The sequence below is a fragment of the Arvicola amphibius genome, chromosome 10, assembly GCF_903992535.2.
Source record: "Arvicola amphibius chromosome 10, mArvAmp1.2, whole genome shotgun sequence".
NCBI lineage: Eukaryota > Metazoa > Chordata > Mammalia > Rodentia > Cricetidae > Arvicola > Arvicola amphibius.
Window position 1 is genome coordinate 110,695,207 of NC_052056.1, and position 144,179 is coordinate 110,839,385.

General features: G+C 38.8%; 2 protein-coding genes across 4 annotated transcripts; both read right to left on the reverse strand.

The window, feature by feature from the left end:
• Nucleotides 1-5,396: 5,396 nt before the first annotated feature.
• LOC119825299 (replication factor C subunit 3-like) lies at nucleotides 5,397-58,051 on the reverse strand. 3 transcript variants are annotated; one of them, XM_038346095.1, is made up of 13 exons: nucleotides 57,924-58,051; nucleotides 56,647-56,784; nucleotides 49,739-49,806; nucleotides 48,308-48,405; nucleotides 45,640-45,821; nucleotides 44,975-45,111; nucleotides 44,800-44,898; nucleotides 42,629-42,698; nucleotides 38,035-38,163; nucleotides 20,419-20,545; nucleotides 19,827-19,922; nucleotides 10,311-10,393; nucleotides 5,397-6,682 (listed from the first exon to the last, which is right to left on the reverse strand). In XM_038346095.1, exons 1-13 carry the CDS (start codon nucleotides 58,008-58,010, stop codon nucleotides 6,044-6,046), a joined length of 1,953 nt encoding a protein of 650 aa, XP_038202023.1. In that variant the 5' UTR covers nucleotides 58,011-58,051; the 3' UTR covers nucleotides 5,397-6,043. The 3 variants fall into 3 exon arrangements, with proteins under 3 accessions (XP_038202023.1, XP_038202024.1, XP_038202025.1); XM_038346096.1 differs by lacking the exons at nucleotides 5,397-6,682; nucleotides 10,311-10,393; nucleotides 19,827-19,922 and adding an exon at nucleotides 37,751-37,806 and having other exon boundaries at nucleotides 20,463-20,545; XM_038346097.1 differs by lacking the exons at nucleotides 5,397-6,682; nucleotides 10,311-10,393; nucleotides 19,827-19,922; nucleotides 20,419-20,545; nucleotides 38,035-38,163 and adding an exon at nucleotides 40,754-40,837.
• A 36,345-nt stretch (nucleotides 58,052-94,396) lies between these two features.
• Nucleotides 94,397-140,754, reverse strand: LOC119824399 (vomeronasal type-2 receptor 116-like). The gene is made up of 6 exons (XM_038344517.1): nucleotides 140,534-140,754; nucleotides 126,296-126,587; nucleotides 124,224-125,036; nucleotides 122,003-122,230; nucleotides 113,203-113,326; nucleotides 94,397-95,316 (listed from the first exon to the last, which is right to left on the reverse strand). The coding sequence occupies exons 1-6, from the start codon at nucleotides 140,752-140,754 to the stop codon at nucleotides 94,397-94,399; spliced, it is 2,598 nt and encodes an 865-aa protein (XP_038200445.1).
• Nucleotides 140,755-144,179: the final 3,425 nt, after the last annotated feature.

A 144,179-nucleotide genomic window follows, 5' to 3' on the forward strand; every position in this document is an offset into this window, starting at 1 on the left:
CAGGTCTTGTACTGTTTCCCTTAGCTGTTTGATTGCTTTTTCTTGTTTTCCTTATTTTTCTTGGGTATCTTTGAGAGATTTATTTATTTCGTCTACCTTTTTGTTTGTCATCTCCATTTCTTTATGGCAGTTTTTACTTGCTGTTTAAGGTCCTCTATTATTTTCATAAAGTACTGTTTAAGATCAATTTCTTCTATTTCTTCTGGAGTACGGTGTTCAATTCTTACTGTTTTGGGATGCCTGGATTCTGGTGATGTCATGTTGCCTTTCAGGTTGTTGGAGGAGTTCTTACATTGGCGCCTGCCCATCTCTTCCTTCAAATGGAGCTAGGAGAGAATTTGTGTCATGGTCCAATCCTTGCTGTGACTGAATCTGGGTGGATCTCCTCAGTGCCGGAGCAGGAGCTATTGCATGCAGCACAATCTGAAGGAACCAGTACTCCCTTGCTGGAATCCTCAGACCTGCCTGGAGGGCAGCCTCTTACCCCAGTGGGTGGATGGCCTTGGTACAGCAGCAGGACACTTGAATGCACTAAGGAAGGCTTGGGAGAGGCAGGGACATGTGTACCAAAGACATCCCTGCACCAGGCGCTGGGGGAGGGGGGCTGTGCTCTCTTCCAGGGTAGGTCGCCCCAGGATAGCACACACTCACCCGTCCAGATGGAACTCCACAGCACTGAATCAGGGATTCCTGATCGCCAAGGGACTCCGCAGGGACAGAAGGGCAAAGGTGGGGGCAGGGTAGGATGGAGCATCACACAGCGAACCTTGCAGCACAATATGAAGGAGCCCACACTCCCTTGCTGGAATCCTCAGACCTGCCTTTAGGGCAGCCTCTCACCCCTTTCCCTTTGCTGGTTCTTCTGTTTCAGGCTAATGGCTCCTTGCTGGGCTGGTATCTCAGACAAAAGGCCCAGCTTGCCACTGGAAAGCTGAGTGAAACTAAGGATCTCCCGCCCTTCACCACCAGCTCCCAGCCCCAATACCGGCCGAGCAGGGCGGTTTTGTGGCCCCTAAGGAGTGGAGAGGTGCCTTAGGGACGCTGGGATGGAGTAGGAAGAGAAGGGCAGAAGGCGCGGGGAGAAACCCCTGCAGAATGACCCTGTTATTATTGTTAATATTTTCTACAGAGAAAATATTTTCCAGCTTCAGATAATTCTGGAATTTGAAAAATACGTTTTTATGTTCAGAATGTCTGTGTATTGTTTCTCCTACAGTTGGACATAAACTTTTTAACCTTCAGATGACTCACTGTATAAAGTACTGCATTGTGCCATAAGAAAGATAATGCTTTATAAAAAAATAAACTTTTACAAGTATAACAAATTTGCGTTTAAGATAAATGAAGTTGTTTCCTGTACCATAATATGTGAAAATGATAAAGACCTCTGTAGGACTGCAGTTGAATGGAGGTACACATATATTTTCTATGCCCATAACATCATAAACCAAATATAATGGCCTAGAAATTCAGTCTTAGACATGTGCCTACCACAGAAGGGTTGTGGTTCTCATAAGTCAAAGGTAGTAATTATGTGACTTTACAAACAGTATGCAATTCTAATGGAAATCCCGATATCACCGGACAACTGGATCCTGTGGCTTTTCTGCCTGTGATATTCTAATTTAAATATTTCAGAATTCTGAGTAAGCTTGCATTTTAAGGATAAATTATATTCACGAATGTTTATCTTCTTGAATCTACATGCTTTACAGGCCATTTCCTTTATTGTTGTCCATGCAACTGTATCTTCTAAGGCCTCTGTGTGCCTTAATTTCATATTACAAACCTAAAATATCCTTCACCATTCCCTGAATCTTGGCTGACCATGGCTTTATCTGCTGTTGTCTCCATTCTAGAAAAACAGTAGCAGGGAAATTGTATTGAAACACTGAAGAAGTGGAAGCCTGGATTTCAGCCCTCCTTCAAACCCTAAACAGCTTCCAAGTTCTGTTTTCCATATGTCTCTTTCTAGACAGAAGAGATTGATTTAATGATGTTAGGAATCACACAGTTGCATTTTACTTATTATACCTGAGCAGTCCAAGAATAAGAATATAGAAATGTAGGTTCTAGAAATAAGAATGTAGAAATAAAAAAAAAATATAAAATTGTAAGGCTGGAAGAATGAGAGCAAACTGTCAGCAGCTTTTGGATTAACTATTAACAGTGGGTTTTTGCTTTACAATCCATAGCTCTGTCTGAAAGGCTGAAGCGGCCCTCTGCAGACTGAGGGTCCTTCTGCAAAATAATGGTGAGGTTTTGGATAATCCTCTGGCCATTCATGACCAACAACAACTGAGGTGATCTGAGGTATCCTTTAAATGATGGGATGTATGTGACTTTTTGATTGTGCATGGTTCCATACCCTTCCCAGCTATGCAAAACAGGCAGTATCAAAGGAGTGCAGAGCTTTGGTAAACAGCATCAGAAAGAACTAGAGAGAAACAATGGGATAATACAAACACAAGTTTACCTGAAAGTCACTGTTAATGGAAATTGGGGGGAAAAAAGCAATTTTTATTTGAGTCATACCACAAGATTGTAATAATTTGTTTGTTCAGGCCGAATGCTTGCTCCTTGCTATAAAAAGGGAGGCTCAGAAACTGCCCATTTTCACAGCTATAAAAGCCCATCTCTGACTGTGGTCACAGCTATTGTTAAGTTTTTTTTGTATCCCATGGAGTTTTTCTTTTTCTGGAAATAACAGACTTGATGGACTGTCCCTCCATCATCTGCACATCCCTCCCAGACCCAACAGTACTGAGGAAAAGTGGTAAAGTGATGGAGGAGTGTCTATGTGTTAATTTCATTGGTTAATAAAGAAACTGCCTCGGCCCTTTAATAGGACAGAAAATTAGGTAGGCGAGTAAACAGAACAGAATGCTGGGCAGACGCTTCAGGCAGTCACCATATGCAGTCGCCATGCCTCTCTTCTCCAAGACGGACGCAGGTTAGGATCTCTCCTGGTAAGCCACCCCTCATGGTGCTACACAGATTACTAAATATGGGTTAAAACAAGATGTAAGAATTAGACAATACGAGGCTGAAACTAATGGGCCAAGCAGTGTTTAAAAGAATACAGTTTCCATGTAATTACTTCGGTTGTAAAGCTAGCCGGGTGGCGGCGGGACTATGTCCTGCCGCTCCATCTACAGTAAAGATCATCAGAAATCTTGTTCAATATCTCATGTGGATGTTAGACCACGTTAGAACATGACTTAGTGCAGACAGTCTGTCTGCGTGCAGGACAGTGTGTAATCTAAAGTACAATTCAGAGTTTGTTATTCTTGGCAGTTGGTGTCCTTTCAGCAAGATGGCCTTGTTTCTCTGCTCTTTTTAACGTTTTTAGAATGATTTGTTCCTACCCTGAGTTTTTTCTTTGTTTTTTTCCCTTTAATTTCTATCTCCATGGTCATCTGGTTTCCTTGCAGCTTTCTATGTAGTAGCTTTCTGTGAAGTGTTCCCTCAATCATTTTCTATTTTCTTTTTTATCTTCTAAGAAAAAGGAGATTCACTTTTAATTTTTATACCTTATGATTTGTTAATGTACACTATATACTATACAATTATAAAATAGACAGTAGAAAGTATAATGTAAAATTTAGTAATTTGTTTTGCTGTTTGATGATGGTTAGTGATTTGGATTCTCAAGAACTTAGGTTTGCCTACTAGCTATTTACTGATAAACAGGAAAAGGCCTTCAGTGTACTATTGGGGCTCAATAATTTTAGGTAGGGAAAAGTAATCTTTATACAAGGAATCCTATATGATGTTAGAGACTATGTAATCATTTGCTGGAAGATATAACAAGTAAGATATGTTTATTGTAAGTCAACACTGTAATCAATACTATTTTTAAAAAGTTGGTTCATGTTTTTCTCCTACTCTACTCTAGACAAAAGCAAATTGGTTTCACTTCTTTTAACACTTTGAATATTAAATATGTCCAGTGTTGCTTCTAGGAGCTTGGTATGACCTGGTTATAGAATTAGCACAAGGATAATATATATGGCTATTATCCACCACCAGCCCCACTGTCAGAGTAGGAAACAGAGCATACATATTTTCACTGAATTAACAACACTATGTGTTTAACATTTCTGGTTTTCCCAGTTCTATCTGTGAGTACATAATCCCTTGTACTCCCTATAAATTACAGCATTTTGTACCTTTAATTTCCTACCTCCAACTCTCTTATATACCACACATCTCTGTTCTCCTTCATGTTTCTTTTTTCATGCATTGGAATTTTTATACATGAATTTGTATATACATATATTCCTAAATACAAGGAGACCAACCCATACAATGTTACTTGATGTGGGAGAATTATCTGTATTCTGTCAATCATGTATTTTAATAAAACGCTGATTGGCCAGGCAGGAAGTATAGGCGGGTTAACCAGACAGGAAGTAGAGGTGGGGCAATAAGAACAAGAGAATTCAAGGAAGGAGGAAGCCCATTCCTCCAGTCCAGCCCAGACCACCAAAGAGGCAACATGTGACCTGCCCGGCTGAGAAAGGTATGGAGCCCTGTGGCTAACATAGATAAGAATAATGGGTTAATATAAGCTACAAGAGCTAATAAGTACCCTGAGCTAATGGGCCAATCAGTTTATAATTTTATGGAGATTTCTGTGTAATTTTCTTTGGGGCTTGCCGGCTGTGGGGTACCGGGCAGGACAGAAACCCCAACAAGCAGGCCCTCATGTTACAGTTACTATTCTATATCTTTTCAGTGCTGTCCAATGATTACTGGACAGTTTCTGTGTTCTTCTCTGGGGAGAAGTCTAAATGACTAGAGTTCTTTGTTTGATGTTGGTGCCTTGTAGCTTTTCCTTGGCCAGCTTTGCATGCCCAGTGGTATCACCTCACAGTGATTTGAACCAATTATACAAAGTTTAAAGTAATCTATGTAGTGTGTCATTCTCTGTCCTACCAGCTCCCAAATAGTGACAGGGAGACTACTTATGAACGCTTGGCCTTAATGTAGGTTTGTTTCCAATTAGGTCTAATAATGTAAATTAACCCATGTTTTTTAGTCACATCCTGCCACATATCTCACAAGCTCCTTCCTCCCTGTCTATCAGCAACTCACCTGCATGACTCACTTCCTCCTTCTACTTCCTCTCTACCCAGAAGTCCTGTCTTTGCCTCATGCCTAAATATTGTCCATTCAATCTTCATATTACACCAATCACACCAATCTATCTTTACACAGTGTGCACATATCCCACGACAAATCTACATCTATTTTATGACATGTTTTCATTGTTGTTGTCATTCTTGGAAGAGTTCACACTTACAATACCTGCCATTAGAGAATAGACTATCAGAACAAAAAAAACCAATAAAAATTGGTCAAAATGTTTAACAGTTTTATTGCACAGACACAGAATGAGAAGACCTGAATTTTAAACAAGCTGATACTTATTTAATATCACAAAAATCATAGGAAAATAATGCTTATATAGAGTATAATCTCATTACATAAGCAAGCAAATGCCAAGAAAGTAAATATGCATCAAAATCTGAAATAGTATGACACTGGATGTTTTTAACACATTATCTTAACATACAGTCAAGAAATGTTATTGCTTAATTTACTCCTAGTAGAAATATTTACTTATTCATAAGAGTTAATGCTTGAATAGTATGTTAATAACAATGATGCATAAATTCGGTTTACAGCAAATGCTTGATGACAATAAAGTTCAAATCTGGATACAATATTTCTAAATTCATAAGAACTGTAAAGCTGTCTATGTATTGACTAAGCTTTGAAAATTCATTGAATGATGTCTCTATAATAACTTGGTTAAGTATGAAGAACTGTACAACAAATTAATGTTGTAAAACAAAAAAATTTATGAAATGTACATCACACATGAATTTTTGATGCTTTCTAAGACTTGAGTTTGTATTAAAGGATTTGCCACATTCTTTACATTTGTAAGGTTTGTCACCAGTATGGAGTCTGTGGTGAGTATGAAGAGCTGAGATCAGGGTAAAGGACTTGTCACTTTTGACATCTGGTAAGGTTACTCACCAGAATGAATTCTGTGATGATTATGAAGTGTTGAGACATGGGCAAAAGACTTGCCACATGCTTGACATGTGTAAGGTTTCTCACCAGTATGGATTCTGTGATGACTGTGAAGATTTGAGACCTGGGTAAAGGACTTGCCACATGCTTGACATGTGTAAGGTTTCTCACCAGTATGGATTCTGTGATGAGTATAAAGAGTTGAGGCCCTGGTAAAGGACTTTCCACATTCTTGACATCTGAAAGGTTTCTCTCCAGTATGGATTCTGTGATGATTATGTAGAGTTGAGACATGGGCAAAAGACTTGCCACATTCTTGACATGTGTAAGGTTTTTCACCAGTATGGACTCTGTAATGTCTGTGAAGATCTGACACCTGGGTAAAGGACTTGAGACATGCTTGACATGTGTAAGGTTTCTCACCAGTATGGATTCTCTGGTGAGCTTGGAGATTTGCATAATGGGCAAATGATTTGCCACAATCTTTACATTTATATGCCTTCTCTTTGGGATTAATTCTCTTATACATAGCAAGGCATGCACATCTGTTTAAGCACCTTCCACATTCCATATAGTGGTTTTGACTTTCTTCATTTTGATTGCTTATATAATGCTTCTCTTGTTTCTGGTCATGCTGGAACAAAAATAAAGGTATGTGTTATGATAAAAAAAATCTCCTTATAATTCACATATGTATTGGCTCTTAGGAAAAACAGACTTTTATGTATTTAAATAATGAGTAAGCCATACTGTGATTTAATGTTTTGGGAATTTGTTCCTTCAAGATGAGGATTCTGGTAAATAGTCTTCCTTCCTAGAGTTCCTAGTAAAGGTTTTAATAACATCATTAAATGTGTAAGACTTCTCACAACTTGAGAAGCTATGATTTATTTTCAGTCTCATTTAATTGAGAAAAATCTTCTCATGTATATGTCAACTGAATAGCTTGTCACAAAATGATGGATGGTCATCTATGTGTTACTTTCATTGGTTAATAAAGAAACTGCCTTGGCCCTTTAATAGGACAAAACTAGGTAGACGGAGTAGACAGAACAGAATTGTGGGAGAAAGAAAGCAGAATCAGGCAGATGTTTCAGGCAGTTGCCATGCCTCTCCTCTCTGAGTTGGACACAGGTTAAGATCTCTCCTGGTAAGCTACCACCTCGTGGTGCTACAAAGATTACTAAATATGGGTTAGTTAAGATGTGAGAATTAGCCAATAAGAGGCTAAACTAATGGGCCAAGCAGTGTTTAAATGAATACAGTTTCCATGTAATTATTTCGGGTGTAAAGCTAGCTGGGTGGCGGGACGCAGCCCCACCGCTCCATCCACAGATTGGTGCACAACGTGGTGAATAAATCCACTTAAAAACCTGAGAGGGATTTAAAAAAAGGGAGAGAGAGTTTAACACAGCTTTTTGCTGTTTGTTAGGACGTGCCCTTGGGAGAGATTTCCTGTTTTAGCAATAGTGGCAGAAAAAAAGCTGAGTCATTTTAAAATGCAGCGGCTTCCTGGGCCCTGCCGCCGGTGCAAACTCCGGCTATGGAGCATTTCTGGGCCCATTTGGGGTCGGGAACAAAGTAGCTGAGACATGCCTGTGGCTCAGCTCTTCCTGCCTGGGTAGGCCGCAGGATCAGGTCTAAAAAGTGGCGGTTTTGAAATACCAGTTTCTAGGCTGTGCTGCCATCGCGATCTCTGTCTGGCTACTGTGGGAGACAGAACTTTTGAATGGAGCATCTGGAGTAAAGTTCTATGATTTGTTTGATGGCAACTAGACTCACTGTGTGCCTAAAAGGGGGTCATTGTGTGCTGCGGCTCAGAGGCACAAGCAGCTCCACCATGCTAGCAGTGCAATGTGCAAGGCTGAGAGACACGAGCGGTTCCGCCATGTTGGACTGGGTGGAGCAAACCTGCAGTACCTGTTTTGACCTAGGAATGTCACAGCTTAGATTCTTAAGTGCTTAGTGATTTAAAACTGCAAAACAAAAATGCTCCTGGATAGTAAAAAAAATTACAGATTCACAATAAGAAAGATTCAGACATAGAAGACCTTTAAATGGGTCACAACGTTGGATGAATGTACGTAGTCTTGGGAGAGAAAAAAACATATAAAAAAATAAAGTTAATGCCTAAAAAAAAAAAAGTCAAAGACTTTAAAGAGACAGAGTACAAATAGTTATAGTTTAAAAGAAATAAAGAAAAATAAGCCACATAAAAATGGAAAATTCACAGAGGGTCTGGATTCTATGTATTATTGTGTTTTCTTTAAATTTGTTGACTGTAAAGGAGCTAAGTACAGAGAGACATTTCATTACATGGGCTGCCAGGCTAGACCAGAATGGATATCATAAGGGTATGACTTCAGAATTTGGATCTAAGAACATGAGCTTGGGAAAAGAGGGTCTTCTTTTGTTTTCACAGAGGATGAGACCCTATGAATTGCTTCTATCCCAATATGGTATGATAGACCATGCCCTCCTGAAAGGTTGCTGTGAACACCCTCAAAAAATTACCGACTGAGATGACCCTGGCACACAGGTTACACCATAAAAGATCTGATTAACAGTGCTCCCATTCAGCAGGAAGCAGTTTGGAAAGAAATAACTGCATCTATATTCCCAAATATTGTTTATAAATGCTCTCTTACATGTAAAGGGGGATATGATATAGATATGAATAATTTGCATTGATATGGATTTTGCTTTAGTGATTTAAATTAAAGGTCAATTTTATTATATGTATATGTATTTCTGCTCTTGATTAAGGTATTGTGATTGTGTAGTTCATTTTAAAATGTAATGTATAATTGGAAAATGTAAGTTGTTAATGGATTCATCAATAATAGTCAAGCTTGTAGTCATGTTAGTTAGATTTTCTAGACATAGAGAGATATATTTCAGTTAGACAGGCATTCTTCATATCTTTCAAAAACTACAGAATATGGCATTTTAATGTTTTAATAACTTAAGGCTTTTCACGACAACGAGACACGTCTGCTCCTGGCAGCACAAGCTATTTCAAGAGGAAGATGGGCATCGAAGAGGCTCCTTATGGAGTTGGTTAGCCATTTGGGCAAGAAACTGCTCTTGCCTGGACTGATGCATGAACTGGACACAAGAACCCGTAGAAAGAGGACTGCTGAACTTGCCTAAAGGTGAGATGAACTTTCGGGGTTCCTGATTCGTGAAAGAGTCTGTGAGACATTCTGCAGGACACAGCGGAAAGTGACTGAACTGTCTTTAGAATTTCCTGCTTCATGGAAATGTCTGCTGGACACTATGGGCCTGAAGGCTGAAGATGGATGTCCCAATGGTACAGAGGAACTTTTGGTGACTGTCTAGGCAGCAAGATGTCTCTGTCATTTCTAGAGTTTTGAAAGTTGCTTATTTCTTGTTTACTTAGGTATTTTTATATCCTTCTGGAGTCTTTGATAAAGTTAAAGAATGGATAGATAGTTATAGTATTCCTTAGTTATGATAAAATAGATATAAATATTGTAACTGTAATTCTTGCTTGATAACTTTTCTTATATGTAACTTTACTATGTTAAAGTTAAAGCCTTTCTTCTTTGTTTAAACAGAAAAAGGGGAAATGATAAAGGATGGTCATCTGTCTATGTGTTACTTTCATTGGTTAATAAAGAAACTGCCTTGGCCCTTTAATAGGACAAAATTAGGTAGACGGAGTAGACAGAACAGAATTGTGGGAGAAAGAAAGCAGAATCAGGCAGATGTTTCAGGCAGTTGCCATGCCTCTCCTCTCTGAGTCGGACACAGGTTAAGATCTCTCTTGGTAAGCTACCACCTCGTGGTGCTACAAAGATTACTAAATATGGGTTAGTCAAGATGTGAGAATTAGCCAATAAGAGGCTGAAACTAATGGGCCAAGCAGTGTTTAAATGAATACAGTTTCCATGTAATTATTTCGGGTGTAAAGCTAGCTGGGTGGCGGGATGCAGCCCCACCGCTCCATCTACAACAAAATATAATTATTAATTAAGAGAATTAAATGTTTAATAGCATATGTGTCATTCAGTTTCAGGTTTTTCAAAATTATTTGTAGAATATAAACGTTTTAAAACTTTTTTTTCTGAGAAACTGCTTCTGAAAATTATGTGACATCTTTCAAGATAAGGCAGAGATTACTGAAATTTTTTGGCAGGGCTACCCAGTGTGGTTGGTGAATATAGATTATTTCAATCATGACAAAATCCATTCTCTTTTCTCTCTTCATCCTGAAAGATTTTTAAGTCACTACTTACAGCTATTCCTGATATTAATTTCTGGATAGAATCTTGTCTATTCTCCTGTGAAAATAGGCCTTGTGTGTGATGAAAATAGAAAACTGGAAGAAAGAAAAATATAAAATTATCTCCATTAGTACACTTATGTAAAACATTTTCAGATATACAAGTAATGCAGTTTTATAAATATGTAGACCCATATTCAAGGTGGCATATTACAAAAAATAAACTTCAAATCATTCTAATAAAACCATCTTTTTGAGGCAAATGGACAGATCTTTTATAACATACATTAATAAACTATAAAAATGGAAGGATCGAAGTTATGTTACCTTAGAGATTCCAATCATAATTTTGAGAATTAAGACTATAATAGGTTGAGTGATATCTGACTACATGGTCTGAAGTTGGTGGATACTTATTGTTAGGATAAAGAGGTATCAACTTACTGGAACACATATGTCCCTGGAGACTGGCTTTGAGAATTTTAATGCCTTCAATTGCCAAAAGTGACCTCTCTGCTTCCTGTTGTGGTTCTAGATAGGACCTCTTACTATTGCTCTAGTCCCTTGTCAACTGCTACCTCTGATTCATTATGATAGATCTTTCTTCTGTATTTTGCCTTCATCTTGGAGTTTTATCACAGCAATTGAAAAGAAACTATGTACAAAGCCTATAACCCAACTACAAAAAGACTCCACTCATTATATCTTAATGGATATAACTCATCTCCACAATCTTTTCAACTGAACGAATTAAATAATATTAGTAAAGAATACAGAATATTTATTAGTAAAGAAAGAAGGAAATGAAGAACAGAAAACAGTTATTACTAATTGTTCCACAGGGTATCATGTATGCCACAAGGAAGTGGTCCATAAATTTTCACGGAAATTCATTAGGACTGATCTTATCAGAGATACATTTTCATAAAATATATTGATTATGACTTTTAATCCTTCAAAAGCCCTGAGATCATCCCCATATTAACTAATGTCTGAATTTACCCACTTTCTGTCACATCTTAGAAAAAAATAGGCATCTAAAGAATGAGAATAAAATAATATAATCAGAGAAAATGAAATCAGACAGGATAAGAGAAGGCAAGGAGACAAAGAAAAAACACAGTAAACATGTATAGAGAAAGGCACAGAGTTGTCCACACAAAAACTGCATTTTAAAGCAAAACAAGGCAAAACTCTCGAAGTTATAATGTACAAAAAGATACCATAAGGTCAAAAAATGAAAACAAACAAATTCCCGAACTAAACATTATGGGGAAAAAGAATGTAAAAATATTCCATTGAGTGGTGTTTTTGTTATCCATCAAGTGCTGGGTATGGGGCCTTCCTGTAACAGTGAGTCTTATCCCAGTTCATACTCTCTTGAAGAAACTAAATTTTTGAGGACTTGTGGTCTACTGGAAATAGCTTAGGTAAGATTAGAATTAAAAGCCATCTTTTTGTTAAATGTATTTTTCTAGATTCCTTTACAAAATAAGTTTTCATAGATGAGTAAACTTATGTTTGTATCTACAATTTGATTTTATTAATCAATATATCAGTTTTCAACCATACAATTAGAATACAAATGGTGATTATATAACTGCAGAATAATTTAAAATTGTGGATGAGCTTTTTTTTTTTTTTTTTTTTTTTTTTTTTTGTCTGCAAGGTCCTTGGAATCCCCAACACAGTCTGCTTCAGGGCTGAGGGGACCAGAGATGCAGTGGGGGGGGGGGGGTGGAGAGGGTGTTGTTTCCTGCCCCCAAGCCCGCCTTTTAGTCTGCAACCCTGGAACTCTGCAAGAGACCCTCCCCCCCATGCTGAGGGGAACTGGAGAGGAGAGTAAGTAGCCATGCAGCCAGAGGACCCTGAAGTGCAACTCTCTGGGACAGTCCCAGGGAACTGAATCCAGACCCCCACCAATTCCCTAAGCTTTTATGGCCATCATGTGGGGTGTGTTTCTGCTGCTGGCTCTCTTTACCCCATTCCACCCTGCCCCCAAGCCCGCCTTTTAGTCTGCAAGATCCTTGGATTCCACAAAACAGCCTGTTTCGGGGGGAGGGGGATCTGAGAGCCTGCTCCAGTGCTGAGGGGACATAAGAGAGGGCAGACTAAGAAAAACTCCCAAATACACAGTCTGCCACACCAAAGATGGGACCAAGACACCAAGACTCTGCTGGTCTCATCTGAAGGAAGAAATGGGTAGGCGCCAATGCAAGAATTCCTCAAACATCCTGAAAAGCAACATGGTAACACAAGAATCCAGCGAACACATAACAGGAAGACTTGAATATCCTAACCCAGAAGAAAAAGAAAAAATCGACTTTAAACGTAATTTTAAAAAAATGATGGAGACCTTTAAACAGGAAGTGAAAAACTCACTTAAAGATATGGAATAAAAGGCAAAAAAAAGTTAGAAGAAATTAATAAATCCCTCAAAGATACCTAAGAAAACCAAGAAAAAGCAAGCAAACAGGTAAACAGTTCAAGACTTGAAGACTGAAATGGAGGTAATAAAAAAACACAAACTGAGGGATGGCTGGATATGGAAAATCTGGGTAAACGAACAGGAACTACAGAGACAAGTATAACCAACAGAATAAAAGAGAAAAAACGTGAGATGTTGAAGATACTATAAAGGAAATAGACTCATTAATTAAAGAAAATATCAAATCCAACAAATTCTTAACTCAAAACATCCTGGAAATCTGGGACACCATGAAAAGACCAAACCTAAGAATAACAGGGGTAGAAGAAGGAGAAGAACTCCTGCTCAAAGGCCCAGAAAATATATTCAACAAAATTATAGAAGAAAACTTTCCCAACCTAAAGAAGTATATCTCTATGAAGGTACAAGAAGCTTACAGATCACCAGATAGACTGGATCAAAAAAAAAAAAGAAAACATACCCTCATCATATAATAATGAGAAAACACAAACACACAGAATAAAAAAAAATATTAAGAGCTGCAAAGGGAAAAGGTCAAGTAACAAATAAAGGTAAACCTATCAGAATTACACCTGACTTCTCACTGGAAACCATGAAAGCCAGAAGGTCTTTGATAGATATGCTATAGACACTAAGAGAACATGAATGCAAACTCAGACTACTATACCCAGCAAAGCTTTCTTTCACCATTAATGGAGAAAACAAGATATTCCATGACAAAACAGATTTAAACAATATGAATCCACAAACCCAGCCTTTACAGAAAGTACTAGGAGGAAAACCTCAGCCCAACGAAGCCACCAACACCCATAATAGCACGGACATTTGGTCACCCTCTACCAACTAAACTCAAAGAAGGGAAACACACAAACACTACCAACAAAAAATAACTGGAGTTAACAACCACTGGTCATTAATATCGCTTAATATCAACAGACTCAATTCACTAAAGTATTGACTACAAAAATTTTCTCTATAAGTAAAAGGCAAAGCTGGCCCATTGCGGGGAGGGGAAGGCACACGTTAAGAAAATGGATACTAAAACAGGATCCAGAATTCTGCTGTTTACAAGAAACATACCTCAACCTCAAAGACAGACACTACCTCAGAGTAAAGGGTTGGGAAAAGGTTTTCAAATCAAACCAACCTAAGAAACAAGCGGGTGTGGCGATCCTAATATCTAACAAGATTGATTTCAAACTAAATCAGAAGAGATGGAGAAGGACACTTTATCCTCATAACAGGAACATCAAAATGAAGTCCCAATCGTGAATATCTATTCTCCTAATATAAAAGCACCCACATATGTAAAAGAAACATTACTAAAACTCAAATCACACATCAAACCTGACACACTAATAGTAGGAGATTTCAACACTCCTCTCTAACCTATGGACAGGTCAGACAGAAACTTAACAGAGAAATAAGAGAACTAACAGATGTAAAGAATCAAATGGCTTTAACAGTCATCTATAGAAGATTCCACCTAAACAGGAAAGAATATACCTTCTCAGCACATCATGGAACCTTCTCGAAAATTGACCACATAGTAACAAAACATCCACAGATACAAAAAAATTAAAGAACCACCTGTGTCTTATTGGATCACCATGGAGTAAAGACAGAATTTAACAATACCACCCCCGGAAAGCAATACAAACTCATGAAAACTGAACAGTCAACTACTGAACCACCCCTGTCAAGGAAGAAATAAAGAAATTAAAGGCTTCCTTGATTTAGAATAATGAAGACACCAACATACCCAAACCTATGAGACACTATGAAAGCAGTGCTAAGAGGAAAGTTCATAGCACTAAGTGCCCACATAGAGAAAACAGAGAAAGCTCACATTGGAGACTTAAGAGCACACCTGAATGCTCTAGAAGAAAAAGAAGCAGACCCACCCAGGAGGAGTAGAAGACTGGAAATAATCGAACTGAGGGCTGAAATCAACAAATAGAAACACGGGAAACAATCCAAAGAATCAATGAAACAAAGAGCGGGTTCTTTGGGAAAATCAACAAGATTGACAAACCCCTTTCCATACTAATCAAACGGCAGAGAGAGAACACACAAATCAACAAGATCAGAAATGAAAAGGGGACATAACCACAGACACTGAGGAAATTCAGAGAGTCATTACGTCTTACTACAAAATCCTGTAATCCACAAAATTGGAAAATGTAAAAGAAAAGGACAATTTTTTAGATAAATACCATCTACCAAAATTACATCAAGACCAGGTGAACAATTTAAATAGACCCAGAAGTCATGAGAAATTAGAAGCTGTCATCAAAAACCTCCCAACCAAAAAGAGCCCAAGGCCAGACAGTTTTAGTGCAGAATTCTACCAGAACTTCTAAGAAGAGCTAATACCTATACTCCATCATGTGTTCCACATTATAGAAACTGAAGAGTTACTACCAAACACTCTTTATGAAGCAACAATTACCCTGATACCAAAACCACACAAAGACTCAACCAAGAAAGAGAACTACAGACCAATCTCACTCATGAACATTGATGTAAAAATTCTCAATAAAATACTGGCAAACTGAATCTAAGAACACATCAAAAAAAATCATCCAGTATGATCAAGTAGGCTTTATCCCAGAGATTCCGGGCTGGATCAACATACGAAATCTATCAAAGTAATCCATCATATAAATAAACTGAAAGAAAAAACCATATGATCATTTCATTAGATGCCAAAAAAGTATTTGACAAAATTACACCCCTTTTTGATAAAGGTCTTGGACAGATTAGAGATACAAGGAGCATATCTAAATATAATAAAAGCAATATACAGCAAACTGACAGCTAACATCAAATTAAATGGAGAAAAACTCAACGTGATTCCAATAAAATCAGGAAGAAGACAGGCTGTCCACTCTCTCCATATCTCTCCAACATAGTGCTTGAAGTTCTAGCAATAGCAATAAGAAAACATAAGGGGATTCGAATTGGAAAGGAAGAAGTCAAACTTTCGTTATTTGCAGATGATATGCTAGTGTTCATAAGTGACCCCAAATACTGTACCAGAGAACTCTTACAGCTTATAAATACCTTCAGTGATGTGGCAGTATACAAGATCAACTCCAAAAAATCAGTAGCCCTCCTATACACAAAGGATAAAGAAGCTGAGAAGGAAATCAGAGAAACATCACCTTTCACAATAGCCCCAAATAGCATAAAGTATCTTGGGGTAACACTAACCAAGGAAATGAAAGATCTATTTGACAAGAACTTTAAGTCCTTGAAGAAAGAAATTGAAGAGGATACCAGAAAATGGAAAAATCACCCATGCTCTTGGATTGGTAGGATCAACATAGTAAAACTGGCAATCCTACCAAAGGCAATCTATAGATTCAATGCAATCCCCATCAAAATCCCAACAAAATTCTTCACAGACCTTGAGAGAACAATAATCCACTTTATATGGAAAAACAGAACAAAAAACAGTAAGCTGAAACAATCCTGTACTATAAAGGAACTTCTGGAGGCATTACCATCCCTGACATTAAACTGTATTACAGAGCTACAGTAATGAAAACAGCTTAGTACTGGCATAAAAACCAAGATGTTGACCAAGGAAATCGAATTGAAGACATGGATATTAATCCACAAAGCTATGAACACCTGATCTTTGATAAAGAAGCTAAAATTATACAATGGACAAAATAAAGCATCTTCAACAAATGGTGCTGGCATAATTGGATGTCAACCAGTTATGTATAAAGGGAAATACATCCATATCTATCACCATGCAAAAAACTCAAGTCCAAATGGATTAAAGACCTCAATATAAATCTGACAACACTGAATATAGAAAAGAAAACACTATCCCAAGTGAGATAACTCAGACCCAAAAATATGAACATAGTATGTACTCACTCATTAGTGGATTATAGCCATAAACAAAGGACACTGAGCCTATAGTTCATGATCCTAGAGAAGGAAAGTAATAAGATGAACCCAAAGAAAAACATATATAGATCCTCCTGGAAATTGGAAGCAGACAAAATTGCCAGGCAAAAGTTTGGAACATTGGGGTGGGGGAAGGTTAGGGGGAAGGAGAGAGTGGGAGAGAGAAAGGAGAAGAGGGGTTGGGGAGTGCTTGGGGGAGTGAGATGGTTGAGATGGAGGAAGGATGGATATGGGAGAGCAGGGAAGAAGATATCTTAATTAAATCTTAATTAAGGAAGCCATTTTGGGGCTGGCAAGAGGCTTGGCTCTAGAGGGGTTCCAGGTGTCCACGGGGATGTCCCCAGTTAGGACCCTGGGCAGTGGAGGAGAAGATACCTGAACTGGCCTTGTCCTGTAGTCAGACTGATGACTATCTTGAATATAACCATAGAACGATGGATGGAGATAGAGACAGAGACCCACACTGGAGCACTGGACTGAGCTCCCAAGGTCCAGTTGAAGAGCAGAAGGGAGAAGATGAGCAAGGAAGTCAGGACCACAAGGGGTTGGTTCACCTACTGAGACAGTGCCTGAGCTAATGGGAGCATTCCAAATCCAGGTGGACTGGGACTGAAGGAGCATGGGATCAAACTGGACCCTCTGAATGTGGGTAACAACTGGCGCAGAATGAGGGGTCAATGATAATGGCACTGGTATTTGTCTCTACTGCATGTACTAGGATACTTTTTGGTATCCTAGTCTATTTGGATGCACACCTTCCTAAGCCTGGATGGACAGGGGAGCCCACAGGGCAGGGTACCTTGTCCTCTCTTAGGACTGAAGAGGAATGGGGGGAAAGGTGTGTGGGAGAGCGGGAAGGAAGTGGGAGGAAGTGGAAATTTTGATTGGTATTATTTATAAGATAAAATAAATAAAATTGTGGATGATAATACCCCACATATATAGTTTTATTTTTCATAATTGTTTAAACTTTTAAGTTTTTTGTTTGTTTGTATCCATATGTTGCTGAAGACTGTCCTTTTGCAATCTTTAAGAACTGTGTTAGAATTTAATGATGGGATTTTTCACTGAATCAATATATTACTTTCAATAAGATGTTCATTTTTACCACATTAATTGACCAATCCTTGAGCACAGGAATTTTTTTCTATCTTCTGATACATTTCTATAAGGGTCTTTAACTTTCTTTGTTCGAATCACCCCAAACTATTTTCTGAGGCTATTGTAAAAGACATCGTTTCCCGTATTTCCATTTAAATCTTTTCTCATTTTTATAGGAGGGCTATTGCTTTTGTTAGTTAATTTTGCACCCCTTAAGTTTGATTAAAGTTTATCTCACTTGTAGGAGATTCTTGGTGGAGTTCTTAGAGTCTGTAAACCTAAATTCATAGGTTTACAGTTACTTTGATCTCTTCCTTTACTATTCATAACTTTTTGATCTTAATTTATGTTACTGTTCTAGTTAAGATTCCAAGTGCTGTACTAAATACATATGGAGAGAGTGAGTATCAATTAAATGGCCCTATTTTAGTGGAAAGGCTTTGAATATCTCTCGATTTAGTTTGGTGTGAGATACAGGCTTGCTGCAAATTGTGTCTTTCATTTGGAGGTATGTTCTTTGCATCCCTAATCTCCCCAGGACTTTTATCAAAAATGGGGTGTTAATTTTGTCAAAGGCTTTTCTGCATCTAATGAGATAAACATCTGGAATTTGACTTTCAGTTTGTATAAGTGGTAGATTACATTTATTGGTTTTGAATTGTTGATCTAGTCCTACACGTCTTGAGATAAGCCTATGTAGATCACCTTTTTGATATACTATTGGATTCAGGATGCAAATATTTTATTGAGGACTTTTGTATGTATGCTCATAATGAAACACAGTTGCATCTCTAGGCCTTCATTCCCATTGCTTCTGGTGGAATTTGCCAACTAAAAAGAGACTCACAGGTGGACATGGTATAAACAATAAGAAAATATTCAGTTTTAACTAGTATGCTTCTTATATCAAAACCATTCTATGGTCTATTCAGAGCTCATTCAGGACAGAGTGATAATACATAGTAAGGCAGGAAGTCATGAATGACTATAAGAAAATAGTACTTTTTGTACACAATATGACAGTTGCCCATAAGAACTCAAGTGATTAGGATAGCATGCATCAGACCTGAGCAAGCTCAAAACAGATTAATATTCTAGGAAGAAAGGCTGATGAGATTTGGAGCCGCAAGCCTTGCTGAGAGGTTCCTATCATCTTAAAGATGATTGGAGAAAGAGCATTACGTTTATTTTAAAAATGTGTAACTCCTGATAATTCAACCATATGCAGGCCATTCTCAACACCCAGAATTGTATGGGAATTACAGATTGAACTCTGAGTATAAATAAAGATGGGAAAAAAAAATCAAAAATATCTGGAGGAGGCAGGACATGGAAAGAGTTGGGGAGTTGAATATGATCAAAAGTCATTGTGAGGCATTCAAAATAATAAAAGCATATATGAATAATAAAAAGTATATACAAATTTTCTTCTCCAAGCAAACTCAAATTTAGACAGATATAAAAACACATAAAAAACACCTTTATGTGAAACAACATAAATTTTGATATTCAGAGATTTTCAGATATTAAAATAGACCAATAACATGTATGAATAAACAACTCTTAGTTTCTAATGAATATTTTGCAGAAATAGAAAAGTTATCTTTAAATTCTGAAGATTCTAACGCAAAGAACAAATTCAATAATCTTCCAATGAGTCCAACTATAAAATTTATATTTTCTGATTTTATGTGATTCTAACAGTGAAAATCACGTAATAAGTGTAAACAAACAGACATGAACGTGTACAGAGAGATATTCTTTAAAACACTGTGAAAAGTTTCTTAATGCTAATTTTCATTTCAATATTGTTCATTTCAGGGCCTGGTGGCAATAAAGCATCTTCTGCTTTATACCATAATTAAAGTTAACTATTCAATGTGAATTTTTAGGTCACTTTATGTGAATGAGACTTATAAAGAAATTTAGAATAATTATTCAATGTGAATTTTTATACCATTTCAGGTAAAGATCTTTGCAAACCCCACTTCAGGACAGAATTCCTCCATGCCCTATGTTTCCCCACATGTGCTAATACTTCCTGTAGCTTACCTTTTTCATTGCCTTCTTTCTCTCCTGTGTTCACATTCCACGGCTCTTTGCTTTGTTCAAGAGAGCTGATCAGGTCTGGTTTTGACACTGAAATACCTGAATATTGGAACAGATATATGGGTATAACTTGGGATAATAGTAAAAACATGGATTTCTAATAAACCACCATACTCACTATATAAAATGGCATATAACATAAAATTCTAAATATAATTACCTCATTGCTATCTCCCAATATTTTAAAACACTCAACAGCATTTTTTTAGTATTCTGTACTGAGTTTCTTTGTAAATTACTATTGAATCTAAATGCAAATATGTAATGAATCATTACGTTAGAAATCAATATATAATCTATGATGTGTCTGAAAAGTAAAATGTATTATAAATGTTTGAATGATGAATGCCATCTCCAGGAGTCAGAAGTATATTGACAAGATAAAGTTACACAAATCATTGTATTCTAAATGATGAACTCTAAGATTTTTATTAAATTAACATGTGAAAGTGAGGCAGACAATTCAGACATAGATGTAAAACATACTTGTAGGAAACAATTATGATAAAGAAGGAATCATGAAAAAAAGTCTCACCCACAGAGACCATGTTACTGTAGTTCTCCAACATGACTTCCCTGTACAAGGCTCTCTGTGCAAAGTCGAGGCAGTCCCACTCATCTGGAGAGAAATCAATTGCCACATCCTGGAATGTCAAGATTCCCTGTCATGAAAGGAAAGAGTTTATCAAGAGCCCACGTAACAATTTCCTTACTTAGACTAAGGATACAAGAGTTCATCACAAAACTTGATGTGTTCTTGCTTAGCATTATTCTAAAAGACATACTCCAAAATACAGTCTATACTAAAAATCCATGTTCTGGAAATAAACCAAGAAGGATAAACTTAATCTGTAGATGTACAGGCAGAAAAGGGGTATGTGAATGGGAGCCAGACTATCTTCATGTGAAGTTCCAGACTTCACCATTTAAGGGCATCTATTCTTATGGCAAACTGTTTCTTTAGGAGCCACAGGTTAAAGAACCATGAGCTGTAAAGTTGCAACCATGCCTGCACGCACAGCTGTGAAATGAAAATATGCTAAAAGTAAGATGTGTAGCGAGGGACAGAACTGCCAGATCCAAGAATGAAGCAGAAATTCTTACTGCAAATTATTTCAATGACAACAGTGGGAAAGACCATGAAAGAGATGACACCTGTGTGTGGCAAGCTGGGAAGAGACTGACTTCTAATGCATTAATAAGTAGTGGGAACACTGTGGGCAGATTTAGAAAATAAAACTGAGGTGGTAGATTGCATAGCTGATCCATGGCATGGATCTGCTGACATCCAAAGCTGACTCTCCCCTGAAGCTTCAGGGTTCCATCATTGCTTCAAGAACACAAGATGAGGGCTGGAGAGATGGCTCAGTGGTTAAGAGCACTGTCTGTTCTTCCAAAGGTCCTGAGATCAATTCCCAGCAACCACATGGTGGCTCACAACCATCTGTAATGAGGTCTGGTGCCCTCTTCTGGCATGCAGGCATACATGCAGACAGAATATTGTATACATAATAAATATTTTAAAAAAAGAAAAAAATTTAAAAAAATACACAAGATGAGTATGAGAACTAAATTGCAATAAGTTACTCATAAAGATTTACTAAGAAATCAATAAAAACACCAACAAAAATGTTGATTAAACTACTCTGGGAACAGCAGTCCCATAAACTTGATTTTCTAGATTAGAGCTAACATTACAAACTGCAACTTGCCCTTCATATATTTTTCTACAAAAATCTTCATGGGGAAGATAGGAAGAACAGGACAAACCACAAAGGACATGCCCTGTTTGACAGTGTAGTTATATTATTCATTGTACATTTCATTGTCTTTCTCACATTCTAGTTCTTGAACATATCCAATCTCAGTTAACTACATCTTAATCATTTTCTTTTATGTTTCATACTATTGTATTGTTTTACTGGGTTTTATGTTTTTTCTATATGTTTCTGTAGTAAACAGTTTTCTTCCATTATTCCAGTTAAAATCTGTGTAATTTACTCTCATTCCTAAATTATTTTTTCTGCCTCCTTCCAACCTTCTCCTCTCACATTATTACTGCAGTCCTTCATAGTTTCACTGATTTTTAAACACTGTGGATACTATAATACCGCTATAGTTTTCATCAATGTGCATTTTTTCTTTATTTATCATTAGTTGGTTTAATACTGATTTCTATTCTCAACTAAATGATATTAGTTCCTAATATTAGCAGTAAGTTTAATAAAGACATGATCTATTATCATTTTTTAATCAATTCACAGTATCAGAAACTACAACTTTGACTGCAAGTGTTCAATGTAAAGAGTCACTTGACTGGTTGAAGGCGTTTGGTTTGTTCTATACTATGCATGCTAAGCCCTCAGTGTGATTCTTCTTGTATATCCTGATGTTGCCATGTGTTGTAGAGATCTTGCTTTAAAAGGATACACAGGTATTTTCACAGCGGGTATATTCAGCATTTGGGGTTGTTCTAAAACTTATTAATCTACACTTACATTATCTTGAAAAAAAAAAAAAAAAACCCGTGCCACAGAGTAAGTGATTTTGGAAAGAGATCTGGAAAGCTCATACCTATGTGAGACACCTATATTACTCCAAAGATGAGGGAACATTGCAAGAGAGATATGGGAAAGCATAAAAGAGCAAGAGGAGCCAGGCGGTGGTGGCGCACGCCTTTAATCCCAGCACTCGGGAGGCAGAGGCAGGCGGATCTCTGTGAGTTCGAGACCAGCCTGGTCTACAAGAGCTAGTTCCAGGACAGGCTCCAAAGCCACAGAGAAACCCTGTCTCGAAAAACAAAACAAACAAACAAACAAAAAAAAAAAAACAAAGAACAAACAAACAAAAAAAAGAGCAAGAGGATTTGGAGGAGTAAATGTAAATGTTGTGTTCTGGATATGACAGTCAATAAAATATGAACTTTAAACCAACAGCCACAAAATACCTGTAGAAAACTGAAGTTTTAAATATTCCCTTCTGGATAGAAGAGGGGCTTATGAGGATTTCTACTTTACTGAGAAGCAACTGAGTTCAGATGGTTGCATGTAGAGATGTCATTTTCTTCAGTAAAGTAGTCACTGGTAAATTTGCCATGCTCCAGTAAAAAAGTGCACTGACAATTTTCATTCAACAATCTTTTAAAATTTAGGGGGTACTAAATGAACTTGAGCACGTGAGAAGTACTAGTTGCACAAAAGTTTATCAACTGGATTTTTAAGAAAACAGGAAAAGACAACACAGATAAATATTATCACAATAAATTATATACATGAGTGAATGATCAAAAGAATACAACGCTATGAATTTAATAATTAAGGAAATAAAAACAAAAAGAACAATGTAGTAATTAAGAGTTACAAAGAGAACTGAAACTCTTTCTCCTGGCCATGACATAAGAGATAGACATCAATTAACAGCAGGAATGGTTGCCTAGGGTTATGTAAGATGGTGTAAGTCAAAATTCCAATGTGGTCCAGGAGGTACCTCCTAAGGTCCCTCTCAATAGCTGAGGAACTACTACTGGAAGCTGATTGCCACTATGAGAATGAGGGACATTTTTGGGTGGCGGGGAAATATAGCCAAGAGTGTCTTACCCATGTCACAGTGGATGGAGCCATAAATATTTGCACATGTATTGTACTACCTAGATTCACTGGGTTATTGGTAACTATAAAAATCGCCATAATAAATAGGACCAAAAGTAGGCATAAAAAGAAAATGAGCAATCATGGGGTTAATTCATGAGAGGGAGAGTACTGTATATAAGATTGAAATACATTGGATAAAGGTATGGCAATTTCAAAGCATGAATAGAACCATCATTTCCATAAGATCCAATTTGCTGATATAACATCAAACCTATTTTCACAGCCAGTTTTCCAACATTTTTCTTCATGCTCTAGCTCACTGAGTGTTTCTGAACCTCCCCAGCACATAACCTTCCCTATCCCCAGATCAGTTTCAGTATGTATTACAATGTAAACATAGAATTACTCCAGGGTGCACCCTACCTAAATCTGAAACTCACAGACATCTCACACTAAAATGCCAAATTCTCCACCCAGTCAGCCATCCTTCTAAAAACCAAATAGGACAAGGAACCATAGCCTACACATCACTGAAATACCTTTAGTGCACCCGATTTCACACCACTAAGTCATTTCCATTCTCGAGAACTTACATGCCCACATAGCCTCCCCTCTGCACCAAACTGCTCTATCCATATCAAGCATAAATAATACCAAAAGTCACATGCCCATATCTCATTGCAAAAATACAAACATTGTGAAAGGAACAAGTCAGTATCTCCTCTCCAAAACATACTAATAAAAAAGAAATGTTTGACAATGAGAATGACTTTGATGAAACACAGGAAAGAGAATTTAAATGAACAATCAAAATTTCATGAAAGATTTCCAAGAGAAAACTGACAATGAAGAGAAAGAAATAGCTCAATGAAATTAGTAGAAAATGAAATTCAATAGATGAAATTAAGTTTTCCTCACGATGAAAAAGAATACACAAAAAAGCTCAAGAAATTTACAAAAAAACCCCAAAATATAAATCTGAGAATTTGTTTCAATAATAATATACAAACACTGTACGCCTTTAATCCCAGCACTCGGGAGGCAGAGGCAGGCGGATCTCTGTGAGTTCGAGACCAGCCTGGTCTACAAGAGCTAGTTCCAGGACAGGCTCCAAAGCTACAGAGAAACCCTGTCTCGAAAAACCAAAAAAAAATAATAATAATAATAATAATAATAATAATAATAATAATAATAATATACAAACACTGAACAAAAGTCAACTGAAATTAATTTGGAATAAAAATATTCATTAGGATCTAGAGAAGTGTCTCTGAGATAAAGAGCACTGCTGCTCTTCAAGAGGTCCTGAATTTAATTCCTAGGAACCACATGGTGACTCACAATCATCTATAGTAAGAACTGATCCCTTTTTCTTGCATAAAGCTGTACATGCGGATAATCAGATACATACAATAAATGAATAAAATCTTCTCAAGAAAAGAAATAGTCACTGTACCAATTAGAAAATTCAAAGGAAAGACATAAAAAAGTATCGGGGACCAAAATGAGATGACACTTAGAACAAATAATAAAGAATTATGATTACTCTTAAAAAACAGGAAAATACTATAAAGGAAATGATAGATAGCATGAAAAATCCAAACCTTTAAGTTATAACCATAGGTGAGGGTGAAAATCCCAAGTAAATGACACATACTACATCTGCAAGATTATGGAAGAAAACTTTCCAAAAACTACAAAAATACTCATCCATATATCTACAAGAAGCACACAGAACATCGAAATGATCAAATCACAATAGACAATCCCAATGGTATTTTTGGCATCTAATTAGAAGATGATGCATTTTTAACTTGGTTTTCTAGTGAACTACATTATTGATTTTCATATGTTGAACAATCTGTACATCTCAGGGATAAAGCCTACTTGATCATGGTGAATGATGTCTTTGCTTTGTTCTTGGATTCAATTTATAAGTACTCTGCTGAGTATTTTAGCATCTATTTTCATTAGCAAAATTTGTCTGTAGTTCTCTTCTTTGTTGAATCTTTGTGTGGTTTGAAAATCAGAGTTAATGTGCTCTTATCAAATGAATTTAGTATTGTTCCTTTAATTTCAGTTTGTGGAACAATTTTAAGAGCATATGGTCTTCTTTGAATATCTCAGAGAGACATCTGTCCTAAAATCATCTGATCCTGGAATTTTTTGGAGATGCGGGATGTTTTTAATGACTGGTTTTATTTCTTTAGTGTTGATAAGTCTACTTAAGTTGTTCATATGGTCTTGATTGAATACTGGTTAGAAGTATCATTGAAAAAAAATCCACTAATTTTAAAATTTCTTATTTTGTGGAGTACAAGTTTTGAGCTAATCATTATCATTTAATAATATCCCACTTTTCATTTCTTATTTTTTTCTTAGTTTGGATATTTTCTCTGTATTTTAGTTAGTTTAGACAATCTTGTTGATTTTTTTAAGTAAGCCATTGAAAAAAATCCAACCCCCCTTCAAGATAAAATTGTTGGAGAGAATATTGATAGTCATATACCCAAACATAATAAATAAAATTTACAGCAAGACTATAGACAACATCAAATTAAACAGAGAAAATCTCAAAGACATTCTAAAAAAGATAGGAAGACAAGGTTGTCTAGTATCTCTACACCTAGGTAATACACTACTTGAAATTTTAGGTAGAGCAAAAGACAACTGAAGGAGATCAAGGAAATATGAATTGGAAAAGAAAATAAAAAGTTAAATTATTTTCAAACAATATGTTTTTATAGATAAGTGATGACATTTGGAAAGAGAAGTCCTATCGAAGCTGATTAACACCATCAACAATGTCTGAATAAAAGATTAACTATAAAAAGTCAGAGGCCGACAGGCCCTAAAGCCACAGAGAAACCCTGTCTCGAAAAACCAAAAAAAAAAAAAAAAAAAAAAAAAAAAAAAAAAAAAAAAGTCAGAGGCCTTCTAAGTTTAAAGACAAATAGAGTGAGAAAGAAATCAGGGAAAAACAACATTGACAATAGCCACAAAAATATCCAATATCTTGAAGTTCCTTAACCAAGCAAGTGAAAGACTTATATGACCAAAATTTCAATATGTTGAAAAAGAAATTTAAGAAGCTATCAGAAGAAAGGTCCCCCATGCTCATGGATCAGTAGGATTAACAAAGTAAAAACAGAAATCCTAGCAAAAGAAATCTACAGATTTAACTTAACACCCATCAAAATGCCAACACTTTTCTTTACATACCTTGAAAAGATATGACTCAATACAATGTGAAAAGCTAAAAATCCCATGATATCTAAAACAATCCTCAACAATAAAAAATGAAGATATGACCTCTGATTTCAAACTGTACAATAGATAGATAATAATAAAAACTACATGGTATTTGCATCAATACAGAAATGTTGGTGAACAGAATTGAATCAAAGACCCAGGCATATAGCCGCACACATATAGACACCTGATTTTTGAAGAAACAATAAACAAACAATGAGGAAAAAAATCCTCAATAAATGGTAATGGTAAAAACACATGTTGGCACGTAGAGTTAATTGAATAGATTATCACCTGGTACAATCTCAAGCCCAAGTGGGTCAAAGACCTAATCATAGAACCAGATACTCTGAACCTATTAGAGGAGAAATTAGAGAATAGCTTTTAAAACATTGGCATTTGAGATGGTTTTCTAAACAGAATACCATGAACAAAGTCACTTTGACAATTAATAAATGTCACCTCATGAAACTGAAAAGTTTCTGTAAGATTGACTTGGTCAGCCAGCCACCAGTCAGCACCAGGGTATGTGATAAAATCGATGAATGCAGTGATAGTTTAAAAAAAGTTCTTGACTCTGTCCCAAACCATCCTATCCTCTGCCACTTCAGAGTAACTCTGAAGCACAGGCTGCAAATACACAGACAGGACCAAGTGGTGAGTGACCACCCACAGATCAGGACACCTCACTTTCTAGGCCCTCCCTACCAGGCAAACCCTGGGTCCCTCCCCCACCTGTGTCAGCTTCTCTAGCCAACTAGCAGGCATATACTAATAGGAGGGCAATTCAACACCCCATAAACTAATACAAGGACAATTCAACACTCCACTCTCCCCAATAGACAGGTTAACCAGACAGAAACTTTTTTTAATATTTATTTATTTATTATGTATACAATATTCTGTCTGTGTGTATGCCTGCAGGCCAGAAGAGGGCACCAGACTCCATTACAGATGGTTGTGAGCCACCATGTGGTTGCTGGGAATTGAACTCAGGACCTTTGGATGAACAGACAATGCTCTTAACCTCTGAGCCATCTCTCCAGCCCCACCAGACAGAAACTTAACAGAGAAATAAGAGAACTAATAGATGTCATGACACAAATGGACTTAACAGATATCTACAGAACATTTCACCGAAACACAAAAGGATATACCTTTTTCTAAGCACCTCATGGAATCTTCTCTAAAATTTACCAAATGCTCAGTAACAAAGCACACCTCAACAGATACAAAAAATAGGAATAACCACTGTATCTCATTAGATCACCATGGTATAAAGTTAGAATTAACAATACTAATTGCAGAAAGCCTACAAACTTATAGATATTGAACAATGCTCAATGGAACCACCCTTGGGTCAAAAAAGACATTAAAGACTTCCTAGAATTCAATGAAAATGAAGGAACAACGTACCCAAAACTATGGAACACTATGAAAGCTGTGCTAAGACAAAGTTCACAGCACTAAATGTCTACAAAGAGAAAGTGGAAAAAGCTCACACTAGTGACTTAAGAGCACACCTGAAAGGTCTAGAACAAAAAGAAGCAGACTTACCCAAGAAAACAATACCAAGAATCAATGAAACAAAGAGCTAGTTCTTTGAGAAAATCAACAAGATAGAAAAACCCTTATCCAAATTAATCAAAAAGCAGAGAAAGAATATCCAAATTAACAGAATCAGAAATGAAGATGGGAACATTACAACTGACACTGAGGAAATCCAGAGAATCATTAGGTCATATGACAAAAATCTATACTCCACAGAATTGGAAAATGTAAATGAAATGGTCACTTTTCTGGATAAGTGTCACATACCAAAATGAAATCATATCAGAGGAACAATTTAAATAATCTATAACATACAAAGAAACAGAAGCTTTCATCAAAAGCCTCCAATCCTTCCCCCCCAAAAAACCAGAGTCTGATGATTTTAGTGCAACATTTAACCAGAACGTTAAAGATGATAAGATAACCTATATAAGAGCCCAGTGTTGACTGAGGTTTCTGTCCTGCCAGGTTCCCTCAATTGTTAAATCCCAAAGAAATCACACAGAGGTCTACATTAGTTATAAACTGATTGGCTCATTAGCTCAGGCTTCTTATTAACTCTTATAACTTATATTAGCTCATTATTCTTATCTGTGTTAGCCACATGGTTCAGTACCTTATTCAGCAAGGCAGTCATATCTTGCTTCTTCTGTGGCTGGGCCAGGACTGCTAAAAAGGACTTCTTTCTTCCTAGAATTCTCCTGTTCTCACTGACCCTCCTCTATTTCCTGTCTGGTTGTCCCACCTATACTTCCTGCCTGATTACTGGCCAATCAGCTTTTATTTAAAATATAATTGACAGAATACAGACCACTGTCCCACACCACTTCCCCTCTTCTTAAAAAACAAACAAACAAAAAAAAAAGACCCAAGAACTCTGAATCTAGTATCTTTTGTTTAGTTTTTCTCCCGACCATTAGCCATAACAACTTGTAACCAACATTCTAAAAAAAGGAAAATATCCATAGCCCAGTTTTGGGAATGCGGGTATAGTTTTCAGGCTACATCTTGCTAGTTGGGGACACTGATAATCTTAGGGCAGCCTAAAGAAAATTTAGAATTATGATCAAGTCCTGACTGGAGTATTCTGTGAGACTTAATCATCTCAGGCAGCATCTTGAATCTGTTCTAAGATGTAGAACTCAGACATCTGAGCCATCCACTCCTACTGGGGTTTTCTCAGGTGATCTTCCTTGATCAAACCTGATTTTTCTTAACTCAGAATGAATCCATAGCCTCACATTTTCTGTGGAAACAAAACCAAAACCTCTTCTGCAAAGTTACATATCTTTTGACTTCAATTTTGAAGTCAAGGTAAATTCAAAATACCTATCTTGGATTAGTTCAGCAGCATTTATACCTATCTTAGATTAGTTCAGCAGCATTTATAAGCAAATATCTTTTAGCTGTTGCTCCTTCCTCAGCATTCAAACAATTCAAAGAGAGCATAATAACATACAGTATCCAGACTCTCTGTGTATTTCTCATCTTTACATGGCTTCATTTTAACCTCTATTTCCTTTATTTTTAATTTTTAGCTTTTTGAGACAGGGTTTCTCTATGTATCTTTGTCTTGGAACTCACTCTGTAGACCAGGCTGACCTTGAATTCAGAGATCTGCTTGCTTCTGCTTCCCAAGTGCTGGGATTAAAGGTGTATGCCACCACACCTAACCTCCCTCCCTCCCCCCCCTCCTCTGGACTTTAACCCTTTTCTTTTCTCTCCCAAGCCTGCATATATTTTTAACACACTGTAAAGCATTTAAGGTGTTTTTTTTTTGTTTTTTTTTTGTTTTTTGTTTTTTGGTCTTTGAATCACTCTTTACTGTGTATCTCTCTTTTTTTGACCACATGAGTCTTTAATTTGCTAAGCAATATGGAGAGGATTAAAGCCGTGGATCCAGCCCATTCCTTAGCTTTCTGAGGTTCCAGCCTCATGGCATAGGTACTGGCTCTAGCCATTTTTATTGCCACAACTCTATGGCGTTTCAAGGTCCCTGCCAGCAAGCAAGCTGCAGCAGTCTGCTCACAAACCACACTCAACTGCTCTGAAGCCAGACCTCCTGCCTGAAAGAGTCAGAATGTGCACTGGCAGGATGGCCCAGAAAGCCAGCATTTAAAAACCGCACGGCTTTTTTCCTGCTATGGCTGAAAACCAAAAAGCATGTGGTCAGCTTTTCATTAACACCATTTAAGTGTTTTGTGGCAGGACCTCTTAAAAGTGCTGCAAGGTTTTGCAGCTAAAGCTGACTCAGGAAGCCTCTCTTAAATGAGAGTGCTTGCCTCTAGTAAGCAGAGCCCACCCGAGAGAGTGCTGCTATTAATAAGCCGTGCTTAATTCTATTATTTTATGTCTAGAATTACTTCCCAAGTTCTCTCAGGCTTTATGTGGATGCAGTTGTCCACGTGGGTGCCATTTGTTGACTGAGTTTTCTGTCCTGCCGGTTACCCCAATCATTAAGTCCCAAATAAATCACACAGAGGTCTACATTAGTTATAAACTGATTGACCCATTAGCTCAGGCTTCTTATTAACTCTTATAACTTATATTAGCCCATTAGTCTTATTTGTGATAGCCACTTAGCTAAGTAACTTATTCAGTGGGACAGTCGCATCTTGCTTCTTCTGTGGCTGGGCCAGGACTGCTAAAAAGGACGTCCTTCTTTTCAGAATTCTCCTGTTCTCATTGATCCACCTCTACTTCCTGTCTGGATGTCCTGCCTATACTTCTTGCCTGGCTACTGGCCAATCAGCATTTACTTAAAATATAATTGACCGAATACAGACCATTGTCCCACACCACAAGAATTCTACCAGGGAACTCTTACAGCTGATAAACACTTTTGGTAATGTGGCAGGATACAAATCAACTCAAAGAAATCAGTAGCCCTCCTATGTACAAATAATAAAGGACCTGAGAAAGAAATCAGGGAAATGTCACCATTCACAATAGTTACAAATGACATAAATTATCTTGGAGTACCACTAACCAAAGAAGTGAAAGACCTCTTCAAAAAGAATATTAAGTCTTTGAAGAAAGAAACTGAAGATACCAGAGAATGAAGAACTTTCCCATGCTCTTGGATAGGAAGGATGAATATAATAAAATGGCAATCCTTCCAAAAGTCATCTACAGATTCACTGCAATCCCCATCAAAATCCCAACACAATTCTTCACAGACCTCAAAAGAACAATACTCAAGCTCATATGGAAAAACTAAAAATTCAGGCTAGCCAAAACAATCATGTACAATGAAGGAACCTCTGGAGGCATCACCATCCCTGACATCAAGCTCTATTTTAGAGTTACAGTACTGAAAACAGCTTGGTATTGGCATAAAAACAGACAGGTTGCCCAATGGAGTCAAATCAAAGATTCAGATATCAATCCACACACCTATGATCACCTGATTTTAACAAAGAACTTAAAATTATTCAATGGAAAAAAAGAAAGCATCTTCAACAAATGGTCCTGGCATAATTAGATGTCAGCATGTAGAAGAATGCAAATAGATTCATACCTACCACCATGCACAAAATTCAAGTCCAAACGGATTAAAGACCTCAATATAAATCCAACCACACTGAACCTGACAGAATAGAAAGTGGGAATTAACCTTCAATACATGGGTACACCAGATCACTTCCTAAATATAAATATAACATCACTAGCACAGATACTGAGATAATAAATAAATAAATGGGACCTCCTGAAGCTGAGAAACTTCTGTAAAGCAAAGGAGAGAGTCAATAAGACAAAAGGCCACCCTACTGAATGGTGGAAGATCTTCATCATCCTAACATCGGACATAGTACTGATCTCCAAAATATATAAAGAACTCAAGAAATTAGACAGTAAAATTCTAAATAACCCAATTAAAAAATGGGGTACTAAACTGAACAGAGAATTCTCAACAGAACAATCTCAAACGGCTGAAAGACACTTAAGGAAAATTTCAATATCCTTAGCCATCAGGGAAACACAAATCAAAACCATCTTACACCGGTCAGAATGGCTAAGATCGAAAACACCAATAATTGCTTATGCTGGAGAGGATGCAGAGTAAGGGAAATACTTGTCCATTTCAGCTGGGAATGTAAACTTGTACAACCACTCTGGAAATTAGTATGGTGGTTTCTCAGAAAACTGGGAATCAACCTACAACAAGACTCAGCAACACCACTCTTGGGCATATACCCAAATAATGCTCAACCATACTACAAGGACATTTGTTAAACTATGTTCATAGCAGCATTATTTGTAATAGGCAAAACCTGGAAATAACCTACATGCTCCTCAATTGAAATATGGATAAAGAAAATGTGGTACATTTACATAATGAAATACTACTCAGCCATAAAAAACAATGTCATCTTGAAATTTCCATTTTAATGGATGGAACTAGAAAATTAATAGTGAGTTAACCCAGACCCAGAAAAATCAGCATGGTATGTACCCACTCACAGGTGAATATTAGCTATATATCAAAGTATTAGGAGCCTATAGTCCACAACCCAGAGCATTGGGCTGACTTCCCAAAGTCCAGTTGAAGAGAGGGAAGAGTGAGAATATAAGCTAAGTGGTCAATGCCATAATGGAGTTACCCACAAAACAGCTTACCTGAGATAATGGAAGCCTTCCAATTCTGGTCTGACAGCAAAGGAACCAGCATAGGACCAAAGCTATGCCCTCTGAATGTAGGTGACAATTGTATGGCTGGGGCAGACTGTGGGGCCACTGGCAGGAAGACAAGGATTTATTCCTACTGCTTGTTCTTTCTGGCTTTTTGGAACCTATTCTCTTTGGAGGGATACCCTTCTCAGCCTAGATATAGTGGGGAAGACCTTGGTCCTGCCTCAAAGCAATGTGCTAGTTTTTGTTGAATCCCCATGGGAAAATGCCTTACCCTCTGTGAGGAGTGGATGAGGGGTGAGATAGGGAGATAGGAGGGAGGAAGGTGGAGGGAGCAGCAGGAGAGGAGGGAGTGGAAAATGGATTTGGCATATTAAATGAGAAAAGATTTTTTTTAAGATAAATTTTAAAAATTAATTTTAAGCAGAAAAACATATCATGCAAATATTATCATACTTTCTTAAGACACATAGTTCAGTCTGTTTTCAAACTTCACATGTAGTTTAGTCTGGCCTTGAATTCCCGATCCTCCTTTCTCTACCTCCCAAGGTCTGAGAATACAGTCATATGTCACTATACTTAGCCCAAAAAAGTAAACTGCATAATTAAAGACTCAATAGGGGTTCGCCACATGTTACCATTTAAAAATAAAACAATTTGTATTTGTTAAGTATTTCTCTTATACTGTTTAAAGCTTTTATTTCAGACATAAGGAATGTATGGGTGTGTGTACATTTGACTGTATGGATTATACTTAAGAACAGTCATTTGAGATACAGCGATGGGAAATGATTTTAAGGAAATATGCCTTTGGTGTGGTTCAGTGGGTAAGGGCCCTTGCCACCAAGCCTGTGGACCTAAATTCATACCCCAGGCCCCACATGCTGGTGAGAACTGACATTCTCATGTTAACCTTTGACCTCCACACATGCACCATGACAAAAATCCACACAGGCACACAATCACACATTAATGCATGCATACATATTCCCTAAATAAATAAATGACTAGAGAAACATGTAAAAAGATACAGTCAGTCCAAACAACTTTGAGATATCATCTTACACCTGTCAGAATGGCTAAAATCAAAACCACCAATGATAGCCTTTGCTGAAGAGGATGTGTTATCCTCCTGAATATTGGAAGTAGACAAGATTGCCAGGCAAAAACTGGGAACTTGGGGGTGGGTGTGAGGTGGGGGTAAGGGGAAAGGGGGAGAGAGAAGGAAGAAGGGGAGGGGGAGAGCTTTGGGGAATGGGATGGTTGGGATGGAAGAAGGGTGCATATGGGAGCAGGGAAGTAAATATCTTAATTAAGAGAGCCATTTTAGGGTTGGCAAGAGACTGGACTCTAGAGGGGTTCCCAGGTGTCCAGGGAGATATCCCCAGCTTGTTCCTTGGGCAGCTGAGGAGAGAGCGTCTCAACTGGCCCTATCCTATAGCCACACTGATCAATATCTTGCATATCACCATAGAACCTTCATCTGGCAATGGATGGAGATAGAGACAGAGCCCCACATTGGAGCACTGGACTGAGCTCCCAATGTCCAAATGAGCAGAAGGAGGAAGAACATGAGCAAGGAAGTCAGGACTCCGAGGGGTGCGCCCACCCACTGAGACGGTGGGGCTGATCTAATGGGAGCTCACCAAGGCCAGCTGGACTGGGACTGATGGAGCATGTGATCAAACCAGACTCTATGAATGTGGCTCACAATGAGGGCTGACCGAGAAGCCAAGGACAATGGCACTGGGTTTTGATTCTACTGCATGTACTGGCTTTGTGGGAGCCTAGTCTGTTTAGATGCTCACCTTCCTAGACCTGGATGGAGGGGGGAGGACCTTGGACTTCCCACAGGGCAGGGAACCCTGACTGCTCTTTGGACAGGAGAGAGGGGGGGAGGGGGAGTGAGGAGGAGGGAGAGGGAAATGGGAGGAGGTGGAAATTTTTAATAAAAATAAAAAAAAAATAAGATCAACAGAACAACATTCTGTTCTTTTGTCATATTTGTTTTCTCTATGCTTGTTCAGTGTCCTTGGCTATATATACCAATAAAAGCATGTTAACTTATAAAAAAAAATACAGTCAGTTGGAACACAGGGTTTTTTTCTTATGGGATCAATTAATTTAGGTAGATTATTGGAATGGCCTGAGTATTATTAGCTCATTCTACGGGATATGGGTATGAGAGAGTTTTCAGAAGCCTGCAATTTAACAGCAGGTTTGGTTTACTTGAAAAAGAATCAAAACATCTATGGAAGATGGATATTCATCACAACTCAATGATCTTCAGCTCTTCCTTTTCAGTCATTCACATCTATGCCTTGCATAATATTGACTGCTTTTAATTTCTTGAGCATGTCAACCATAAATACTGTGTGATTTTGATGACACATTACTCAAAGGCCTATAATGTCAGATTGGAAACTGTGCTGATCTGGCATGCTGTGTAAGAAATTCTTGCCCCTCTACTCTTATCAAAACCCTGACAAGCTTTTAAATAATTGTTAGAATTGACTATGAGTTGCTTTAGTATACACATTGCCTTTACAATTTAGAATCTACTTACCATGCTGAAAGATTGGTTTCAGGTAGGTGTTAGCTTGTCTGGCTGGGGAAAATGTTGTCATTCTGTTTTATGGAATACAGCAAGATTCCACCAGACACATTTAGTTAAAATGAAGTAAAAACTGCAGTGTTTGAGAATGGTAATGCCTTGTGTTATCTGGATTTTGATCAAAACAAAATCAGTGTTCCATTTAAAAAAAAAAAAACTCACTGATCACAGAGAAATGGAGCTGGTGTCTATATAGAGTCTTTATCACTACCCGAGTCTTTGGTACAGTAAGGTAGTCTACATACTACTGAGAACAAACATAAGCATCAAGCCCAAATACAAACCATTTGATCTACATTGGTATCCTGCCCTTAAGATTTGTTAGTATAATTGTGGCACAAATCTTGTGGGAATAATAATTCAAAACCTGATTTGACTTAAGGCTAACTCCACGAGATGAAACCCATACCTCACACTGCTTTGGTGACCAAAAACCAGAAACTAGACAGCCCAAAGACCTGACGTAAAACCCAACATTACGGTTCTAAAAAATAAAAATAAAATTGCTCCAAATGACATTCTACTATACAGGATGTACTAATAGATCAAAGCCTTGCTCAACCAAAAAGAGGCTATTCCTTATGTAAAACGTGGGGAGAAAACAGAGAGAGGCTCACAGCCAAAACATACACAGAGACTGGGAGCCCTTGAAACACTGCTCAATGGGAGGTCTCCTTCTAATACCTCCCCTCGGGGATCACAGGACCATGTCTAAAAGGAGGAAGATAACCACATGCCCCTCCCCACACAAACATACACAGCCCTCTACCTCCACTGGATTGAAGCCCATATTAACGAGCAGAAACTGAGGCAGCATATACAGGTCATGCACAGTTCTGCATCAAATTTAGTACTGGAACTGAAGTAAGAGGTGGATGCATGCCCAGATACCTAGCCCAGAAACAGTCTCTGACTAATAGCCCCTTGCAAATGAAAATTTGGTTTGCTTCAAGGAATTGTCCTTGGGATAAGAAACTACTCTCAAAGATAGGCTGCATACTGAGCCTCAATAAACTCAACAGCATCTTTGGAGGTTCCTTGTGTCATAATGTCATCTCAGAACTTTTCAACTTTTCTTTCCCTTATAATTTATTTTATTTATATATTTTCTTATCACTTTTTACCCTAAATGATATTATAGTTTCACTTTAGTGTTTTAGGGAATTCATGACCTTGAAGTCTAAAATCTCTGCATTTATATCTGTTTCTTGTGACTTTTCTTGGACTACTTTTCAACTGACTGTTTGGTTTTTCCTCTTCTGTGTTAGTTCTGTTTTATCTTACTACATCATATTATATTTTGTGTCATTATTCTACCTTAGAAACTAGTTTGTTTTCTATTGAGAGAGAGAAAGGGGGATGATCTGGATGGAAAAAGGTATGGAGATTAATTGGGAGTAGTAGAGGGAGAGAAAACCATAATCATGGAATTATGTGAGGAAAAATATCTGTTTTCAATAGAAGCAAAATTAAAAATAACAAACCTATAAATATATACCTATTTTTCTGAAATCTAGACATGAAAACAATCATGTTCATGGGAGGAAATGTGAGGAGATGCCATGCAAGGGAGCCTCCAATGCAAGGGAACAAATCAAAATAATTAGGGAAAGGATCCATTTTGGCATAAAATTTGATATTTATGTTCATCAATTGGCAATGCTCCAAAATAATTATTGCTGATAACGTGAATCCAATGCATCCTGGCTGCAGAATGAAACACTATATACAACACCAGAAACACAAAAGCTAAACTAATGATCTCTGAAGTGACAGACATTGTCACAGAGAACCAAATAGAGGTGAATGAAGTCAACATCAATACATTAAGATAAACTGAAGACAGCTTTTCACACACAGAGTCACATCATTATTGCTGGGATAGTGATTGCCCACGAAAGAAAGCATGGAACCTGTAGTGTGAATACAACAGCACCAGTTTTGTGCTAAGTATAAGCTACAAGTATCTGCCACATCCTAGATTCTCAAGTGAATGCTGTATATTTAGTTTTGTTTTCCATGAGAATATGACATTTCTAATTCTACAATCTCATAACTGAAAGAGTTATGCTAAACAATGCATTCCGGATGATTTAATATGCATTTTTCTAAGTCAGTAACATGAGCCCTAAGATGTAAGCCATGCCATACATTTGCATTTTCTGTCTTTATCTGAGGATACGAGAGAGTCTATGGAAAAATGGTCATCAGAAAGTTATAATATTCACCTGTCACTATGGAATTCACAGTGATAAACATCAGCAATTCACTGAGGATATATGTCCTGAAAAATGAGAGGGCAAGAACAAAATGGAGGTACATCCACACTGGGTAAACAATATAAATTTAAAGACTCAATCATAACTCTCATAAGAAGTACAAGAAAGCAAATGTCAGTCAAAATAAACTCTGTAGGCTGGACAATGAGAAACAGAGAAGTAAAGATGTGCAACATAAACATAGAGCCTTTGCAGAAGAATTGAGCGTAGTCTCTGAGCAGAGACATACTTACTGTAGAATCAGCCCTTTCTTCTGTTTCAGGGAAAACGATGTGCCCTTGTAGCTCCTGGATTCTTTCTTGAGGAACTTGCTTTAAAATTATCAACAGACACCATTCACCTGCTACACGCACACTCACCATCTGCAGAAACACAGAAATCAAGAGAGTTATTTGCTCCTGGCTTGGTTCCACAGATACTCATGAAAACCAGAGAGATTAAAATGAGTTTCTCCCTTGCTGAGTTCAAGTGGTCTGCTCAGCAGTGAAGTTATATATGTTGTGCTCAACAAAGGTAAAGCAAAAATGTGGTAAGGAAAGCTGAACTCAAATGTAGATCAGAATCCTATAAAGCTAATCATGAACTTCACTGTTTTCACTGGCCAGGTTCACAAAGATGGAGCTGCTACTCAGATGGAAGCTGTGGAATGGGATGACACACAATTGAAAGCAATTTCAAGTCAGCATGCAGTTATTCATGACTGAAATTCTGAGAGAACTACACCTATTTTTGGATTCTTGTACTTGTTAGCTAGTGATCAATTTAGGGCAGTATCATGTAAGAGGTTAACTGTTACCAGTAGTTTCTTTTGTTTAATTTTCATAATTGCATGTATACACACTTTCACAATATATCCGTGTGTGTGTGTGTGTGTGTGTGTGTGTGTGTGTGTGTGTGTGTGCAATATCCATAAGAAGATTTTGTAAAATTCACCCCCAATTTCTGGCTTACACTTTCTTTTCGACCACTCTTCTATAAAGATATGAATACTCTGTTACAAGTATTCATCAGTTCCTTTAGCATTCCTCACACAGTACAACAAAATACCTAACTTTAAACATATTAATATACTCACTGTTACCTATAAAGCATTGGTGCACTATGGAGAGAAATCAGTAAATCCCTTCCCCTTTGTGTCATGTGACCAGGAGCATCTCCAGATTTAAACTAATTCACTCATCAGGTGTCATCCATTTTTATCCTGTCCTATGTGTGAGTCTGAATCTGTGCCTTCCTGTAGGCTGTCTTAACAATTTGTTACTGAGCCGGGCGGTGGTGGCGCACGCCTTTAATCCCAGCACTCGGGAGGCAGAGGCAGGCGGATCTCTGAGTTTGAGGCCAGCCTGGTCTACAAGAGCTAGTTCCAGGACAGGCTCTAGAAACTACAGGGAAACCCTGTCTCAAAAAAACCGAAAAAAACAAACAAACAATTTGTTATTGTAGCTTATTATATATCTGTCCATGTCAAGGGCTTTATTCTCTTTCTCTCATTGAACAGCAAAAGGAGCATCACAAGAGGAAGGGTTGAGGGATACTGTGCAGAAATCTTTAAAATGATTTCAAAAGGATTAGTCACTGACTCTATTTGACCCCATCTGATACCAATAACAGACAGTGCTACAAACACCATTGTTTATCAAGACTTAATCTCTATACTGTTTTTAGCATTTATTGTGGAAGAAAATAATTTAAGGTTTCACCTGTGCATTAACTTATTATGTGGAAAATCCAAGGGAAGTTAGGTTGGTTGTTACAGCATTCTCTTATAAAGATAGATTAAACAAATACTTCATAGTAGGCAAAGGGAAGAGTTTTTGAAGAGAATCCCTGGAGCAAAGTATTTAAGACCATGTAGTGACTAATGAGACATTGGAAAACTAAATGCCTTCCATAGATAGGAGACTACTACCATTTTAAACGAGAGACAGTGGAAAGATTAGGAAAATACCATTACTAGCTAAATATCATACAGAAATTCTAGACCACTCCTAGAAGAAAAAAGCTAAACACCAAAACAAAGAAACAAACAAGAACAAATAATAGCCACTGGCATTAAACTGTGTCATAAGCATGAACAGAAATCTCAAGAGAATCATGAGGCTATACTAGAAAAACCTGTACTCTACAAAATTGGAAAATGTAAAAGAAACAGACAATTTTCTACACAGATACCATATACCAAAATTAAATCAAGACCAGGTGAGCAATTTAAATAGACCTATAAACTGCAATGAAACAGAAGCTGTCATCAAAAAGCTCCCAACCAAAAAAAGCCCAGGGCTTATGTGAACTCTGTACAGCAACCTCTGGGTATTTCCCTGTAAAGCAGCACAGGAATCTGGAAATTTCAATGTCCAACCTCTATATTTATACCCTTCAAAAAACAAAATTAAAAAAAAAAAAACAGGATCAGCTATCTCACAGCATGCCACAACACTAAGGGCAAGATCATAGAGGCTTTGCAAGTCTTTTATAGTTCAGAGGCTGGAGAAAAAGCTTAGTGGCCAGGAGTCACTTGTTCTTGCAGAGGACGTTCAATACCCAGCACCCATACAGCAGCCCACAGACATCTGTAACTCCAGTCCCAGGGGCTCCAGCACCCTCTTCTGGCAGCAACTATGAACATGGTACACAAGCATACACACTCAAGCATGCAAAACATCCTTACATATAAAAATAATGAATAAAAATGATTAATAGTTCATTTAAAAACAACAAAAACCCACAATAAAAATAAACAAACTAAATTTATTTAGTAAATAAAGTAGTTTATTGTACCCACAGCCCCAGAACAAATCTGCATGAACACAACTTCTGAGGCACTTAGAGGAGCCGCTGGCTGCATCAGAAAACCATGCCTTCCAGTCCGTCCTCCATGAACTTCTTATAAAGGGCCATAAACTTGGCAGCAAACGCCTCCAAGTGATAAATGGCTTTGCTGCCCAGCTGCAGTCAATGTTCATAACAGGCTGCCATCTGTGCCACCTCCCCTTTCAGCTGCCCATCGCAGTTACGTAGGAGCTCTGAGAGCAGGCCCTACAGAAGGAAGGGAGACTTAAGAAGCCAAACATGCTTAAGCCTCTCCCTCATAAAGGTAAAGCTTTAATACAGTTTTTATGTCTGTATGCAGACATATATACTTATATATGTAAGTATATATGTATACACCTGTTACTTTTTTGTATGAATCAGCAGTTTTCACCAAAGCCAAAAACACCATGTATACAATAAAACCTGGTGCTTATCCAATGTCTTCCAAATTCCAAACACAGAAAGTCGCTTGCCACAGTCTGAATAAAAGGATCAATTTTTGTTTTGCTTTGTTTCCTTTATTGATGATGCAGAAGACAGATGCAGAAGAAAGTGTATTTTGTAAGAACTGACATTCTAGAGACTGAGCAAGTTGTACATATGTATTTAGGAATACACACACGCACACACAGAAATATGTGTCTGTGTATATGTGTGTGTGTGTGTGTGTAAATAATGAAAATGAAGCCATGAATTTTAAAGAGAGCAAGAAGAAAAGAGAAGAAGTGTATGGGGAGGGATTGGAATAAGGAAAAAGAAAAGGGGTAATTATAATCTCAAAAAATAAAAGAAACAGTTAAAAATAAATTGTATCTTAGATTTTGATCTTTTTGGGGGCTAGACATATGCAGTATTCTCTTAAGATCGTGGCACCATGTAGGGAATCATCCCAGTCAGTCACATGATCCTCATGGCAACAGTCAATAATATACAGCACATTATCACTGACCTGTGCTGTCTGATGGGTAAGAAAGATGAACTAAATGCTCTTCTGTTCTTTGAGACGAGGTCTCACTGTTGCCCAGGCTGATGTGCTCAAGAGATCCTTCTCCTCATCCAAGTGGCCACCAGATCTGGCTATGTCATTTACATGACATGTTCAACTTATTACGGGTTTATCAGAAAAATAAAAGCCCTCATAAGTTGAGAGCAGCTGCGTGCAGTTGCACAAGAGTGCAAGGACCTAAGTACCAAGGCATTTATTGTCATATTCATTACATTAATAATACAGGCAATCCAAAGTTGCACCAGTGAAAGCCATCTTTAAAAAACTGACATGGTCATCTAGCCTATACTGTAGAATGAAGACTCAGTAGAGTGAACAGACTACACACACACACACACACACACACACACACACACACGGATATACACGGCACTTGTTACTAGGTGAAAAGAACAGAAGTCTATTCAAAGCATTAACACTGTCTATAGAAGATGACATTGTTCTTTTGTGAATTTCGTATCATGTGAGTTTGTTCACATTACTGTGCAATTTCAATAGAATCAAACTGCAAATTCCCTAATACCTGAAATCAGTAAATTTAGCTAAGCGGCCAGCAGAGTGATCCTATAAAGCCTAGACTGTACCTACATCCTCAGCCTCGTTTATCCACATTCACCACGTCTTTCCTGGACACCTGTTTCCCACCCACTTATATAGTTCCATCCTTAGTGCTGAGTGTCATCTGGAAAAAACCTTTCCCTGAGCAGCCGACCATGGCTGTGCATAACTCGGCTCTGTTATTATTACTATTTCACCTTCCTTCCTTTAAAGCCTCAAATCATTATGAAATATTCTTCACTTGTCTCCCGTGTCACTCCCATGAACACAGCATCACAACTGAGGTCTTCCCTCCCGTCTTCTGTGGTGCCCTAAGGGTGCCTGGCACACAGGAAGAATGCATCTGTAGAATTACTGAAATGCTAAAACTGCTGCTGCTGATGATGTACCTTAGCTGTGATCACAGGACTGGCGTCAGGTTATAGCTAGGAATGTCAAACAGGGCCACTTACCTTCATTATCATCTCAGGAGGAATACAGTGAGTGAGAAGCTCATAGAGCCTCCCGCGGATTTCAAGGAGCCTACAAAAGACAAAGAAATTGCCACTTTGTGATAAAATAGGAACAATTTTAATAACCCAGCTGGTACAGGTGCAGCTTTGTACTAGATTTATCACCCAGCTGTAGACAGAAGCGGCCTGACTTGTGCTGTACCCATGAGAGACAGCCCCAGCACACCCACTTCAGTGTCTTCTCAAATAGTCTCCTTCTGTAGCCACCTGGCCTGGGCCTCATGTAGCTCATGCTGGCTTTGAATTGGTCACACTCTTTCTGCCTCAGCTTCCTAGGATAATCCACCAGGGCCAAGGACCAGTTCAGTTTTTGAAAATTTTTTTTCATACTTTTTAATAGTAGGTATTTATAATAAGGGCTCCTTATTGTATCACTCACAATAGTACTGAAGAGAAATCAAGACTTCCGGGGCCTAAGAGATGGTTTGATGGGTAATTAGGTTTTGCAAACCTAATAACCTGAGTCTGATCACCCAGAACCCATGGTGAAGGGCCAAAATGACTCCCAAAAGCCATCCTCTGATCTCTACAGAGACATTCATAGCTGTTTGCGCTTATGAGCGAGCACACACAAACACACACACACACACACACACAAAGAAACAGAGTAATAAAAATTAAGAAAAAACAAAAATCAAGAACTTGAAATGTGGAACTTGAGCTCATTCACACCAGAAACTAAATACACTCACTTTACTGATGAATCAAGTACTCTGTTTATGCAGCTTAGAATTTTATGCTTAAAGTATCTACGGAGAGAATGTGAAAAAACTGGCCTGTCTCCCGTCGATCACACAAGAGATGAGGCAATGTCAGCATGCAGCATGAACTTAGTCTATAAACAACACAGCAGGGACACAAAGCCGACCTTCACAGAAGAGACAGGCAGAGCTCCCGGATAACCACAACCAGGATGAGCCAGTACGAGTGCAAACCCGAGTCCCTAACTCAGGATTCTCTCATGGCATTTTCAGGAGAGTGGGACGGAAATGCACATACTGCATGTCAGAACAAGAATAAATAACAATATTCCCTAAACTCAGAAAACAACTGTCTTTGTCTTTCTACAATACATTACCAAGAAAAGACAACTGCCCAGGGTTCTGAATAAGCTACTGCAGATGCTCCACCGCAGGTAAACAAGAGAGGGATTTAGAAGTTCTCTCTTAAAGGCACAGGTTCAAACTCCTGTCCACTACTGTGTAACAAACCCACAGATGTGAATGGAAACAACTTTGGAGTGTGGCACAACGATGCTTTATAAGTACTTCATATTTCTCACCACAGATCCTGTCCTAGGGCAAGAGCAGTGTCTAGCAGTTTCTGGACCCATATCGTACAATCTCTTTGATCTCTGCACCAAAGCACAAGTGCCCTTGGCAGGACAACAAACAGTATCTCCATGAGAGAAACATTTGGCTAAGTTAGCTCTCAAGCTGGAAGATCAGTGTCTTTCTAGCATATTCCGCATCCATTACAAAGCAATTACAGCAATGACAACTGTTCTTTCAGCCTGAGCACACTAGGCACTTTATGCTGTGCAATAAAACTAAGCTACTTTCTGGGGGGGGGGGGCAAGAGATGAATAAAGTTCAATTTTACATGTTAACAGATTGAAGAAAAGCATAAACTATACACACTAACTACTTAGGATCACTATATTTCAGGTCTTACATGCAATTTTTCCCCTTTCAAATGAGGCTCTGTTGCCAGGTCGCTAGTTAGTTCCCTGCCGCTTAGCCCCGAAATAATCACACAGAAGATGCATTAATCAAATCACTGCTTGGCCCATTAGCTCTAGCTTCTTATTGGCTAACTCTTACATATTAATTTAACCCATTTCTATTAATCTGTGTATCGCCTCAAGGCTGTGACTTACCGGGAAAAGTTCCATCTGGCTCCAGAGGCTACATGGCTTCTCTCCAATCTGCCCTTCTTTCTCCCAGCATTCCATTTAGTTTTTCCCCACCTAGTTCTCCTCTGTCCTATCAGGCCAAGCCAGTTTCTTTATTCATTAACCAATAAAAGCAACATATAGACAGAAGGACCTCCCACACTAAGGCTCGGGAATTATTGCAAAATATCATGTGCCTCCCTCACGCTGCTGTTACCTCTGTGGAGTCTGCTGACTGACGATAGCATTTGCAGTCTCCCTAAGATACACCTCCCAGTCTGTCTCGGGGATTTCTTGGTCTTCAGTAAAAGGGTATCTATGACACAAAGAGAAAATAAATTAACAACACACCGCCATGCTCCAGATGCTCCCTGGGTAACGGCCCCACTCACTGCTGCACTCTGCAAGCTTCACCCATCAGTAAGGCTTTCCTGAGGTTCCTGCAGGACTTCTCTGCCAGCCTGTGAGCCAGCTTCGAAGGCAGAGCCAGACCCTCCTTCTTGCAGACACTGGATAACACACTGCAAATCTGGAAGACAAATCAACAAGGGGGAAAGCACATGAGCCAATGTCTAACTCCTGTCAGCATCGCTGTGGAGCCCTTTCCCAGGGCTGCTGCGTCCTACAGGACGCCACGTGCTGCTGCTGTACACAGTCTCCACTGTCTATTATGAGTGAGAGCTGTCTACTGCTCTCAGTTAAGATGAAAGGGAAAACAGTGTACTGACTCCCACAAAGGAACCAGGGATTCTCCTGTTCTCTATGTCCCCTATGCTCCCATTTCCCCAATGACAAACTAAATCAGCTTAAGGCAGAAGACATTAAATACTTCATAAGTCCTTATGTACTGAATTCATGACACTTATTTGTTAAAAGATAGATGCAAGAGAACATGTTTTATATTTGTATTTACCAATAAACACATCACTCTGTACGCCTACTAATGGTTGACCTTTGGGTCTGTCTGTAGCTGCCCTTAAATGGCTGATATGCTTCACCTTGTTTTAGAAAACAAAATTTGAGCTAAGATATTTCTGGAAAGTTTAACGTGACTTACGTCATCAATGCTGGGAGGAGGCACATGAACTGCCAGACACCTATGGCAGATCAGGGGGATCACCTTAGATGTGGAATTGCAACACAAGATCAGCCTGCAGGTGGACATGTACTTCTCCATGGTTCTGCGCAAGGCATGCTGACCATCCTTTGTGAGTTTGTCCACCTCTCTCAATAATACCACTGGGTCAAAAAGAAACAAACCAGCTTCAACTGGAGGCCACTCAAGCGTTAAGTTACCATCTGCCTTTACTGTGTCCACATTAATAGGTGTGACATCCTAAGTAGATGCCTGATATCCTACTTTCACCTTTGCAAAGGGCAAAATCATATTTTTTTAAAATGTTATAATCAAACAAGACTAAGAAACCCTGGTCAAAATGAAGTTAAATTAGAATTTCTCACTTCATCCCAGCTTTTATCATAACAAAGTTGCAAGACAAGGATGTGCTGATCTACACTATAAATTCTAAGGAACTTGTTAATACTTTGGAAATCTCTGATGCAAGAGTCATAGCCAATGGGTACAGTCAACAGGAGAATCTGGAAAGACGTACAGGAAAATTGCATCTGGCTGCAATCGAGGACCAGTCAGCCCTAAGTGGTTCAGGAACTGTGAGTGAGAGTGAGTAGGCAGGCGGGCGAGGGGGGGTGAATCCAAGCTTTGCGTGGTTTTTTTTTATTATTATTATTTTAACAAGCTGTTTCCAAAGGACAGCAATAGCAGCAGGATTCTATTTAAATGTGTACACAGACAAAATGACCTCAATGTGTAAGTCAAACTACGTTCCCATTTGCATAAAGGGAACAATGACAAAGACACACGGCATCACGCTTGAGTGGGAGTGAAAAGAGGAATCCACAACACTTGTCCCAGCTGTGAGAATGTGAAACCACAGACTGCCCACAGGACACACTGGGCATCACAGCCAGTATGAATGCAGAAGCCATAAGCAGGAGCAGGCCCCACAGTGCCCAATCTGTGGCTGAGAACATGGGACCCTGACACAGTGGGGTCTTGACACAGTGAGAACTGAGCAAGTGGGTGGCTCTGAAACAAAGGCGCTTCCTGCTAAGAGGGCGCTCCACGCAGAGCCCAGCAGTGGGAGCAGAGTGAGCAGAGTAGGAGAGAAAAGGACAAGGATGTAGAGTGGTAGGAAATATGGGTCACGACTTTCTGAAGATAAAACACAGAAACACCTAAGCCCCAACCTAGAAAAACCCTCTCTGGCCTCCTACTTTCAACGACTACAAAAAAACCTATTATTTTATTTTTCGTGTTTTGTAAAAGATGGTCAACAGAAAATAATCATATTGAATTCATAGTTCTAAGAAAATAATTACTTTTCACATAACCATACATGTAATGGACAAACATGCTACTCTAACTTTGGAAGCATGAAGACCTGAGTTCAGCTCTAGAAACCATGTAAAAAGATGGCCATTAAACTCAGAGCTGGAGAAACCGAGGCAGCTGCATCCCTGGAATTCACAGGCTTGTCAGTAGAGCCAAAATCAATGTATCCAGGTTCAGTGAGAGACCCAACCTCAAGGCTAAACTGAACAGTGAGCCAGGAAGACTCTGGCCTTCATGTGCACTTGCACATGTGTGCAGTGTACATCACACCATGGTGCCACATATCACACACATACATTCAAAAGAAATAGACTAAAAGTAACTATGAATGATTCAAATGATAAATATATATACAAATGAAAAAATGACTTTTTTCCTCCAAAATGACAAAGATAAAAAATAACAACATGCAGATTAGATAACTGCTTTGGAGAAATACAAATTTCCATTGTCCCGCAGATGAAGAATTTGACAACATACATGAAACACATCAAATGCTGACATTTTTGTCATCACAAAGTCTTTTATGTAAGCATTCTATGCATGTAAGAAACACTGGCAGGCAAAAGTCGCCATCAGTCATGTCTGTCCAGGAGATGGGGTTACAGCAGCTTTTCATTTTCTTTGTTCACAGTTGACGACAGGAAGTTTTGGTCACAAACCAGTTATTTTGAAATCATGTTGTTTCTTTGAAGCATGGCGGTTGAGCGGAGATTGGAAATAACCAAAAATAGCCTTTTTCGAATGAATCAGTTTTAATAAAGGGAGCAAGTGGGGTACACTTACAGAGCCAAGGTTCCAGCGAAGAGCAGAGAACCAAGTGGAAGAAGGGGCAGCCTACCCAAACCTGGTTCTTTTAATGGTATGTTTTTCCCCTGGAGCGGCCACGCCCCTCAGGCAAGGGATTGGTCAGCCGCCCCAACATTTCTTATTTTAAATGATGTGTGTTCCCAGTACTTTTTCTGAAATGTCAAACAGGCACTGCAGACAGAGAACTGTAAACACTATGAGCAGAGGCTGGGGCTCGCATTCATTTGTCTGTCCGTCCTTCTTTCCTTCCTTCCTTCCTTCCTTCCTTCCTTCCTTCCTTCCTTCCTTCCTTCCTTCCTTCCTTCCTCTCAAGACCAGTCTCTTTATGGAGCCCGGCTGCTCTGGAGCTCACTATGTAGACCACACTGGCCTTGAACTACAGAGATCCTCCTGCCTCTGCCTCCCAAATGCCACTGTACCTAGCACACATTCATTTTTAACTCCAATAAGAAGGAGCACTGGTGCACAGCGACCTCACAGGAGGCTAACCTCCTCCACTCACTTTTGAAGTCTCTTTGTGAGCTGGTTTCAAGCTGTTGTGACTGAGCCACTGTCTTCAGCATCTCCTGAATTACAACCTGGTCGTTGTTTCCAGCATCACTATACAACAGGAGAAGGACGATTACACGGCTGTAAATACTTACCAAGTATTACACCCTTACTCTTAAGCTGTTAGTACATGAAAAATTTCAGGAAGTTTGTCTTCCTTTGTTTTGTTTTTAAGACAGAGATTTTTGATATGTGGTCCATGTTGGTTTTCAATTTTCAATTCATCAACATCTTGAGTATACCACCATGCTTGCCTACAACTATACAATCTTGGGGTTAAAATTTTTGTTGAAACTTAGTAATATGTAGTTACTATTATAAACCATTATTAAAATTGGGATATTTTAGGCTGGTTAACAAACTTCAATTGTATTAGCACTGAAAGCGTTCAGTGTGCTCTCACAGTAATATTATTACTCAAGGAGAAAACTAACAGTTTAACAAATACCCTGCTACTACCTTACTCACTACAGAAAGACCTAATTACATCTCATTTGTCAATTTGACTTTACAATTACCCACACAGCATTAAGTTTTCCTCTCTTTGTCTTAGCTGGACCAGAACATCTGGACTCTGGTGACCATTTTCCTGGGCATGAAGTTGGAATATTCCCCAAGTAGCCTACAGAGTAAACACTCTTAGTTTTATAACTTGATCCATTCCCCATCTTTCCCATGATGAACTGTGTAAGAGTTACTCTACGGACTGAAGGAGACAGTTGGTGTAGAGCATACATAGTGCCTGCCACCAAATCCACACAAGCATGAGCTTAAGACTCCTTCCACTCCCTCCATTCCACTTTCTTTTCAGAGAAACTCACCTCAGTGACATGGTCCATGGTGGTTGCTGCCCTAAGGACACTTTTCCAACTGATACTGTAACATGGGTCCCCAGTGTCCCCCCAACCCCCATAGCAGGACTTGGACCTTCTATCTCAGTAGGCATCCAGGCAATAGCTATTTCCTAACATAATCCTCTAATAGAGACAACAAAACACAAAATATACCAAAGAAGCATGGTGGCCCACATTCGGTATCTGAAATACTTATTCCAGACAGGATTGACTTTTCAGACAGCTTTGTTTATGCTCCCCAACACTGAAAGAGTCAGGATAGCGTAACAGAGCTCATGCACGGAACTGCAAACTGTGAGCTCTGCAGAGCGGGCGGACTTCAGTGAGAGCACACCAGGGCACACCAGGCTGTGGGTCAAGCAACCAGCTTTGCTTTAATAAACTGCTCTGTGTGCCAAGCTTCCAAATGTACAGCAATATTTCAAAAAATAACTCTAAGCTGGAGGACAATGACTGTAAATTTTTTTTTGTTGTTTTTGCTAAAATTGTAATTCCTACTACTTTTCTAAAAATGTTTAGTAGCAGTTTACCTGGGGTTAACTTCAAGGTGGTAGTTACTGGCAATGGTGCTGATTTCAATTTTTTTTTTAGATGGAGTCTGTGAATGAAACAAGAATCTGCTCAACATTACTTACTGGCTATTTTCTTTTTCTCGTGTATCACCAATCACCACTGCTAACTACCTGAACAGTCTTCCATGTTAACACAGAAATAAAGGAAAAATATGTTCATGTTCCACGGCAAATAACAGCATAGAAAGAGGGAATCTCATGCACACCTGTTTTACTCTTCCCAGTTAAAAATGTCTTTGCAATCCCTCTCAGACAACTAGTGTGATGATGACCATGTATCAACTTAAAGCATGCATGTTCTACAGCTAATTACTATAGACAACATTTGAATGTCTGTTTCAACTGATGGATGCATACTACACACACACACACACACACACACACACACACATTTAAGTCATAGGCAGCCACTGGTGGGGAGGGGTGTATACATGACTAGGATTGAAATTCCTTGCTAGGGACACCTGAGGCAGCAAACTTCACAGGAACAGGACTGAGCCAGTGACCTGGCCTGGAGTAGGCCTGAGGCAAAGAACTCCACAGTAGCAGGACTGAGCCAGTGACCTGGGTCAGAGTGGGCCTGGAATGACGAACTCCACAGGAACAGGAGCAGATCCATACCAGAGGTATTTGCAGAAGCAGGACTGTGCCAGTGACCTAGGCTGGAACAGGCCTGGGACAGTAAACTCCATGGGAGCAAGAGTGGATCCAGACCAGGGAAATTTGCGGAAGCAGGACTGGGCCAGCGACCTAAGCCGGAGCAGGCCAGAGGCAGTGAGCTCCACGGGAATGGGACTAAGTCAGTGACCTAAGTCAGAACAGGCTACAGACGGCAAGCTTTGCAGGATCGGGAGCGGATCCAGACCAGGGACATTTACAGGAACAGGACTGAGCCAGAAACCTAGGCTGGAGCAGACTTGTGACAGCAAACTGCACAGGAGTAGGTTCAGCGTAACAATTGCTGGGGGAGTGGGCAGAACCAGAGACCTCTGTGGGTCCTAGCATGAGTCTGGCACCTATGAGGGTATAGGCAGGAATCAGTGTCCTCCGCAGGCCTCTGCATGAGTCTGGGACCTTTGAGGGAGTAGACCTAAGCCAGGACTCCTGCAGGTCCAGGTGTGAGTCTGGGACCTCCCAGGAACTAGGCCTGAGCCAGAACCTCTGATGGTCCTGGAGTGAGTCTGGGACCTTAGAGTGACTGAGCAGGAACCAGAGACCTCTGTAGGTCCGGGCATGAGTCTGGGACCTCTGAGGAAGTAGGCGAGGTCCTCTGTGGGACCAACCCCAAGCCAGGGACCTTGGCAGGAGCAAATTTAGACAAGGGACATTTACAGAAACAATTTTGAACCGGCACCCTAAAACAGAGTAAGCCTAATACAGCAAACTCCACAGTAGCAGAACAAACCATAGGAGTGCTGAGCAAGCTCCTGGGACACGGAGTGACTAACGGGGAGACTGAAACCGTGACTGCACTACAAAGATCAACCACCTGAGCCTTGGATCTACTGGCACCTGGAAGATTGATTACCAGAGCCACAGACAGCCCAGCTACACCAATGAGAGGAAAAGATGGGTAGACAAGGAAAGAGCAGGAACATAAAACCAGTAAAATCTAGTGACACTACAACAGCAAGACCTGAACAACCAAATATAGATGAAGCAGAAGAAAATGACCTAAAAATACCTTTAGGAGAATGTTTGAGGCCCTTAAAGAGGAAATGAAAAGTTCCCTCAAAGAAATAGAGGAAAAGACAAACAAAAATTTGGAAGACATCAACAAACCCCTTAAAGAAAACCAAGAAAAAGCAATCAAACATATGAAAGAAATTACTCAAGACTTGAAAACTGAAATAGACAATCAAGAAAACACAAGATGAGGGAATTATAGAAACAGGAATCATGAGAAAATGATCAGGAACCACAAATGCAAGCATAAACAGCAGAATACAAGAGATGGAAGAGAAAATTACAAGCACTGATATACAATAGAGGAAATAGACTCATCAGTCAAAGAAAACATCAAATCTAACAAAAGCTTAACACAAAATATCCAAGCAATATGGGACACCATGAAAAGGCCAAGCCTAAGAATAATAGGTATAGAAGAAGGAGAATTTCAACTCAAAAGCACAGAAAATATATTTTACAAAATCATAGAAGAAAACTTTCCCAACCTAAAGAAAGAGATGCCTATGAAGATACAAGAAGCTTACAGAACACCAAATAGACTGGATCAAAAAAAAAAGTTCCCTTACCACATAATAATCAAAACACTAAACATACAGAATGAAGAAAAGAATATTAAGGGCTGCGCAGGAAAAAGGCCAAAGTGACATAAAAAGGCAGACCTATCAGAATTACATCTGACTTCTCAATGGAGACAATGAAAGCTAGAAAGTCAATGGTGAAGCGTTGCGCTATGCAGACACTAAGAGACCATGGACGCCAGCCCAGACTACCACACCCAGAAAAACTTTCAATCACCATAGAAGGACAAAACAAGATATTCCATGACAAAGCCACACTTAACCAATACCAAGCCACAAACCCAGCCTTACACAAAGTACTAGAAGAAAAACTCTTACCCAAGGAAGTTGGCTGCATCAACAAAAACACAAACAACTGGTGATCGCACAGCAGCAAATCCCATAGAAGGGAAAAACACACAAATTATCATAACCAACAACAAAAACTAAATTAACAGGAGATAGCAATCACTGGTCATTAATATCCCTTATATAAACGAACTCAACTCACCTATAAAAGACACAGGCTAACAGACTGAATATGAAAACAGAATCCATCCTTCTGCTACAACAAGAAACACACCTCAACCTTAAAGACAGACATTGCCCCAGAGTAAAATGTTGAGAAAAACATTTTCCAATTAAATGAACCAAAAAACAATCTGATATAGCTATCCTAATATCTAACACAATAGACTTCAAACTAAAATCAAAAGAGACAAAAAAAAGGATACTTCATATTAGTCACAGGAAAAATCCATCAAGAGGAAATCTCACTACTAAACATCGATGCCCCAAATACAAGGGCACTCTCATATGAAAAAAAAGCACTCCTAAATGTTAAATCACACATTAAACTCCACACACTAATAGTGGAAGACTTCAACACTCCACTCTCACCACGGTACAGGTCTATCAGACAAAAAATTAACAGAAAAACAAGGGAACTAACAGATTTATGGATCAAATGGACTTAACAAACATCTATAGAACATTCCATCCAAACATAAAAGAATATACCTTCTTCTCAGCACCCCATGGAACCTTCTCAAAAATTGACCACATAATAGCAAAACAAACCTCAACATATATTAAAAAATTGCAATAACCCCATGTATCTTATTGGATTGCCATGGCTTAAAATCAGAATTTAAAAGCAACACTAATTTCAGAAAGCCCACAAACACGTGGAAATTCAACAATAATCACCTGAATCATCAATGAGTCAAGGAAGAAATAAAGGAAGAAATTAAAGACTTCCTAAAATACAATGAAAATGACCATCCAACATACGTAAATTTATGGGACACAATGAAAGCAGTGTTAAGAGGAAAGTTCATAGCACTAAATGCCTACAGAAAGAAGCTGAAAAAATCCCACACTAGTGAATTAACAGAACATTTGAAAACTTTAGAACAAGAAAAGCAAACTAACCCAAGAGAACTAGATGGCCGGAAATAATCAAATTGAGAGCTAAAATCAACAAAATAGAAACAAAGAAAACAATACAAAGAATTAATGAGACAAGGAGTTGGTTCTTTGAGAAAAAAAATCAACAAAATGGACAAACCTTTATCCAAAATAACCAAATGGCAGAGAGAGAATATCCAAATTAACAAAATCAGAAATGAAAATGGGGGACATGACAACACACATGGAGGAAATACAGAGAATCATCAGGTAATATTTTGAAAACCTGTACTCCACAAAAATGGAAAAACTTAAAGGAAATGGATAACTTACTGGATAAATATCACTTACCAAAATTAAATTAAGACCAGATAAGCAAATTAAATAGACCTATAACTGCTAAAGAAATAAAAACAGGCATCAAAAATCTCCCAACCAAAAAAAGCCCAGGACCAAATGATTTCAGCTTAGAATTCTACAGGATTTTCGAAGAAGAACTAATACCAATACTCCTCAAATTATTTCACACAACAGAAACATAAGCAACATTGCCAAACTCTTTCATGAGGCTACAATTAATTACCCTGATACCCAAACCACAGAAAGACATGACTAAGAAAATTACAGACCAATCTCACTCATGAACATTGATGCAAAAATACTCAATAAAATACTGGCAAATCGAATCCAAGAACACATCAGTACCATCATCCACCATGACTAAGTCGGCTTCATCCCAGAAATGCAGGGATGGTTCAACATATGAAAATCTATCAATGTAATCCACCATATAAACAAACTAAAAAATAAACACCACATGATCATCTCATTAGATACTTAAAAAGATCTCGACAAAATACAACATCCCTTCATGATAAAGGTCTTGAAAAGAGCAGGGATACAAAGAACATACCTAACCATAACAATGGCAAAATACAGGAAGTCAACAGCCAACATCAAACTAAATGAAGAGAAACTCCCAGTGATTCCAATGAATTCAGGAACAAGAGAAGGTTGTCCACTCTCTCCATATCTATTCAATACAGTTCTTGAGGTCCTAGCTAGAGCAATAAGACAACAAAAGGAGATCAAGGGGATACACATCAGAAAAGAATAAGTCAAACTCTCATTACTTGCTGATGATATGACAGTTTACATAAGCAACCCAAAAATTCTACCAAGGAACTTCTACATAAACACTTTCAGTAATGTAGCAGGATCCCAGATTAACTAAAAACAAAAAACAAAAACAAAACAACAACAACAACAAAAACAGTAGCCCTCCTTTACACAGAAGATAAATGGGCTGAAAAAGAATCAGAGAAACATCACCCTTTACAATAGCCACAAATAGCATAAAATATCTCAGAGTAACTCTAACCAAACAATTGGAAGATTTGTATGACAAGAACTTTAAATCTTTGAAGTAAGAACTTGAAGAAGACACCAAAAAGTGGAAAGATCTCCCATGCTCTTGAGGAGGTAGAATTAACATAGTAAAAAATGGCAATCTTACCAAAAGCAGTCTACAGATTCAACACAATGCCCATCTAAATCCCAGCAAAATTATTCATAAACCTCATAAAAACAGTACTCAACTACATATAGAAAAGCAAAAAACCCAGGATAGGCAAAACAATTCTGTACAATAAAAGAACTTCTGGAGGCATCACAATCCTTGACTTCAAACTCTAGCACAGAGCTACAGTACTGAAAACAGCCTTGTATATGCATAAAAACAGACAGAAGGACCAATGGAACCAAATCAAAGACCCAGATATTAATCTACACGATTAATATCTGATCTACGAACACCTGATTTTTGACTAAGAAGCAAAATATATCAAACGGAAAAAAGAAAGCATACTTAACAAAAGGTGCTGGCGTAACTGGATATCAACATGTAGAAGAATAAAAATAGACCCATATCTATCACCATGCACAAAATCAAGTCCAAATGGATCAAAGACCTCAACATAAAGCCAGCCACACTCAATCTTATAAAACAGAAAGTGGGAAGTACACTTGAACGCATTGGCACAGAAGACCACTCCCTAAATACCAGTAGTATAGACACTGATTGAAACAATTAATAAATGAGACCTCCTGAAACTGAAAAGCTGTAAAGCAAAGGACATGGTCAACAAGACAAAACGACAGCCTACAGAATGGGAAAAGATCTTCACTAACCCCAAATCAGACAGAGGTCTGATCTCCAAAATATACAAAGAACTCAAGAAACTGGTCATCAAAGGAAAAATAATCCAATAAAAAAATGTAGTACAAACCTAAACAGAAAACTCTCAACAGAAGAATCTAAAATGGTTGAAATACACTTAAGGAAATGGTCAACAACCTCAGACATCAGAGGAATGCAAATCAAAACAACTCTGAGATTCCATCTTACACCTGTAAGAATGGCCAAGATCAAGAACACTGATGACAACTTATGCTGGAGAGGTTGTGGGGGAAAAGTTGTGGGGGAGATGTTGCTGGTGGGAATGCAAGCTGGTACAGCACCTTTGGATGTCAGTGTGGCAATTTCTCAAAAAATTAGGAAACAACCTTCCGCAAGAGCTAGTAATACCACTTTTGGGTATATATCCAAAGGATGCTCAATTGTGCCACAAGGACAGGTGCTCAACTATGTTCATAGCAGCATTGTTTGTCATAGCCAGAACCTGGGAACAACCTAAATGCCCCTCGACCGAAGAATGGATAAGAAAATGTGGTGTATTTACACAATGGAGTACTACACAGAAGAAAAAAAACAACAACATCTTGAAATTCACAGGCAAATCGATGGATCTAGAAAACATGATATTGATTGAGGTAACCCAGGCCCAGAAAGAGAAATATTGTATGTACTCACTCATAAGTGGCTTTGAGACATAAAGAAAAAAACAGTCTACAATTCACAATCCTAGAAAACCTAGACAACAATGAGGACCCCAAGAGAGACATACATTGATCTAATCTACATGGGAGGTTGAAAAAGACAAGATCTCCTGAGTAAATTGGGAGCATGGAAACCATGGGAAAGAGGTGAAGGGGAGGGAAGAGGCAGGAAGGGGAGCAGAGAAAAATGTGTATTATAGCTCAATTAATATATATATATATATATATATATATATATATATATATATATATATAAAAGAAAAGAAAATCCTTGCCAGAAACATCTACTGAGCACTGACAAGAGAGGCTTACTGTGATAGCTTGATGCTCAATTCTCAATTTTTTCACCCCGACACCATAAAGTTCTCGTAGGAAACACATAATTCTTGTCTTTTTTCCAGCACCTGATGGCCCATATACTAGGAGGTGAGGAAAGTCACCACACTGCACCTAGGGAAGAAGGAACAAGGCATTTTACTTCGTCAAACCCAGGTGCTCCAGGTTAAACAAACTACTTCTAAAGTACTAAGGTATTTTGTTTACTATCCAACGCCAATAGAAAATTTATCAAACTCTCACGTTTCCTTTCCCTGGGCACTAATTTAATCTAACTTGCATGCACAACACAGAGCATGCAAGGCACAACACTAAAAGCTTAAAGCCAGGAACTCCCTCAGCAAGCTCTCTGAAGGGCACTTTCAAAAACGAGGGCTGATGGGAATGTGGAACAGATCTCTATAACTGTCTTGCCTGGGTTCCCAAAATAATTTTCTTGCTAAGAAGGGGGTACACTGGTTCCCTTGCAAGTTCATTTGGGTGGGTGGGGGGGGGAGGGTACAGGAAGACTGCACATAAGGGATGCTACGGGGAAAAGTGTGTTATCAAACCGCAGGAAGAGAATAGCATCAAGCTAAAGGGCACTATGGGCATGGGGGCTTGATCCGATGAGATGTAGACTGTTTAAAAGTAAATTAACGTGTAGGAAAAGTATATTAAACCCCTGCCCTAATTAAACAAGTAGCCACAGGAATCCAAAAAAAAAAAAAAAATGTGTCCATCCTATGGGTAGAAAACTTAACGTTAAAGCCACTGTAAAAACCGGTATGCATACACAAGAAGTATAATGCTCAATTTTTACATTATTGCACACATTATAACAACAACAACAAAAAAGACAACTAAAACATATCTTCCACTTCCCTCCCGATTCTTCCAAAACCTCTCATACGGAGGACAGAGGCAGTTGGTAAAATAAGTCCTCGTTTTCAGAAAGGACTTAGCTGTGATTCCGAAGAAGCTAGTAACTACGAACAGGGTGCAGGGCACTGTCCCCCTCCATCAGCCTGCCATCTAGCTACCTGTAGCAGGAGAGCCTGTCGGCCCCAGCCCCTCCTACAACCGGGGTTTGCAGCCTCCGCCAGGTGCGCACCCCAAGCTCACGGGACCCCGGGCAGCAGAAGCAGCACTCCGGGAACTTGTCACTTTGGGTCCCCGCTAGCCCTGGAGCGCCCGCCTTCTCACTCCCTGCTCCGCGGGCTTTTTCAGGAAGCGGCGGAACGTGCCGGCCTCCCCGCTCCCGGTCTGCTCACCAGGTCGCGCAGCTGCGCCGCCTGTTCCTTGTGATAGTCCAGCCGGGCGAGGGAGCACGGCCGGTATTTGTCCACCCAGAGGCTCATGGCAGCTGGAGTCCCACCGGTGCGCCAGCCAGCTAGACGAGTTTCCCGCGAGCTCCGAGCCCCGCGTCACTTCCGGCAGCGGACGACTTCCGGATCTGGGACTACGGTATCTGAATGGAGCCTGAAATAGTCACATGCGTAGCGCGCAGCATCCTCTCCACCCCAGTTCCCATGTCCCCGTCCAGCACAGGTAATTCATGGTGTGTTCTCACCCCTTGTGACACTTTAGAAAACATTCGACGGAATTAAAGACACATCAATGACAGTTTGGGTATCCAATCTGAGTGCTTAAGAAAAGGAAGTTTCCCCCATTTCATTCATTCATTCATTCATTCATTCATTCATAAATTCAATCAAATTTATGCCACAGAAATTTATCTTTGTCTTTTCTCTTCATTTTTTTCAATTCCAAAGAGCAGTTGCCTACATGCATCTGTGAACTATGTGTTCTTGGTGCCCTTATAGGTCAGAAAAGGACCTCAGATCCCCTGCCACTAGGGTTACAGCTGGGTGTGAACTGCCATGGGAGTGCTGGGAACTGAACCCAGGTCCTCTAGAAGAGCAGCCGTCTCTGCTGCTCTAGAACTGTTCCTGTCAACTGCAGTTAATCCATCTCTAGGTTCTCTCACAGGTAGGTGCCCAGTAGAGATTATTGAATAAATATTGGAAGGAAGAAAGATTTTAACTTCGTTTTATTTTTTTATTTCCATTACACAAAATTCTTAATTAGAAAAAAAAGGAATTAAAGTAACATGAAAGATGACAGAAAACCTGTAGGGAAGAACACATGGGGTTAACATGCTATTTTGTACTGAGCACATTTGAAAGTCTAGGTAAAAGACAAAGTGTGAAACACTTGGAAAAATACTCTGCATATCAAGGCCGCACAATCATGGTGTCACTTAGATGCACATCTTAAAATGTGCTTTTCTAGTTGTAATGCTGATTGCATTTAAAAGGAGATATATGTTCGTGTGTGTGTGTGTGTGTGTGTGTGTGTGTGTGTGCACCCATGGAGGCTAAAAGAGGGCCTCCATGAGTTGAAGTTACAATTGGTTATGAGTTTCCTGGCATGGGCGCTGGGAACTGAACACAGGCTGTCTGCAATAGCAGCAAGGGCTCGTAACCACTGAGCCTTCTCTCCAGCTCCTTGATTCCTTAATGTGTGCTTTTATTTTGTGCCTCGTTCAGAATCCTGTCTTCTGATTAGAAATTCTTTCGGGACTGGAACTGATTTCCACATACATTTAGAAGCCTTTTGCTCAATGTACTAAACACAAATTGATGGTGCTTTCCTGGAGTCCTCATGCTGAGTGCGGCAGACAAAATATTGTTAAGGAAAAATCAATAACACTCCCAACTATTAGATCTAGTTCCTGATTCCAAGAAACTTTCTGAAACAAACCTGGAACCTACTGCCTCAGGACACTTGCATTTACAATGGTGAGGAGCAAATGCACCTTCTAGATAGCTTTTATTCAGTGTCCACAGAACAGGGCCCATTCTATACTTGGGGATACATCTTTTATTATTATTATTTTATTTTATTACTTAAAAAAAACCAACCCTGTCTCGAAAAAACCAAAAAAAAAAAAAAACCAATCCAAATTCCCACTTCCTCCCCTCTTCCCACTTCCCTTCCACTCCCTTCACAGCTCCCCCCAACCTCCTTCCAGTCTTAAGAGAGGGCAAGGCACCCTACCTTGTAGGAAGTCCAAAAACCCTCCCCACCATATCCACATTAAGCAAGGTATACATCCAAAGAGAATAGGATCCCAAAAAGCCAGTACATGTAGTAGAGACATCCCAGTGCCGTTGTCATTGGCCCCTCAGTCTGCCCCAACTGTTAACCACATTCAGAGGGACTAGTTTGATCCCATGCTTGTTCATTCACAGTCCAGTTGGAGTTTGTGAGCTTCCATTAGCTCAGACATTGTCTCAGTGGGTGAATCCGTCATGATCTTGACTTCCTTGCTCATACTCTCTTGGGTATACATCTTTCATTGTTCTAGTATTGCAAAAGAAAACCCTCTACATTCTCTATTGTTGAATTGGAATGAAGAAGCAGGTTCTGAAATAATAAAGTGAAGGAAAACAGAAGCAAAGGTATTGAAGGGCCAAGTCTATAGATACTGGGACTGTGATCATAGAAAGACTTACGGAGATGAGGGGCTATGTCTACAGACACTGGGAACAGACACTCGGATTGCAACCATAGAAAAACTCATGGAGATGAGGGGCCATGTCTACAGACACTGGGATTGTGACCATAGAAAGACTCATGGAGATTACAAGTGTGAGGTAGGTACTACAATAGGCTGTGATTTGGCAGTAGTGCCCAAAAGCATGCCAGCTTTGATAAGGACAGATAATTCATGGTGGATCTGCAGGTATTGCTTTAGTGATTTGTTCCAGGAGATTGAAATAGTGTGAAGAAAACAAAGCCAAAAAATAGTTCACCTAGGTTTACTTGAGTTCACAACCATGAAACACAGGTGCTTCCACTCAACTAAATTTCGGGTGACAGTTTAGTGTATGCCCCAGGAAAATTTGCAGTGAAATTAATTTTTATATGAAATTGAATTTTAATTAGGTGCCTTGAATTTTTATCTTACACTCCTACTCAGAAATTTTCAATTTAGGAGACCTGGGAAATGGCTAGAAAGGGAGGAGAGAATCTCATATCATAGGCAGTAGACCAAGGCCAGACACAGCCCTGCTCTGCCTCCTGCAGCAGCTTGGGGAGCATTTCCAGATACATAAAAGCATGTTGTGATGATTAATCTGGCTTGTCAGTTTGACGGGACTTGGAATCACTATGGAAACAAATCTCTGGGTGTGTTTGTGACGGCTTCTCTGATTGGGTTAACTGAGGTGGGAAATCCACCCTCAATCCAGGCAGAACTGGTATAGAAGTTGCTCTCTGAAGGTAGTAAGGGGAGAGGGCCCATGGCGTGGATTGCAATTTGCTCTCAGATGTTGCTATGAGAACAGATACTGGGTTGAAAATGAGAAGAGTCTGGGGCATTGAGAAAATGGATAACATGGTTTGTTCTCGGTATGAGAAAGTCAAAGTAAGCAGGTAAGAAGGACAAGGCTCTGTGCCAGCACAGCTGGCCTCCTAAGGTCCTGAAAAAAACATAAGCAATTATTCCTTGTATACATCCTTTCTCCTGATGCTGCTGATTTCAAAAGACTAAATTATAGGTCAATATGGCTTCTATCAAGAGGCTTCCACTTACCGACAAGCTCACTCTGTTGACATGAATCTGAATGTGAGGTAACTGAGAAAGTCTGTGGCTACCTCTTGGTGGCTGGGACAGAGTTTATTCTCCTCATGGTAGAGCTACAAGCCAGTCATGCAAATGTAAGAACAAAGAGAGCTTACTGCAGAGACAACACTTGAGATACCTATGAGGTTGGAGGTAACAACTCCACACAGGGACTAACAGATCAGCAGTCAATAAAACAAAAGTTGGAGATGGGGAAAGAGGACTTCAAATTTCCCTGACTTCAGTGGCAGGGGGCATTACACAGGCTTCTCCATGGCTGGGCTAGGTGAGTGTTAACAAAGCACATGAGCTTTCCATTGCATCAACACATGACCACCTAAAAAATTAACCAAATCTGTAGAGGTTACCGCAGCTTTAGATCAGTTCCTGCCTTGTACTAAAACAGTGGTTCTCAACCTGTGGGTGGAAACCCTTAGGGGTAGAATATCAGATATCCTGCATGTCAGATATTTGAATTGAGATTCATAACAGTAGAAAAATTACATTTATGAAGTATCAATAAAATAATTTTATGGTTGGGGTCACCACAAAATGAAGAACTGTATTAAAGGGTCACAGCATTAGACGGTTGAGAACCACTACCTATAACATCTTTAGACATTGGATTTGAGACACTTTTTGCTCTCTTGGGAACCCCTCCCTCTCTGAAGAGTTTCTCTATTAATGTTCTTTCATTTCTCCTTTTCTTACTTTTCCATAAAAATTCTCAGCGTCTTCTTTTCTTTAACAACTCTAAATGAAGAGTATCTCTGCTTTGCCTACTCCCATGCCCACAACTTATATTTTCATGGGTATAAGAGCAAAATCAGGGCCACTGGTCCTGGGTCATCTCTCTTTTATGTCTGTGAGCATCAGATACTTGTGTCTGCACAACTGGTCCGTGAAATATTCCTGGATGTCAACTTTGTCACATCTAGAATGAAGTACAATCTAGAAATGGAGAGCTTGCCTATGATTACTTGCTTAGCTTAGTTTGAAGTGGGTGAATTTACTTCTAGTCCAGCCCTTTGAGGTCAGAAGACAAACACCTTTGATCCAGACCTTGAGGCAGGAAGATACGTCTTTCAAAGGATTCTAGATGTGGGAAGACATGGAAGAAGGAAGCTTTTGTTCTTTGCTTGCCCTTGCCTTGCTAGTACATCAATTCATTCGCTAATATTAGAGTTTACTTCTTCAGGATTCCAGAGTCTACTGAAGACCAGCTGAGACATCCAGCCTCATTGGCCCAGACATAATTATTTATTATTTTCTGTTTTCTTTTTATTTACTTTTCTATCACACAAGACGTCTTGACTACAGCCTCCAATCCCACCATTCTTAGTCTTTCCCCATCTCCCCTCAACCAGATATACTGTTTCTCCATTTCTGTTTACATAAGAACAGGCTTTCCAAGGATAGGGCCAAACACAGCATATCAAGATGCAACAAGATAAGGCACAAGCTATCATGTTAAGCATAGGAGAGACAAGTTGGAGCAAAAGAGTCCCAAGAGCAGGCAAAAAAGTCAGCAATACAGCCACTGCCACTTCTAGGAATCCTACAAATATCCAATCTAAACAACCATGACATATATGCATGCTGAAAACTTAGTGCCAATCCACGGCAGGATCAATGATTGCCACTTTGTTTTCTGTGAGTCCCTATGGACCCTGCTCATTTGGTTCTCTGTGTAATGTTCTTCTGGTGCCATTGAACCATCCAGATCCTACAATATGATAATAATGCCTTTAGATATCAATAAGCTCAATTCTCTGATCAAAAAAAGAGTCTTCCTGCCGGGCGGTGGTGGCGCACACCTTTAATCCCAGCACTCGGGAGGCAGAGGCAGGCGGATCTCTGAGTTCGAGGCCAGCCTGGTCTACAAGAGCTAGCTCCAGCACAGGCTCTAGAAACTACAGGGAAACCCTGTCTCAAAAAACCAAAAAAAAAAAAAGAGTCTTCCTGAGTGAATCAAGTAATACCAGTCACTTTTCTAAAAGTAACATATGTTGACTTTAATGGTAGCCATTACCTTTGAGCAAAATGATGGATAGAATAATCCAACAGAAACAACAGGAAGAAGACAGAAGTTCCTATGTGCTAACTCCAAAGCTAGGCGGGGTATAGCCTAGCAGGGATTGGTGCCAAGCCAGTGGGAATTCGTCCACATTTGTTAATATCTGACTTGTTACATTCACAGGCTATATTATTTTCACTTAAACCTTTAAGGTTCAGTGAAAAGGATGCAGCTGGTACTGAAGGTGTGAAGGAGGAGAGGGACCTGTACAAAGCAAGGGTTCTGTTGTCTGCATACTCTGTAGTACTGCAGACATGGGTTCACAGATATACCTTTATACACAAATGAAATATACTACTTTTTAATACACTTTAGTCTAGAGTAGGAGAAAAATATCAACCAACATACTTAACTTAGTGTTGATTACAATAAACATAATTTAGTTGTTGTATCTTCCAGCAAATTATTACATGACTTTTAACATCACAAAAGTGCCATGTGTAAAAGATATTACTCTTCCTTACCTAAAAATAGAGGAAACAGCAGACAGAGCAATGGTCAGTCAAGATCCAGGGAATGCTGAAATATATTTTCAGATCATAATATGAAATTTAGGCACAAAGAGGCCTCAGAAGAAATGTAAACATGGAGAACTATAGACGAAGAAGCCTGAGAAAAAAGCATATAGATAAAAGAAGATAAATATCAGAACATAATGAAGCACAGCCTGCTGCTACAAAGAGGGGACCAAGAGGTGAGTGACCAACCAGCTGGCAGGACATCCCCTCTCTAGGCCCTCGATACTGGGGCAAAACCCTGGGCCCCTCCCACACCTGCCTCTGCTTCATTAGCCAGTCAACAGGAGAGGTTCCTGCAAGTAGGCTTCTCCATTATCTCCACCCCGACCATCAGACCCTGTAAGCCACAAATCCCACCCTGCCAGCAAACTGCCATATCTCCCCTGCAACCTCAGTGGAAAGGTGAAGCACAGCCTGCTACCATAAAGAAGCAAATAGGTGAGTGACCAGCCACCAAGAAGGACACCAAACTATTTAGGCTCTCCAAACCAGGGCAAATCCCCGGAAGCCTCTCCTACCTGCCTCAGCTTTTCTTGCCAGCCAGCAGGACAGTTTCCGACAGGTAGGCTGCACCAAAACCCCCACAACACAGACAGTGACAGTACAGAACAAAGAACAGTTTCCAAGACACAAACAGCCACTGCAAGAGTTAGACCACTATGCAAAGACAATAACGGCATCAATTGAAGGAAGAGATGGGTAGGTGCCAATGCAAGAATTCATCCAACAGCCAAAAAGTCAACATGGTAACTAACACCAGAACCCAGCAGCCATACATCAGGAAGACTAAGATCAACCTACCCCAGAAGAAGCAAAATAAAATGATTTTAAACATATCTAAACACAATAAAAGCAATAGACAACAAGCAGATGGTCAACATCAAATTAATGGAGAGAAACTCAAAGCGATTCCACTAAAATCAGAAACAAGACAAGGCTGTCCACTCTCTTCATAACTATTCAACATAGTTCTTGAAGTTCTGGCTAGAGAAATAATTCAACAACAACAGCAAAAAAAAAAAAAGAACAAGGGGATTCAAACTTGGAAGGAAGAAGTCAAACTTTTGTTATTTGCAGATGATATAATAGTTTACATAAGTGGCTCCAAAAACTTTACTAGGGAACTTCTACAGCTGATAAATACATTCAGTTAATGTGGCAGGATACAAGATCAACTCAGAAAAATAGTAGCCCTCCTATATACAAATAATAAAGAAGCTGAGAAAGAAACCAGAGAAACATCACCCTTCATAATAGCCACAAATAACATAAAGTATCTTGGGGGTATCCCTAAACAAAGAAGTGAAAGACCTATTTGAGTAAGTCTTTGAAGAAATAAATTGAAGAAAATACCAGAAAATGGGAAGATTTCCCATGCTCTTGGATAGTTACGATCAACATAATAAAAATGGTAATCTTACCAAAAGCCATCTATAGATTCAATGCAATCCCTATCAAAGTCCCAACACAGTTGAAGTGCTCTCCAGCTCAGTTTCCCTGCTACAGTAACGAGTCAGATGACAGCTCAGATACAGAGATGACTTCTAGCTCTAATAATACTCAAGGTTTTACATTTTGTATATGACCTACTGGAAAAGACAGAAAATATGTTGTGGGATCCTGTATAAGGGCCGAATTGGGGAAGTCCTCAATGATACATATCTCTTCAAGTCTTGCTGCAGCAGTAGAAAGCAGCTCATAAGAAGCCTCTCCCATCTCCACTCAGGAGTGGTGACTGAGCATCATGTAGAAGGGGACAAAGGGAAAATTTAAACTTTGAAAAGATGACAAAATAACAAACTGACCTTTCTATTTTTAACTTAGATACCTGATATGGGAGGGCCTTCTGTTTTAATAAAGAAACTGCCTTGGCCAGCCCTTAGGTGGGTGGAGTAGACAGAACAGGAAGAAGGAAGTGAGGTAGATGGCTCAGTTAGATGCCACGCCTCTCCTAAGTTAGGCAGACTGCCGTGCCTCTCCTCAGGGAGAGAGACGCAATGAAGCCAGCCGCCAGGTCAGACATGCTGAATCTTTCCCAATAAGACACCATTCGTGGTGCTACACAGATTAATAGATATGGGTTAGTCAAGATGTGAGTAAGAGGCTGAAACTAATGAGCCAGGCAGTATTTAAAAGAATACAATTTGTGTGTTGTTATTTCGGGGCATAAGCTAGCCGGTGGCCGGGAGCAGGGCAGCTGGAATGCAGCCCGCAGCTCCACACTACAGAATGGCGCCCAACCCCGCAGCTCCACACTACAGATACCTACCATCCTGCCAAAAGACAGTTTCTAATACAGTTTTAAATTGGATACCCATCCACCCACCCACCAAACTCTAAGCCAGTGCTTAGCTTACTGCAAGAAAAAAGTATACAGAATATTGAGGATGCTGAGTATTTCATAGGAAAGCTGGACGGTGCTGTAAAGAGTCTTTTTAATTGCTTAACACCACCAAATAAATGAAATTAGGAGGATTTCCGGGGACAGAGTTGGGACTGTTGTATGATAAACCACATGTAGTCTAGTCTTTCTGTGGAGAGGCAGTGGCTGCAGCATTTTAAAATGTCTGGGTACACTATTTCTTCTCATGACAATTTGTCATAATTCAGTAGCATGACCTGCCCCTAGAGATAGTTAAATACTTTGAAATGCTACAGCATTACTGAAGTTCTGATGACTCAGACCTGTACTGCTCTTTATCATAATTCACACTGAAAAATAGCATTGGAAACTAGTCTACAAACTGACTAACGTTAAAAAAAAAGAGGAAGCGTTTATGATAACTGTACCTCTTTTTTTCTTTTTTCTTGTTTTTATTGAGCTATTCATTTTTCTCCATTCTCCTCCCCTTTCTTGTACTTTTTATACTGTTGGATATTTATAATCAAGCTTTTACTCTAGGGTATTGAGGAAATTTTGTCTTACTAGAAAAAAATAAAATCAGCAACATTGGTATTTGATGCAAATGTAGTATGCTAAATTCTGAGATAGCCTGAGAAAAATCTGGCGATATTTTTTAATAGTAAACGTAGATGAGGTTTCTTATCTGTCTTGTAGCATTAAGTAAGTTTGTAAAACTCATATTTATTTTTACATGTATGCTTGTGTGTGAATGTTTTCTCTGCATGTATATGCTCTACATGCATGCTTGGTGCTGAGGTCAGAAGGTATTGGGTCCCCTGGAATTTTAGTTCCAAAAGGATGTGAGCCCCCTTATGGAGCTGGGAACCAAACCCAAGTGCCCTTAACTAGTGAACAATCTCTCCAAACCCTAAACTCACACTTCTTAAATTTAGCAGATGGAATGATGTTCTGAGTATCCTCTATGAGATAGCCTTATGGAACTTTATCAACTGTTTTGTGACATGAACCAATGGGTAAGACCATTTTGGAGCTGTGACTGAATCCTTCTGACTCTGTTCCCAATATTCCTACTGTAAGTAGATGACAGTGCTGGAGCAGGCCCTTATTCTACAGCTTCCCAATGTAACAGACGTGGTTTAGGAGTGAGAGGTTGGAAGGCATCTCCAGAATCCAAACTTGCAGCTCAGCAGTTCCCCTCTGCTGGGGGCACACTGTGCTCATGCATTTCAAAGGCCACGTTCACTGGTTTGCTATCCCAGGACCACAATGGGCAATTGTGATTAGACACTGGGATAGAACTAATGTAGTACAGAACTGGGAATTCCTTTCTCTCCAGATCCCTTCTTCATTACATTCTCTTAAATCTGGCTGTTAATATAAAGTCTAGTTCATAAAGGCAGGAGTAGGTCAGACCATCCACATCCAAGGTACTGCCCTCCTGTGTAGACCTATGGAGACCTGCGTGGTTGTGAACTCACTGTGTAACCAAGGCTCCTGGAAGTGCAGAAATCCATCTCTTCCCGTGAGTTCTGGAGTCACAGGAGAGCAACCCCACACCTGACTCAAGAAGGGCTGTAAAACTGAGGAGTCAAAAACTGTTTTTATTCATAAAAATACTCATTATACTCAATAGGGGCTTTAAAAAGGGTAGTCAGTATATACAGTTAGCCAACTATTAAAACAACAAGAATAAATTATTTAAAAGCTAACAACAAAATTTAAACCAAAACAAAGAAAAAATATCCAAACAAATGAAAACCAAACCCATACCAAAACCCCCACTCCAATTAAGCTAAAAATATCCTCTAGCTCTAGATTCAAGAAAACCATCGAGAGCATCTGGTTCCCTAAGGACACCAAAGGTGAACACACGTCCTTTATAGACCTCTATAGTTTCTCAGGACTGACATGCCAGTCCAGGCTGTGAAACTGGAGAATCCCCAGACATTTTCTTATGGATGATCAATGACTAACACAGGTGAGGGATGCTGTAGTCTCTGTAGTGCGTTATCTTCAGAAATACTTTCCTGTGATGTGGAGTTCACCTCAGCACTGCACAGGAGAGGGAATCCTGCTCTTTTTCCTGTGGTGTGTACAGACTACAGCACGGCATCAGTACAGTCTTTCTCGTGAGAGTCCTCGCCACATATGGAGGGCTCAGCCACTTCCTAAAGACATGGAGAGTAAACTGGCAGGGTAAGCCTTGCTCACCAGCATATCCTCCCCATGCTGCTGTGTGCCACTCAGGGTCCACCTGCTGACCAATGTCAGGATTCTGAGTAATTCTTGGTGGGTTCTCTGAATCTCAGGCTTCTTTCTGGTGATTTCCTTTCTCCAGGAATAGCGCACCAACAGAACATGAATCAGTTTGGGGGATGGATTCCCTGCGGTCGGTGGAGATTTTTCTTACTGTTTTGTTCACAGCTGCGAGGAGGGGTCTGTTTTTCAGCAGGTGTTGCTGCTCGAGTGGAGAATGTGTGACGCTTCCTTCAGTCTCCTCAGTTCTCCAAAGCGGAGCTGTCAGAGAAGGAAAGGCAATCAGACCCATAGGAAGCCTCACTGGACCACAGCCTAGACAAAACCAGGGCCTATCCACACATGGGAAACAAATGTCAAGGAAGAAAACCCACCCCATGAACGTCAAGGTTGCAGGGGATAGGAGTCAATGGTGGCTCATTGGCCTGGCACACTCAGGGCTCCTGCCACAGCAGGTCTGTCTGCAGGAGGCTCTCATCCTGGACTGTGGCCTTTTCCAGATCATGCTGGAGGTTTTCAAACTGAGGAGAGGTAGACAGCTGGGACACAGGTCTGTTGGGGACCTGCCCTGCCAGCTTTTGAGCTCCCACCAGCTCTACTCAGTTGGGCAATCCAGCATCACATTTGAGCTGGGCTCATTCACTCCTTGCTTCCTCAAGGATAAGACAGCACCTGAGTTTTTTTTTTCTCCACCTTTAAAACTGCTAGAAAGTGAACTGAGAAATCCACACCATGGTGAACTAGAAAAACAGCTCATTTCTCCAATAGTTCAGATACATTCTTTTGAAAAAACAGCAGCATAGCAATGTCTGGGTCACGGGCCTTGAACAGATGCCAGGAAACTGAGCAACCTGGAAAATTAACTGTATGAGGCCCTCTAGGGGAGCATACACAACACTGCAGTGAAGGCTGGGTTTATTCCTTCAGCACAGAAACTTCCTTGAACTCAACATGTCAAACTCTAAATGTAATTTTAATTCCAGAGAAACCTTCTCACAGGAAACAGATGCAAACTACAGAGAACCCATAATCAATAAGAAGGTGCTGCACGCAAATCTACCAAAGGGTAGGATTTTTATCTCTAAAGGTGAGACTCCTAAAGGAAAATAAAATTGCAGGAGAAGACACTGTCTTCTACAATTAACACTGTCCCTGTTAGGCCTGGGACTACCATAGAAAGGATCAATGCACTCAGAACACGAGAGCACTCAGAATTGAAGAAACGCACACAATTGGGAAAGATTAAGGATAATACATACTGCTTCCTGTGCAGACATTTCTGTTGACTGAGACAGCCCAATACTCTCAGATGTTCTTTCCCTGGCTTTGACTGAAAAGCCATGCAAATGGCCAGAAACCCAAATAGGATAGAGAGCCAGTAACACTTGGTATAAGTACTTGATATAACTCCCTCTTCGTGGCCTGGGATCCTACCTCATCTGGGAGACAGCGAAGGGATTCTGCAGCTTTTCTGCCAATTCTATATGTTTGGTGACCAGATCCCTCAGCCTCACCAGGGATTGTTGTCTTTCCTCCAATACTTCCTGTTTCTGTTCATTAGAAGATTATGTTCTTAGTGAAGGGTTGAACACACACACACACACGCACACACATTCCTGAACGCACACTTCTGGACATACATGTACAAGAGCATAAACATTCAGCAAAATAACAAGAATTAATCATTTGATATTTCTCTGTATCAGTGGTCTCATTTCCTTAATAAAAATACACAGAATGGCAGAATGGATGCAGAAACAGGGTCCATTTTTCTGCTACACACAAGAAACAAACTTCAACATCAATTATAGACATTACCTCTGGGTAAAGGGTTGGGAAAAAAATCTTCCAAGCAAATGTACCTAAATGACAAGCTTGTGTAGCTATTTTAATACCTAACAAAATCGACCTCAAACCAAAATTAATCAAGAGAGATGGGGAAGGACACACCACAAAGATGACATTTCATTTTTTTTTTAAATTTTTCGAGACAGGGTTTTTCCATAGCTTTGGTGCCTGTCCTGCAACTAGCTCTTGTAGACCAGGCTGGCCTTGAGCACACAGGGTCTGGGAAGCAGGGGGTGAAGGACTGGGAGGAGGTAAGAGGTTGAACTGATGTTGAGATGAAACATGAGAGAAGATAAAAAAAAATGTAGACGAGAACCACTCCTTTGACATTTATACAGGGATCTCCTCCTTCAAAGCTGTTTCCAGCCATTGATCTCACAAGATGCTAAATCCCCAGAAAGTCTTGGAATGATCACAGAAATCAACAATTGGATGGGATGTTAGTGAGCTACTGGAAAAGTGGGTGGATGATCGTGTGTGTGTGTGTGTGTGTGTGTGTGTGTGTGTGTGTGTGTGTGTAAATTATTAAAGATGGTGGACAGGGTGCCCACACTGCTGCAACCTACCTCCTTCTCCTCAGCACATAGCTCATAGATCTTCTCATCAACCTCTTCACAGTGATTCTTCACCTTCTCACAGGACTCTTGCAGTGAAATCTGCTCCCTCCGTAGCTTTCGGTTCTCCTCTCTCAACATGCTCACTTTTTCCTTCAACCGAGTTCGCTCACTCAGGAGCTGCTTGTGGAGGATGCTGAAGCATCACAAAAAAACATCGTGAGCCCTACCTAGCCTCCATCTCCCACATCACCCATGGCAAGGTCCCGTGTCCCCAGACAGTCCCCGACCAGAGCCCACAGTCACCATGCCAGCATAACCTAGTGGCTGTCAAATGTCAGAGGAGGGCCAGATTACAGAAAGACTCAGACTACTTTTGAAAACTGTTAAAAGGGATGCATGTCCTTCTGAGAGCAGGGTTTGCCTCCTACCACATGTACTTAACTGTCCACAGTATTGGGAAAGCATCAGCAGGTTGAGAGGTAAAAGACAAACATTCTGTGAGGGAGGATGGCAGACCCAATTGAAAAAATATTCTATCTATGGGTAGAATGGGATCACCTCTGTAAACCCCTACCGGAGCTCCAGAGACCCACAGATGCCTGACACCCTCATCATGGTACAAATAGATTTTCTATCTAGAGGCTCCTGAGGCTGGCAGGACAATGTTGTGATGGGCTCACAGATACTTCAGTCAGCAAAACTGGTCTAAGAGGCCCAAGTCAAGAGCATAAGACAAACTGCTTTTTGTAGGGAGGCAGGCCAAAAGGGAAGTCCTCACTTTGGTTCAAAGACAAAAACATGGCAAAAGCAGTCACTCCCAAGGAATAGAGTCCCAGTGAAGTCAGTCACTCACCTGTAGGAGACAGTTTCCTCAGTCAGCTCCTTGCACTTGAACAAGGCCTCTCTAATCTCCTTGGGGAATTTCTGTAGATCCAGCATCACTTGCTTATGCTCCATATTTACCATCTCCATCTCAAAATTCAGCCTGTGGTAGGGTATGGACCAGGAGCAAAGAACCCCATGAACACCGGACTTAATGATCCTATGGATTCAGGCTGTGCCCTAAACACCCCAGCACAGTCAATGTCACATTCTGATAGCTATGAACTAGGACAACCTGGTGCTGTTTAAACTTGCTGACCTGGCCCCAGACCTGCAGTCAGGGGTGCAAAAAGAGTGAGCCAGGGCTGCACCAGTTCCATCAATGGGCCTGGAGGAATAGTTAAGTCTTCAGCAGCCTGTGTCACAAAGTCTGGTTCCACCAGAAATCTATGAAAATGCTGTTCCTGTCTTCAGAACGGGGATTTTTGATTCCAGGTTCCTATTGCTACATGGATGTCTGAAGCACAAAATCAGTATTTCCAGGGAGGAGAACCGACTTAAGGATAGATTTATAAGTTTCCAGTGGGTTCCAATGGAGTGTCAAGGTGAGCGCATAGGCCAGGAGCACCACCGATGGTCATAGTAGAGTTCCCTGACCCTCAGAGAACTTAGTGGCATCACCTGGAAACCATGGCACAGAAAGAACCACATGCCCTGCTACAGACCCCCAACTGCCAGGACACACACACACACACACATACACATGCGCGCGCGTGCGCACGCGCACGCACAGGGAGGATGCCAAATAAATGTAGGGAAGTGGAATTGTCTCAGAATATAGGAAACCAGACCAGAGAGGAGCAGTGATGTTCAGACTTCAATCACACACTGAGATGGACCAAGGATGACCAGGCCCCTGCAGCTGCTACCAGGAGCAGCCAGCACCCAAGCACCTGCTGGTTAAGCACAAAGACTCACCATAAACTCACAGCACCTAGCATCTTCCTCAATCCAACACCTGCCAAGGCCTCATGAAATGTATGCTGAGAGCTCACAAATTATTGCCCCATCCAGACTGATCCAGGCCACGGGCTCTGATTTTCATTTGGAGGACTCACACACCTGTGTCCTGATATCACTCCTACCGGGTTTCAGCTATGCCTCTCAGATGCCCTCAGGACAATTAGTTTGGGCAGAACACCATGGAGGTGCAGCCTCCAGTGACCTGAGGAATGCTGGGGTTGATTCAGTAGGGTCAAGACAGTTACCAAGGAACTGGACAAAATGGCTACCTGTTGTTCAAATCCTTGTTAGTATAGTTGGCCAGTATTTCACGAAGTTCATCCCTTTCTTTGGTCATCATCTGAAGCTGAAGGGTCAGTGTAGCCACCTTCTTCATCTGCTGCTCCTGCTCAGTGACAGAGGTTGGGGTTGATGTATTTCCAGTACCCCCTGCAGGTAGATAAATGTAAGTCAATTTATACAGTTGTATGGCACAGGTACAGGAGAGATCATGTTGAGTCCCAAGAAGAGGCCTGAGGAAGAGTGAATGCATGGAACACAGTGAAGACCCCAAGGATCAGGACAACTATCCTTAAGCTGGGAGCCCATAAGCCATGCCTCTGTCTCCATTCACTGTGGCTAGCTATGTGCATCTGCCCCATGCAGCCCCACTGGCCCTGGAAGGTATATGTCACCCAGCCATGCTGCTTTGGAAATATCAACTCATTTCTGATGTGCTGCAGAAAATTCCTGGAGTCTCTAGTGCTTAGCACGATGAATCCCTTTTCACCTGTGGCCAGGAATGAAAGTAACTGAATGTCTGAGACCCTGGTGCATAGATGGGGATTTTCACGCAAGATACTCACAGAACCTAAAGAATCCACTGATGATGACTTGTGGCAACACTCTACTCTCACGCCTCATTAGTCTGTGCCTCCTGCTGGCCTTCTTTGCCGCTCAAAATAAAATTAAGGAACTCCCAGAACAGCAGCTGTAGCCTTGACAACTCCTGGATCTCTGCCAAACTAACTAGTAGCAATCCTTGACTATGGGTCTGCACTTTAGTAACCCAGAGAAGCAGCATAGAACCATTTCTTCCAAAGATCCCAGCTACTCAACCCCATCACTGTAAGGTCCAACTCAATCCCCAACCTCCTCCTTCGAAAGACAGATCTCTCTGTCAACAAGTGTGCTCAATCTTGCCCTTGTGTCTTCTGGTGAACCCTATACGCACATAATGAGTGCTCCAAGGACACAATACTGTTGATTTCAAAAATAGACACCAATGACTGTTTAGGGTACATCAGAATGTCCAGAGAACGGACTGTTAGGGTCACTGCCAACTGCCATTACTTATCGTATAACTGTCTCTTCCCCAAGTCACCAAAAGATAAGTTGGCTTTTCCAGGTGCCTTTCCTGAGGCACAGGAGAAGCTGTTCAGCAGCTATCTGATAGTTAGTCTCTAATTAATTATAATTTAATACTTCATCATGTATGGAGGTCAAGACCCATTTTCTAAAAATTCCCAAGGAACGGCTCTTCCCCTCCTTAAGATCTCTAATCAAAAAGATGTGAAGTGAAGGATACTAAGAAATTAGCTCATGTTGATGTGGAATGAAGTTCAGTTTCATAAAGTGAATAAGTACCTCGGGAAAGATCCACAGGGCTGTTACAATGTGTGGGGGTGATGTGGGATTGTGGGTGTCCCGTCAGACCAAAGATAAGTCACATGGGTAAAGATAAAAATTTCTTCCCCAAATTCCATCAGAATACATTCCATACATCATGAAGTTAGCAAAGGTGAAATTACCTAGTGACAGGACAGGCTGGAGACACCTAAAGACAGGGCATCCATGGGTGAGCCCTCACTCACCAAGAACAAACACTTTCAGGAAGATTGATAGCTCATTCCTGCACTCAAGTTAAAGATGATTGGCTATTGAGAGTCAGGAACTCAGAAACCTTAGGGGTCACTGACATGCAGCAATACTCAATGGTTCCTACCCTGCAAGTGGATGTGAGGTAAAATTTGAGGACCTCCAGCTTTGGCCAGGGGATTTTACTCTCCCTGTTATTAGTGACCCACAGCCAAAAGAAATCCAGTGTGGGTGAAGTACAGTGCTGTAACTGAAACCTCATTCATCCCTCTCTCTTTCCTTCCCACTCAGAGTCAAAGCAGAGGACCCAGCACAGCAGCTGCAGGGTTGACCATTACTGGCTCTCTGCCAATCTAAGCATCAGATATCCTAAACTCCAGGTCTACTCTTTAGTAACAGAAAGAAGCAGGATAGATCCATTACCTCCACGAAGCTCTAAGATCCTGTGACTCCGTACAAAAAAACCAAGCTGAAGCCTTCTACCATCAAGAAACTCCCACTCCCTACCCAGGACTCACTGCGTTTTCCCCAGAACCATTTAGGTCTTGATGTGCGACACTGAGGTTGAAGGCCAGCTTCCTTCTGCCTCCCTCTAGTCTCGTTATGCTCTCCCTTCTGTCTCCCAAGGAGCCTGCTCAGTCTTGCCAACATGGCTACGTCCAAAACACGTAGGCAATGAGCAGATGCCCCACAGGCAGTTGGTGTTGCCACGACACTGGTGACATCACAGAGAATGCCAGGGCTCACCAGGATACAATAGAATGTCCAGGGAAGGGGCTGCTGCTGTCCGTGGTACAGCCATTACCTCTGGCTTATTTCCTCACTCCAAAATGACCTGAAACCAAGCTGCCATATCAGGAGCCTCTCTGGGGTCAGAAAGGGAGCTCTTATACAGATAGTAATAAAAAAAATTTCCCCTGGAGAACCAGCAGAGCTCACTCAGGCTATAAGGTTGTGAGTGAAGATGTGATTCACTCTTGACATGTCTGGCTGTTTCCCGGTAAGACACCATTCGTGGTGTTACAAAGATTATTAGATATGGGTTAGTCAAGATGTGAGTAAGAGGCTGAAAATAATGGGCCAGGCAGTCTTTAAAAGAATACAATTTGTGTGTTGTTATTTCGGGGCATAAGCTAGCCAGGAGGCAGAAAGCTGGGTGGCGGGAATGCAGCCCGCAGCTCCTCACTACATGGCTGGAGTCACATGAGGCCAGACGAGCCCTCAGATATTTAGAAAAAAACAGTCCTAGAAGAAATATGATGGTCCAAACCTTGAATCAATACACTGAGGCAAGAGCAATGACAAAGTCGGAGGTCTGTCAGGGCTGTGTAGAGGCATCTTCAGTTGGAAACGCACATGCACACGCATGCAGATAGAAGAGGCACACAATCATGGGATAGAACATGATGTAGATCACTGCTATGGTGCTTCTATCAACAAACAAAAGCCAAATTCCTTGGCCTAGAGCCAGCTGTTAGTTATGATATATGTGCTTGTTAATGGATTTGGGTACAATACCCATTAGGAGATCATGAGAAGGACAGGCAATTGGAGAGGCTTGGGGTTATTGAATCAAAGAGTTTTGTTGTAGCCTAACCTCAATTTTCTATTTCCGACAGTTCTTGTAAAGAGGATCCAGCCCATCGTTAGCCTGGAATGCATTTTCTCCAGATCTCTGGACTTTCTTAACAGAAACATGTTCCTTAGAACCTAGGGCTGATGAGGTCTATCAGGTGATCTGTGCCATTTCAGATACTGAAGCCCTAATCAGGTAAATGTGATTAGCAACTTTTTTTCTAAATAGGGTCATGTCGAGACCAACAAGTTGGGAACCAAACATTTGGCAAAACTGGAATGAAAAAGTTTTATGAACACACAGAGTGGTGCTGTGGTAAAGAAGCAGAAGTGAGAAGTGAGATACAGAGAGAAAGAGAGAATATGATTTGCAAATCAATCCAAGATGTGACAAAATCTAGAAAGCAAGGTATAAAGGTATCAGCAAATTCCAGCAACTAAGAAAGAGGCCTGGACCCAGTGGCATCCTTGGTGCTTCAGACAGCTTGGCCTTTTCAATAATTAATTGTGAGATATCACACTTCTCCAACACAGGAGATATACTTATCCACCCCAGCCAAATCAAAATCATTCTGTATGTGCCTGCCTCTAATCTCACCAGTCTCCCACACAAACAGGCTTCACTCTCTTCCAAATGCCCTGAGATTCAGTTGACAGGGGACAGCACCTGCCATCCACATGCTTCCTCTCATCCCACCCTTGGAATCTGGAAGGTGTTCGTAAAATGAACTTAGAGGTAAGACTTTGCCTACCTGATTCTCAAAATGCAGTCTTGAGATTCTCAATCTCTGGATGACAACCCTAAGCCATCACTCTACAGGAAAGGGAGTCTCACTGTCAGCTAGCTTTTCTCCTTCCCTTGTCATCTTTCAGGAACCTAGGGGACAGCCTCCTCAAGCCTATTCACAGCTGCACAGGATACAGCTTGGCTGCACAACCCTCAAGTCTGTCCTCAGAAGTCAAGAGAAAATTGGCAGAGTTCACAAACACTCAAGTGTCTGGAGATGCCGAGGTATCAATGGTTCATTCTAACACCTTGCAGGACCAGAACGTGGTCCCCAGAATAAGTATGTTGTCTTCTCTGATATCATCCCAGGACACCCAAATAGGGCTGGAAGGAGCTGGGCTCCGTTCCTTTCCACAGTCTCATAAAGCCCTTACTATTGTGAGGTAAGTACACGTATTATCTCTGTTTGGACATTTGCCTATCAAAGAAAACTCATGTACCCAAAACATAATAACTTCTGCTATCTCTGGTTCCAACAGAGTCTTGTTCTAATTATGTATTCCTTAGTAAATGCAACTTGTGTCTTCTATTGCTTAAAGTTTCCTTTCTTTCCATAGTAGACACCATTGAGAGTTTGGCAAAATAATTAGAGAATTGGCTAATACAGCATTCATCATCTACTCACTTTACTTTAAGATTATTGAGTGATGTGCCCTAAAAACAACAGGCCTTTATGTTACCTGTACATCTATTTTCCAAAAAGATTTCAGTGATCTCACATACATACATCCTAACAGAATTACCTGCCCAATCCTCTATCAGTAAAAAAGGGTCCTTAAGGGATCTATGCATATTTACCAGGAAGTCTGCAAATTCTTCATGCTTGATGTGTGCAGCCCTCACCTTGGGCTGAACTTAGTACATACTTCCAGGAATAGAATTATCTCAGAGAAGAACCTAAAACAAAAATATGCATATAAAAATAAATTAACACAATATTTCAAATAAAAATGTCAGCCTTGTATAAATGATGTTACATATACCTGAGCATCTTTCCACATAGTTAGGAACCAGAAATACTCAGAGTGCATGTGCAAAGTATAAATGTTCATTTATCAGGTGGTTAATGAATGCTGCTCTCATTAGAAATGATAACCTCTGCTGACAGTACAGAGCAACTAATGACCTTGGAATATTCTGCAAGGCATAATTCAAAGTACAAATGATGCATCACTGGGACACATTCCTCAGATAATTTAGTAAAATTTTCACTGTATGATTGCTCTTGAAGAGTACCCAGGCTCCAGTCCACTCAGCCAAAAGGTGGCTCACAGCCCTCTGTGACTCCAGTTGCAGAAGATATTATGCCCTCTTGTGACCTCTATGGGCAGTGCAAACATGTGCAGCAGAGACATCCATTCAGGCAAAACACCCACTCATGTAAAATGAAAGTGAAGAGAGTTTTTAAATGCCCTGAGTATTATATCCTTCCTGACACACTCATGTACTATTCTAATGTGTAGGTTCATGTGTTATGCATTTTCTGGTAACATTCTTGCTCTTGATGATGTTTAAGACAGGCTCTCCATATATATTCCTGGCTGTCCTAGAACTCATCATGTAGAGTGTGCTGGCCTAAAAATATCCAAATGATTCTGCATCCTTCATGTTGGGATTACAATTGTGAATCACCATCCCTGCTCCACCTTTGGGGGTAACTTCATTTTATTGTTTTTGTTTTGTCAATGAGACAGAATCTCACTCATAGCCAAACTATCCTAAATTTCACTATGTTGACTTTGAACTCTCAGAGATCTACATGTCTATACCTACTGAGTTCTGGAATTTAAGGCATGAACCATTATGCATGACATGACTTTCTATGTATTTTTAATATATGGAGGATGTTGTTGGAGACCACTTGTTCATTCCTGGCTGCCCAGACCATAAAAAATCACTCAGAAACCATATTATTTGTAATACTGTTTGGCCAATAGCTTAAGCATATTTCTGGCTTGTTCTCATATCTTAAACTAACCCATCTCCATTAATCTGTATATGGCCACGTGACAGTGGCTTACCAGTATGGTCCTGTCTGCTGTCTGTCTTCAGTTGGACTATATGGTTTCTTCCTGACTCAGCCTTCTCTCCCCCAGCATTCAGTTTAGTTTTGCCTGCCTAGCTTTATTCTGTCCTATCACAGGCCAAAACGGCTTCTTTATTCAATAACCAATAAAAGCAACAAACAGACAGAAGGACTTCCCACACCAGGAGGAGAAGCTCTATTCATAGGAAAGAATTTCAGTACTATGAATTTAACCTAGCTAATCCTTTCATTTTCGTATGTGCTATGATATGGATTCTGTTTCCCAATTCAGATTCTCATAGTTATAGCGAAGTAATACTTCATTTCCATAGGTATCCCAGGGATTCCTGTAGATTAACCTAAGTTTGGATAAGGTTTTCTATCCTATTATGCAGGATAGAAATATATTTTATATTCTTCTGTTTGATTGTGTTCAGTAATATTAGGTTCCATACACTCAAGAAGTAGTTCTGTCCAGCATGAAGTTCTGTTTCTCACAGAGACACTTCTGCATGGACTCTTTGAGCAAGGTGCTGCTGGGAACCTGAAGTTCCTCTAATACTGAAATGGCAGAGCCTCAAGAACATAGGAAGTGAATGATTTGTGCAGACATTTGCTTCAAATGACTAGTGCTCTTAAAATAAAGCTCACCCTGGGTGTAACAATTCTTTATGGAAGGACTGTTTTCTATATAGCTTGAAGAAACTGCTTGATCAAAGTAATATATGGGTAAAGGCAAAGTGAAGCTATACTGCCATGTAGGTAAGTGAGTTCATAACGGACACCACCACTGAATATGAAAAAGCTCCAAGGAAGATTCTAGGGTGGGTTAATGAAATGGCATGCTCCTTCTTGGCTTTGTGTCTTTGATTATCTGTCTGGTGTTCCCCGTGTATTTTTCTGTTGTAAATCTATTGGCTATTCATGCTATGCAAGTTCCTGTGGACAGTCCAGGTTTTAGCATTTAATCACTTATAGTAGTCTTCAGACACATCTAAATATAATGCAAGTGCCAAAATAAAATTTCCAAGGTACTTCAGAAGTTAACCTTACAAATATTAAAGTCTCAGAGATTTTGTCAGAACTATTCTAGTTAGTTGAATTTACTTGTATATTTAAGTCTCCAGATATTCTTTAAACAAGGATGACTTAAAAAAGATTCAAAATGATGTACACAGAACGGAGTATACTAGGGTTAATGTTTAAATTCATAATTGCTCTAAATGCTGCATTTCAGGATCACACATGAATGTAACTCAGAACTTATACCCAGACTTGTGTCTTCATTTCATATTTGGAGGTTCTCAGAATACGCTACCTGAAAACATGGTGACCAGACAACATTTTGAGCACAAGAATGAATGTGAAGAGGGTCTCTGGTCTTCCCCTGATGCTGCTCATACAACCTAGAAAGGGCTTTCTGACAATTTCCTGAAGCACGTCAGGAGCACCACGTGTCCCTCCATGGAGGAAAGAGCAGCTTCATATCTGAAGACTGATGAAGGCACACACAGAGCACATGAGTAAAGAGCCCTCTCTATTGCATTCCACTGCTTGAGTCTTATTGTTTTTATTTTGTCCCATGCTTTACATTGCTCCGCTTTCCATCAACTGTGGCAGAAATATCTCAGGTCTAAGCACTGTTGAAGGCTTGCCTTCCTCAGGAAGGCTCTGGAGTTGTGAAAGCTTCATGCTTTTCTCTTTTTAAGTTCTGTTATGTTGTAGAGTCCCCAACAGAAACCTAAGATGTGTAGAAGGAAAAAGTAGTTTTTGCCTCTGCATTCATGATGTTTCTTCTAAAACTCTTATTTGCCAGTCAAATGATTATGCTTTTCTGTAAAAAAAAAGTGCTCTCCTCTTCAGAAACCTCTTCTATTAGAGACACCATGAAGCTGCTTATTCTCCCTTCTAAGGGTATCTTGGAGGTGTGTTAATTGGAGGCAATTGGCCCCTATAAGCTCATATGGATCTTATATTACTAGGGATGTGCCCTTGTTGGAGTAAGTGTGTTCTTATTGGGGTATGTATGTCATGGTGTAGGAGAGCTTTGAGGTGTCGTATACTCAAGCCATGCCTAGTGTTTCTGAGCACGTTTTATTCCCTGTGGGATCAAGATGTAGCTCCTTCTCCACTTTCAGATCCTTCTAAAGAACCGTGTCTACCTGCATGCCCCTGTGCCCTGCAATGATGATAATGGACTATAAACCTCTGAACCTGTGAGCCACACCCTATTAAAGGGTTTTCTTCATTAGAGTTGCTGTGGTTATGGTGTCTCTTCACAGCAATAAAAACCCTAAAACTCTAAGACAGGACATATCCAAAAATAATTACAGAGCCCACAGGGAATAGAGAAACAACAATGAGTTCTTCTTAAAATTAAGTAACTAATATCAGGCCAGCCTGTCCTACAGAGTGAGTTCCAGGATAGCTCCAAAGCTACACAAAGAAACTCTGTCTCAAAAAAATAAAATCAAATCAAATCAAATTAACTGAGTCACATGGCTTCCCAACTGTTCGTGTTTCAGTCAGGTTCTAGGGTACTTTCACAGTCAAATATTTATTCATCGAAAGACAGAAAATGAAATGCCATTTAAGATGACCTTTCGCTGAAGATAATGAAAACATTTGTGGAAACGGTAAAACAGAATCACAGGCGTTATGTAATTCTTCCTAACAAAGGAAAAAAGAAGACAAAAGCACAAGTGAATCAACTGGGCCAGGCTCCCTTATCTGGGTCTGCAGAAAAAAAAAATGCTTCTAGTCCAATATCAAAAATCTAAATTGCACTGACAGTGACTTTCTCATAATTTTCTTTCAAAAGATCAAACTTTACATCAGATTTTAATGTTACTGAGCTGTGACCTTTTACATAGACAGTTTTGAAATTCTTTGAGAATTTAATCCATGCATACAGTGACTTTGTTCATATTTGCCTTTATTCCTTTTAAATGGTTCCTGATGCACTCTCTTAATTCCAACATTCCTAATCCCATCCCTGTTTTTGTTTTAAATAACCTACCTAGGGCGACACTGCATGCCCATATGCTCATGTGTAAGAGCCATCACTAAGTTTGCTCAAATGACCTGGCATTAGCACCCTAAATTAAACTGACGTTTCCTCCTCCAAAAGCCACCATCTGCCACCAATTTCTCACAGGGTGGAGGCCTGTGAGCACTTTTCTCTTCCATGCCTTATTGTTGACTGCCTTGACTTTGGAGTTCATGAGTACAGTAGTCCTGTCTAGAGGATACTGTTTTATTTCAAGCTTTCTAATATGCTACAAGCATTTCAGAGATAATCAAATTTGACATAAAATACAAATAAGTGTTGACAAGAAATCTGAAGAAACTATTAATGTTCTTAATTTGACTGATTATATTCCCACATTTATGAGCTATAATTAAAATAATCAAGACATTACTATATCAATCTGACAGTTGCTTTGTATACTTAAAAAGGTTTGAGATAATTTCTTATATGATAATATCTGCAACACACAGCCAGAAACTGAATGTAACAAAAGACCACTGGAAACTGAACTGAGCCTACATCTACATATTGATGATATTCCAGATAACCATGACTTCATTTGTTGTTTGAAAGCTGATCAGCCTGATATCTGGGACATGATTTTGAGTTTACCTCAGTTCCCCTCTTACAGATTATCAGAGAGATTTACATTATTGTTGTGATTATTCCTAGTACTTGAACTGGCATTATGGAGACCATTCATTTTGGAGGGATACTTTGCTCAGCCTAGATATAGTGGGATGGGCCTCAGTCCTGCCTGAAACTGATGTGTCAGACTTTTTTGTCTCCACTTGGGAAGCCTTACACTCTCTGAGGAGTTGAAGGAGGGCTGGGGTGAAAGGAAGGTGGGGAGATCAGGAAGAGGTGAAGGAGTGGGAACTAGAATATTATTGTAAAATAAGAAAAGATTGTTCTAAAAAATAAACTTAATAAAAAATAAAAAAGAAAGTAGGCGATGTATCTAGTTGGAGGAAACATCATGGGGAACATACTTGAATGGATATATGTTGTCATTAACCATATCCTGCCCATCTCTCCTCCTGCATGACTATGGATTATAACCTCTGAAATTGTGATAAAATAAATATTACCACCCTTTAAAAATATCATATACTGATGTGGGAGAGTCTTCTGGTTTGTGTTGATTTCATTGGTTAATAAAGAAACTGCCTTGGCTCATTTGATAGGCCAGCCGTTAAGTGGGTGGAGTAGACAGAACAGAATGCTGGGAAGAAGGGAAGTTAGGCAGATGCGATGAAGCTCCAGCCCAAGATGGATGTGGGTTAGAAAATCTTCCCGGTAAGCCACCACCTCTTGGTGCTACACACATTACTAAATATGGGTTAAAGCAAGATGTGAGAATTAGGTAATAAGAGGCTGAAACTAATGGGCCAGGCAGTGTTTAAATGAATACAGTTTGTGTGTTGTTATTTCGGGGCATAAGCTAGCCAGATGGCTGGGATCCGGGTGGCTGGAACACAGACAGCAGCCTCATCACTACAATATACAGTGTGAGCTTGATTTCTCAAAGAAGGATCCCCATTGTACTACTTCCTATGCTCCCATGATGACATGTAATGACAATCATTAAAGCATTAACAAATAGAGGCTTTTCTCACATATGGTCAGGGTTCCTCCTGTATTTAATTTTCCTTATTCTGGCATTTCTTGATTAACATTCTGGAGTAAACCACTTCTTCTGAACCTTTCAACTGCAGGTACTTCTACATTTCATCTCATCAACTTGCTGCGTCTCCTCTTTCCTGATAGGATTACAAACTAATCATTAAATGGGGTATCTTTGGGCTGGTGAGTTCAATGCTAGAAACCCCTTTCTATGCAATGATATCCCTCAAACACAAACAAGATCAGTTCAATACATTCTAGGAACGTCTATGAGATGGCATCAGACATTGGTAGGAACCACGATAAGTCTTATAGCCTCTGTTTCCTTCTTACTTTTCTCTAAAATATGTTCATAAAAGTTAGGGGTTGGAGATTTAGCTCAGTGGTAGAGTGCTTGAATAGCAAGCCCAAGACCTTGAGTTTGGTCCTCAGCTCTGAAAAAAATGACCTAATATTTATCTTCAGATTATCTAGCATGTTACATATTTCTGAACCAGAAACTCTTACCTCCTCATTAAAATAATCTATCACCATGATAGAATTTATCCTGCTTTGTCAAAACTTTCTGTATCACCTAATGTATCCAGGGTTCTTTGCTCCTTTTCTAGTGTCCTACATAAAACCTGGAGGATTTCTGTAGAAAGCTTTTGGGGAGCCTAAAATGCCAAAGCTGCCTGAATAGCCAGTATTTCTTCCACCTAACCTCACATATCAGTCTTAATTAAAAGCAGGACCACTGAGAAACAACTGGATTGGAACTAAATATGAGAGCTATTTCTGGGATAAATGGCCCAGATTCAAGGGGCTATGATGCTGGAAGAAAAATTCTGAGTTCTGCATCCATACCTAGTTCTCTGACCTATATGGGGAAAAAAGAGTCCGTCCTGCCTCCAGTGGAAACAATAAAATATGAAAACTGTATATACTCTATCTATCTATCTATCTATCTATCTATCTATCTATCTATCTATCTATCATCTATCTATCTATCATCTATCTATCTATCTATCTATCTATCTATCTATCTATCTATCACCTATCTCCATCCAACCATCCATCCATCCATCCATCCATCCATCCATCCATCCATCCATCCATCCAACTGGGTTTTATTCTCCATATTTTCCTACCCAAAAGATTGGTAAGCCATTTCTTCTCCATCACTTGCTTAAATTTAACATTCCTTAAGTCGCTGACTCCATGACACTAGAAATATTATGGAAAGGTTCTTGAATAAAAAAAATGTAAGTTGTACTTAAAACAAAATACCAACAACAAACAACTTTACAAACATATTATCTTAGTGTTTGTTTCTTTATATGACAAATGTAATAGAGAAATTATGAATTCAATGAGTTGGTATGTTCAGTTTTTATTGCTTCTCTGCCATAAAGTTCACAAAACTTTTTCTGACTAAAATTTTTTCAAGAGGTAAAATATGTAGAGTTTTCTAAATGGAAATGGAAAGATGTGAACAAAGCCAGAAAATAGACTTATCATAAATCGGAAGATTTATGGAAGATAAAGAATCAAGATCATATGTGAAACTGCAGTAACCATTAAAATTCCATAGGACAAAATTCAGTACACTTGTATATTATTAGAATGCAATTCTCTCTTTAGAATAAAGGTGATAGAATATGCCACTTATGTAATTCTCTGTTTGGAATACAGGTGATAGAATATACCACTTAGGTTCAAGTTTTATACAGAGAAAAGGAAAATCCATGCTAGAACTTGCTTTTGAACCTTAAAATGACCTGCAAAGAGACTGTCTTGGTCAGAGAGTAATCTGTCTCTCAACTGCTTGAAGTACAAAAGACTTGCAAAATATCTATAAAACATCCTGTTAAAGCTTGACACATGAGATTGTAGGCTATGAGAACAGGTGGGATTAATCTGACTTCTATAAAAGTTGGAATGAAGGTCACACACTTAATTAAACTTTCATGACAAAAAGGATACATAATCTAATGAAATATTCATGAAATCATTTCTGATGGACTGGCTCAAAGGAAGCACTGGGATGCTTGGTTATCACAAGCAGAGGTCTCACAAATATCATGGACTGGAAGATGATAGGTTTTGCTGAAAAACTATGTATGAGAAAAGCAGTGTTTATGGCCAAGTCACTGAGCACAGTGGAGCTGTGCTTACAGAGGAGGTGAACAATAAAGTTTGCTTCACCAGGGACTTCAGGACTGGTGTGCAGCTTTAGTGCCTTTGCAGAGCTCCATGGTAGACTGTGATCTTGTGGAACCAACTAACACTTTAAGGAAAGGGTGAAATATTATGTAACAATTTCCCCTTTTTGACAAAAATATTTTCTATTATTTTTGAGATTATAATTACATTATTTCCTCTTCTCTTTTCTCCTTGCAAATCCTCCCTACACTCTCCCTTGCTGTTTCTCATGTATGGCCTCTCTTCATTCATTGTTGTTACATGCATATACATGTATACATGTAGTTTTACAGTCCTAAATGTAAACAAACCATTCTTTATAGCTAGCATGTAAGCTTTCCAGACTCATTATTTGATTTGGGATTTACAACTGGTATGCTCTTCCCTGAGTGGGAGTATTTTCTTAAGTCTCAGAAAGTTCTAAGGAAAGAGTTAGGAAGTTCATAAGACTCAGCATTTAAATTATGGCTGGGAAAGCTGGAACTTAAAAGAATAATAAGGCCTTTCTGCTCCCAAGCTTACACAGGTTTTAAGTAAGAACTGAAGAAATGAGAACCTCCGTCTCAGTCAGTTGCAAACAAGTCATGCAGACATGTTCATGGTTCTAGTTTTCCCGAGTCCCCCATTCTAATAGAAGCCTTTGTGATACTACAGATCTGAGTTATTCATATTCCTGTAAGTATCCCGAACCTATACTCCTGTATTAGTCTCAATAAACTCATTAATTTGAGGAAATAGGAATTACACAGTCTTCCCTGGATGGCAGATAAAGAAAGGGAACTGATAAGTAAAAAACAAAAAAGTCTGTGTTCGAGTTTCCTTTTCATTTTCTGTACTGAGACTAATGCTTAGGAGGCTTTTTCTTCCACCAGCAGGCTGTCTCCTCCAGCTGTGCGGTTCAGGACAGATAGGTTAACGGTCAGTTCTGAACATGGCCACCTGAAGCTGCAGGTGATCACAGCTCTTGTGAGTGAGCAGTGGCTGGGTCATGTTCAAAGACAGCATGTCACAGCAGTCCTCCTCACCCTCAGGCAGGACATTCAGGACCCACTTCCATGATGTCCCCTGTGTTGGTCTACAGGTCCCATTTAGGAATGAGCATTCAGGGTCACTCCAACATTTTGAAATTATGAAGCTGTGCATTTGCTTCTGTACACTACATAAAGAAGAGCCTCTGACTGACCAAGGCCAACAGCTGACTAGAACTGCTTGCAGAAACGGAAATAGTTACAAAGCAGTTACTCTTGTCACACAAAGTAACAACAGTAACATCATCTTAAAGGACTCTATGCCTCATCCAGCCATGCTCTTTTGACCATGGACACAGTGCCAAGTACTAATTCCTACCTAGAGTGCAGGCCTCACCAGATCAGCAGGAAGATAAATACACATTGACTCTCAAGTCACTATTGCACCAGTGATTTTCTCATATTCTGTATGCTCCATTTAAATGATATTTTCTTAGGCCAATATAAAAAGTTTTAATTTCATATGATCCTATTTGTTGATTTTTTTGGTCTCATTTACTGAATAGACAAGAGTCCTACTCAGAAAACCCTTACCTATGCTTAAAACTTGGAAGATTTTCTCTACTGTGTTCTTTGGCATTTTTAGGGTATCAGGTCTCATTTTGACATCCATGACACATTTGGTGCAGTTTGTGTATGGTAGATGATAAAGAGCAGAGTTTTATTGTCTGCATGCTGAAAACAATTTTCATAATCAGCTTATCTAAGACAGTATCTCAAATGCCAACATACATATGAAATACAAATATGTGTGCAAAGTTACCCTAGTTACTCGCAAGTACATTCTGCTTACCAAGTGGACCACTTTGAGGTATCTAAGCATGCAGTAATACAAGGTCAAATTCTGACCACTCGAGGTAACGCGTGGCAACAATCTGCATAAGAATAGGACTTACAGCCTGATTCAGATACTCTAGATTGTGTTGTCATTTTCTTGAGTGCCAAGACCCATTTCTTACAAAGTATAATAATATTTGGAGTGCCCATAATTTCAGCTTTGGGTGCCTTTTTAATGATTACATTTTTTTTAACCAAATCTAAATTTTTCTAAATGCTGCAAAGGAAGTGAGGAAAAAAGAATACATATGCTATGATCATTGTAAAATAAAAGATCTCAGGTACTGTGGATGCTATAATAATAGTTGTGGCTGAAAATTTAACATAGATGTACTAGCTGTATCACTCCTGAATTGCATACTTTCCAAGGGAGTTAACTATACTGAATCACATATATGTGTGTGTGAGTTTGTGTGTATTTGTTACTACTGCACTTCCTATAACAAATGATTCAGGGAATAAGATTAGATAACCACCAATACATGAATGGGTAAAGAAAACATAATATGCATAAATCATGCAAGATAATAATCAATGAATAAATTATAGAAAAGTTATATAATTCTCAAGAAAATTGTTTCAATCATTGTATCATCAAGTCAAAGACATAGACAACTCTCCAAAATATAAATAACACATATCTTCTTTCATAAATGGAATCTAGAAAAAATAGGAAAGAATAAAAAATTTTGCAGAAGTGTGAGGGCAAATATTTTAGATGGAAAAAGTACAACAGAGAAATGAGCAGGCATATATGAATAAACTTTCTGGAATAAAGATAAACAGTGATTAGAAAAATAAAACATTAAATGATTGTATCTTCCACAATAAGATCTCACGCTGTAGCATAGCCCATGGTATCCAGAACTCCCTGTGTAGCCCAAACTGTTATAAAACTCATGTCTCCCAAGGGCTTGGATAAGGTAGATTTATAATTTGTGACATAATTTTTTATATAAATACTAAAAGGAAAGCGAATAAGAAACCATTAATCGATTTTTTTTAAATTTAATAAATTGAAAATAAACATGACAAGAAGCAAGAGAAAGATACATATCTATATAACACTGATAAATCTCTAGACACGCTAGCAAAGAAAAATGAAAGACTATTAAAGTTACTCACATAGGGAATGAGAAAGTGGACATTGCAGATCCCACAGGTGCTAAGATGAAGGAAGGAAATATGGACAACGCCAGGCTCATGAATTTAAAACTTGGATGAAATGATAATGTAATAATGCTGTCCTTTCAGAATGGCATCCTGTCATCCTGGATCTCCACAGCAGGCATCTCAGTCTCATGAGAACTTGGGCTGTGAGGAGTCAGTAGGCTCTGAGAAGACTGCCCCAGCCCTCAGTGGAGCTGGGCTAAGAGAAGACTGTTGCCAAGAAGGCCCCGATTGTGAGGAGATGGGGGGGTCTTCCACATGTGGGGCCCACCCCAGACAGACGCTGAGCCAGGCCTCCCTGATCTGCGGCTGCTCTCACCATGTGGAACTCCACCGGCCTCTTCCTCCACAAGGCCTCAGCAGTTCCTTAGCACTTCCTAGCCTGAGCCTGCTCAATATCCCAAATAGGAAAAACAAGGCCTAGTCTAATTGGTTAAGAGTCTCTTCCTAGATGCTCATTGGGCCAGAATACATCAGAGGCGGGCTTAAACCTGACACACCATTTATGATTGGATGTATTGGCTGTGACTCTATTTGGTGGCTGTCACTTTCTGGTGGGATGTGGCTTTGGTGGGAAAGGTCTGAGGCGTCTCTAGTGGGATAAGCATTGTGGAGCGTCTGAACACTGGGTTCTACACGTCACAGACTTGCAGCTCAGCACAGGACAAGTGCAGTGATCAGTCCTCCATGGCCTGTCTGCTCATGAGGGACAGAGGGAGGGCCTTGTGGTCAGAGCTGCACACCTACCATCCCACAGTTTTTGTTCTGTCTCATCTTGGCTCATCTCACCTCTTCTCGCCTGACCTAGCCTTACAATATCTTACCTGGCACAGAAAACCCACTTGGCCGTGGCTGTGAGGTGACAGGAGATTGCAGATTTATTGCAAAGAGGAGAAAATAAAAATGACCACCAGATAGTCACATTCTCAAAATCACACAGTTACTTGTATGTGACAGGGACTTTACCCAAGTCAAGGTCGCACACAGCTCAAGTAAAGCTGCATCTTTCCACAGAACTGGTTGTGTTTGGTCCCAGGGTGGAAGAGGTACCTAACAACGTTGATTTCACATCTAACTATTGACATTCATTTGACTCAGCATGGACAGGGAGCTGGCATCAGCTGGTCTACTCTCTTATCATTCACCCACCAAGTGATGTTGTAAACATTTGGCATGTAAAATGACCTAGTGGCTCCTGGCTGAGTGATCTTGTGATATTTAAGATAAGATCTGTCATGCAGAAGGGAAAGGAGGAAAACTGTTTGTGTCCAGGGAAATAAATTTGATTTTATTCTTATTGTCAGGCTCCTCAAGTTGTACCTCCTCTGTCTTCCATCAGGGTCACTTTTGGTACTGAAGGTGTTATTGAATCTGGTGCCAAGATAGAGAAATTATTTGAGGCTTGGGAAAATGTTGAAAGGAGGCAACAATGCTTCCCTCATCAAGGTAACTCATCCAGAGCTTTGTTCTTGCAAGCTTTCACTCAATATCAGTAGGACCCCGTGGAAGACACAAATGCAAGGTTTGACAGGGGATGCCGGGAGACAGACTTATGTTTCATTTTGATCTCTGAAGTTGCTTATAGAGAGGGCAAACTGGCAGTAACTATATAAACTCCAATTACATATACCTTATAAGTGCAAATCCATAGATCTGCAGTTTGAGAAATACATTTTATTGGGTATAGTGGTACATGTTTCCAGACCTACCAACTTGGGAACCTGAGCCAGGAATATCATAAATTTAAGACTGGCCTTAGTGTGAGTGTCCTTCAGCTTTAAAAAATATAAAATTATTAAATTTGACATAAATGGTATTTTTCTATTTGTTAATTAAATGAGAATGCATACATTAACAAAATAAGTGTTGTTTTCTTATTTCTATACATCATTTAATGTAATACTGAATGAGATACTATTATTAGCCAAATGTTGTAACTATATATAAGCAAAGTGAAGTTATGGGACACTGAAAGAATTGTTTTTTCAAAGGAATGTACTACCCAATCTATTTCAGAGTTCATAATGTTACATTCCAGTTTCAGGATGCTGTTCATTGAAAAACCAAGTATTGTTTTGTTTTTGTTTTATTCCCTGCTGGATGTCTTTTTTCTTGTTTTCATTGCCTTTTTGCTATGGCATTGTTTTTCACTTTTGGAATTTCAGTAGACACTATTACCATACGGTACCGGAAGTATTCACATTGTATCTTTATACTCATAATATACATTTATATATATTCTTATGTATATACATATCAATATATATTATCTTTGAATTATTTGAATGTTTAAGGATATAGGACATTTAAATTGTGAACTAAATATGAGGCTCAAGGAATAAAAGAGTTATACTGATTTTACAATATAATTTGATATTATTTTCTAAATATATTTTCTTCTTCCTTCCTTTTTTGTTTCCTAGCTGTCATGTGTGTATATGTCTGCAAAAACCTATGGCTTTTAAGGTGACCAGTGAGAAATGGTGGATTGTGAAGCCTGGTTTTCATGTCAACTTGCCACAAAGTAGAATTGCCTCAGTAGAGAACACAACTGAAAACTTATACTGATTGCTTTAATTTATGTAGAAAGACCTCCCACAAAGATGGGTGCAGTCTTCTGGTAGCAGCCTAAGATTAAAAAGGGAATAGAAGGATTCAGGTTGTCAACTTGTACCTGCCGGACTGTTCCTCTTGCTGCTGAGTTGATTTAACCTGTTGCTGCTGCTGAGGTTTATTTTGCTGATACCAGAAACATCTTTGCAGACTCTGTCCATTGACTAATGATTATCAGCATTCCAGGAAACTTCTAATGTTCTAGTACCACACTGAGACTGCTGAGGTGGCCAGATTCCCACACTGTGCAATCACTGGGTTGTGGATCTGTCCATTATAAGACAGACACCATGGGACTACTCTGTGGGCCAGGTGCCCAGACTCAGATTACCAAAATCTCGGGATTTCAGATAACTGTTGTTCACACTAAACATAACATGATATGATATATCCTATAAAATTATCTAAAAAATCTTTTTTAAAAAACAACTGAGTATTCATTATTTCTTTTTCTGAAGTTCTAACATAATTCCATCATTTTCTGCATTATAAACTTTCACAAACAGCTTTTCAGGCTCTTTAAAATCTATGGACTATTTCTTCATTAATTGTTATTACATGCATATATTTGCATATATACACTCATATATATATCTTTCTCAATCTTTTTTTCAGCTCATCAATTTTTATAGCAGCAAGCATGCTTCAATTTAATTTTGAAATGTGAAATTGACTTCTTGTTTCTCGCTACAGAGAATCTTTTTCTCAGAGGACGGATCCAGAACCCCTAGTGATAAGATCCCTTACAAGTGTGGGATTCTTTCTTTTCCTCATTTTTTTATTAAAAATTTCCATCTCCTCCCTTCCTCCTCCCCCTTCCCTCCCCTCCCTTCCACCCATACCCCCATTCCCTCCCTCTCCAAGCCAAAGAGCCATCAGGTTTCCCTTCACTATGTTAAGTCCAAGGTCCTCCCAACTCCCCTTAAGTCCAGGAAGGTGAGCAACCAAACTGATAAGGCTCACAGTGAGCCCATCCATGCTGTAGAGTCCAAGCCCACTGCTGTTGTCCTTGGTTTCTCAGTCTTCCTCCACCGTCATCCACATTCAGAGAGTCCGGTTTGGTCTCCTGTTCCATCAGTCCCATTCCAACTGGACTTGGTGATCTCCCGTTAGTTCTGTCCCACCGTCTCAGTGGGTGAATTATATATCTTAATTAAGGGAGCCATTCTAGGGTTGGCAGAGACTTGACTCTAGAGGGGTTCCCAGGTGTCCGGGAAGATGCCCTCAGCTAGTTCCTTGGGCAGCTGAAGAGAGGGAACCAGAAATGTCCAGATCCTATTGCCATATTCATGAATGTCTTGCATATCACCATAGAACCTTCACCTGGTGATGGATGGAAAAAATGACAGAGCCCCACATTGGAGCACCGGACTGAGCCCCCAAGGTCCTGATGAGGAGCAAAAGGAGAGAGATCATGAGCAAGGAAGTCAGGACCGTGAGGGGTGTGTTCACCCATCTTTCTCAATCTTTATAATGCTATATGTCTGTATGTTTTCATGGTTTATATTTGCTGGTGGATAACTGGTAGGTGTGTTCTTCCATGGGGAAAACTATTTCTCCAACTCTCAGCCTTTACTCATCCCATGTATATTTTTGTGTAAGGTCAGGGCCTTATGGTCTCTTCTTGGATCATTTTTGCATGCCTATTATTGGTAAGACTTACAGGTGTAGCTTCTGACATATTAGCAGACACAGGTTTAGAGAAAACTCTGATCCTTTGCCCTTTTCAATATTAGGACTCTATGTTCTGCATGTTCTCTGAGCCTTAGATGTGGGACTTGTTTTGTAGTTGTGCCAGATATGACTGCCATTTGTTTCATTATTTTTTTCTCATGAATTGTTTCAAAGAAAATTTTCCTTGGTGAGGGGTGAACTAAACCTATATGAGGGCTAATAATAAATATTTTATTAGATATTAACTTCTTTTATTAAAGTCATGGTTGTATATTTCTACTTAATCCGTATTATATAATTACACCTGATGCACACTTATTATAGCTACTTTTGATAGGTAGTTCATAGTATTATTGCTCATGATTCTTTTAGATCTATTTATATTAGTTATGAATGTTTCCCTCTTTTGAATTGATCAACCCTATTATTAATTAGAGTAGCACCTTTTACTATTTACCCAATAAGATCACTTGTACCCTGATATTCCACTCTCTACTGCATCCTTACCTTCTTTCCTGGTTTCTGTACCTTATTCAGGGTGGATAGAACATGTGATATTTTTCTTTCTTGATCTGGGTTACCTAACTCAACAAGATTTTTCTATTTCCAACCATTTATGAGTAAAACATTTTCATTATCAATTTGGCAGTTGATAGGTATCTAAGTGTTTCCATTTCCTACCTATGTTGAGAGAACAGCAATATGAATGTCTGAACAAGAATCTCTACAGTGGGATGTCAATTCTTTTGTGCATATATCAAGGAATTGGTATAGTTGGTCCCCATGGCAGACATACTTTTAGCTTTTAGAGTATTCTACATGCTAATTAATGAATTGGCTTGATATTTGTACAAGAACCCTTTCTCAAAGAACCAGGTCTTTGCCTGACCAATGCAAGAATCTCAACTATCACACAAAGCCCCTTACACTCTAAAAATAAAAGACTTTAAGAAATAAAGTAGTTCTTGTGTTACTTATCTTGGATACTATCATGTAATTAAATTTTGAGTATACCTATTGGCCATAAATTTATAAGTAACATGAATAACTAAATAAAATAAATTTTCAGCAGTAGCTTATATTCCAGAATAGATTGTCTGTTTGTAATAAACAGTGAGGGGATCTTTTACTTTTGTTAAAGTATACACTTCAGAAAACCTTTCTGAAAAATAGTTCAATAATTATAATTTTTTTGCTTTACTGTGTTAAAGTAGTTTATGATAGAGAGTTAGTTAATTGATCAAAATAATTTTTTTCGAGAGTATCTTTTGTTTTTGAAACATTTCAAAGATTTCTTATTAGGCCTTAAGAGTATTATGTAGCACTTTGGGAAAAATATGCACCCAAGCAGCCCCGCAGTCGATGCCAAGATGGAAAAGACCTCCAGAGACACCATGGCATTGTCCTTGGTGCTGTGGTAGACAGGGAGGAAGGTGACCCAGACACTGCAGAACACTAGCATGCTGAATGTCAGGAACTTGGCTTCATTGAATCTATCAGGCAGGTTCCTGGCCAGGAAAGCCACAGTGAAGCTCCCTATGGCCAGGGTCCCTAAATATGCCAGCACACAGTAGAAAGCAGTGACTGAGCCCTTGTTGCACAAAATGATGATGTGACCATGTTCAGAGTGTGCATCTGCTTCAACATAGGGAGGTGAGGTTCCCAGCCAGAATCCAAGGAGAATAAGCTGGATCAGAATACAGATGGGGATAACAGAGTTATAGATGCCTGAGACAAAGAGCCTTCTCATTGTTCTTCCTGGTGCTGTGGCTCTAAAGGCCAGAATTACAGTTATAGTTTTGGACAAAACAGTGGAAAGAGCCAGAGTGAACACCAGAGCAAATGTAATTTGTTGCAATATGCAGGAGGCTGTGTTTGGCTGGCCAATGAAGAGAAAGGCACATAGGAAGCAGAGGAGGAGGGAGATGAGCAGGATGAAGCTGAGAGTCCGATTATTGGCCTTCACGATGGGTGAGTCTTGGTGCTTGAGGAAGATCCCCAAAACTACAGCTGTGCTGATAGACAAGCACAGAGCTGTGCAGGCCAGAGCCATGCCCAGAGAGTCATCAAAGGACAGGAATGTCACCAACTTTGGTAGGCAGCTGTTTCTCTCAGGGTTTGGGTACTCTTGAATTGGGCAAGGGATACACTCCTGCTGATCTATGGGAGGGAAAGAACCAACATTTCAATTTCTAAAGTTATTACTCATTCCATATTTAAGTTATGGAGAGCACCTTCCACTAATATTGTGTATAGCCTGTCACAGTCTGCTTCACTACAATGCCATGAAGGACACTAATGGACTAACTGTAGAAATTCACTTTTACTGTCTGTCATGAATCCCTCATGGTAAGCCCCGTGCAGACAAGTTTGTTACTGTTTGTCTTGGGTAACGAAATATTGATCTACTTATTCAGATAAAGTAAAATTGACATATAATCATATAAGAAATTCTAAAATCGTGCCACACTAGATTGACCAGACTACAGATGCTCAATTACATGCCAAATAAAATTGATCTTCTGCTACAACAAAGTTCAACTTAATCACCAGAAGGCAAATTCTTTCTTGGACAGCGACTCCCAGCTAGATCAGACGTCATGCCAGGTGCCAGAAATCTAGGCCTCAAAGACTATGAAACCAAAGTGGAAACAGAAACCAGAAACAAAACACCATTCAACAAAGAGAAATTCAAAATTCAAGGACTAGAATTAATTATCCCACAGTTAGATGCCTAAATAACAGTATTCAAATACAATCAACAACAGCCAGAAAAATATGATGCCACAAGAACTTATCTATCTCCATGGCAGAAAATCCTGAATATTCCAACATAGTCAAAGTGAAAGAAAATGATCTTAACACAACTTTATTGGAGATGAGAGAGGTCCTTAAGGAGGAAATGAAAAACTCTGAAGAAGCTGAGGAAAAGTTCACCAAAGAATCAGAGGATATTGACAAATCCCTTAAAAAAATGTCAAGAATGACAAGAAAAAACAAGCAAGGAAGAAAACATTTATGGCATGAAAATTGAAATTGAAGCATTAAAAAACACAAACTGAGGGAATTTGAGAACTAGCCAACCTGGGAGAGCAAATATGAACTACAGACACAAACAGTACCAACAGAATACAAAAGGTGCCAGGTGTTGATGATGCAGTAGTAGAAATAATTTCATTGGGCAAAGAAAATGTTAAATTTAATAAAAACTCCTAACTATAAACATCCAGGTAATCTGGAACATCATGAAAAAATAAAATCTAAAAATAATCAGAAAAGAAGAAGAACCTCAGCATAAAAATCCAGAAAATACATTTAACTAAATAATAGAAGAAAATTTCCTGACTTGCAGGACATGACTATAAATTTGTATGAAACTTACAGAATACAGAATAGATTACATCAGAAAAGCAAGTCCCCTGTCACATAAGAATCAAAACACTAAATGTCCAGAACAAAAAAAGCTATTAAAAACTGTAAGGCATAACAATTAAATAACATATAAATATGGATCTATAAGAATTACACTAGACTTCTCACTAAAGACTCTAAAAGCTAAAAGGGCATGAACAGAGAAATGTCTTGTAGACTCTAGGACTATAAAGATGTAAGCCCAGGTTAATACACCCAGCAAATCTTTCAACAACCATAGATGGAGAAAACAAGTTAATAAATGTCAAAGTCAAATTTAAACACTGTCTATCAATAATTCCAACTTTATAAAAGGTACTACTAAAGAAGATAAACTCAACAAAGGAAACTAAATACACCCATGAAAACATAATTGATAATCTCACAAAAGCAAAACCCAAAGAAGGAAAACATACACATACAACCCACCCTTTCTCTCTCTCTCTCTCTCTCTCTCTCTCTCTCTCTCTCTCTCTCTCTCTCTCTCTCTCTCTCTCACACACACACACACACACACACACACACACACACACACACACACACACCACACCACACCATACCACACTACCACTGTCACTAACAACATAATAACAAGATATATCAAACACTGGTCATTTATATCTCTCAATGTCAATGGGATCAAGAAGACAATTAAAACACAGAATTGATAAAAAAGAAAACAGGATCCATCCTCTGTTACATACAAAAAACCCACCTCAGCATCAAAGATAGACGTTACTGCAAAGGATTGGAATAAAGGTTTTCCAATCAAATGAACCTAACTACCAAGCTGGTATAATTTCCTAATATGTAGCAAAATACTCTTCAAAGCACAGTTAATCAAATGAGAAAAAGCTGGGTGGTGGTGGTGCATGCCTTTAATCCCAGCACTTGGGAGGCAGAGGCAGGCAGATCTCACCAAGGCAAGCCAGACTGGGACTGATGGAGCATGTGATCAAACTGGACTCTCTGAACGTGGTTGACAAGGAGGGCTGACTGAGAAGCCAAGGACAATGGCACTGGGTTTTGATCCTACTGCATGTACTGTCTTTGTGGGAGCCTAGTCTGTTTGGATGCTCACCTTCCTCGACCTGGATGGAGGGGGGAGGACCTTGGACTTCCCACAGGACAGGGAACCCTGACTACACTTTGGACTGGAGAGGGTGGAGGAGGGGGAGGGAAATGGGAGGAGGGGAAGAGGTGAAAATTTTTAATAATAATAATAATAATAATAATAATAATAATAATAAAGTAAAAAAAAGAAAATTTAACACTCCTTCATAATCAAAGTCTTTATGAGATCAGAGATAAAAGGAAAATACCTAAATATAGAAAAGGCAATATATAGCAAGCCAATAACTAATATCAAATTAGATGGGAATTCAAAGTGATTCCACAAAAATCAGGGACAAGACTGTCCACCTTCTTCATATGTATTTGATATAGAACTTGATGTTCTAAATAGAACATCAAGAAAACTAAAGGAGATCAAAGGAATAATAATTGGAAAGTAAGAAGCCAAAGTATTTTCTATTTGCTGATTATATGATAGTATAATAAGGGACCCCAAAAATTCTACCATGGCACTTCTATAGCTGATAAACACCTTTCAACAAAGTGACTGTATACAAAATTAAGTAAAAAAAAACAAGTATCCCCCCCCTTTATACAAATGATAAAGAGACTGAGGAAGAAATCAGGAAAACAATACTCTTAACAATAGCCACAAGTAATATCAAATATCTTGGAAATAACTAACCAAGAAAATTAAAACCTGTACAACAAAAACTTCAAGTCTTTAAAGAAAGAAAATGAAGAATATATTAGAAGATGGAAAGATCACCCATGCTCATGAATCAGCAGGGTTAACATAGTAAAAATGCCTGTCTTACAAAGACCTGTTACAGATTCAGTGCAATACTCATTAAAATTCCACCAAAATTCTTTATAGACATATAAGAAACAATACTCAACTTCATAATGAAAATGAGTTAGCTGTAAAAGAGAACCATGCTACATCCCACAAATCCAGAGAAATTGATGCCTATTCCAACAATAATCAGAGACTCCAAACCCAGAAACTTGTGGAAACAGAAGCATACACACAAAGAAAAATATTATGGAGGGGTTTGTGGAATCCTGAGAACGAGGGAGAGGAAGGACTATAGGACACATTGGTGTCAGGGTACCACAAGACAGCCTATGGAACCAACTAACCCGGGCTCATAGGGGCTCACAGAGCCTTTTCGGCTATTTATGTGATATGTATGTTTGAATATTTGTTATGTTAATGTTATTGAAATCAAAATAATAAGTTTACAAGCATCATTATTCATTTACTATTGCAAAATCAGGTAGTGCATATTTAAGAATTAAATATCACGTCAAATACAAACACTGACAAACACTGGCACTGCTCTGCTTTTAAGCACAGATGATATTGTAGAGCTCATTTTTGGTGAATGCATTGATGTTGCCACTATATTATACTCAGAGAAACAGTTGGTGCTGTGTCTACTCTCTAATTACTGATTTTGTTCACTTATTCCAAGCCATAGTAATACAACATCACAGGATTTAAAAATGCTCAAAATTTGTTTGGTTGTGTATGTATCATGTCTGAAATTCTAATTCATTTATAAAATAGGAAGTTGTGGTAATTATAGCACAGACATGATGGAAAAAGAAAACATGTTTTATTATTGGGTTCTAGCCATGTGATACTTGTATTTCATATATTGAAACTTACTTATTGGTATTTGATGTGGCTACCTACATAGTCTTCCACCTTCTCTCCCCCTATGGTCTAATCAGGTGAGTCTCCCAGATTTTTCCATTTCTGCTTCTTTTTCAACTTTCCAAATCTATTCCAAGTCCTACTTTCGGTGCCCCAATCTAGTTTGGCCACTACTACCTTCAATCCAATCAGTGTCTACGCTTCTACAATGAACCACCCTATCACATTCACAGCATTCACAGATCACTTCTACTCCTTATCAATATTTCCATTCAGTCAGACCTCCTAATTCTTCCAGTTTCTAGCAAGGTGTACCTCTCTGGCCTCCTTATCTATGCCTTTGTCCCTACTGACCAGATCTACAACTGTGCCACATGAAGAGCCCAGGTATAATCTAGTTACCATGCCTGTGCTACAACCAACTAGTAGGTTTCAGTAGAGACCACATGATGTCCATCATCCCAAGCCATTCTGTCCATTTTATTTCATTACACATCAGCCATTTTCAACTTCTTGAGCTAACAAGCTTGTACATACTCTCTTTTGTCCCAATCTGCATTGTGTATATGAATGTCAGGAGTAAATGAAAATCCACAAGCCCTAATATCTTTTTTTTTTTTTTTTTTTTTTTTTTTTTTTTTTTTTTTTTTGGTTTTTCCAGACAGGGTTTCCCTGTAGTTTCTAGAGCCTGTCCTGGAACTAGCTAATATCTTTAAAAATACCAACAATATGAAAGGTATAGCCAGTATATTCTCTCCAACGTCTACCGGTCTGGTAGAAATGTTTGGCACTGAAGATTACCTAATAAAACTCAAGACACAGAATATAAAAGAATATTGATCAACTTCATAGAGTAATTTAAGAAGTTTAAAGAAGACACAAATAAACAATAGAATGAAACTAAGGAGAAACAACTCAAAAAGGATAAACACCTTGGTGATGTCCAAAAATTGCAAGCATAAGATTGAAGTAAATGATGAAGACAAGACTTGAAAAGAATGAAGAAGACTCAAGCTGAAATGAGGACAGAAATGAAAAAAAAAACCCAAACAAATAGAGAAATGAAAAAGCAAACAGTCCAACTAGAAACACAAAGGAAAGCCTTACAAGTCAAATGAATCAAGGAGAAGGCAGAACATTAGGACTCAAATATAAAATAGGGGATAAAAACAAAATCAAAAATAAAAAATTAAAACAGGAAAGAAAATGTGAGATACTATGAAAAAACTGAACCTTTTAATTATTGATATTGATGATGGAGATTAATTCCAAGTCAATGGCATAGAATAGTTTTTCCATAAAGTCAGTTTCATATAAGAAATGTTCCTGAAACCAAGGAAAAGTACATCCAAATATATACAGGAAGCACAGAGTACACCAGTAGACACAGCCAAAGAAGAAAACCCCTACAGCATACCATAATTAAAACAAGACAAAGATACATATTTTAAAATGAATTTAAAGTAAGGTAAAAACATAACAAGATCATGTGTTGAAAACTCTAAGAGAAAAACAAACACAAGTCATATAAAAAGGAAACTACAAGAGAATACCAGCTGTTTTCTGAGTGTAATTCGTGAGAACCAGAAAAGTCTAGAGCAAAACATGACAAGTTCTGAAAGAATAAGTTAGTCAGCCTAGAGAAATGTACACAGGAAAAGAAAAAAAACTTTTCATGACATAAAGAGTCTACAAAATTTTATCCAGCAATCAAGAACTAAAAAAATATAAGAAGTAGTATTTTAGACTGAAGAGAGCAATGAGCATAGCAGAGTAACGGTGGGAAGAAATAAGAACCATTATTATTAGAACATAAAGCACCACTGAGAACATAGACAACAACTCTACATTCAAAAGGATACTGACCACAAATAATGTAAATATCTACAAGATCATTAACTATCAATGGCCTCAATTCATCATTTAAAATCATGGACTACCTGAAGGGAACATATAACAAAATCCATTTACCTGTTGTCTACATGAAACATATCTGAATTTTAAAGAGAGACACCACCTTAAAATAAAAGAACAGACAAATATACTTCAGTCTCATAAGTTTAGGATGCAAGCATGTCCTTCCTACAATAATACCTGACAAAATATATTTTATCTAATATTAATTGGAAAAAGTAAAGTGGGAAGCTCTATTCTAGACAGGGGGACAATTGATCAAAAGAGATTACAACTCTAAACCTATATGCATCAAATTCTTGGGCAACCAATTTTATAAAAAATGTACTACTGTATTTAATAACACAGCATAACAATAATACACTAATAGTAGTCAAATTCAATACCTCGCTTTCTCAATAAATAGGTGTCATCTGGACAAAAATAGAGAGAAATACCAATATTAATTGATATCCCAAACCAACTGGACTCAAGAGATATCTATATAGTATTCCTAACTATCTCCAAAGAAAAAATATTCTACTCTTCAGAACATGGGAGTTTTACTGAAATAGATCAAATCATGGAACACAAAACAGATGTTTACAAATTTAAAAAAAATTGAAATTCCTCTACTTCTCCTATAGCTCCCAATACAAAAAACTTAAAATTCACAGTCAATATAACACTACTGAATACACAAACCTCTTGAGATAAAACAACACATTACCTAACACTGAATGATTCAAAGAAAAGATCAAGACAGAATTTTAAAAATCCTGAAACTTTCCGGGACAGGCTCTAAAAAAAGCTACAGAGAAACCCTGTCTCGAAAAACCAAAAAAAAAAAAAAAAAAAAAAAAAGAAAAAAAATCCTGAAACTAAATGAAAATGAAAGCACAACGAAACCTCTGGGATACAGTGAAAGGGGTCATACAGGGAAAACTTGTTACTCTCATTTCCTACATTACAAAATCAGATGAAACACAATTAAATGGCTTAATGATATAACTCAAAAACTGGAAAAATGACATCCTACATCCCACTCCCACCTAGTGGAGCACCAGAGACCTGGGAGCAGTTTGCCATACCTGCAACCATTCTCCATTGCATCTGTGAGCTCTGGAGACTTGGCCATGCCTTCAACTGAAATGGCAATTTTCTGGGTTCCTAGGCCTGAGGGCCTGAGGCCCTAGGCCCTAGCCAACAGAGGCATATTTAGTATCCCATCCCAACTCCCTGAAGTCCCAGAGACATGGGAGCAGCCCCCTTCATCTCTAACCTCCCCATGCACATCTGTGACCACTGGGGTCTAGGCCCCACCCACACTTGGATGGGTGAGTGTGTGGGTTTCTGGCTGGAGGGCCCTACTCTCTAGGCCCTAGCCTCTGGAGGCACATTCTGTGCCCCACTCCATCAACCAAAACCTCAGATATCTGGGAGCCACCTCCCAGTCCTAAGTATCCCTCACAGCATTTTTTACCTCAGGAGCCTTGGTTCTTTCTACACCCAGATGAGCCCCATTGTTGCATCAGTGACTACCAGAAGCATAGACACACCTGTACCTGGAAAAAGAGCAATCACCTAAACCACAGGGCTCACCTACACCAATTGGAGGAAGAGGAACCCATGAAACACAGTACCCATCTGCACCTATTGGGGGAAGAGATGGGTAGACAACCAAAAACATAAAGAAAAATATGGTACCAGTGGTCCTACATCAGCAAGATCTGAACATTCCAATGATGACAAAGCAGAAGATATAATCTTAAAAATAACTTCATGAAGATGATAGAGGCCCTTAAAGGAAAAATAAAAAATTCCCTTAAAAAAGTAGAAGAAAAGAAAGAAATTGGAAGAAATCAACAAATCCCTTAAAAAAAGCAAAGAAAGCCAAAAAGACCCCCCCACACACACAAAAGAACCAAAGCCCCACAATCAAACAAAAAAATCAAAAAAAGTGAAGCAAATGGTTCTAGACTTGAAAACTAAAATAGAAGCACTAAAGAAAATACAAATCGAGGTAATCCAGGAAGTGGAAAATCTGGTAAAAGTTCAGGAACTGCAGATAGATGTAAGCATAACCAACAAAATACAAGAGATGGAAGAGAAAATCTGAGGTGTTGAAGATACTATAGCAGAAATAGATTAATTGATAAAATAACATTAAGTCACAAATGTTGAAGATGCTATAAAGGAAATAGATTCATCAGTCAAAGAAAATGTTAAAGTCAAGGAATTCTTTTTTATATATTTATTTATTATGTATACAATATTCTATCTGTGTCTATGCCTAATTTTTGACAAAGAAGGTAAAATTATGCAATGGAAAAAGAAAGCATCTTCAATAAATGGTTCTGGCATAACTGGATTCCAACATGTAGAAGAATGCAAATATATACTTATTTATTGCCATGCAAAAAACTCAAGTCCAAATGGATCAAAGATCACAACATAATATAGCCTCACTGAACCTCATAGAAGAGAACCTGGGAAGTAGCTTTTGAACACATTGGAACATGAAATTACTTTCTGAATATAATACCAGTAGCACAGACACTAAGAGCAACAATAAATTAATCAGACTTGCTGAAACCAAGAAGCTTTTGTAAGGTAAAGGACACAGTCAATAGGACAAAATGGCAGCCTACAGGATGGGAAAATTTTTCTCCTACCCCACATCTGAGAGAGGACGGATCTCCAAAATATTTAAAGAACTCAAATAACTAGACATCAAAATACCAAATAATTCAATCAAAAAATTGGGTACAGACCTAAGCAGAAGTCTCAACAGAGGAATCCTAAAGGACCGAAAGACATTTAAGGAATTAATCAATATTATTAGCCATCAGGGATGTGCAAATCAAAACAATTCTGAGATACCATCTTACACATCTCAGAATGGCTAAAACCAAAACCACTAATGAAATAGTCAGAAAACTGGAGAAAATGTGTATACCCCTCAACCGAAGAATGGATAATGATGTTGTGGTACATATACACAATTGAGCACTACTCCACAGCAGTAAACAAAAACCAACAACTAAACAGTGACACCTTGACATTTGCAGATAAATGAATAAAAAGAAAAAAAATACCTTCTTAAGTTAGGTAACCCAGATACAGAAAGACAAACACAGTATGTACTCACTCATAATTGGATTTTAAACATAAAGCAAAGGACAACAAGCCTACAGTCTACAACTCCAGTGAATTCAGGAACAAGAAGACCCCAAGAGAGACATACATGAGTCTCCCTGAAAAGGCAAAATACATAAGATCTCATGAGTAAATTGGGAGTTTGTGCAGGAGGGTTAAAGTTGTAAGGAGAGTGTAGAGAGGAAAAGAGAACAGAGGGAGGAGAATATGAAGGATCAGGAAGACTGAGTTGGGGAAAGGACAGAGATGAGGAGCAAGAAAAGAGATGTCTTCATAGAGGGAGTCCTTGTGGGGTTAGCAACAAGCCTGGCACTAGGGAAATTCCCAGGAATCTACAAGGATGACCTCAGTTAAGAATCCAACCAACAGTGGAGAGGATGCCTTAACTGCCCTTCCCCTATTATCAGATTGATGACAACCTTTATCGTTTTCATAGAACCTACATCCAGTAACTGGTGGAAGCAGATGCAGAGATCCACAGCAAAGCACTGGGCCAAGCTCCTGAAATCCACTTGTGGAGAGGGGCGACAAATACCATGAGCAAAGAGGTCAAGACCATGATGGGGAAACCCACAGAAACAGCTGACCTGAACTAGTGGGAGCTCACTGACTCTCGACTGAGAGGTGGGGAACCTGCACATGACAAAAGCAGGCCCTCTAAATGTGGGTGATGGTTATGTGGCATGGGTAGTTTGTAGGGCTACTAACATTGGAACCTGTATTTATCCCTAGTGCATGAAGTGGCTTTTTGGACCCTGCTCCCTATGGAGGAACACCTTGCTCAGCCTAGTCACCGGGGGAAGATTTTGGTCCTGCCTCAAATGAAGCAACAGACTTTGATTACTCCCCATGGGAGGCCTTACCTTCTCTGAGGAGTAGATGGAGGTGTGGTGGGAGAATTGTGGCGGGGGAGTGAGAGGAGGGAAGGGAGGGGGAACTGAGTCTGGTATGTAAAATAAGATTGTTTTCAAAATAAAAATAATTCTAATACTAAAAAAATGGAAAAACAGAAAGAAGAATATACAAACCCAAGTGATGGTAATACATTATAAAATCAGAGTAGATATCAATGAAATAGGAAAAAAGAAAACAATAGGAAGAATTAGCTAACCTAATATCTGACTCTTTGATGAGATAAACACTAAGGACAGACACTTGGCTCAAGCAACCTAAAGAAAGAAAAAGAGGACTTAATTTAAAAGAATCATAAATGCCAAAGAAACATTACAGCAAATATGAAAGAAGCTCAGAATATTGTTAGAAAATATTTATTTATTTTGTAAAAAAGAAAGCAAAACATATTTTTTATTTTACATACCAATCCCAGTTCCTACTCCCTCTCCTCCTCCCATTCCTTCTACCTTCTCCCCAACCTGACCCTCCATCCACTCCCCAGAGAGGGTAAGGCATATATTCTGAGGAAGTACCAAGGCCCTGCCAACTATATTCAGGCTGAGCAAGGTATCCATCCAAAAAGAATGGGTTCCAAAAACCCAGAATGAGCAGTATGAAAACATCCTAGTGCCACTGTCAATGGCCCCACAGTCTGCCCCAGTTATACAACTGTAACCCACATTCTGAGGGTCTAGCTTGGTCCTATGTTGGTTCCTTCACTGTCCAGCTGGAGTTGGTGAGCTCCCATTAGCTTAGGTAAACTTTTCCAGTGGGTATCCCATCATTGTCTTGACCTCTTTGTTCATATTCTTACTCTTCCCACTCTTTAACTGGAGTTTTGGAGATCAGCCCAGTGGTTCACTGTAGGCAGAGAATGCTCTTTTCTTTCCCAGGTGCCCAGACCCAAATAATCACACAGAAACTATATTAATTACAACACTTCTTTGCCAATGACTTGGGCATATTTTTAGCTTGCTCTTACATCTTGAATTAACCTATTTCTATTAACCTATTATAGCTTTAAGATTTGTGGCTTACTGGTAAGGTTCTCTGGTGTCTGTCTTCTTTGGCAACTACATGACATCTCTCTGACTCTGCCTTCTTTCTCACAGTATTCAGTTTAGTTTTCCAGGCTATCTTTATTCTCCCTGCACAAGCCAAAGCAGTTTCTTTATTAATCAAGGATAATAAAACACATTCATAGCATGCAGAGGGGTATCCCACATCATCTCCCCTTTCCTGACTAAACAAAAAGGAATATTTTAACTTTAGCATAGGAAAATTAGATATAACTAAACATGTTTAAAGCAAGAATTATAGTTACAGTAGTAATATATACTTTATCTTTTATCATAACTAAAGAAAACTATAATTATAACTATCTCTTCTGCCCTCTATAAAAGACACCAGAAGGATATAATATTACCTAAGTAAACAGAAAGTGCATTGTAAGCAACTTCCCAAAACTCTACAATTGAAAAAGACATCTCACTGCCTGGACAGTCAACCAAAGTTCTTATTTAACATTGAGGAACCCATCTTTAGCCTACAGGCCCATAGTATCTGGCAGACTTTTCCATGAAACATGAAATTTCAAAGACAGTTCCACCTATATCAGCAATTTGTCAGTCACCTTCTTTTATGTCCTGTAGAATGTCTGGCAGATGCTTTAATGAAGCAATACTCTGCTGCAGGTCTCTGGCCCTGTCACCAACAGTTGCTAGATAAAGATTCTATGGTGACATTTAAGATAGTCATCAATCTGACTACAGGGCAAAGTCAGTTCAGGCACCCTCTCCACTATTGCTTGTGGTCTTAGCTGGGGTCATCCTCGTGCATTCCTGGGAATTTCTCTAGTGCCAGATTTTTTGCTATACACATAATGGCTCCCTCAATAAAAATAGCTCTTTCTTTGCTTTCTGTCTCTGTCCTTCCCCCATCCTGACTATTCTATTACCTCAAATTATTCTCCCCTTTTCCCTTCTCCTCTTCTCCTCCCTTTCTGCCTTCCCTTCTCCCCCCATCCCCATGCTTCCATTTTTTTCCAGGACATCTTGGTAAGAGAATATTTTTAAAAAGAAAAGAAAATGTGTATTTCAGTAAGTGTGTAAACCTTCATGAAATGGATAAGTTTCTACCCTTGGCCATAAAATAAAAACACTAAGTCAAGAAGCTAAACAAACCCATAACACACAGGAGAGTGAAATAGTAACAAAAGTCTTCCAGCTATATAAATATCAGGACCTCATGAATTCAGAGCAGAATTTCACCAGAGATTCAAAGAAGATGTGCAATCAATCCTACTTAAAATATTAAAATAATAGAAAGAGAAGGATAATTTCCAAATTCCATTAGAAAGCCATTTCATCCTAATAAAAAAACCAGGTACTGACACAATAAAAAAGAAAACCATGCACTGTTATTTCTTATAAATGTAGGCTCATAAAACTCAATAAAATTCTTGCAAATAAAATACAAATTTACAACAGAACTATTGTATAATATGACCAAAGTGGCCTTTTCTTTGACAAAGAACAGTGGTTCAACATAGTTAATTCAATAAATGTAAAACCCACATAAATGGATATATAAAACATTAGATGTTCATGTGACAAAAGCATGACAAAATAAAACTGCCTTTATCATAAATGTTCTATACAATGTACAGAAAGAGGGAACATACACCAGCACAATAAACGCTATATATAAGAAACTCACAGCCACCACCATTCTCAATAAAGAAAAACTTAAGTCAATTCCACTGAAGTGAGGAATTAATCAGCTATATCTACCACTACCACTCCTTTTCATTAGTGTGCTCAAAATTTTAGCTGGAGCAATAAGTCAAGACAAGTAAATTAAAGGAATAAAAATAGAGAAAGAATTCAAACTATTTCTATTTGCAGTTTATAAACACTACGCATTAGTGATCCAAAAAAGTCTACCACAAAAATTCAAGTGATCAGCAAATGCAACTATGTGGCAGAATACTGAATCAACCTACATAATCAATGTCCTTTCTATATATAAAGAACAAACATAGACAGGAGAATCTGGACACACTACTATTCACAATTCCATGAAATAAAGTACATTATTTAGAAATAAATCTAAGTAAGGACGCAAAGGAATTTGACAAGAGAGCATTAAAACTCTGAAGAAACTAGGAAAGGCATAAAAATAAGAAGATATCCCATTTAAAGATTACAGGTAGGTAGAATTAACTTAATGAAAAATATGGTACAAAAATCTATTTATAAATTCAATGGACACTCAACCACAATTCTGATATTATTCTTTGCAGACAGGAAAAATATTATACCAAGATTCAACACACCAAGACAAACCAAAATAATATTAGATGAAAAATCACCATGATATAGGGATTACTATTCTGAATTTAAAGTTATATCACAGTGCTAATGTTCAATAATAACAACATAAACAACCACAAAATTATATGACATAGGCAGAAAATAATCTGTAGACCAATGCAGAAACATATCCAAGACCCAACTTGAGCACGTTACCTCAATCATTTAATACTCAGTAAGTACACCAAAAGCATAAGTTTGAGAATGGAAAGCATTATGAAGACATTTCGTTGGAAAAACTGGAGATCCACAAGTAGAACAATGAAGTTAAACCCACACTTATCACCTTCACAAATTCTAACTCCAAAAGGATCAAAGATCAAAGGCTGAAAACTCTAAAACTGAAACTCTTAGAATAAAACATAGCCAAAATCCTCTATGATCTAGTTTTAGTTAAAAAAAAAAAACCTTATTGAATAGCCTTCATTTGCCCAAAAATTAATGCTAACAACTGACAAGTAGGACTTCATGAAACTAAAAGCCTCTGTTACAGTCAAAGAAGCAATCAACTGAGTGGAAAGAAACCCCTCAGAATGGGAGACATTCTTTGCCAAGTATATATCTGACAGTGAAAATACAGAGAGCTGAAAAAAACCCAAAGAGTTAAAAAGTCAAATATGTAAGAAAAATGACCCTGGAGTGACATACACCTTTAATCCCAGCCCTCAGGGAGTGGGGACAGAGGCAAGCAAATCTCTGTGAGTTTGGCATCAGTCTGGTCCACAAGAACTAGTTCCAGGACAGGTTCTATAGCTACAGAGAAACTGTGTCTTGAAACACCAGAGAGAGAGAGAGAGAGAGAGAGAGAGAGAGAGAGAGAGAGAGAGAGAGAGAGAGAGAGAGAGAGAGAGAGAGAGAGAGAAACAGAGAGAGAGAGAGAAACAGAGAGAGAGAAACAGAGAGAGAGAAACAGAGAGAGAGAAACAGAGAGAGAGAGAGAGAGACAGAGAGAGAAACAGAGAGAGAGAGAGAGACAGAGAGAAGAGAGACAGAGAGAAGAGAGACAGAGAGGAGAGAGAGAGGGAGAGAGGAAGGAGGGATCCTAGGATCTAAACAGTGAATTTCCATTGAAATAAAATGGATAAGAAATATTTCAACATATGTTGTCAACCTTATCAATATAGAAACATGAATTAAAACACATTCAGATTTCATCCTACTTGAGCCAAAACAGCAAAGATCCACAGAACAGCCAACAAGAAGTGTTAGAGTTGACCCAGAGGAAAAGGAAACACTATTTAACTTATGCTGGACTGTAACTGGTTTAGATAGACACTTTGGAAATCAGAATGGGGAATTACATAAAGCTAAAATTAATTCTGTCATATGACCACTCCTTGGCATATGTCCATATGACATGCCATCGTACTCTACAGGTATTTGCTTTGCATGTGCAATGCTGCTTTTGTTCACAGTATTTGGGAAATAGAAAAACCTAAATGATCTAGTTCCAACAAGTGGAAAATAAAACTGTGATACATATACACCATTGAATACCATTTATCTGTAAAGGTAAAATGAAATCATGAACTTTATGGGTAGGTGGGTGGAACCAGAAAAGATCATGAAAAGTTGAGTCATGAAAGCCCAGCACAGAAAGACAAATGTCACATGTACTTTCTTATCTGAGGTGCCTAGCTCCAAATATTCAGGTGTGAGTTCATGTCCTGGAAAAAACTGCAGAGGATAGGAAAATGAGCAGGACAACTTTAGGAGCTGGAGGAACAACAGAATGGGATAGCGGGAAACAAATAACATGAAACGGGAAAGGCAGAAGATGGAGATTCTAATTCTAGAGGGAAGAGGGAGATAAATACAGTTGAAGTGAGTAAGAGACTGAAATAATAATAAGGAGGTCTGGAGAGTGTATAAGAGACCTGAAAGGAAAAATGGGACAGGGGTGAAAGGGATGCACAGAAGAATGAGGTGTTAAACCATCAACACGGATGTCTAAGAACCCACAAAAAATCATAATATCACCATTTACCTGAAAATCACACCCAGAATAGAGTTAATTCTCTTTACACTAATACATACGGTTTTAGTAAACTTTTCTTTTCTGGGCTTCTTCTTCCAAGAGCAGATGGCATACACAAACCCAGTACCAGACATGAGAAGCTTCCTTTAGAGGTGTTGGCTAGGGTTGATAAAGGGACACCCAAAGCCTACAGCCTATTGCTATTGCCTTTGTTTATCCTCTAGATTTGAAAGTGAGTCCCTATTGCTGAACACACCATGTACTTCAGAACTAGTGTCTAGAGACCCTTGAGGTGGCTGTGATAGGAATGTCCTGTCCCTTAGGATTAGCTTTCAAAATTCCAGAAGACATCATGTAAGCTTTCAAATGATGGAGACAGTCAACGGTGCTATTCTTCTATGATAACAATAACCAGCATAGCACAAAGCCCTAAAGGTACGGTAGTGGCAGGCATACCTTGACAGTAATCAGCAGCTCTATAAAATGGACGCAAGACTCACTGAACAATAAGGAAACCATTCCTCTGACCAAAACATAAGTACTTGGTGCTAGTAAAGTCATGGTTATTGGGGGAGAATCTACAACCACTAATTTACTAAACCAGCATAATCTCTAACAACAATATGTAAACATTTATCCTGATACCCACAGATAGTTGTAATCTTCACCATCTAGCAAGGAAATTTCTCTTTACAACAGATGACAACATTACATTTCAGTCAAAATGCAGAGATGTAGGGGGCATCTCCTTTAGATAAATCTGCAAAGCCATTCCCAAACCAAAGGCTCAGTGAACATGACAGACTAGGGGTTAGAAGAATGACAAGAATTAGAGGTTCAGGGTGTTTCCTGTGAGATTGTATTTCCTAATAATACCAGAGGCTAAACTGTTAAGTCCTACCAACATGACTGCCTAAGTACGTGAACCTGGGCAGAGACAGCAGCAACATACTTGCCATGTGGTCAGGAGAACGACCCCAAGGACCCAACCCTTCACAAAAATCAGGATGCAACTAAGAAATGTTGAGAGGGGGATAAATGGTCTTCCCACGAGAAGAGCACACTAATTGGCCATCAATAACAAAATGGTAAGCCCTAGGAACATATGTACAAATAATGTCATAAAATATAATCCAGCTATATTTAGCATATGTATTTAGTACAATCTATCTATCTAATTACAATCAGTACAAAAAGAGTGCATAATTGTGAAAGCAAGCAATGAGGATATGTGGGATGTTTCACATTGAGGAAAAGGAAAGAGAAATGCAATTGCATCATAATTTCAAGATTAAAAGAACAGGAAACACAGCACAATGTTTGATGTAGCAAATGCTCCAAAAATAAGGGCAGGTATTAGCATGATAATACTTCTTTTGAAGAAAGAGCTTACCATGTAATCTTGATGACTGGAGTGTGGTCACTGAATACATGTCAAGGTCAAAGAAAATGACAGAGCTCCACAGTGAGGTCCTTTCACTTCCACATGCAAGCCAGGGCACACACACACACGGTCACTCGCACACAAAGCAATCCATACACAGTGATATGAAAAACAGTTATTTTTAATAATCTTTTCTTTGCCTGAATATATCTATTAAGTAATTATATATTTGTAATTATCCTACCAATACAATGGTGACAGTCACATAGCATTCTGCAAAGAATTTAGTTATGATAACATTAGCTTTTAGAAAATTAAAGAATATTAACCTTTCCCTTTCAGTTGTTGTGGTAACCACATTCTATTTTTTTATACAGTTGCTGAAGTGTTGGTGTTATTGAAGACAATAAGAGTAGATTGTCATCATTAACTTAATTTTGTGTTTTACTTTCCCAAATTTTCTTTATGATATCTTTCATTTTTCAAATTGAAATATAATTTCCTCATTACCCTTCTTCTAATTACTCTCTAATCCCTGTCCTGGACCAAAGTTGGTCTTGTTTTCTATTATATTTATTTCTCTTTATTATTATTTGTTCATTTGCACATGAGTGTGTGTGTATTATTAAATATCACCTGTTCAGACCACATAATATTAGCTGTGTATATGAACTCAGGGCTGACAACAACACTGGACAAAGATCTACAGGCAATTGTACCTTCCCTTACAAAGACTCGTTTGTCATACTGTTTGATATTCCAAATGACAATTATTAGTATAGTAAACTTGATTCTATGTGTGGTACATTTGGAAAATAGTCCTACATGAAATTATCCTGGGTGTACTTTCAGCAAATAATCCTTGATACCTTCAGAAAATAATAATCGGATTTATTTATTCAAGAAATACAGTGTTAGCATGGTCATATGCACAACTCACACAACCTGGGCAACCAATAGCAGAAAACACTGCAGTAGCTGAGATGAAACTACTATATAATAAAAGACAATTTTTTGGAAGTAGTGATGAAGAGGACACAATAACTTGAGTGCTGCCACTCAAATGTTCACACATTGGCACATCAGCAGTGATTAATAGTGAATATGTGGATGAGTGACAGAGACATGGAAAACAGTGTTGCACGATGACACCATTGTTACTTATTAGCTTTCTTCTTCTACGTAAGCAGTTTGAGGAAAGGGATTATTTTTCTACCTGTCTGGTTGGAAATGTGCCCTTCTGGACAGAACATACAAGAAAAACAGCATATCGATCTTCCTTTTTCTAGAATTTTCCAGAAACCTGGAACACAGCTCTGCGTACATACAGACTGAGGTCTCTGAAGGCAAAACAGAAAAACTGGTCATAAATTTGCATATCAGTCACAGGTTTAAAATATTTTTAAGCTAAATAATTTAAACTGAAAGTATACTATGAAAGTTGTACATATTTATGAGGTCCTGTGTAGTTTTCTTACAGGAGTATAGTGTGTAGAGTTGAACCTAGGGCACTTCCCATTGGTAAATGTTCAAAGTTTCTTTAAGGTGACAAACTATGACTCAATTATGCTAGCTTTTTTTAAATGTGTAGAACATCCACATATCCTCTCCTGTGAGACAGCAAGCTGGAACTTCTACTTTATATGAATTATGCAACAGTTGAATTGTCAGACAGACAGACAGATACCCTGCCACTCTTACCTATCTGTTTCTATCTTTTGCTTCCCTAGCTTGTAGTCACAACCATTCACTCCGATTCACATTTCCCATAAAAGAGGGTTTGGCCATTGATAAACAGTCACAGATTCTGCTGGCTTCATCACATATTGATATTCTATAGACACTGAAATACTATCCATTACTGTGACTTTCACCCTTGACTCCTAATGCTCAGAATAATGCCATGTTTTTTCTTTGAAATGTTAGTGATAATATTGCTTAGCATTTTCTTCAATTGCCTTATTTAACCACATTAATCATACTAACCACTATAATTCTATCACACCTTTAGTTTATTAATATTTTTAATTTTGTATATTCAAGCATATGCCTATTCTTCCCTTAGACATGCTTCTTGCCATGATTTAGGCACAGTTTCTGTCTCATAAATATCTATGTATTAATAGGTATGTGGGGCTAGAGATCTGGCTCAGGCTCAGCAGTTACAAATCCATATATGTTCCACAGAGAAACCTGAGTTCAGCTCCCAGCACACAAATTAGGTAGCTCATAAATATCACTTATGAATATGATTTGTATAAAATCCATATTTCTTCTTTATGAAAACTATGGATATGTTATCTTGAAAGAAGGGATTTAATGGGATGGTGGTGGCACATGTCTTTAATCTCAGCAATTATGAGGCAGAGGCAGGTGGATCTCTATGAGTTTGAGATCAACCTGTTCTACAAGAGCTAGTTCCAAAACCGGCTCCAAAGCTACAGAGAAACCCTGTTTTGAAAACAAAAACAGCAAAAGAGGGGTGTATCAAGCATCATCATGCATATATAAAAATGTGTATATGTGATAAGATCCCCCAGCTCAGCCTGTTTGGGCACTGGGACCGGGTAGTGAGCGCAACCAGGCAGGCAAGAGTTCCTTTGTTTCAATAGCCTGCATGAAGCAAGTTAAGCTTTTTGTCTGCGAGCTCCCTGGCCAGCAAGGAAACCTGATCCTGTACCAGAAGATCCATCAGTGGGGTGAGTGAGTTCCAGACCCTGGGTAGCAGCCAGGGAGACAGAGCACAAATATTCCTCAACCCCCTATACTTACTGGTCTTCCTGCAGGGGCTATTCTCTGGGGCTACTGCCTCTCTCTTCCTATCCTATCCCAGCTTGCACCCAAAACCCCTCCCTTCTTCCTCCCATAAGATCCCCCACCTCAGCCTGTTTGGGTGCTGGGACCGGGTAGTGAGCACAACCGGGCAGGCGGGAGTTCCTTTGTTTCAATATCCTGCCTGCAACAAGGTAGGTCTTTTGTCTGCAAGCTCTCTGGCCAGCAAGGAGACCTGATTCTGCAAAAGAAGATCCATAGGGGAGCATTTGGAGAAAGAAATGGGCAGGTGCCAATGCAAGATTTCCTCCAATAATCTGAAAAACAACATGAAAACACCAGAATCCAGCGAACTTACAACAGGAGGACTTGAACACCTTAATCAAGAAGTAGAAAAAATTGACTTTATGAAAGTGATAGAGTCCCTAAAACAGGAGGTGAAAAACTCCCTTAAAGAAATGGATGAGAAGAATAACAAAAAGTTTGAAGAATTGAGTAAATCTGTAAATGATATCCTAGGAAACCAAGGAAAAACAATCAAACAGATAATGGAAACAGTTCAAGATTTGAAAAGTGAAATGGAGGTAAGGAAGAAAACACAAACCGAGGGCCGGCTGGATATGGAAAATCTAGGTAAACAAATAGAGACTACAGTAGCAAGCATAGCCAACAGAATACAAGATATAGAAGAAAGAATCTCAGATTCTGAAGATACCATAGAGAAAATAAATGCACTGATGAAAGAAATCAGCAAATCAAACAAATTCTCATCACAAAACATTCAGGAAATCTGGGACACAATAAAAAGACCAAACCTAAGAATAATAGGGGTAGAAGAAGGAGAAGAAGTACAGCTCAATGGTCCAGAAAATATATCAAATAAAATTATAGAAGAAAACTCTCCCAATCTAAAGAAAGATATTTCTATGAAGGTTCAAGAAGCATACAGAACACCAAATAGACTGGATCAAAAAAACCTGGACTGAAAAAACATGAGATCAAACCGGATTCTCTGAACGTGGCAGACAATGAAGGCTGACTGAGAAGCCAAGAACAATGGCACTGGGTTTTGATCCTATGGCATGTACTGGCTATTTGGGAGCCTAGTCTGTTTAGATGAGCACCGTCCTGGACCTAGATGGAGTGGGTTGGACCTTAGACTTCCCGCAGGGCAGGGAACCCTGACAGCTCCTTGGACCGGAAAGGGAGGAGGAGGGGAGTTTAGGAAGGGGAAGGGAAATGGGAGGTAGGGAGGAGGCAGAAATTTTTAATAATAATAAAAAAATGGAGAAAGTTCACATTAGAGAATTAACAGCACAGCTGAAAGTTCTAGAAAAAAAAGAAGCAGACACACCCAGGAGGAGTAGAAGATTGGATATAAGCAAACTGAGGCCTGAAGTCAACAAAGTAGAAAAACAATCCAAAGAATCAACGAAACAAAGAACTGATTCTTTGAGAAAGTCAACAAGACTGACAAACCTTTATCCAAACTAATCAAAAGGCAGAGAGAGAACACGCAAATTAACAAGATCAGAAATGAAATGAAATGAAAAGGGAGACATAACAACAGACACTGAGAAAATTCAGAGAATCATTAGGTCTTACTACAAAAGCTTCTATGCCACAAAGTTGGAAAATGTAAATGGAATGGACTTGTTTTTAGATAAGTACCATTTACCAAATTTAAATCAAGACCAGTTTAATAGACCAGTTTAATTTAAATAGACCTATAAGTCGTGAGGAAATAGAAGCTGTGAAAAAAAAAAAAAAAAAAAAAAAAACACCTTCCAACCAAAAAAAGAGCCCAGGACCTGATGGTTTTAATGCAGAATTTTATCAGAACTTCCAAGAAGAGCTAATACCTATACTCGTTAATGTGTTTCACATAACAGAAACAGAAGAGTCATTGCCAAAACCTTTTACGAAGCTACAGTCACCCTGATTCCAAAACCACACAAAGACCCAACCAAGAAAGACAATTACAGACCAATCTCACTCATGAACATCGATGCAAAAATTCTCAATAAAATTCTGGAAAACAGAATCGAAGAACACGTTAAAAAATTATCCATTACGATCAAGTAGGCTTAATCCCAGAGATTCAGGGCTGGTTCAACATATGAAAATCTATCAATGTAATCCATCATATAAATAAACTGAAGGAAAAAAACATATGATCATTTCATTAGATGCAGAAAAAGCATTTGTCAAAATTCAACACCCCTTTATGATAAAGGTTTTGGAGAGGTTGGGGATACAAGGATCATACCTAAATATAATAAAAGCAATATATAGCAAGCCAACAGCTAATATCAAATTAAATGGAGAGAAACTCAAAGCCATTCCACTAAATTCAGGAACAAGACAAGGCTGTCCACTCTCACCATATCTCTTCAACATAAGACAACATCAGGAGATTAAGGGGATTTGAATCAGAAAGGAAGAAGTCAAACTTTCGTTATTTGCAAAAGATATGATAGTGTACATTAGTAACCCCCAAACCTCTACCAAAGAACTCCTACAGCTGACAGATAACTTCAGTAAAGTGGCAGGCTACAAGATCAACTCAAAAAAATCAGTAGCCCTCCTAGACACAAAGGATAGAGAAGAGAAGGGGAGAGGGATTTCAAAAAAGAGTCACCTTTTATGATAGCCACAAATAGCTTAAAGTATATTGGGGTAACTCTAACCAAGAAAGTGAAAGATCTATTTGACAAGAAACTTAAGTCTTTGAAGAAATAAACTGAAAAAGACACCAGAAAATGGAAGGATCTCCCATGCTCTTGGATAGGTAGGATCAACATAGTAAAAATTGCAATTCTACCAAAGGCAATCTATAAATTCAATGCAATCCCCATTAAAATCCCAACAAAATTCTTCACAGAACGTGAGAGAACAATAATCAACTTTATTTGGAAAAACAAGAAAACCAGGATAGCCAAAACAATCTTATACAATAAAGGAACTTCTGGAGGCATTACCATCCCTGACTTCAAACTCTATTACAGAGCTACAGTAATGAAAACAGCTTGGTACTGGCATAAAAACAGAGAAGTCAACCAATGGAATCGAACAGACGACCCAGATATTAACCCACAAACCTATGAATACTTGATTTTTGATAAAGGAGCAAAAAGTACACAACGGAAGAAAGAGGGTATATTCAACAAATGGTGCTGGCATAAATGGATGCCAACCTGTAGAAGAATGAAAATAAATCCATACCTATCACCATCCACAAACCTCAAGTCCAAATGGATTAAAGATCTTAATATCAATCTGAACACACTGAACCTGATAGAAGAGAAAGTGGGAAATAGTCTGCAACAGATGGGCACAGGAGACCACTTCCTACGTTTAACTCCTGTAGCACAGACATTAAGGGCAACATTGAATAAATGGGACCTCCTGAAACTGAGCAGCTTCTGTAAAGCAAAGGACACTGTCACTAAGACAAAAAGGCAACCTACTGACTGGGAAAAGATCTTCACCAACCCTGCAACAGACAAAGGTCTGATCTCCAAAATATATAAAGAACTCAAGAAACTAGATTTTAAAATGCTAATTAACCCAATTAAAAAATGGGGTACTGATCTGAACAGAGAATTCTCAACTGAAGAAGTTCAAATGGCCAAAAGACACTTATGGTCATGCTCAACCTCCTTAGCCATCAGGGAAATGCAAATCAAAACAACGTTGAGATACCATCTTACACCTGTCAGAATGGCTAAAATCAAAAACACCAATGATAGCCTTTGTTGGAGAGGATATGGAGTAAAGGAAACACTCATCCATTGCTGGTGGGAATGCAAACTTGTGCAACCACTTTTGAAAGCGGTGTGGCAGTTTCTCCGGAAATTCGGGATCAACCTACCCCAGGATCCAGCAATACCACTCCTGGGAATATACCCAAGAAATTCCCTATCATACTACAAAAGCATTGGCTCAACTATGTTCATAGCAGCACTATCTGTAATAGCCAGAACCTGAAAACAACCTAGATGCTCATCAATGGAGGAATGGATAAAGAAAGTGTGGAATATATATGCATTAGAGTACTACTCAGCAGTAAAAAAAATGACATTTTGAATTTTGCATGCAAATGGAGGGAAATAGAGAACACTATCCTGAGTGAGATAACCCAGACCCAAAAAGATGAATATGGTATGTACTTGCTCATTAGTGGATTCTAGCCATAAATAAAGGACATTGAGCCTATAATTCATGATCCTAGAGAAGCTAAATAGGAAGGTGTACCCCCCCCCCAAAAAAAACATGTAGTTATCCTCCTGGATATTGGAAGTAGACAAGATTTCCAGAAAAAATTGAGAGCTTGGGGGTGGGGGTTGGATGGGGGTCAGGAGAGATGGGGAGAGAGATGTGAGAAAGGGAGAATGGGGAGAGCTTGGGTGAATGTGACAGTTGGGATGGAGGAGGAGTGGATATGGGAGCAGGGAAGTATATATCTTAATTAAGGGAGCTATTTGAGGGTTGGCAAGAGACTGGACTCTGGAGGGGTTCCCTGGTGTCCAAGGAGATGCCCCCAGCCTGTTCCTTGAGCTGCTGAGGAGAGGGCACCTGAACTGGCCCTATACTATAGCCACTCTGATGAATATCTTGCATATCATCATAGAACCTTCGTCTAGCAATGGATGGAGATAGTGACAGAGACCCACACTGGAGCCCTGGACTGAGCTCCCAAGGTCCAAATGAGGAGCAGAAGGAGGGAGAACATGAGGAAAGAAGTCAGGGCCGCGAGGGGTGTGCCCATCCACTGTGAGGTGGGGCCTATCTCATAGGAACTCACCAAGTCCAGCTGGACTGGGACTGATGGAGCATGTGATCAAACCGGACTCTCTGAATGTGGCTGACATGGAGGGCTGACTGAGAAGCCAAGGGCAAAGGCACTGGGTTATGATTCTACTCCATATACTGGCTTTGTTGGAGCCTAGTCTGTTTGGGTTCTCAACTTCCTAGACCTGGATGGAGGGGGACGACCTTGGACTTCCCACAGGGCAGGGAAGCCTGACTGCTCTTTGGACTGGAAAGGGAGTGGGAGGGGTAATAGGGAGAGGGGGAGGGAGATGGGAGGAGGGGAGGAGGTGAAAATCTGTAATAATAATAATAATAATAATAATAATAATAATAATAACGTGTATGTGTATACACATGGTTGTGTGCCCATGTGTGTGACTTCACACAGAAACATCCAGACACATACTTCTGTATATAGCAATTACTGCTCTCGGAGACCAGCTTCAAGAAGTCTTTGAAGGAATTCATAGCATCAGTGAAGTTAACCTTTTCTATCTGAGAGGGGTTAGGGAAAAAGGCACTCACAAGCTCTCTTGATGTTTTTCTTTTTTATTCCTTCTCTTTTTTATTGTCTCTCTTAATTTTCTCTCTCTTATCTCATGTTGTTCTACAGAACTTAAACCCCAACAGAATCTTCCAGGCAGTGCAAGAATCAAAAGAGTTACATTCCAGTTTTTAAGTGAATGGTTATAGATAAAACAAATTTTCCATCTCCCTCATATGGTTGAACATTTTATGTATTATAGAGAAAAAACAAATCATCCCAAGAGTCCACATACATTCATACCTAAGCAACTTGTTACAGATTAAGCATGTTTTAGTTAGGTCTTTTACTATCAGGCTGTATAGAGGGCCAATTACTTTATTACTTATTTTGAAAGATAATTTTATAAGAAATCTTATAGAAATTAGAAATGAAAACTTTTAGATATACAAAAGAATCAGTCAGCTCTACCTAAACTCTTTAGGATATATAAACATGTATGAATAATTTTTTTACGTCAGAAATGGGTATAAGTAATGCATAACCATCACCTTTGGTCATCAACCAAACCTAAAAAGTAGAGTATGTCAGCCAGTAATAATTTGGTTGCTTTATTGTTGCTCCCTGACATTAAGGAGTTCCACATTCAACTATTCAACTATGTGCCTTTCAAAACCTTTAAATTGTCATCTTGGGGTTTTTACCTCAGAGTTATTTAACAAAAAATCTTAGTCTAATTTTGTTATTTTTAAAGCCTTGTTTCAGCTGTGATGCACTCCAAGACCTATGAACATCTCCCAATATTAAGGTTAAAATTATTTAAGCTACCTGGGCTATTGGGACTCAATTGCAAGTCATTAACATTAACTATAATCTGTGCATATCCTTAGGTGAGACTCACAGACTCTGGCTGTGAAACATATTCTTGTATTTATTTTCATTCATCAAAACTCTGTGTAAGATTATTGTTATTATTATTATTATCACATTAGACAGTAAAGCTTAGGGAGGGGTAATCTTCTTTACAGTCCACAGGTAAAAATGGCCACTAAAACAGGTGGTTTTCAAGAAATAAACACACTATATCACAGGCAGTGGAGATCTCTTAGGTCTGCTCACATCATGCTGGATACCAGAGAGAGTAGCAGCAAACATATATACACATAGCAGAACTAAAAGTCATTCCAGTGTCTGTAGTCCTGTGGCCTTGCCTAAATAAGATTGGCCCATCAGAGGATTCACTTCTGGTGAACTGACACCTGGAACTTCAATTGAAACTCTCTGCTCCTCTGGCATGGGCAATGGCAAGTCACAAATAGTGACTTATTCATTTATTGCAACATGAATGAACACACACAAATTGAAATTCAATTCAAACTAATTCTAACTACAGGAATTAGTTAAAAATATGTGAGTGCTTGTGTATAGGTATAGGTACATATGCAAGTATATGCATAAATACCATGGTCAAACTCAAAACACCGATTTAATTCTAAACTAAAGACATGAAACAGAACTAAAGAGAAGGGTCAGTATTTAATATGCTTGCCACATAAGTATGAGGTCCTGAATTTGATCATACAGAAGGGTAGTATAGGAAATTTAGGCACAGAACTTTATGGCTATAATCTCGATATGGTGGTCATGAAGACAGGGAGAAAGCACGGGGCACACTTCTCCAGAGTACAGTTAAATCAGAAATCAGGGAGTTCAGTTACAGATTCTGTTTATAATAAAATGGAGAAAAACCGAGGAAGGTAATCAGTGCTGACTGTCCCAACAATAGACACATGCACTAACATGTAAGCGCATTCATACAGTACACAACAGAACTAACCACTTCGAATATAAACATCATTTGAAACTTCAAAGAGACATCACACAACTAATTCTTATAACTCTTTAGCTACTTTTTGACATATTAATGACTGAAATTTTGCCAGACCTGATTGAAGTTGCTTGGCCATTTGATCAGAACTTCATTGACGAACAAGCCTCGATCTTGTAGACTTTTGAAGACAAACTCTCCTACTTTAACTAGAAATGGAAAATGATTAGCATTTTTCATAATGTTTTGTATATCATACTTTTCCATATGATTCTTGCGCTCATCAAAGTATATCTGGTCTCCAGCAGTGTTTGTAAATTGAATTTTCTTCAGAAATGGATGAAGCTGTAGAGAGAAATCATCTAGATATGAATGGCGCATACAAATTTCTCACTGATGGTCCCTAAGAGCAATCCTTTCTCTCTTCCTACTCTGACTTTCTGTTTGAAGAGGCTTCATTTGAGTAATTGTCTCCAAGTTTTTCCAATAAGAGGAACTTTTCTCCCCATGAAATTAATGTAGGAGTAGCTGAACCCAAATAGAAATGGTGTCTAGGGGATAGGATATAGTGAAGTTTGGAGCATATTCTTAGTGGGAACATAGCCCTATGTCTCTCCTCAGGACTAGAAATATATCTCCAACTAGAAAATATAGATTTTCAGAGTGATACTGGAGTAAGAATGGAAGCAACACCATATTTATGAGTTTATAGGTGTTAAGAAATTTACCTTCTATATGGTACACATATATGTGTATGATTGGGTATATAAGTATACATGTAGATATAAAGAATATCATGATGTGATAATATTAGCAGCTGTTTATACAAAGCTCCAAGTTCATGAAAATATATGTTAATTGTATAGAAATTTTGTGTGTCTTTATACTTCAGGAAAAAGAAAATAGACTCACTGCCTGCCTCCATTCCTCCTTGATTTGATTTGGATTACAGCATTTGACTTTCAACTTTGATATGAACAATATTGGAGACAAAATTAAAATCCAAATGTTACATGCTATAGCTAAATTAAAAAAATAATTTCTTTGTAGTTTTAGATTTGTTTAGTTTTGTTTATGAGTTTCCTTACTTCATATGTGTATGTGTACTATACATGTGTCTGATGCTGCTGGAGGACAGAAGATGGTGCTGGATCTCCTGGAAATGGAAATAATGCAACCCTGTTATGTAGATACTAGGAACTGAAACTGGGTCTTCTTAATAGCAGCAAGTATGTCTAACCACTTAGCCATCTCTGACTCCTATATTTGTCCTAGTTTTATTTCTGTGTAATGCCTACAGGTATTTATATATAATATATATATATATATATATATATATATATATATATATATATCAACTGCATCCCTGATGCCTGAAAAGGACAGAAGATTGTGTCATATTTTTTAGTTCTGGAATTACAGACAGTTGTAAAGCATCATGGATGCTAACAAGCAAGTTTGGATTCTCTGGAAGAGAAAGCAAGTCCTCCTAACCGCTGAGTCATCCCTTCAACATGATTTAATTCTATATTTAAATTAACACGATGGGTTAATTCTTCAAATTCTGACATTCAATGTTGTGTTATTATCTAATAGCCTACTTGAAAATGAACATCAAGGATCATAAGTATAAGTGAGTCCTAAGTTTGAATAAGGATGTCTTAAACCCAAACATATCCACTTATCAATAGCAATGGAGGTGTGCCCTCAGTTTACCCTATCTCAGGAGTGTGTTGGAGTTGGGGGTTGGAGATGTTAAAGGGAAACTGTTGTTGATACGTAAAATGAATTTAAAAAATTAAAAAGAAAATGTTTAGAATAATTCCCAAAGATCTAAAATAAAATAATCAAAGAAGGCAAAACAGAGTAAATAATCTGCAAAGAGCAACTACTTTCTCAGCTATTTTTGAGTTTATGGCAGACTGTTTTTATTTCCCATAAGAGTTTCTTCCTATACTTTTGGGTCTTTAAGTGAAAACTGCATTTATGTGAATTAGCTGATTCACATAAATTAGAGATTGTCTCTATGTTTCAATCTGATTATTAAACTTGCCAAATTTAATGTTACTTGCTTTTGGATATCTTACAGAATTTCACCTCATACTAGGAAAAATTTGTTGAAATATGTACAAATTTAATATCTTGAACTCAAAACTACCGACACCAAAATGATGCACCATAATTACAGACACAAAGACACCCATTGTGAAAGAACGCCTTTCCATTTTATCTAATCTTTTAAGTATAAACTGAGAATATTCTCTGTGTTTGACCTCAGTGAATTACTTACTAACAATAAAGGTTCCCAGTGCTTCCCTTGCTTATTAGGTAGGCTTACCTGCCAAGGCAGAAGCCAGTCCTGGTTTGCATCTTGGTGAGGTGCTATTTCTGTTTTCTTCAAAAGCATTTTATGGAGGGCATGGGCTACTGCATACACTGCATTCCATATGGAAGAACTGATCTCAGAAGCGACCATCACAGCAATTTTCTCTTGATTATTCTTTAGGGATAGATTCAGTGGGCAGGGTTTTTCTTTTCCACATAGCAAAAGAGGAGGTAAGCAATAAAAATTGTTAACCCAAAATTTATAGAAGTAAAGATCACCTGGGTACTGGGATGGTGTAAGTGACTCAAGAAAGTATTTGAAGCCAGGGATATTTCTCTTCTTTGAAAATGAGAAGCTTCCTTCAAAATAGTTCATGAGCACATTCTGCATACTGACTTCAGACTCTAAGTAAACTAAATGGGGTTTTGCCATGATCCACACCTTTGTGGTGATTGACGTGATTTCATTTTGAATGCATAAAATCTGTAATTCATTCATATCACCATAGAATACATTTACATTAACTTGTATATATTGATTCAAATGTACCAACCCAATGTCAGACAACTGAATCTTCAAATTAGTCGGGAATTTTCCTGTAAAGGCCACACAAATATCTTCTGATGCCATCTCTGCTTTCAAGTCTGAGAGGAACTCCTCACCTTTCAGATCATCAGACACAAAGATACCCACCCACTTCCAGCCAAAATGAAGCAATAAAGAGATCACCCCTTGGGTTAGAGCTGTGTCTTTATGAGCTATCTGGTAAAGGGATGGGAATGTACCTTTGTCACTTAGAAAAGAATCAAATGTTCCATATGTGACCTAAGGAGGTAAAACAAAAAAAACGATTTTGAATTTGTAGGTATTTGTAATCATCACCATTAGAGAGAAAATGAGTTCATATTCACATAAGAGAATCAGGGAACTGAATATTGGTGAGGAAATGTCTTCTGTGAGAATAGCTTCTCTCATTCATTTAAATATGGAATGTGGCTTTTGTCAAATACTATGGACTCCCAAGTTACTAACAGTTATGAAGCAGCTAAGAAATGAACAGTATTCTGTTCATGATATATTTCAAGAACATGATAGATTTTTATTGTTCCAATTGAAATGGAACAGAGTACTGTCTGTAGAGAAAGAATGAAGAAGTATTACTAAGTGTTCTACTCTGACCACATGACATCATCTACCCTAGGACCTCTAGTGTTAGGAAAGCAAATAACAAATTTTATCATAGATTTTGCTACTCCATTGAGAAAAGAGCATCTGTAGGAACATCATCAAGTATTGTTGCCTCTTCCTTCTCTAATAATAGATATGACAAAATCATTACACAGTAACTAATGTAAAATTAAAATCTCTGAGAAAGATGGAAATTATTGTGTATATTGTTTTTCTTACATTAGGATGAAATGCATTTATGAGTTGTTCAACCAAATTATAATAGTGTTACTTTGTCTGATTTTCTAATCTTGATTATTCCCAAGCATAGTACTCATCTAATGTTTCCTCTGTTTGCAGTGTTGCCTGCTGATGGTTGCTTTGCTTCAGCAGTGCCAGGCACAAGCCAATTGCGGATCTATATTTATGTAAGTTGCTGTTCTCTGTCAGTGCTATTCAGAGATCTACTTTACTGATGGAGAATTAAATTTCTTGGAACATTTTCACTAGTGATGCCTTGAGAATTGTTCCAAATTTATTTACATGTCCTGGACTTTCTATTCCTTTTTCTGTCAGTCATTGACCACTGGATGAACTGTGAGATATTTGTGCTCCATCTTAGGCAGTTAGGTATCTGTCATGTATATTTGACTTATGAACAGCATTCAGCTTCGAGCTGCCACAACACATCTTGACAATGATTTCAGAATATTTTGACTATTACTGAGTGATCCTCTTAGAAAAGCACAGTATTCATTGTTCATGTTTTTCACCACACTTTACTGTTGATCATAGCAGGCCACAGGTAATTCGTTGATTTCTATGTTAATCACTGGTAGTAAACTTAGACAACTATTCCATTTTCTTTTAGTCAGTTATCCACTTTGACTATGGACACCAAAATTTTATTAACTTACTTGTGGAATTTTGTACAATCCCAAAAGGGTTTCAATTGCAGCAGAAAATTCAGGCCTGATTCCTGCAATGATTCCAAGAGCATTGTATTGAGTTTTAAATTTGTAGTTCACAATAAACTCACTGCTTCCAGACAGCCACATCAGAGGGCCCTCTAAGGTTCTTTGGTGAGAGTCAAAGGTGTTGTACATGTGGAAACCCAGGGTCACATTGGGAAGCAGGTGAGAATCTTTATTGATCTCCTCAATGGCAAAGTACAAAGCTAGCAAATATTGGTAATTCTCCCATCTTTCCCTAAACAGGAGGAGCAGAATGATGAGCACACTCAGGACATTATTCTCAGAAACTCTTTAGCAAATTCAGGAAATTTGGAGACTACAATCCCTGACATCTTCACTGACATGTAAAGCTTGTGATAATGATATCCCAGGAACATCAAGGGATGTCTCACAAAGTCTCAGTATTTGAATTATATTTCAGTAATTGATTTATTGAAGTACATAATATAGATTGAAGTGTTAGTTGTCTGTGTATTATGGCTGGTGAGTACATTGTCCTTATAAAGTTTCTACTCATGAAAACATTGGAATATGAAAGAATAACTAATGTTTTCTTTAGAAATGTAAATAGGAGCTTCATATACTTTTACTTTGCAATGATTATATTTCATACTCATTTTAAAAAGCATAATAGCTTTGTGTGCACACCTAGTATTAAAGTGCTTCTTTGGGAGAGAGACAGATGGCTAGGCAGTTAGCCACTCTGACTCCTCTTGTAGAAAACATAGGATAAATTCCCAGAGCCGACACAGTGCCTTAGAGTCATCTGTAGGCCCAGGTAGGAGATCCACTTCTAGCATTTGTGGGCATTGGGCAAGTGGCATACACACATATATAAGAAGGGAAGCACTAAAAAATATGACATAAAAAATCATGTGGTGATATTTTGTTTGTGTTGTAACAAATGGAGCTTGCAGATCAGAGTGCAGAGTTAATCACACTGTCTAGCCATAGAGGCCAGGCAGTGGTGGCACACACCTTTAATACCAGCGCTGAGGAGGCAGAGGCAGATGGATCTGTGAGTTCAAGGCCAGTCTGATCTGCGTGAGATAGAGTCAGCCTAACAGATAAACAGAGCCAACAGTTGGCAGTTCATACCTTTTAATTCAATCCCTAGGGAGGTACAAATGGGAGGTATATGGCTGGGCAGAGACAGGAATATAGGTGGGAGGAGACAGTAGCTCAGTATTTAGTCCAAGGTTTTGTAGAGACAGCATTCAGTCTGAAAATTCATAGAGACAGGATCATCCTTTAGGTCTGAGGTAGAGGTAAGAACTAGTGACTGGCTGCTCTGCTTCTTTGTTCTTTCAGTTCTCACCCCTGATAGCTGACTCCAGGTATTTATTCTTAGGACCAGTTAGAATTCCTGCTAAATAAATATTTTTGAAAACGTGTCTCTGGAGTTTGAGAAATTACTGAAAATTTAAGACTACTTGCTGTTCTCGGAAAGGACCCTACTTCACATCATAGTAGCTATTTTTTGGGTTACAACAGTGTACAACTCCAGTTTTAGGGGAATACATGTTCTCCTCTGACCTCTGCAGAAACCAGGCACACATGTACTCACACAAGCAGATAGACAAAACACTCAAGGAGAGAAAATTAAAAAAAAAAACAAATATTTAAGAAAATTTAGTAACTAGTAAATGAAGATGAAAGTGTTTCTCTGAGCTTGCAGATTAAGTGAGTGAGTAGTCTCCCATGTAAGCCAGTAAAAGATTCAATGTAAGTAAAACTAGAATATGAAAACGAGGAAAAGCTCCTAAATTCATGAAGGCAGTAAAAGAGGGCTCAGATGGAAAGTAAGGGAAACTGTGGAAGCAGGAAGATGGACTGGACTGTCACACCCATGGCATTCAGTGGCTGAGTGTGGTCCTTAGTAGCTACTTTCAAAACCTGGGTGAGATGAGTGCCTGGCTCGTCCCCTACTGGAGGCAGTATAAGAGAACTCATGAGCTTCAAGTCCCTTGGATTCTACTGCAGAAGAGATTTGATCTAGAGATTTGTGAGCTGCAGTAAGAAATGCCTTTTGGTTACACTGTGTTAATTTGAGATCTATGGCTAGATGCTATGTTAAGAGAGGATCTGTTGTTTAAAAATTGAAAATTAACAAATATTGAGACAGTGAGAAATTAATCTTTTCCCCAGGGATTATTCAATACCAAGTGTTCAATAGTATAAATGTATATCTATGGATAATTGTTTACATGAGCATAAAATGTGTATAAATATATACATGTATATAAATGCATACATGTGTATAAACTCATACATATATAATTGTATACATATGCATTAATGTATACATTTGTATAAATATATGTGTGCATAAATATATTTGTATAAATGTTTCCATATGTACAAATATATACAGGTATATAAATGTATCTGAATAATGCATAAATGTATTGTAATCTTTTATTTAGCACGCCTTTAATCCCAGCACTCGGGAGGCAGAGGCAGGCTGATCACTGTGAGTTCGAGACCAGCCTGGTCTACAAGAGCTAGTTCCAGGACAGGCTCCAAAAGCTACAGAGAAACCCTGTCTCAAAAAACCAAAAAAAAAAAAAAAAAAAAAGGAAATAAAGCTTGCCTAAAAATCAGAAAGGCAAAGCTCAACCACTAGAGGTCAGGCAGTGATGGCACACAACGTTAAGCCCAGGATTTGCTAGACAGAGGCAGATAGATCTCTGTGAGTTCAAGGCCACCCTGCTCTATACAAGATCAATGCAGAAACAAATCTAGGTGGTGATGGCCTACGCCTTTTATCTCAGTACTAGGGAGTCATATGCTTTTAATCCAGCAATATGGGGAATATAAAATGAGAGGAGAAAGGCTTAGTCTGTGTAGTCTGCTTAGTGTGCTCAGTCAGCAGTCACCCAGCCTTCATAGATGTAAGATTCTCTAAAGTCCTGGCTGCTTTTCTTTTCTGGTTTTCTGTTTGAACTCCAACATCTGACTCTGGGTTTTATTATTCGTGATGCATTTATGTGTGTCAATGCAAGCAAGAGTATAAATGCATGCGTGTATATAAATATATTGAACTGTAGAAATGTCTATGTGTATAAATGCACACGTGTATAAACGTGTACCTATGTATAAATACATGTATGAAAACTCATGGGAAGAGCTGTGTCTTCAGACTGACTGATTAGAACTTCAGTGATCTGGGGAGATTGGACTGTTGCAGGTCTAGAAGCTTGTTATCTTATTCCAAGGTAACAATAGCACCCTGAAGAGCCATTTATGGGCACCTTTGCAGGTTAACAAATCTCCTATAAGTAATAAATAAAACCCTTTTGGAATTTAGTCTCTTAGTAGAGCACTGGCTTCTGACATCCTAAAAGCTAATATTGAGATGAGATAGCATCTTGGGCTTGTAAGATAACTTTTCCCATTTTGCCTGTCACCTTCTCTCTTATTTTTCCACTAATTGATTTACATATTTCTTAAATTTTCAGTGAAAAGTTCATGAAACTGCCTCGACATTAGAACATGGTATCTGGGATCAACTAAATCTGTGTTCACTGGCCATGGTCACACAAATTTGGATCTAGAATACATTCTCTTTTTTTCTATTTGAGCTAGGTGTTGAGATCTTTTTCCTATGGCACAAAAGAAATATGCAGCATCAAACAATTGAGAGGGAATGGGGCTGGGGAGACAGGATAGAGTGGGAGATAGGATAGGAGTGCAGGAAAATTATGCACCAGAGGATCAGGCAGCAGGAAAGCTACTCTAGGAATGCATAAAAAAGAGAGTCAAGCCATGGGCAGCCACAATCCAAGCTTCTTACCAGAGAATTATCCTGGATTTTAAATGAAACCTCTGAGCCTGAGACCAGGAGGAGGGTAAAAATACAGCAATGTGAATCTGTTGATCATTGCAGTGAAGCACATGACCATAAGTTTCCTGTGGTCTGTCTTAGAAGCACACATAAGCCCCCTTGTCTGGTGACTAACAACCAACAGGTTTTCAAGTGTCAGGACCTTTACTGTTCTCAAGTCTTCCCAGTCTCAAACCTCTATGGAGGCACCCTCCAACTGAAATCAACCAGAGCAGTATGGCCTGGGGTTCCCTCCAAGAGTGAGAGAATCCATCCAGCACTCAGAATTCACAACTCAATATGTCTATAGACCTCTGATGTTCAAAGTGAGAAAATGGGTCCTATTAACACAGGCTGATTGACATCAGACCTTCATACAGTAAAGACTCAGGAACAACTTCAACCAAAGAAAAGATAAGAGTCCACACTGTCAGTGGACCTCCCTTCATATGTACAGCTGGAATCTACAATGACGGAGAAAAGGGAGAGGCCTTTCTGTTATACTTCATCTTCCTTTCTGTATTTTCAAATTTGATTCAAATTTTCTTCACTATATTTAGTAGAGTAGGTATGTTTTCATTACATGAGACTATCTTGCATGCATAGAGTGTGATTTTACCAAATATGCACCAACTTTCACCATCCATGGATGTTAGCAGGTAGGAATAAAGTCTCCATGTCAGCCTCAACTTGATTTCTCCATGTCCTATGAATTGACCATGTGATGTTCTATCAAACAGGTCCTGCCATCAAATTATGTAGGGTAACCAAGAACAGTGGAAATAGCTTGTAGTGTCTGAGTGTACACGGACAACATTCACAAATGATTTAAAACAGGGAACCCATACCTAGCACTGGGCATTGTATTTAATGGTCCATGGTATCTGGGAGAGGCATTATCCCCCAACTATAAAAATAACTCATTTAAGTGCATTTTAGGTGTATATGAGGAAATAGACTACAGTCGTATATTTCCATTAGGTTGTCTGCAAGGTCTTAATGTTATTCATTCACACACTCTCTCCACTGTGCTCTCCCATCACTCCCCACGTAACAATTCCTTCTCCAGTATTTCCATTTTCTGCTTTGTATCACGTGTATTCTATTCCACAAATAGTGAAATCTCAACTCTTTTGCACCTTTTATTTTACTGATATATATATATATATATATGTGTGTGTGTGTGTGTGTGTGTGTGTGTGTGTGTGTACTCCAGTTAAGTAGAGATACATGAAAATTCAAAACTAGAATCTGCATATGAACACATTTAGCATTGTCTTATTATATCTGCATTATCTCATTCAAACTGGTAATTCTAGCTCCAATCATTGCATGCATAGTTCATAATTCTATTTGTGTTTTCAGCGGAATAAAATTTAATTGTGTACATGCATCATAGTTTCAATATCCATTCATCAGTTGGTGAACATCTAGGCATACTCAATTTCAAGACTATTGTGACGAGAACGACAATGAAAATGATCAAGACTTTTTATAGTCAGATATGCAGTACTTTTGGTATATTTCCAGGATTGATAGACATAGTGGATAATGTAGATATCTTTCCATACTTTTAGAAATCCTTAACACAAATTTCCATAGGACCTACATCAGTTTGTGTTCCCTTTTACCCACATAAATGTCAGCATTTATTGTAATTTATGTTCCTTGGTAAAATGAAAGCTCAAAGAAGTTGTAATTAATAGTTCACTGATTGCAAAGGAGATTGAACATCTTTTAACTCTTTCTCAGTCATTTGTATTTTATCTATTCTGAACACCTAGTTTAGTTCCTTGTGTTTTAAATTGGGTTGCTTGTTTTTAATCGATATTTAAGTGTCAGTTGACAAGACCTTGGGACCTCCATTTCCTGTTATCCCAATTCTCTGATTTTGGATTAAGTGAGAACATTTGAGATGTAATCTTGAAGCCATTCAATATTGCTGTGTGAATGGGTTATTCAGTGTTTGTAGCCTGTGCATGAGTGTATGAGGCAGCTTCTCTTGCCATATTGGGCACCGTTATGTGGAAACACATGTTGATCTTTTGTCATTTGGGATATTTTCCCTGACAGATTTCTTAATACACTTGGGATAACCAAGAAACTTACCCTTCTCTTTCCTATCCTTGCTCTCCCTCCCAGTGTGTTCTCTGCTTATTCATGGAGCTTGCTATGCATACTCCTCATATACAGTATTCAAATCTTTTTTATTTCTCAGACTTAGAGATTTCAATATTCCAAGCTGTTTTATTGTAAATGGCTTGACTTCACGATAGCTCCATGACCAAAGATGACACATTGGATTTCCAAATACCCATAGAGTGCAATAATTTCTACCACTTCACACACATATGATCACAATGTCTTTTATTTCTAAATTCTCTCTACTCTCCTTTCAAAAATCTTTTATACCTGTGTTTTCTTTGCTCCCTGCACTTCTCTTCATGTTGGAACCTTCTTTGATCTTTCCTTGCTCCAATCCCTCCCTCTAATCACTGGATATAGTTTATAGAGGTTTAAATACCTTTGGGTTATGGATAATAGTAAAATTTGTTTTATTCTACTATACTCTATAAAAATTGTGGCTCTGGATTTTGGTTTTAGCCCTTCTCCTTCCAGATCTGAGCAAGCTATTCAAAAGTCCCTTTCAAATGTATCCAGTATCAGACTGACCATCTGAATTTACAACAGGGAGAAGAATACAAGAGAATAGCACAGGAAAAGACTCTGTGTGGTTTAAAATATATAAAAAGCAATATTTTCCTATTGGGATTTTGGCTGATAACACGCTCCCCTCTCTTATATCCCCAAAACTCCTGCTAAAGTATAAAATTTGCTTTAAGATTTTAAGGACAATTTTGTAAAACTTATTTGTCTAAGGATTTGTGATTTACTGGGTGTGGTTTAAAAATACATGAAATAATTAACAAACGTCAGTTAAAATTTGTAACAAAAGACTTGATAATTTAAAAAATCTTATGTGTAACTTGGATTCAAGTCTTGTTTAGGAAAACTCATCAGACACAACATTCTCTATATGTGACTTTGATTCCATTTTTGTTTATCTAAAATAGAATTTACTGACAGTTTATATTTGATGAATGTTTCTAAAATACAAAGTTTATAAGAGTCTATTCAGGACAACAGGAACTGATTTTGAGAAGCATGTGTGAGCAGTTATTTCATTGGTAACTGTGTTCAACACTAAGCATCTAGATAAATTAGATAAGAAGCTACATGTGTTTAATGAATAGTTATATTTGATAAATAAAATATACAAATTCTTAAATTATATCCATGCTAGGAGAAACTGACTTGGAGGTGGACATATATCCTCTATGTCTTTGCTAATGTTATTAATATTTAACTATTTGAAAAAAAAACTAAGTCATATAGGAAGCTGATATTCTCTAAAGGTTCACTATGAATGAATCACAAAATTAATGTTTCCAGTCTGACTGTGGACTGTATTTATTGTTTAGTATTTTATTTTGACACTAAAAAAATCTTCACTTAAATCTTTTTTTTGGTATTTTTCAAGACAGGGTTTCTCTGTAGCTTTGGTGCCTGTCCTGGAACTAGCTCTTGTAGACCAGGCTGGCCTTGAACTCAGAGATCCGCCTGCCTCTGCCTCCCGAGTGCTGGTTCACTTAAATCTTTAATGCAAAAATTTAAGACTCAAACTTAACAGATATAAAACTGTAAAATTGTAACCGCAGAAAAGCTACCAACTGTTAGCATAAAAACAGACACGTGCGTGGATCTATGGAATTGAAATGAAGACCCTGATATTTATCCAAACACCTATGAACACTTGATTGTTGACAAAGAAGCTAAAAGTGTACAGTGGAGAAAAGAAAGCATCTTCAATGAATGATGCTGGCATAACTAGATGTTGAAGTGTAGAAGAATGCAAATAGATCCACATCTATCTCCATGCACAAAATTCAAGTCCAATTGGATCAATGATCTCAATATAAATCCAGTTACACTGAACCTCATTCAAGAGAAAGTGGGAAGTAGCCTTGAACACATTGGCACAGGAGACTGCATCCTACATATGATACCAGTAACACAGACACCAAGAACAACAATTAATAAATGGGACCTCCTGAAAATGAGAAGCTTCTTTAAGACAAAGGACACAGTCAATAAGACAAAAATGGCAACTTACATAAAGAGAAATATCTCGACCAAACCTACATATGACAGAGTACTGATCTCCAAACTAAGAACTCAAGAGATTAGACATCAAAATACTAAATAATCCAATTAAAATGGGGTATAGATCTAAACAGATCATTCTCAACAGAAGAATTTCAAATGACTAAAAGAAATTTAAGAAATTGCTCAACATCCTTTGTAATCAGGGAAATACAAATAAAAACAATTCTGAGATACAATGTTATACCTCTCTTAATGACTATGAACAAAAACTGTGATGACAGCTTATGCTGAAGAGGATATGGAGTAAGGGAACCCACATCCACTGATGGTGGGAGTGAAAACTTGTACATCCACTTTGGAAATCAGTATGTTGGTTTCTCAGACTGGAAATCAGTCTATCTCAAGACCCAACATAATCAATCTTGGACATATACACAAAGGTTGTTCAATCATATCACAAGAACACTTTCTCAACTAAGTTCATAGTATCCAGAACCTGTAAACAAGCTAGATGTCCCTCAAATGAAAAATGGATGAAAGAAATGGTGGTACAATCACAGAATAGAGTATTAATCTCTTGTAAAAGTAGTGACATCATGAAATTTGCAGGTGAATGAATGGAACTAGAAAAAAATTATCCTGAGTGAGATCACCAAGATCCAGAAAGACAAACACAATATATACTCACTCATAAGTAAATATTGGTTGTAAAGCAAAGAATAATCATGCAATAATTTGTGGGCCCGGAGAGGCTAGGTAAGAAGAAGGGCCCTAAAAGAGATGAACACATCTCCCTAGAAAGAAGAAATAGATGAGATCTACTGGACAAACAAAGGGTAGAGCGGTAGAGGAGAAGATATAGGGGATGGGAACATGAGGTACCAAGATGTTCAAATTGGTGAAGGGACAGAGAGGGAAAGCAATGAAAGAGATAACTTGATAGAGGGAGCCCTTATGGGGTTACAGAGAAAGCCAGCATTAGGGAAATTCCCAGGAATCTATAGCATTACTCTAGCTAAAAATCCTTGAAATAGTGAAGATGGTGTCTGAACTGGCCTTCTTCTATAAACAGTTTGGTAACTACCTTCATTGCTACCATATGGTCTTCATCCAGTAACGAATAGAAGCAGATATAGAAATCCACAGTCAAACACTGGGTCCAACTGAGGAATCCAGTTGAAAAGGGGGATGAGGGATTATTAGAGCATGGGGGGAGGTAAGGTCATGATGGGTAAACCCACAGACACAGCCGATCTTAGCTCCTGGGAGCACGCAGACTCTGGACTGACAGCTGATGGGTCTGCATGGGCCCTCTCTATGTGGGTGACAGTGTGACTTTGTCTGTTTGTGGAACCCCTGTTAATGGGACTAGGATCTGTCACTGGCTCATGAGGAGGCTTTTTGAAGTACATTCACTATGGTGGTATTCCTTCCTTAGCTTTGTCGCAGGGCGAGTAGCTTGGTCCTGTTTTAACTTGATGTCCCAGGTTTTGTGAACTCCACATAGGAAGACTTATCTTTCCCGAGGAGTGGATGGGGGATCGGGAGGGGGTAGAGATGAGGTGGAGTGGGAGGAGGAAAGTTAAGGGGATCTGTGGTTGGTATGAAAAATGAATAGAAAATTTATAATAAAAATAAAATGAAAATAAAATAAAGTTGTAAACTATAGAAGATAATTAAGACATGCAAGTTACAATCCCTTACTTCAAACTCTACTACAGAGCTACAATACTGAAAATAGCCTGGTATTGGCATAAAAACAGGCAGGAAGACCAATGAAACCAAATTGAAGACCCGAATATTAATCCACACACCTTCAAACACATGATTTTTGACAAAGAACAAAAAATATCGAATGAAAAAAGGAAAGCATATTTAACAAATGGTGCCTGCATAACTGGATATCAACATGTAGAATAATGAAAATAGACCCATATCTATCAACATGCACAAAACTCAAGTCCAAATGGATGAAAGAACTCAAACATAAAGACAACCACACTGAACCTTATATAAGAGAAAGTGAAAATCACACTTGAATGCAATGGCACAGGAGACCACTTCCTAAATATAACCCCAGTATCACAGACATTGAGAGAAGCAATTAATAAATGGGACCTCCTGAAACTGAAAAGCTTCTGTAAAGCAAGGGACATGGTCAACAAGACAAAATGACAGCCTACAGAATGGGAAAAGGACCATCACTAACCCCACATCAGACAGAGGTATGATCTCCTAAATATACAAAGAACTCAAGAAACAAAAGAACAAATAATCAAACAAAAATATGAAATACAGATCTAAACAGAGAACTCTCAACAGAGGAATCTAAAATAGCTGAAAGACACTTAGGAAAATCCTTGGTCATCCTTAGTCATCAGAGAAATGCAAAACAAAACAACATTCCATCTTACCTGTAAGAATGTTCAAGATCAAAACCACTGACTACAACTTGTGCTGGACAAATTGTGGGGTAAAGGGAACACTCCTGCATTGCTGGTGGAAATGCAAACTGGTAAAGCCCCTTTGGGTGTCAGTGTGGTCTTTTCTCAGAAAATTAGGACACAACCTTCTTCAAGACCCAGTAACACCACTTTTGGGTATATATCCAAAGGATGCTCAGTTGTGCCACAAGGGCATGTGCTCAACTATGTTCATAGCATTATTGTTTGTCCTAGTCAGGACCTGGAAAAACCTAAATTCCCCTCGACCATAGAATGGATAAGGAAAATGTGGTACATTTACGCAACGCAGTACTAAACAGCAGAAAAAAAAATAACAGCATCTTAAATTTTGCAGGCAAATGGATGGAGCTAGAAAACCTCATTTTGAGTGAGGTAACCCAGACCCAGAAAGACAATTATCATATGTACTCACTCGTAAGTGGTTTCTAAACATAAAGCAAAGAAAACCAGCCCACATATCACAATCCCAGAGAACCTAAACAACAAGAGGACCCTAAGAGAGACATACATAGATCAAATCTACATGGGATGTAGAAAAAGACAAGATCTCCTGAGTAAATTGGGAGCATGGGGACCTTGGGAGAGGGTTAAAGGATAGGGAAGAGGCAGGCATGGGCAGAGAGAAAATGGTAGAGCTCAATAAAAATAAAACTTCCAAAATCCAAAAAGACATGCAAGTTAATGATAGGTCACTTTATAAACAATCGAACTTTTTTAACAATGCTCAGAGTGATGGCCCTTCATCATGATGAGTACAAATGAAATGAGTGGCAATCTCTAGCCTTCTGGATATTCTATTAAGGACAAGCCTGAAGCAGCAAATAACCATTAATAAATAAAGTTTGTCACAAATAAGGTGTAAATAATAAATTATATGATGTCCCTCAATGCCCTCAGAGAAATCTTCTGAAAATGGAATTTAAATTACTCAGTGAAAAATGCTTCCCATGATAGACAAAAATACCAGCTTCCAGAATCAGTAGCTGAGACTACCCACAAACAAGGGAGAAACAGACTCCACTTGGATCTTACCTCAGTTCTGAAAATGTGGACATCTGGGCTAATAACTGGCACATGCTTTACCTATCACCATGTCCTTGCCAGGGTATAGGAACTATTGGACTGAATGTCATATTCTGCCTGGCCAAAGAAGGTTTGTTTTTTCAAGTTTCTCCTCTATAGTAAATCCCCATAGTTCTGATGGTTGAAGACTGATACTGCCCACTTGGCTGCCATAGCCTAATAGTGTCTTGCATGATATTCAAAGAGTGACAACCTCTGCTTCCAAAAAAAGTCATTGAGAACACTATGGAGGAACCCAGGCTGGCTGCCCAGGTATCTGGTGAAGTCTCTGTCATTTTACAGATATAGAGGCAATTTAAATTATATTTCCTGTTCATATTTATCCTCAGATCTCTGATGGTGTTGCTAAAAAGTTATAGCTTCATAAGTTCAGCATCAATAGGTAGATCTACTCAGCTCCTCCAAACAAGGTTGTAGCTGCATAGTCAGTATATAGCATATTTGAAAATCAGGTCTTGTTTTTTCTAAGATAACAGGTCATCTGCTCAAGAAGGCAGACTCCCTGACAGGGTTACCTTGCTGACAGGTATCACACTGAGAAATACAATCTCACAAAATAGGTTTAAATGAAAACTAAACTGAAGTTACCATGACATTACTAGCAAAAAAAAATTTAATAGTTTTATTTAAAAGAACTTCTTTTTATTGCTTCCATTAATCAACCATTTATGTACCCTGGTAAAAGATGAGATGGGAGAAATGGTTTAACATTGATGTAAGTTTTGAGAGTGTAAGGAAGAGTTTTCAGATATGTAAATACAAGTTATCAAGGGCTGAGGAAGCGATTTAAGGCTTGAGAAAAGGAGATTTCAATATCTCAAAGGAGAAATTATATTAATCAATGGAGATCTGATAAGCTATTTATTTATCCTTGACAAATATAGATATGTTAATGAGTAGAGATCAGATAAGCTTATTTATCTAGCCTCGCTAAAGCATCATAGTCAAAGGACAACATTTTTAATTTAATTTCACTGTTTTCTGAATATAGATTTATAAGTGGTTCTGATTGTGGTGAAAACATCTCTGATATCCATATCCAAATTCTGGACAAAAGAAATAGGGAAAGAGTGTTTGTGTTTGTATTCCCCTTTGGGTTCTAAGCTTTTCCTATGGCTCTATAGAATAAATCTACTGCACCTGTTTATAGACATCAGTGAACTACCTTTTCTACAATGAGGATTTCAGTGCAGATCACAGGAAGTGGCCATGGTAATACATCTAAAACTTTTATCTCTATCTGGGAACTTGAAAATATTAAAAACATTCATATAAGATTCAGAGTGGAAAGATTTATCCACCTCTGACATATCAAACAGACTCCAGATAAGTGTTGTTGTCAGTTAATAGTGCAAGCATTCCTGCCTCCTGCCTATCCCCGAGGATGCACTCTCTCCATCCCCTGGTCTTGGCACTCCTACCTCCTGTTTTACTGGTTCCTAAAGTTTCCATGCTGTGAATGTATTCCTAAGAGTACTTAAAATGACAAATCAGTCATTTCCAGAGTTTTCTTTTAACTTACTCTATAACACCACAAATACCTACAGGCCTAGAAGGGTGTTTCCTTCTCACAGAGAAGTACATGGCTTGAACTTTCAAGAAATTACTTCTCAGTAAAGGACCCTCTTATTTTAGAATCAATGTTCAAAAGAACACGGGTAACTATTATTGGAACAATAGGGAAAAACAACAGGAAATCTGAAAACTCAAGTTAAATAACTTCTCCACAATATCATAAGTAACAAACACATGAAGTCAAAGGTATTCAGAGAGATCAAATGCCAGATGAGTAATGAATGACCTAGAAGAAAATAGAAACAAGCAAGTGAATTCAACTGGGCATTGAGACAAAACACAATGCTGTACAGAAAGAAAAAGTCTGAGGGGAAAGTAAAAGAGCAGTATATATGTATATGACTCAGTACCCAGAAGACAAATAAAAAAATACAATTACTAACATGAAATTGAAATTCCTGGGGAAGGGAATAACAAATAGAAATGCTTGAAATAAAAATTACAAAGCCTTCAATAGAAACACTGAAAAGTGACTCCAGCAGAACTGACCAAGCAAAAGACAGAGTATCATGCATGAAGAATGTGATTTTTCTAACCACTGAATTAAAATATTAATGAGAAATTAATAAGTAATAAACCTGACTACAGTGTCAAAACTCTGATATCCTTTAAAGAGAACCATGTGGGATAGGAGCATATGGGATAGGAGATGCTAAGATATCTATTATAGACATGGGTATTTAACAGAAACTCTCCAAGTCTGTAGAAAAAAACCCAAACATCCAAACATATGACATTTAGATCCCTAAATATATGTAAACAGGGTGGAAACTCTCATTTTCTGATCTGAGTCAGTGTGTGTAAAAACAATATAAGCTAACCATAGAATCACAGCATGGACAGACACAAAATTTAGTGATTTCCCTCTTTTTTCTCTAACTGACTAGAAAAATAAAGAAGAGAAATGCAATGGGCTGTAGTGGCTTAATGAAAGAATAAAATTTGCAACTGAGTTTTACATTTTTGTGTTTATAATTCATTATTCTTAAAGGAATTACATGTGCACAGAGAGCAAGCACAGTCATGTAGCCAGAATACCATCAGCACAGTCACATAGGTACTTACGTAAATTTTTCAAATAATTCATCCGGTTTGCTATCAAAAATTGTCTTGAATTCTTCAGGTGGTTCTGCTGTGCTATAAATTGGAATAAAAACACCTAGGATTATGTCAGCCTTCATAAAGGTGCTGGACATCCTGTATTCAGAACAGTCCCGCTGAGATGTTTCCACTAATGTAAACAAAGACTGCAGGAATAGGAAGAAGTGAAGCAAAGGAATGGACATGTCAAGGTCTGCACTGTACAGAGACAATGCCCTGCAGCTAGGCTGAACCAAGGAGATTATTGACTTAGGTCATGGAACACCTCATCAGTATCACAGAAAACTCTGTTAGCTACAAATGGTTCCCGATGTTGCATCAATCAGTCTCTCAGGCTGCACATAGCCTGTGGTTGTCATGCCAGGCAAGAGCACTGACAGAAACAAAGTCCAGACAACTGAGGGTACGTCAGAGTGCTCAGATTCCCCTCTAAATGTAACTAGAGTTGTCCTGACTGCACTGGCTTTTCTTGCTTCTATATCCCTCTCAAGCTCTGGGGATCTCATAGCCCTAGGACACTGCACCTGCGTCCTCTATGTTTTGAAAAACATACATGTTTCTTTCCTTATTCCCCCAACTCTGTGATTTCATAATCAACCGCAGTTGACTTTGGAGAGCATCATTACTTAAGACATAATCGTATGTAACAGAAACTCTGCTTGAATGTTGTGAATTGCTATTTTGGATGACCCATAGCAAAAGCATGAGAAAAGGTGAGAAAAAGCCATAGCTGGACCCTACAGAGCATGCACTTGCAATATTCCATACAATGGTTTCACAAGAGGAAGAAGTGGTGATATCAGTTTTTGTGTCTGTCATCCAGAAACACAATAACCTTGCATCTGTCTTGACCACCTTGTCTGCTCTCTCATCCTTGTAGCAATAATTCTGAAGATGTAGAAATGAGTAAGGGCATTCCAGACAAGTATAGAAGATCATTTTTAACCTCACCCACTCACAGTATTAACGTTCCCAACTAGCAAACTCATTGTCTGTACTCTGCTGTTTGTGTACTCTAATAATCCTCTCCCCCCACAAAAAAATCAAAAAACTACAAATAAATAGTAGAATAATACTTCATCTCTTCATTTCTTCCTCTTTCTTCTAATAAGACTTATAAGAAATACCGTTGACAGGATAATAGATCAACTCCAAAAAAATCAGTCGCCCTCCTATACACAAAGGATAAGGAAGCAGAGAGAGAAATCAGAGAAGTATCACCTTTCACGATAGCCACAAATAGCATAAAATATCTTGGGATAACTCTAACCAAGGAAGTGAAGGATCTATTTGACAAGAACTTTAATTCTGAAGAAAGAAATTGAAGAGGATACCAGAAAATGGAAGGATCTCCCTTGCTCATGGATTGGGAGGATCAACATAGTAAAAATGGCAATTCTACCAAAAGCAATCTATAGATTCAATGCAATCCCTATCAAGGTCCCAACAAAATTCTTCACAGAACTTGAGAGAACAATAATCAACTTTATATGGAAAAACAAGAAACCCAGGATAGCTAAAACAATCTTATACAATAAAGGAACTTCTGGAGGCATTACCATCCCTGACTTCAAACTCTATTACATAGCTACAGTATTGAAAACAGCTTGGTATTGGCATAAAAACAGAGAAGTTGACCAATGGAATCGAATAGGAGACCCGGATCTTAACCCACAAACTTATGAACACCAGATTTTTGATAAAGGAGCCATAAGTTCACAATGGAAGAAAGAGAGCATCTTCGACAAATGGTGCTGGCATAACTGGATGTCAACCTGTAGAAGAATGAAAGTAGATCCATATCTATCAGCATGCACAAAACTCAAGTCCAAATGGATTAAAGACCTCAATATTAATCGGAACACACTGAACCTGATAGAGGAGAAAGTGGGAAGTACTCTACAACATATGGGCACAGGAGACCATTTCCTACGTATAACCCCAGCAGCACAGACATTAAGGACAACATTGAATAAATGGGACCTCCTGAAGCTGAGCAGCTTCTGTAAAGCAAAGGACACTGTCACTAAGACAAAAAGGCAGCCTACTGACTGGGAGAAGATCTTCACCAACCCTGCAACTGACAAAGGTCTGATCTCTAAAATATATAAGGAACTCAAGAGATTAGACTTCAAATTGCTAATTAACACATTTAAAAAAATGGGGCTCTGAACTGAACAGAGAATTCTCAACAGAAGAAGTCCAAATGGCCAAAAGACACTTAAGGTCATGCTCAACCTCCTTAGCCATCAGGGAAATACAAATCAAAACAACTTTGAGATACCATCTTACACCTATCAGATTGGCTAAAATCAAAAACACCAATGATAGCCTTTGCTGGAGAGGTTGTGGGGTAAAGGGTACACTCATCCATTGTTGGTGGGAATGCACACTTGTGCAACCACTTTGGAAAGCGGTGTGGCGGTTTCTCAGGAAATTCAGGATCAACCTACTCCAAGACCCAGCAATTATACTCTTGGGAATTTACCCAAGAGATGCCCAATCATACTACAAAAGCATTTGTTCAACTATGTTCATAGCAGCATTATTTGTAATAGCCAGAACCTGGAAACAACCTAGATGCCCTTCAGTGGAAGAATGGATGAAGAAACTGTGGAATATATATATATATATATATATATATATATATATATATATATATATATATATATATATATTGGAGTACTACTCAGTGGTAAAAAAACAATGACATCTTGAATTTTGCATGCAAATGGATGGAAATAGAAAACACTATTCTGAGTGAGGGAACCCAGACCCAAAATGATGAACATGGGATGTACTCACTCATAATTGGTTTTTAGCCATAAATAAAGGACGTCGCGCCTATAATTTGTGATCCTTGAGAAGACAATAAGAAGGTGAACCCAAAGCAAAACATATAGTTATCCTCCTGGATATTGGAAGTAGACAAGTTTGCCGGGCAAAAATTGGGAACTTGAGGGTGGTTTGGGTTGGGGGCAAGGGGAGATGGGGAGAGAAAAGCGTGAAGGGGAGGATGGGGAGAGCTTGTGGGAATGGGATGCTTGGGATATAGGAAGGGTCGATATGGGAGCAGGGAAGCTTATATCCTAATTAAGGGAGCCATCTTAGGATTATTAAGAGACTTGACTCTAGAGGGGTTCCCAGGTATCTAGGGAGATGCCCCCAGCTAGTTCCGTGGGCTGCTGAGGAGAGGGAGCCAGAAAAGGCCAGATCCTATAACCATATTGAAGAATATCTTGCATATCACCATAGAACCTTCACCTGGCGATGGATGGAGATAGAGACAGAGCCACACATTGGGGCACCGGACTGAGCTCCCAAGGTCCAAATGAGGAGCAGAAGGAGGGAGAACATGAGAAAGAAAGTCAGGACCGTGAGGGAACCTTCATCTGGCGATGGATGGAGATAGAGACAGAGCCACACATTGGGGCACCGGACTGAGCTCCCAAGGTCCAAATGAGGAGCAGAAGGAGGAAAAACATGAGCAAGGAAGTCTGGACTGCGAGGGGGGCTCCCATCCACTGAGATGGTGGGACTGATCTATTCGGAGCTTACCAAGGCCAGCTGGACTGGAACTGAAAAAGCATGGGATAAAACCGGACTCCCT

Excerpts from the sequence above, each read along its gene's own strand:
- LOC119825299 (XM_038346095.1), bottom strand. The coding sequence starts at position 58,010 with ATGAGCCTCTGGGTGGACAAATACCGGCCGTGCTCCCTCGCCCGGCTG. Across the intron at positions 45,822-48,307 it reads CTCACAAAGAGACTTCAAAA|TGGTATTATTGAGAGAGGTG; the intron begins GTGAGTGGAGGA and ends TTTTTGACCCAG. Across the intron at positions 6,683-10,310 it reads AATTAATATCAGGAATAGCT|CATGACCAGAAACAAGAGAA; the intron begins GTAAGTAGTGAC and ends TTTTTGTTCCAG.
- LOC119824399 (XM_038344517.1), bottom strand. The coding sequence starts at position 140,754 with ATGTCCATTCCTTTGCTTCACTTCTTCCTATTCCTGCAGTCTTTGTTT. Across the intron at positions 122,231-124,223 it reads ACTGGCTTCTGCCTTGGCAG|CTTCATCCATTTCTGAAGAA; the intron begins GTAAGCCTACCT and ends TTCTCTCTACAG. Across the intron at positions 113,327-122,002 it reads GGCCAAGCAACTTCAATCAG|AGACCTCAGTCTGTATGTAC; the intron begins GTCTGGCAAAAT and ends TTTTGCCTTCAG.